This window comes from Podarcis raffonei, chromosome 10 (assembly GCF_027172205.1).
Source record: "Podarcis raffonei isolate rPodRaf1 chromosome 10, rPodRaf1.pri, whole genome shotgun sequence".
Classification (NCBI taxonomy): domain Eukaryota; kingdom Metazoa; phylum Chordata; class Lepidosauria; order Squamata; family Lacertidae; genus Podarcis; species Podarcis raffonei.
This window is the reverse complement of record NC_070611.1, coordinates 28,026,250-28,170,428: the sequence shown is the minus strand read 5'-3', so window position 1 is coordinate 28,170,428 and position 144,179 is coordinate 28,026,250. Positions and strand designations below refer to the sequence as shown.

Sequence of the window (144,179 nt, the reverse complement as noted above, 5' to 3'; positions counted from 1 at the left end):
AGGGTAATATCAGGGCTGGCCTGCACTATGGTCAGCAATCTAAACTGAGCCATGAGCAGTGGAAGAAGCTAACTGGCAGTTGTCATGGTCCGGTTCATGGGCAATTGAAGTCCTGGCTGGGGACGTTGGGACCGGGGGCAAGATGGCGGGGTGGGAGCAGGAACAGGAGTCCAGAAGCCAGGAGTCAGGAAGCCAAGAGTCCGAGGGTCAGGAAGGAAGGAGTCACGAAGTCAAGGGTCCGAGGATCAAGAAGCAAGGAGTCAAGGAGCCACATGCGATAAGGCAGGGAACGTGTTGCTGTGGCAAAGAGCCGAAGGGAAATGCTGACCTTATATCCCTTCCCAGCTCTTGCCACCAGGTGCTGTGAGTTACCAATTGGCCTCACCTGTGCGGCCACACCTTGCCTCTTCAGAACAAACTTAGGAAGGCCCCAGTCCTGCAAAGTCCTACTGGTCACAGGGCCTGACTCCTGCACGCACTCCTGACAACCGTGTTATGTATAATTGTTTAATACACACTGAGGTCGAGGAATGCCTGTGTTTACTGCGGAAAGGGTTTAACTGGAAGAATCCATTGAAGCTAAAGAAGAGCTCTCTTAAGTATCTGGTGGCTTGATAATTAGTGTTTGTTGTTCTCTGCTCTGTCATGCACCTGTGATGGACATGCACAATACATATATGGCATGGTGGCGCTGTGGTGTAAACCACTGAGCCTTGGGCTTGCCAATTGGAAGTTCGGCGGTTCAAATCCCCGCATGGGGTGAGCTCCTGTTGCTTGGTCCCTGCTCCTGCCAACCTAGCAGTTCAAAAGCACGTCAAAGTGCAAGTAGATAAATAGGTACCGCTCCAGCGGGAAGGTAAACGGCTTAGACATGCTGGCCACATGGCCCGGAAAAATGGTCTGTGGACAAACGCTGGCTCCCTTGCCCAGTAAAGCGAGATGAGTGCCACAACCCCAGAGTTGTTCCCGACTGGACTTAACTGTCAGGGGTCCTTTACCTTTACCTTTTTAAATATAATTATTTGGATGCATCTTTGATGTTTTGGTTCTGTTTTGAAGAAAGTTCTGCAAGTAAAGTTTTGAATGGCACTGATGGGTCTGGACAATGTTTTATTCCAAAAGGAGTCAGTATTTTATGTACCCAGTTGCTTCAAGTGACGCAGTATTAATATTTGCAATAGGCGGGACTGAATATCAAGTCAAAACCTTTAACTCCTTGACCTCTCTGTTGTCTCACCCCTTCCTGGTAAATGGCAGTGACACACACTACTGCCAGGTGGCTAGTCTTGCACTTCTGCCCCATCAGGAGAAAGGATACAGGAATATGTCGGCACTCAGGAAGATCCTGCTGCTTAAGCAAAACTTAACTTGGGCAGGAAGCCCTCTTATATCCCTTCTTGTCAACAAAGATCCGACGACCATCACTGGTGGAGCAGCAACAGTTCAGGGCATGAGGATATTAAACCACCTGTGTAAAGGCTGCCACACAAAGTTCAGTGGCTCATCAAACCTCAAAGGCTTCCAGTTCAAAGTCCAGCAGCTCCTAACAGTTAAGAAGCTGGAATTTCAGTCAAAGGGAATAAGGAAAGAACTGGAACATGGCGTGAGAATGAAAAAAGCAATCAGAGCAGGGCTATAAGCAGAACAGGGGCAAATGAAAAATGGGTGTGGACTACAGAGCTTCTTCCTATGTTATGTTTTGCATGCAGAGGCTCACTTTATTGAAGAGATCTCAGCAGCTGAATACATTACACCCCAAAGAGGCTATTGATCTTACACGGAAGACAAGAGTGCCTTGAGCAAACAGCTTTAGCCTTGCAGCCCTGCAAGGCTAAAGCTTTAGCCTTGCCATAGCATGGCAAGTGGCCAATCAATACTTTGTGGGTGGTTTTTGCATCCACTGTGGCTTGAAATTGATGGTTATGGGACTGTTGGAAGAGAGCTGGGTCCATATCTGTTTGGGCAGAGTAATCAGAAATAAACAGCAAGAGAGGCACCTGCTAACAGGCAAAGAAAAGGATAGTGATCTTTTCTCACCTGATACCCAAGGATAAATAGTTACTGTTATTTTATTATTTAAAGACTAGCTTTTAGGGTCTAATCCTCTGAAAGTGGGATCCAACATAGACATTCACAATATAGAATCAATAATCAATTTAAAGCCCTAAGATGCCATGAACAATAGCATTAATAATAATAATAAAAGAACTCAGAATAATGCTGATCACAAGCAATATTGAGAGGTGGTACACACTTCCACTTGTCCTGTGCCTTTGTCCCACAGCTTTCCCCTGGAAAACCCACTCTTTAATGATATATTGGAACAAATGGCAATCTGCAGAAAACCTGATTGCTGTTTGTTCCAGTGCAGCACTAAAGATTGGGTTTCCCTAGGGAAAGGCAGTGGGGCAAACGGAGGTGTGGATAAGCCCTTAGTCAGTGAGATCAATGAAATCATGTACATAATTACAATTTAAGACACACCCTATCATGTGGCAACACAACAGAATCCTGTTTTATATAGGATACAGGTTTTTACAAGTGGGTTACTAGAACCCTCATAAAGGCTTACAGTGATGAATCCATACATACGTCAACTGGAACAGAACAGAGATTGAATAATTATTTGAAAGTAAAATGGAAAAGAACAACAAATGCTCATCAGTTCCCATATGAACCTGAACTGAATCAGTTCAGGAATGCCAGACCCATTTCACTGATTTGATTGATTGATTGCTCATTTGCAGAACTGATTGTGGTCTGCTAAACCAGGATATTTTCAATCACTACTGAACCAGAACTACAACCAACTAATTGTTGTCTTTTGTTTTCCTGCTCTGATAGAAGTTCCACTCACGTTGTTTCTGCCTCTAAATGAAAACTGTTCTACTACTTGGCTGTGCAAAATAAAATTCCTTCAGGCTTACACTGCAGACAAACAGCATCATATATATTTTTCTCTGGGTGATGGATCTCTTGGCACGAGTCAAAATTTCATCTTGAAGTGGAAAATGCATTTTCATCATGTAGGTCAGAGTCCTTTCCATCTGCAATAAATGATTCATGACACTCGCATTTTTAAAAAATGGAAAGGATCAACACTCTTAGCCCCTGTGCCTGTTCCCTCAAAAATCTTAGATTAAGATATCATTTTTGAGAATCTGGTGCCACAGCCATAACAAATCCGACGAGTCCAATCATGTATTCCTGCCGATACTAGAAAGATAAAAAGGTTACATTTAACATTGAAACTGGAAGCTTTTGGGAGGATTAAGAAAGCAGAGGTCAGATGATTGGTTACGAGTTGGAAGAGATGCTAAAATGTAATTTGGGAGACAGACTGTGGAACATTTTAATAAAAGTGTTGATGCTGGCACTGGTTAAGGAAATTACTGGTGAGAATGATAATATTAATATGTATCGAATAGCAAAAGAATCAGATGGAAGGTTGCAGATGTGGAAGAAAAAGATGATGGGGCTATTATTAAAGGTCCTGATATAAATAGAGAGACTAGGCATCCAACCATCTCTTCTCATGATGGTAGATTGCTGTAGACTGGGGGGAGATTATTATTTTCAAGGACTTCCAAGGTCCCGGATACAATAATGAAATGCTATGAATGTGGCATTTTGTTGGTGACTGTGATGGAAGAGGGCCCAATTCTGTCCGAGTTGCTGCTTTTGTCTATATTGGAAATAATACCTCTTCCCATATGAATCATCTATCATGGCCATCTGTCATGGATGCTTTAGCCTGTCCATGGAGGACCTTAAGGTCCATAAATAGCAACACCCTAGAGGTCCTGGGCCCTAAGGAAGTCAGATTAGCCTCAACCACAGCCAGGGCCTTTTCAACACTGGCTCCGGCCTGGTGGAACGCTCTGTCTCATGAGACCAGGGCCCTGCAGGATCTGATTTCTTTCCGCAGGGCCTTTGGGTTGGAATTAACTTGATCCCTTCCCCTCTTTCTTTTTTCCTTTCTCCTTTTGCAATGGAACTCCTATTTGGGGACTTCTCTGGCTTTTTTCTGGCCCATGTAGGACCAGTCTGGATAGTTAGCCTTGGTGAAGACTTGGCGTTTTCATCCCCCAAAAAGTTTTTGATTTGAGTTTCTACTGAAAGGAGGCTACATTTTAATGTTGTATTTTAATCTTGTTTTTTAAGTTGTATTTCAATCAATGGTTTTTATATCTGGTGTTAGCCACCCTGAGCCCGGTCTTGGCTGGGGAGGGCGGGGGTATAAATAAAATTTATTATTATTATTATCATTATTATCTGGTGGGTGGTGGTTGCACTTTAGAAATAAAACTGCTTTTCAAGGTACAGACAAAAATGACAAAACTAGATGCTTCTCATGTGGGAAAATAAGACATTTTGCAAGGAATTGTACAAAACAAATTGGCACTAATAAAGAAAAGTTCCAGGGTGGCGACAGAAAGCAAATGAAAAATGCTTTTGTAGTTCATCTTAACTATCTAGCAATATCAAGTTATAGGAAAACTGGTGCTATTTACAGTAACCCTTCTAGTTGGTTAATTGATTCTGCAGCTTCCATGCACGTGACATGTGATGCTAATTTTTTTCAGAGTGTTAAATGAAAACTCATCAGAACCAGGTACAGCTGCAAACAGCAACAAAATATCTGTGCAAGGAAAAGGAGCAGGTTTGCTCAAGTGTGTTGCAGGTAGAAATACTGTTTGTAATGAAGTGAGAGATGTAGTTTACTTGCCTGAATTAACAGACAGTTTGCTGAGCATGCCAACCCTGACCAAGCGTGGTTTTAATGTAAATTTTAATCGCAGCAAATGTGTAGTTACCAAAGATGGAGTTTTGTATGCACAAGGTTTTGAAAATAATGGAGTCTTTGTGCTAGATACAGGTCAAGAACGAGCGAATATGGTCAAGAAAAATTCAAGTGCAACCTGTGTTCATCTGTGGCACAGAAGGTTTAGACATAGAGGCTTCAGGATTTATTAGCAGGCCAAAGAAAGTTTGGTGAGAGGAATGGAAATGAAGCCTTGTAAAGCTGGCCTGAATAGTGAAATATGTGAAAGTTGTTTGTTGGGGAAGGAAAGCGAGAAAAGTTCAGCAGAGCCTTGGCAACTTATTCTTACTGACATATGTGGTCCAATTCAACTGATGTCTCATGGAAAAAGCAACAAAATGGGAGAATAACTTTTCTGCTTGTATATGTTGCTAATGCAATTTTGGTTACTGAGAACAAACAAGATGTTACAAAAATGGTTGAATGTTAAAATAAGAAAGTTTCGAGAATTTACATGCTAGATTAAAATGGATTAATTCAAATCAGGCACATCGAGAAGGGGATTGTAAGAAAAACACTGGGGCCTAATTTGAATAGTAGAGTGCTTGGTATCTGGTGGGCAATCTCATCCTTTATTTCCACACTGTGGTTCCAGACTAAATCATCTGCCAGGAGAGCTAAGGCCTGGCCAGGATGCAGGCCTTGCCAGGACGCTGGCTGGGGAGAGCATTCCACAGATGGGGAGCCACAGCTGAAAAGACCCTTTCTTGCCACCGCTCTCCAAATCTCCCTCAGATTGGAGACCTGGAAAAGGGCTTCAAAAGAAAATCTAAGGGTCTAGGTAGGTTCATATCAGGAGAGGTCCTCCAGAAGATACTGGTGTCCAGAGCAGTAAAAATAGAGGTGTTGCGGGATGAATCTTAAAAGGTGAAAGCCTGTCTTCAAGAAGTAGTTCTCAATGCAGCTGAAAATCCACTAACTCAATGAGGACTGGACCCAAGATAAGATTTCAGGCCAGAAACAAAGCCTGTTGTGTGAGTGATTGTTGAGGTGAAGAAAGAGAGGAAAATCAGGTCTCTTATTTAAATAGGAACGTGATATAGTGTAGACTGGTGGTCAAGTTCCCACTCAGCTGAGATGTGTGCTGGGTGATCTTGGGCCAGTCAGCCTAACCTACCTCACAGGTTGTTGTGAGAGTAAATTGGGGAGCAAAAGTATGTATACCACCCTAAGCTCCTCAGAGGAAAGGTGTAATGTAATAAGTAATAATATTAGTCCCAATGCTTGCCAAAATGTTGCATAGAATATACTTTCAAAGGATTATAATTTTATAGGGCATTATACAGGTTTGTGATATTTAGTTTCAAACTGTTCTACTTGTTACTTCACTTTGTTCCCTACCATTCATATCATTGCTCATAAAGCCTTCATAGATGACGTTACCTACAATTTTAACATCGGATTTCTCCCACAAGATGGCACTGTAAACCTTTAGATAATAATTATGAAATGGAATCCCATCCCTTGATTTGAAATGAGCTTTTCAGAACCCCTTTAAATACTGGAGGAGATGAGCACCTGTTTTAGAAATGTACACAAAACTATGGCAAATCCTGGATAATCAAAGTCTTCTCTCTCTCTCTCTCTCTCTCTCTCTCTCTCTCTCTCTCTGTGTGTGTGTGTGTGTGTACTTGACGTACAGATTGGTCTCCTCAATCACTGGATATATGCATCAAAGTCATCTTCAAAATAATAGATGAGAGTGTGGTGCTGATAATGACAAGGTTGCAGGTTTGATCCCTGTATGGGACAGCTGCAAATTTTTGCATGGCAGGGAATTGGACTGGATGATCCTCAGGGTCTCTTCCAACATTACAATTCTATGATCCTATGAAAAAATTGGAAGGAACATTCCTGTGGTGCAATATTGCTCACAGTAGTAGTGTTAGAAAGGAAAAGCCTTGACAATCTAGAATTCCCATATGAATGTATCAGCGAGTGCCAAAGATGGAAGAATATATACTGCTGCAATCATGCACACACCTCTCTGCCCCTCTGTGTACACAGTAGGTGCCACTGAGTTCTATGGAAACTGTGTACACTTATTTACTTGCAGCAAGATTTAAGCTGGACTGTCAATAAGCTGTTAGGCGAATATGTCATGATTTGCAATAAGGAAATTTCGATATTTCAGTATTTTACGCTTCCAGATGCTTGAAGAAAATGGATGTAAATGATTTTGCTGTCATGTTGATGGCATGCTTTTGTTGTCGAATTGTTTGCTGCTGTTTTATTTGGTCTATTTTATAGGTTACTGTAGGACTTTTATTGTAATGTATTGTTCTTTTTCTGATTTTATGTTTAAGTATTATGCTCTTAGAACATTGCATGTCACTTGGAGGCTATTTATGTGGCAAGCGACCAATAAATTTCCCCTACTATACTAATGATGATCCAAATGATAGGTAGGTCCACCTTGCAAAACATGGAAAATTGCCAGTAAACAATAATTCAACCCAAACGTCCAAGGTGCTTGTTGCGGCACCTCAAAGGATAAGAGACTTGAAATAAGCTTTTTGTTCCTGACTCATCTCAGGCATTGTCTTCATATGCTTAAGTATGGAAACAACAGCAGGATACAAGGTCACAATAGGCAAGTGGTATATTCGAGGTAGTCTATGGCCATACTACCCTGAACACTCTGGAAGCTAAGCAGGGTCAGAACTTGGATGGTTAGAACTTGGATGGGAGACCACTTGGGAATCTTGGGTGTCATAGGCTTTTGTGGGGAGTGTGTATGGAGTGTTAGGGGCAGGGTAGTACCTTTGGTGGGGAACACATGCTCCTGGGGTAGTTTGTCCACCTTTGTGTGGGATGTGAAACACAAGAACAGTCAAGTACAACATTCCTAGAGTGAACATGTTTACACATGGGGAGGAATGTTTGTCCAGCCAGCAAGTAAACTTCCTCTTTCCTTCTGGGCTGGAACAGACTTCCTCTGCATGTGACTAGAGGTGGGCGTGGCCTCACTTGTGCAGGTGACGACAAAAGCATAGGGCAGGGCAGGCATCTCTCTCTTTCTCCACATGCATCGAAGAAGCAACATCTGCTTAGCCAAAGATGCCCTCTTGGTGTCCAGCCAAGAGAGGACAAAGGGACTGTCTTCTTATGGAATAGTTCCCAAGTGTATGTTACTTTTCTAAGCTAAGTCTACCTTCTGGGATCTGATTGTGAACAGAATGTGAGTAAACTCTTTTTATACCTTTGTAGAAGACTGTGTCGTGTCTTATCTTTTATGAGGGAATAAGGGGAAAATACCAGAACAGTTATTATAGAGGCTTTAGCGAGCCTGAGCAAATGCATCCGCTGCAAGTTTAAAAAGGGGAATGTTACTCTGCTAAATTGTGGAACTTGTTAACACAAGTTGGAAAAGGATATAATCAGACAATATATCCTCTCCTGCATCCCTGAACATTCCCACACTTTGGTCCCTACCCTGCACTAAGCAATCACTTGTGGCTCCTAGATGCTGTCAGCATGTGACAGTGGTCACACCCTGGGAAATGACTTAGACTGGCTGGCTAAACCAGGTGAGGGTAGCCGATGGGTCTCAAACCTTCAGCGAGTTAGGGGCTTGCCCTGCATGCGAAGATAGACTTCGGCAGTTCTAGGAGAAGGAAAACACATCAGTGAGAATGGCTTTGGGACTAAACTCCAAGGGAAAATGCATACCCACTGTCTTGCGGCATATCTTCAAGACAAGAAAAGGCTACGATGTAAATCCTACACAAATCCAAAGTGTACCATCTTCTTCTGGTGACTCCTACAGCCAAGCTGTTGCCAAACCTATTGCTCTGCTTTCCTATGGACCACAGTCAGCGAGGCTGGGTGTCTATCTTGTCATCTGGGCAGCCCAGGACCTCCATACACCCTGCCCAGGTTTGCACCTTGGAGATGTTACTTTGATGCTGCTAATGCAGCAAAAACAACATGGGAGGCAGCAGTTACAATGCCGTCTCTGCAATTGCAGTGGGTGCTGTAATTAGGTTCATTAACCTGTGACCCTGAAATTCAGGACCCCCCCCCATCTGATGCCAACATTTGGAAGCCACAAAACTAGCACAAAACTTTGGCATCAGTTGAGAGGGTGGGGATCCTGAATTTTAGGGCCACAGGTTAATAAATCGGCTGTGATTCTCCAGTAGTTTGACTTCAACCCCCAGAAGTACACTCCACTGTCTTTCCAGACAGACAAATGCCAACAGCATAGAAGATTAGCATCCACTACAATAAGAAGTCATTCCACCCCTGTGCTATGAGTAGAGACATTCTCCTACCCTGTCTTCTTCCCACCTAGCCCCTGAGATGTTCACGCACAGAGCTGTGGAAGTTTAGTGAGGATGGTCAAATCACTCCTATAGTTTTATTGACACTTCTGCAGAAGCAGTTTTATCAGCAAAATCAAAACTGTTGAAGCAGTAGAGTTCCTTGACCGCAAGGTACTTTAATCAGTTGGTAATCTCATTTTTTAAAATCTCTTACCCACCTCAGTACTTGGAACATCCATGGATCAGCTGAATAAGGAATTTCCGTTTGAGTTTATAGCTGATAAACTTTAAGAAGGTCCATGTTTATCACCTTAGTAAAAGCTGCTGCCAAATGTGCTCACGTAACCTTTTCGAGCTCTCGCCAATTGCATTTTCACAGTGAGTCCCAGTAAGCAAACACCATAAAACAAATAATCAGATGCCTTCCCCGTTAGAGCAGCATGCATCATTGATCACTTTTCAAGTCACAGATGGTACAAAAAGAGAAGGGCTGTGGGACACGCACACACAAAAATCCAGCAAATAACAGCCTCAACACGGTCAGATTTTCTTGTCCTTTCCCCACCAATTTGCTTACAGTGTGAGCAGATCATGTGAAGACTCTACTGCTGCCCCGAATTGCAACTGGATGTGCCACTAACAAAACCCGCTTGGGGAGAGTTTGCCACAATAACTCATCTTCCACCAGTTGGTAGGTAAACAACATGGCGGCAGAAGAGGGCGGAGCTAGCCTGCTCGTCCCCACTGCCCCCCTTTTGTGTTCATTCATGCTTTAAAGCCGGGATGCCTAATCTGTGGCCCTCCAGATGTTGACTTCAACTCCCATAATTCCAGACTATTTAAAGGTTGCCATATGTCCTCTTTTTCCAGGACATGTCCTCTTTTTCATGGGTATGTAAAATGAGAGTCGTCATAGCGACCCATAGTTAAAAGTAGAAGTTGGCAAATGTGTCCTCTTTTTTGCTCTTCAAAATACGGCAACTGCTGACTTGGGCCACTGGGAGTTGGAGTCCCATAACAATCACAAAGCTACGGATTAGCAACTCCAGAAGAAGGCTTTTCATTCTTTTCTTTTTTTAAAAAAATTTTATTGAATGATTTTATGTTACAAAAAACACTACAACCATACTATCACTAAATATAATTGAGAAATAAAAATTACATACATCAATATTTAGTTTATTTGTTATTTACTGTCTTATTTCCTCCCAAACATTCCATACAAAAACACACATATGTACACACACACACACAATGATAATAATGAAAGTAAATTTTCCCCTTTTATTTTACAAAATCTTTTCTTCAACTTTGACTTCCTGTCAAGTCCCTTTGCATATATTTTATCTTACAATCGAATGTACACAAAACAACAAACCTTTCTATATACATTTTCCAATACATTCTGAAAACATAATAAATCCTTAATTGTTGGCCACCTCCTTTTAGTTCCTTTATCACTCGAATGCTAGCACAGAGTGAAAACTATTATTGTATTTTTGAACATATCGTCTATAACTATCCCATTTTTCCTCAGAAGCCTTTTTGTTCTTAAATCTCTCACTTTTTAAGAGAGCTTTGCCTTCTGACTAGATGGGCAGCTAGTGCCAGCTTTTAAGGGCTGGAGTTATGTGTTGGACATGATCTGTCCCCACTCACAATCTAGCCACAATATTTTGCACCAAAGAAGACCTGAGGGTAGCTCCACACAGTGAGCATTTTACAGAATCATTGAACTGCAGAGCTGGAAGGGACCCCGAGGGTCATCTAGTCCAACCCCTGCAATATTTTGCACGTGGGGACAAAATCCACAGCCCTGAGATTAAGAAACTCATGCTCTACTGACTGAGCTTTGCAATAATTGAGTCCTGAGGTCACCCCTGCACCACATTTCCAGAGTTATTTTCCATTAATGTGGCTTATTCCCACTTAAGTGAATGGAAGTAAGATAGTCCCATTCACAGTCACTGGCTTATAGGTGACAGCTTAAGGCTTTGTTCCCCTTCCCTGGGAGGATTTCTGCAAGCCAAGATTTCCTTTCCATTACTTTATTACTCCCCAAAAGGCAATCGATTCAATGTACTGTACAAAATTAGGATTGGTACTTTATTATATCGCCAACATGGGCTTTCTTCGTGATGAAAAAGAAGAGGACGTGGAGAGCAGGCAGAGATGGTGATTTGTGCTTAACACCTGGAAAGGCGACACCTTTCAGATGCAGAAGGAAAGGTGTTTGCAAAGATGCTGGTGGTCAGGATGCAGAGATTAACAGGGATCATATATTCCGGTGCTTATCCTGCCCAGACTGAATACATTAAAAAATATATACTGCTGGCATTAAAAAAAGCTTTGAAACCTATATGTCTAAAAAATGTGCCAGCCAATCCCCCCAAGTGCTTGCAAATTGTAAACAAATGAAACACAGAATCTTCCTCTTGCACCTCACACATTTCAGATGGTGGCTTTCAAGCTGTTAGACGGTTTTGTCAGAAGTTCCTGGTTAAGCGGTACGTGATGAATGCGCTTGGTGGAAAGATAGCTTGCCTGTGCCACTCTCAATGTTCCTCTGCAAAAGCGCAAGGGCAGGAGTGTGATGGAAATTCTAGATATACCTTCCATTCAAACAAGACAACAAGGAAGCCCCAAACACCTGTTCAGTCAACCCACATGTGCCCTAGAAAAGAGGTTTTCAACCTTTTTGAGTCCACAGCTTCTTTGACCAGCTACATTCTTTCTGTGGCACCCCTGTGGGGCTCAGGAGCCCAGTTATGTCACTCCTTGCTTGTAGAGCTGACAGCCTGTGGCGTTTGCCCTCCTAGGTGTGTGACATCATACTGGGTCATAAAGAAAGGGTTAAAGGTAAAGGGACCCCTGACCATTAGGTTCAGTCGTGACCGACTCTGGGGTTGCGGTGCTCATCTCGCTTTATTGGCCGAGGGAGCTGGCGTACAGCTTCCGGGTCATGTGGCCAGCATGACTAAGCCGCTTCTGGCGAACCAGAGCAGCACACGGAAACGCCGTTTACCTTCCCGCCGGAGCGGTACCTATTTATCTACTTGCACTTTGATGTGCTTTCGAACTGCTAGGTTGGCAGGAGCTGGGATGGAGCTCACCCCGTCGCGGGGATTCGAACCGCCGACTTTCTGGTGTAAAATGACTAACCAATAGGAACCCAAGGGAAGGACTTAGAGTTAGAGTTGTTAAGAAGTCAGTCTAGAGTTAGAGAAGAGACAGAGAGGATAAGTCTGTGGGTTGGGCTAGTCTGATGTGAGAGAGTGAGAGAATCTGTTAATAGGAGTCAGTCAAACAGTTGATATAATCAGTCAGAAGGTATTAGGAAGGTATAGGCTGGTAAAGAAACTAAAGTTAAGAAACTGACAAGAATATTATCTGAGAAACCATAAACTTGTTAACGCTTATAAAATAAACTTGTTTATTTGGTTCAATTTTAATAACTGTCTGGACTCAGTGTTTTACCCGAGAGTAACATGTTGGTGGCAGCGGGGAAGCGAACACAGTGGTGGCACAGGGATCAATAGATCATCAAAAGTCCGGGGACCCTGTGTGATTGCCACATAGCCCCTCACACTTTTTTGAACACCCCTCCTTGTGAAGTGTTCCCTCAGCCTCCTCTTCCCTCTCCTTGGGAGTCCTCCCAGCGGCTGCTGCTACCATCCCTGGTCTCTGAGCTGCAACCTTTGCTGCCCCAAGAGAGGTGTCATTCACCTAGGGAATGTAGCCAGGACTGCTGCAACAAAAAGCTGAGCAGGACTTTGGGAGGGGGAGACACAAGAGGCCATCAGAAGAGGGAGGGAAGGAACCAGGGACAGAGGCCAGTGTTGTCCACAGCACCCCTGGCCATCATTCAAGGCACCACAGGGTGCCACAGCACTCTGGTTGAAAACCACTGCCCTAGAATATCATCTCCTCCAACATTCATCAGATGAAAAGAGGGACATTTCTCACTCTCCCCCCAACTCACCCTCCTCAGCTCCCCATTTTTGTGAGTCCCACTCCCACAGAGCAATTCCTATTAAATGAACGGTCAGTGCCACCACCGCCCACCAAGTGATAAGTGTTTTAAGATTATAGCCTTAAGGCCCTTTTTGAATGGAGTTATTTCATTTTCGGATGCGGTGCTTTGTGGGGTAGACAGTTCCAGAAATATGTCACTTGACGTTTGATAATGTAATACCTTAACCAAATTTTAGACAGCCGCATGAAATGCATAATGTATATTAAACGACGAAGACAGTCTTAAAACAACAGCCTGTATTCCTGGAGGAATGTGGAATGCCAACTAAATCCTTGCTTCCTTTTTTCCCCCCTACCTGAAAATAATAACTTTATTTCCCCACTTTCTTCTAACCATAAATGATTGATGAAAAAAAAAATGCATGACGTGCGTATCAGGAAAATGCACGGTGACATATTTGCACAGGAAATGTGTTGCACGTTGACAGTTTTTTGTTCGAAAACTGACAGTTTTGGTACAAGCTGTTCCTGCCATGACTATAGGGAACAGATAACAAAGGGAAATGTATCATACTATGCACACTTAAAATGGATCTGTCAGCATACAAGGTGGTTTAGCAGTGCTGGAAACCAAACCCTTTGTCTTTTGAAAACAGGTGTGGGGTTTTTTGTCCTTTCTTTGGTTTGTAGATCCAAATAAGAGTTTGGGTGGGGGTGGGTATGTGAACACCAATATGACTGTCCTCAGCTATTTGCTTTTGTGCTCATAGCTAATAATAATTTTTAAAAACCTGCCAGAGAACCCGTCATTATATTGTTATGAGGGGTTTTTTTTGTGAGGGGGGGGAGAGGAAAAGTGGGGTTAAGCTGAATGCCGAAGCCCCCTTCTAATTCTTGGAATAGCCAGGCTAGCTTCCTGGTGAGGTAATGGGTCCTTAAGAGAACAAAGGAAGGGGCTCTGTGCTAGATACCAAATGGGAAGGGCTGCCTCCCTCAATTCGAGGTGGTTAGAAGGACAAAGACAAGAGTTGAGAGCTGAGAGTTGAGTGATGTGAGCTAGAGGCTAGAAGCAAAGCAGCAAGCTGGAGAGAGGGAGAGAGAATAATGCTTGATTTCTGTTTGAATCCAAGGCTGCAGCTATGGGGGAAGGAAACGTGAGCCTATGTAAGCGCCTGGAATCCCTGGAATCTTGCAGGGCTTGGAGACTGGGGTGGCTTGTGACAACATGTTCCTTCAACGCGGTGTGGGTGCGCAGGGGGGCAATTTTTAGTCAGCCTGGCTTTACCTAGCCTGGTGTGACCCAAATTTCACAGCCTGTGTGAAGGAGCTTCCATCGCTCAGTCCAGACACTGAGGTCCTCCTCCAAGAGTCTTCTGCTGGTTCCCTCACTGTGAGAAGCGAAGTTACAGGGAGCCAAGCAGAGGGCCTTCTTGGTAGTAGCACCCTCGCTGTGTAACACCGTCTCTTTAGAAGTCAAGAAGATAAAGAAGTACCCCACTTTCAGAAGACATCTGAAGGCAGTCCTGTATCAGGAAGTTTTTTTATGTTTGGTGTTTTACTATGTTTTTATATATGCTGTAAGCCACACAAATGGGCGGGGTATAATATTATTATTATTATTATTATTATTATTATTATTATTATTATTATTATTACTATTACTATTCCTGTTGCTAAATTGCATCCCATTTGTTCTGTCTGCCATTTGCCAGTAGGTAAAACCCTTCTGGCAACTCCTGCAGCCAAGCTGGTGCCAAAGGTATTGCTCTGCCAGTGTGGTGTAGTGGTTAAGAGCGGTGGACTCGTAACCTGGTGAACCGGGTTCACTTCCCCGCTCCTCCACATGCAGCTGCTGGGTGACCTTGGGCTAGTCACACTTCTCTGAAGTCTCTCAGCCCCACTCACCTCACAGAGTGTTTGTTGTGGGGGAGGAAGGGAAAGGAGAATGTTAGCCGCTTTGAGACTCCTTTGGGTAGTGATGAAGCGGGATATCAAATCCAAACTCTTCTTCTTCTTTGGACCACACCGACGAGGCTGAGAAGGGGAGCTTGTTGTCTGGGCAGCTCAGGACCTCCATACACACCACCCAGGCTTGTGTTCCAGGGAGGTCACTTTGGTGTTGCTAATGCTGTCATTTTACTTCACCCCTGGAGGTGCACTCCATTCTATCTCGAAGGCTGATGGTGGCTGAAATATACTCAGAGTCGCAAAGTGATTTCATGCTCTTTATTCAGCTCATAGTGGTGAGGAGGAATGAATGAATGTCCCCTCAAAGTATCTGCTTTATATACATTATTTACACAATGGGCTGCACATGATTGGCTAATTCCGGAATTCTACTGTAAGCCAATCAGGTTGTGGATTCACTTCTATCTGGAGCATGATTGGGTAGTTCCTGCCAACCAATCATACTGCTGCATTGTTCTAGGACCAATCAGACTGCTGCATTCTGAATCCTATTGTTCTAGGACCAATCAGACTGCTGCCTTTTGGATCCTATTGTTCTAGGACCAATCAGACTGCTGCCTTTTGGATCCTATTCAACTCAGTACATAACAGTGGCCAACAATACCACTCCAAACAGTCATGGCTTCCACCAAAGAATCCCAGGAACTGTGGTTTGCTAAGGGTGCTGTGAGTTGTTAGGAGACTCCTGTTCGCTTCACGGAGCAAGAGTTCTCAGAGTGGTGTAACGGACAATTCCTCTTCCCAGGGAACCCTTAACAAATGACCATCCCCATGATTTTTTGGGGGGATGTCACAACTGTTTTACATAACATAAGAAGGGACTGCTGGATCAGACCAATTGCTCATCTAGTCCACCATCCTATTCTTAGGTGACCAACCAGATGCACATGGGAAAACCATGCAAAAGAGCACTCTCCCCTTCTGTGGTTTCCACCAATTGGTATTCAGAAGCATGACTGCCTCCGATCAAGGAGGAAGAGCAGAGCCGTTATGGCTAGAGGTATAGTGCAACTTTAAATGCATAGTGCAGAGGTGACTATTGACATACAAGCTCCAGTGCTGCAGTGCCATTAGCAAGAACGTTTGTCCTCTCCTCCTCACCTTCTCTTCTTCCATGCTATTGTTTAAAAATCAGATCAAAATGCAAGAGCAGAGGAAAGCCAAGACAATCTTATCTTCAACACTCCTGTCAGCAAATTGTCCAGCAGATGCTGGTTTGAGGAGTGTCAAAGTGTACTTGACATGTATTTCATTTCACTATATTTATATGGCTGACCAATAACAGGAGTTCTCTCTGGAAAACTCATAGAAAAGGAAAAGCACAGCACAACAACACACCATTAAAGAGCAGTTAGAAAACAGTAGAAAATATCATAGACTTATGATGCTGCAGTGATGCTTTTCCATAAATGCATTTTATAAAGTTTTTTTGGCCCCAGCAAGGGCCCCCAAGTGTTTTGTTCATTAACCTGCTACAGATCATCGGTCACAACTTTTTAAATTACTGGAAGGGACGTGGGTGGCACTGTGGGTTAAACCACAGAGCCTAGGACTTGCCGATCAGAAGGTCGGCGGTTCGAATCCCCGCGACGGGGTGAGCCCCCGTTGCTTGGTCCCTGCTCCTGCCAACCTAGCAGTTTGAAAGCACGTTAAAGTGCAAGTAGATAAATAGGTACCAGTCCAGCAGGAAGGCATTTCCGTGTGCTGCTCTGGTTCGCCAGAAGTGGCTTAGTCATGCTGGCCACATGACCCGGAAGCTGTATGCCAGCCTATAGAGCGATATGTGCGCCGCAACCCCAGAGTTGTCTGTGACTGGACCTAACAGTCAGTGGTACCTTTACCTTTACCTTTACATGTTATCAAAGAGCAATTTCTTAAATTGTTGCAGCATGTCTTATCCTTTTCAGTGGCTCTTATGCATACCTGCCCCTGTACTATAGGAGAAATGCAAGAGCTGATTGAGAATAAATTATATATGTGTATGCAAAACTACCTCCCTGGGTCTCCCATAGTTCTGAATACTTGTTTTCAAGTTGCAGAAAGAGCCACACTATTTTTAGTAAATCAGATGTGTGCTGCATGGGAGATAGACGATTAATTTTAGATGAGAGTGCTTTCCCTCAAATATCCCGTGTTCCATAAAGGCTTGAATAAAAACCCCACAATGTATTTAAATTCAATTCAGGATGCTTTCCTGCATATCTTCTTCCTTTACTGACAATTCATCTCACTGTGCTGTTATCAAATATGCAACAGCCATATTTTAAAGTTTTGGGATTAAAAACACATTCAGAAATTTATCTTCAGATATCGGTCATGACCTCTCAGGATCTGGCTACCTGGACCAAAGTACTGGTGATAATTAAATGCTTCTTTGCATTTAGCATACTGGTTCTCCCCTGCCCCCAATGCAGCTGGGATGTAATTATTGGGATCAGAGAAGGCACTGATAGGGAAGTTGGTCCCTTTCTCCCTAGGGAACATATCCAGAAGATGGTGACAAAGATGTTGAGAGACCTAGAGGCACAGACCTCTGAGGATCAGTTGAAGAAGTTGGGTAAATTTAGCCTTTAGAAGAGACAATTAAAGGGCAACATGACAATAACTTTATCTAGGTTAAAATTGAATGATCAAATGCATTTTTTTGCTCCATAGGTCAGAAACTTATTAGGATCTGCATCACAGGACAAATGTGACAGGTAGGATGAGCCATCACCAATGATGTCAGGTGCTTTGGTGCTTTGAAGTCTCAAAGCTGGGATTTCAAAGCACCTCACAGATAGCAAGGCACTGTTAAAATGATTCAGCCTCTGCATTTTAGCAGCTGTTTCAAAGCAAACACCTTGACATTATTAAATCAACATTGTAATAAAATGTACATGAATAAGTAACAAAAAGGAAGAAATAGTAATGTATTATTTCTTACAGATATATGTGTTTACAGGGACAAATCAGTCTGACTTTAGAGCCCATTCTGAATAAGCCTGATACAGCAGGAAAAGCAACTAGTATACAGGGGCTCTATAAAAGTCTAATTTTTATTTTTTGTTACATCCATATAAACTCCTATCTTGGTGGTATCAATCTTCAAAACATTGAAGGGTTTTCAAATAGATGGCAGAGAACAATTGTCCCATGTTTCAGAATCCACCACCTTCGAAGACAGCCTGTTCAATTGCCATACATTGCACATACCATCAGAAAATTCTTCCTGACATTTAGTTTAAACCCTTTCCCCCCTTTTTTGTAGCTTTCACTCCTTGGTTTGGGACATAACTTCCAGAGCAACAGAAAACTAAAGGGTTCAAATTACAAGAAAAGGGGTTTAGACTAAACCAGAAGAAGAACTTCCTGATGGTTTTTGCTTGAACTTCTTGACAGTAGAACAGATTGTCTCAGAAGATGATGGATGAGGTTGGTCAGCAGAGGCTTGATGGACACCTGTCAGGGAAGATGTAGCATTGGGAGTGGCTTTACTTATAAGTCCTCTGAGTTCCTTTCCAGTTCTATGGTCAAGAGGAAAATCCCTCTCCTAAAGTTTGTATTTTCATTGTTGGAAAATCTCTCATCTGTACTCAGGCTTTTGTACTGATGGATTAGGAGGGGGAAGAAGTACCATTTATGCACCATAAGCAGTTTTGTATGCTATGGGCTGCCATTTCCTCCGTTCTTATATTGATGAACACTGTTGGAATAAAAATGGCTCTTTATATTGGATTCATTGCTTTGTGGTTCTTTCTCTCAAGGTTCTGCAAATTTGGTTTGGTGTGGAGGAGACCTATTTCCCTGTGACTTCACTTCACTCCTTCACACCTGCCCTTGGAGGGCCAGAATGGATACCAGTAGAAAATCCAAACCATTGATTTTGCCAATAAATAACAGCTCCTCCCCACTACCATTTAAAGAGACTCTGGGGAATTCCATAAAAGGCACGTGGCACAGTCCTCTTGGGTCTGCACATCAGAATGTAGATGGGAAATCTGTGTGACTGAATGTCACAAACTCTCTAATGTGGAAATCTAGTATGTCAGGAGATTATTTTAAGTCTATCCTTCTTTCTAACATGCTTGTTTTCTATGTGGAGAGAAGCCACACATAATTTCTCCCACCCTATTCTGAAATTATACCATGTGATTTTCTTCTGTGCTCCAACTCTAATTCATTTACCGTAATTTTTGCACCATAACACTCACTTTTTTCCTCCTAGAAAGTAAGGGGAAAAGTCTGTGCGTGTTATGGAGCGAATGCCTGCGGGTGGCGGGGGGGGGGAGGGGGATCTGCTGCAGTCGTGAGCAGAGGATCCATGGTTCCCCTTCCTTCCCTCCTCCATGGTTACAAAGCATGGATCCACATGGATCCTCAGGATTTTTGCATTGGGCTACTCCAAACTCACTGTCAGATCACATGTCTGTGGCCACAGCATGAACCACAAAAATCATATATCCACTATTTCGTTTAGAATATTTTTTTTTCTTGTTTTCCTCCTCTAAAAATTACGTGCGTGTTATGGTCTGGTGCGTGTTATAGAGCGAAAAATACGGTAGATTTTGGCTCCATGTGACCTTCTGTAGTTTATGCTACAATTTATATCATTTGGAAGAGTTTATCATTGCCTCTCATATAGTGTTTTTCATGTCTCTTTAGCACATGCCTGAAGAGCTGAAGTTGCTTCCTTGGTACATTGATATTGAAGATCAATCCTTTGAACTGACTTAGAAGTTGAAGTATGAATCACTGAGAATAAATAAACCGGTGTTATAAATTCTTGATAGTTCAAATTACTGTGTAGGCAGCAAATCTTCAGCCAAGTGCTAGCAAATTCCAGCCGCCAACCTCATGCTTCAGCTATTCAGGTTTGCTTAATGAAAATGCTTCACAGTTTCAAACCAAACTAGAGCATTAATACTTCTGTCTAAAGTTAAAAACCACATTTGACTTTGTAACAAATTTCTGTAACAGTAGGCCAAGTAATGTGACCATAATTTAGGAGGCAGAGTCGACAGTTGACCCAACTGGGTCATCTGCAGACATTCTGATCCATGATTATACCCCACACAACAGTGGCACCAACTTGGGCCCCATTCTGTGGGTGCCCAGTGTCATGACATTGCGATGCAACATGACATCACCATCGGGGCACTGGAGCACCAGAGGCAAGGCAGCGGCGGATGGCAGTGGGTAACTGGTGCATGGGATGAAGAGCGAGAAACTGGGAAGACTGGGGCAGTGAAGACTGGAGCAGCAGGAGGAAAGAGGCTGGGCACCCCCCAAAAAGTGGGGTACACAAGCCCCCAGGGCCCTCTGGAGTTGGTGTCTCTGCCACACAAACACACCTCTATCACTCTTGCAGTCATGTAAAAGGCTTTCAAGCGCTTCATAGAAAAATATTTTGGCAAGCAAATGTATTACATGTAGGACTAGGCAGATTAACCTGAATTTTATACGGTTTTCAATTATTTAAGGTGGGGATGACAGAAGACCATGTGCTTCCATCTTTTGATCACACACACACACACACACAGAGAGAGAGAGAGAGAGAGAGAGAGAGAGAGAGAGAGAGCGCATATATAGGATGATTCAAAGATTTGCTTGTCCTGTTCACATTTTGAGCTCCTCTTCTCTAAGACGGGGTAGAGATGTTGTTGACCTTCAGATGTTTTTGGACAACAGCTCCCATCAGCCCTTGCCAGCATGGCTGGTAGACAGGAATGATGGGAGTTATCATCCAGCAGTATCTAAGGAATAAAGTTTGGAAGGAGGTCTTCGTGATGCAGCCATTGCTCTGCCTGAAGAAAATCCCACATATTGGCTGTATTAGTTCAAAGGATTGCAGGTAGTAGAGCTGGAAAAAGCTCCCCTCCCTAACTCTGTTAGTTTCACTGTACAGTGGTACTTTGGTTTACAACCATAATCCATTCTGGAGGTCCAGTTGTAAACTAAAACAGGTTGTAACCGAAGGCACGCTGTCACCAATGGGGCCTCCCCCCCCCAAATTGGTTGTAATCCAAAAAAAATTGGGTTGTAATCCAAAAAAAGGGACACGCACTTCCGGGTTTGATGTGGTTGTAATCCAAAATGGTTGTAACCCAAAGCGGTTGGAAACCAAGGTACCACTGTAATTAAAACAATTGCTAGTTAAAAATAGACATTCCTGGATTAGGTAACTCAATGGCTTGGCTCAGCACAAATCAACTTAATATGTTAAAGTTCAGTCCTGAAAACTCTTTTGCACATTGTCTGCTTTTTGCACTGTTACATAATATGCCGGGAGTTCAATCTTTCTGCACAAACTCTTGATTCAATCAAAAGTGACTTCCATATTGTCTTAGCACTTTAATTTATGACACCGACTAGTCTAGAAGACTCCACTGCTGATGAAGACAAATGCAGGCTCTCCGCACAGAGCAAAACCTGTGGTGTTATTTGACGTTCTGGTGGTTTATTCTAAGTAATGTGTTTTCTGACCTTGGAGTCCACATTTATTTCTGAAGAAGCAGTCTCACATTATTGGAACAATAGTTGCACACTACATTTTCTTCTCAGGGCATTGCTTTCAATAGCCACCTGTTCTCCAAGGCACCTCTGCTGCTACATGATTGCACAAGATAAATAACTGTGGCATAAATTCTTCAAAATGGTGTCACTTGCGGTATTGATCCATATAAATGATTCTTACTGCTTTGTAAAAAACAACAGCATGCTATCGTCGTAAACATTGAGAGAAAGTAGTATATTTGTGGTTTTTATGCTCACTTGCGAGATATGTGTGTGTGTGTGTGTGTGTGTGTGTGTGTGTGTGTGTATTTCCAGCACTGCTCATATTTCAGAGGCAAATCCAAAGGGAAGTGCAGCTTTACAAGAAAATCTCATCCAAGGGCAGATTCCTTTCCCTTTCCCTATAGTTAAGTAAGCCCTGGTTCTCCTCTTACTGCATTGAAAATTAGCACCCAAGTGATAGAAGCTACAACCACAGAAATACTTATTCTGTTGTTGTTTAGTCATTTAGTTGTGTCCGACTCTTTGTGACCCCATGGACCAGAGCACGCCAGGTACTCCTGTCTTCCACTGCCTCCTGCAGTTTGGTCAAACTCATGCTGGTAGCTTCGAGAACACTGTCTAACCATCTTGTCCTCTGTCGTCCCCTTCTCCTTGTGCCCTCTGTTGAATTCTTTCCCAACATCAGGGTCTTTTCCAGGGAGTCTTTTCTTCTCATGAGGTGGCCAAAGTATTGGAGCCTCAGCTTCACGATCTGTCCTTCCAGTGAGCACTCAGGGCTGATTTCCTTCAGAATGGATAGGTTTGATCTTCTTGCAGTCCATGGGACTCTCAAGAGTCTCCTCCAGCACCATAATTCAAAAGCATCAATTCTTCGGCGATCAGCCTTCTTTATGGTCCAGCTCTCACTTCCATACATCACTACTGGATGTATACTTATTCTACACACCTATAAAATGAAGAGGATTCCTGTACCATACAGAATCTGCTACTCCTATGCATATGTAAAACAGCCCAGCCTTTGCTGAGTTTAATTTAAAAGGAAACCTAAAGCTTAGTACCTCAATAGCAAGCACGGAAGGAAAATGTTATTTACAATATGAAGTTTAGGATAAAGAAAAATATGGCCGCTTTCCTTAATCAGTGAGGGGCCTTATTCTATTTATGTATGAATCAGCAAAATGTTAGGCAGTCATTTTGTAACAAATGTTTAATAGTTGCATACCGCAGGGTGATATTCATGCCAACAGCGGGTCTTTTATCAGGCTGATTGCTGGCCAATTTTCATCCTGTTTCTCAGCCTTTATACCCCAAAAGGCACCCCAGGAAGTATTCACATAATAATAATAAAGGCTACCACAAAGCGAGTAAAATAAAATAAATAAAAATAAAAATAGAAAGAAGCATAGAGAGAGTTTAGCCCCCGCATCTCTGGGGAAAGAGTTCTTTAAAAGGAGATGGGGGAAGGGGCCAGCCAAGTACCCGGTTTGGAAGATAATTCTGTAACCAGGGGAGGGGCACCAAAAGAAAGGTGGCAGCATCTGCTGATAGCTAACCTAGATTCAAGTGAGGATGGAATGTCCATCAGGGCCCCCAGATGATAGTGTGACCAGGTTCATATGAGAACAAGTGGCCCCTTCAGGAACCCTAAGCCATTTAGGTCTTTATAGGTGGTGGTGGTGATACCATCTGGAAACTAATTGCACAGCGATCCCTCTTGCTGTTCTGGCTTCTGGGAAAAGCCCCCAAGAGCCATGCTCCTTTTAAAGAGCCGCACGAAGTGTGTGAGAGGCTCTTGGGGGCTTTTCCTGGCATTCGCTCCATAAGATGCACAAACATTTCCCCTTACTTTTTAGGATGGGGAAAGTGCGTCTCACGGAGCGAAAAATACGTTTTGTTTTGTTTTGTTTTGTTTTTTTTAAAGGGCTTGTGCCTTTCTCCTGCCACATTGCAGCACAAATGCAAACTGATAAAATGAACATCTTATCAGAAGAGTGTCTCCTTGTGCAGTCATTCCTTCGGTCTGGTCAGCCCAAAATAGAACCCAACATGGTGACAGCAGCTATGCTGCAACCTATCTGGTGACTCTCCTGTGGGTCTCTAGGCCTAGCCAGCATCTTCCATAGTGCTCTGTCCAGGGTCCTGGCAGCCTCTGCTTTGCCAGTCATGGCCTTGCCTTACCAGTTTTGTCTCTGGTGCGATCCTGCCTTATCAGACCTAACTTCTCTACCAGTAAGTGCTCCTGCTTCAGCCAGCTTCTCCTGTAAGCACTGAGCTGTGATGGGATAGCACAAGCCCTTGTAGAAGAACGGAGCGGCTGATTATCCCCAGCGCACAATTAGAGAAATCCCAGACATTTAAAAAAATGTGCTAAAATAGGTTGACTTAATGCTGCTGCTTGTTTCTTGAAAAACAACCCCCCTTGTTTTGTGTATTGTTGCCTTTCCTTTTTGTGAGCTGCCAGTGTCTGAATCCATCAATGTGAATTAATAAGATTCTACGGTAATTAACTCACCGCTCATTAGTGTTGCTTACTGGGTTTTAAAAATCAGTTTAGCCTATTGTACAAAATTTGCCCACACTAAATTTAATTTGCCACTCTCTTGCCAGTTTCCCTCCAGCTCCGCCATGAGTATTTACAATCCTCCGAGGGTCTGTCTAATTTAAACATCTTTGGTCGTCAGCAGTTTTGCCTTCTCATTATACACTGCCTCTTGTTGGCCATTAATTAATATACATGGCAAGGGTGGGAAAACAGGTCCTAACAACAGCGGTCCTCTGTTAGAGCTGCGGATATCCCTTACACTTTTCTGTGGTCTTCTTCTTTTGACACTGCAAGTCTCTTGCAAAGTTTCCATCTGGCGTCATGTGAATGATATAATGAAAGCCCTTTAGTCTTTCAGTAAACACGCATGCCTGGGTTTTGTCTTTTATGTAAGAATTTCCTAACCCACCATACCATTCTAAGAAGCTGGAGAGGCACAATTTATCTTCACAGATAACAGTATCAGCTCCTCTGTGCTGACTTGCAATTTATTCATACCAGTTTTCCCCTGTCTATTCTATTTGTGTACTTTGGGAGTTATACGGCTCCCCCACCCCCAGCCCGGTTCCCCCCACTATTTTTCTAGCTACTAAATGAAGGCTCCTTGGTCTTTTAGCTCCCTCAGTTAACCTTAAGAGATGCTTTAAAAGATTGAGAGAAAGCTGGTCACCTTCCACTTACCCAGCAGAACAGCTATTTAAATGATAAATTGCACATCTTCAGTTCTAATGGCAGACAATGCATTGTGCTCCATTCTTTAGATGCACAAGAACTTCCAATTAATACGCTCTGGCTTTGTGAGATACTACAATTTTGACATCTCAAATGGCTTCATCACTAATAGGTTTTATTCAGCTTTATCAACAGCTTCAGCTCCCCTCCCAGATTCTCTGTACTATCTTTAATGTTGCTGAACCATAGAAATAACTCATTCCACATTATTTTTATTTACTTATTTAATTATAAGCATTTATATTTATATACTTGGCCTATTCATTGATGGGACAACCCAGGACATTTTGCTACCAGAGGTGGACACCTTGATTACATATAGAGTAGTCATTTGGAAGCTGAGGTAAAAAGGTAAAGACCCCTGGACAGTTAAGTCCAATCAAAGGTGACTATGGGGTTGTGGCATTCATCTCACTTTCAGGCTGAGAGAGCTGGTGTTTTTCCACAGACAGTTTTCCGGGTCATGTGGCCAGTATGAGTAAACCACTTCTGGCGCAACGGAACACCGTGATGGAAACCAGAGCACCTTAAGGCCATTTACTTTCCTGCCACAGGGGTACCTATTTATCTACTTGCACTGGTGTGTTTTTGAACTGCTAGGTGGGCAGGAGCTTGCGCAGAGCAACGGGAGCTCACCCCGTCGTGGGGATTCGAACCGCCGACCTTCTGATTGGCAAGCCCAAGAGGCTCAGTGGTTTAGACCACACCACCACCCACTGAATCTCCCTTTAACACTGGTGATGGGACAGCATCTTCCAGCACATCTGAGAGCAGTGGGTTAGTTTAAGGAGGACACAGCAGACCACATGCCATCCCAAGCTCTATCCTCAGACACATCAATGCCATTTCCTGCTCCCAACATCTCAGACAGCTGGGTCCTTCCACCTAGGATAATGGGCTTTATGATCAGTCCCTCTGTTTCCAGTGTTCAGGTGTGAGTGCCATGCTGGAATGCATGGAATGCTGACTGACCGCTGGCGTGGAGAAGCAGAAAACCATATGGGATGGGGAATGTAATAAATTACTGTGGATGATGATGATATCATGTGTACTCAGAAATACGTCCCACTGTGTTCAGCAGGACTGATTCTTAGTATCACAATATGAAAGCCCCGGTGCATTGCCAAAAGGAAACAAAAGCAGTCTTTTAAATATTAAATGGTTCAAATCGGAAAACAGCAAGGGAAAATGTTTAAAGAGTTGAGGAATGCTGGCAAATTAGAGGTCCAGCAAAGGGAACACTGGGTGAGGTATCAGAGGAGGAGAGCTGATGGGGGGTTCAGATACATTAGACAATGCGAGAGACTGAAGAAATAGAGGTCCTCATTAAAGACTGAAGAGGCATTTAAACTCAGCACGACTTAGTTCCAAGCACTTTTGTTTAGGATCAGGTGGTAAATGTTTTGAGGTTTATGAAGACAAGCACAACTGCCCCTGGGATTTGCTGCTTCGAAGGTGTGACATTAGGAACAGGTGAAAATAGGCTTGGTGGCCTCGCCTTATTGTCGTTTGGGACTTGTGTGCACTGCAAAAGACTTACACTTTTTTTTCATACGTGGTATTATTCTGCCATGGGGGGATCTAACTGAAGACAGGAAAGGTTGTCAAAGCCCAGAACCACAAGTGCCCATGAGTCATTGTACCTGGACTAATCTTTGATCTAATAAATGCCCTTAACCATCATAAAGCATTAGATCAGCACAAAACTGGAGAACATGCTTCTTTGTGACAATGGAACATGGCTTGTACTCTGTTTGAAAACCACGTCCGTCTATGTTTTACATATCATTTAGGACAGTGCTATCAAAACAAGGGGATCAGCTTTGCAAGATGTACACAAAATTTTCAACACAGCTAAAGAGCATCATCAGTTTTTTTGTTTTATAAGTAGGTCAGTGGTTTGTACTACTTAAAGTTACTTGGAATATCCAGGTTCTGGGTAAGAAATGCATATCTAAAACTACAGCAAATGAAATATTCATGGTTTTCTTTAAAAATAAATAGACTGAGTTAAGATGAAGAAAGAGATGCAGTCTTTGCCTAATGCAATGGATGTCATCATTGGTTTGTTTTAAGAGTGCTTTTCATATTCTTATTCTGGAATCTGATGACCTTGAAATATTGTCAATCTTTCATGTTTGTCTTTAGCAGCCAAGGGGGAATTGTGCAACTAAATACCAGATCAAATTTCAACATTTGGAAGCAACTTGTTTTGCATCAAGATTTATACAGACATTTGTTTTTCTATCAAGAAAACTTGTTTATTTATTTAATCAATTTCCTTTCTTCCCAACTTTGCTCCAATGAACTTTCCTCCAAGCAGCGAGCATTTTTCTTACCTTCATTTTATTGCTACAATCACCAGTGTCTAAATAGGGCTTTGACCCTCTAGTTAGTACACTGGCCATCTCTTATATTTTAACAACACACAGTCTTCCTGCTGATCCCTCCTACTGATTTTTAATGAAAAGCACTTTCAAATATTGGGTAAATCTCAAACAGTTAAGTATGCTTAAGAGTGCAAGCCTATTTACATTGGCTCTGATTGAGATCTAGGCAGCAATCCTATGCATACAACCCTGAGAGTAAATTCCACTGAAAATAGTGGGACTTGCCTTTGAGTAAACATGCTTGGATTGTGCTATAGTTTCAGGTAAGTTATGCATGGTGTGTAGCTTACACCAGGGACTTTTATTAGACTAGACTTGAGTGTCTAAGTACCACTTTTGATGTATGCATGAAATTCTCACATGCGATATACAAACACACTCTAATGGCCACTTGGAGGTTGGGGTGCCATAACAATACTTTGTTTTCTTAAAGTGTCAACTGCCTTGAGAACCTGACTCCAAGTCAAATAAGTGTGGGGTATGTAAAAATAAATATATTAAATATTATGGATTTTCAGATTCCCCCATAAGATCTGTCCCACTTACTATGTCCCATTTTATCAATTGCTCTAGTATAGTATTAGTATATGTATTGAATAGAAATGGAGATAGGCTGGTAAGAAACCCTTACTCTTGCTTTTGATTTCAAAGGTAGAAATAAAATCTACATGCTTCTCAAACACCAGGTACACCCTGAATTCATCTATTGATGGAAGAAGCATCTGTTCTACCGCTCATGTCAATTTAACATATTTGCCTCGGCAGATCAGAGGAGCTGCTGTATCTTGCAAGAGGATGTATCCGCCTGCTTTGATGAGTCTTGTCATTCTCACTTATTTCCACCCAGATCGATACAAGAGTTCATGGAGCTGCCTACAAATACAACGAGAGCTAACCGTTAGAGCAACAATGCAAAGGACTAGCTTCTCCAACATGAGCCTGACTAACCAAATACTAATTTAGGCTTAGGTACTCTGTGGGCCTCCAAAGGTTGATGGACTCAAACTCCCATTATCCCCAGTTAGCATGGCAAATGTTCAGGGGTGACGGAAGCTGATGTTCAACAATAATTATATGGGATGTAAAACACAGGAGCAGTCAATTACAACATTCCTAGAATGTACATGTGTAGACATGGGGAGGGATGTTTGTCCAGCCAGAGGGATTTTATGTAAGCTCCTTTGAGGATACTTTTCCTGGGACAGACTTCCTCCACATGTGACCAGAGGTGGGTGTGGCCTCACCTATGCAGGTAATGATAAAAGCACAGGGCAGGGCAGGGCAGCCATCTCTCTCTTGCCTCTTGCTCTTGCCTCTCTTCCTTCGAAGAAGCAACATCTGCTAAGATGCCCTCTTGGCTCCCAGCCAAGAGAGGACAAAGGGACTATCTTCTTATAAGATAGATTCTAAATGTATATTACCTTATTAAGCCTGTCTGCCTTCTGGGATCCGATTGTGAACAGAATGTGAGTAAACTCTTTTTATACTTTTATGAAAGACTGTGTCGTGTCTTGTATTTTAAGAGGGAACAAAGGGGAAATTACCAGAGTAATTATTATAGAGGTTCTAGCGAACCTGAGCACACGTTACCGTTGCGAACTTAAAAAGGGGAATGTCTTACTCTGCTGATATTTTGGGAACTTGTTAGCACAAGCTGGATAAGGATATAATCAGTCAGTATATCCTCTCCTGCATCCCTGAACATTCCCACAAATTAGAGAGCTACAGCCTCCCATAAGTTATCATTAGAGGTCCTTCTCTGAGTCCCTCTGCCTTTCAAAATGGGAAAGATAACCGGGGAGTGTACCTTCTCAGTTGTGGCACCCCATATGTGGAGTTACCTCCCTTGGAAGGATTTCCTGATGCTTAAGCTGATGTGTGTTTGGTGCCAGGCTTTCTGTTAGTACAAATGTTCCTGCACTCCATCAAAACTGATGCAACGATCTGTATTAGTGCTACTGATTTGTGCTGCTCAACTCAAGTTTTGATTGCTCTGCTCTGCTGTGTTATGTTTATGTTTGATGTTATTTGATTCTGGTTTTATCATGAATGCTTACGAGATGCTCTGTTAAACTGAAGGACAGCATTAAATTATTATTATTATTATTATTATTAGGTAAAGGTAAACGGTAAATGTACCCCTGACCGTTAGGTCCAGTTGCGGACAACTCTGGGTTTGTGCGCTTATCTTGCTCTATAGGCCGAGGGAGCTGCCGTTTGTCCACAGACAGCTTCTGGGTCATGTGGCCAGCATGACTAGGCCGCTTATGGTGAACCAGAGCAGTGCACAGAAATGCTGTTTACCTTCCTGCCGGAGTGGTACCTATTTATCTACTTGCACTTGACATTTTTTCGAATTGCTAGGTGGGCAGGAGCTGGGATCAAACAACAGGAACTCACCCTGTCACGGGGATTCGAACTGCCGACCTTCCGATCAGCAAGCCCTAGGCTCTGTGGCTTAGACCACAGCGCCACCCTATTATTCTTATTACCACCACCATTATCATTGTGCAGGCACTGCATTTCAGTATCATTCTTGAGACCTCTGAGAGAGCCCTGACACTGACATGTATATGTTCTAAAGTGGTTTTTTTTTTTTTTTGCCCCAAAGTTAGGCTGAAGGATTGCCTGAAGGTACTTTTAAATTGCCTGATAGGCAGTTGACTTGCATGGTAATCTAATCTCATCTGTATCTATTTGTATCTGTCTATATCTTTATGTATCTCTATGTATCTATGCATCTATTTATCATCTACCAATTCACACATAGATCTATTGACAGATTGATATATACATTTCAAAAGCATCTCATGAGTTTGGAACTGCTGAGAGTTGATTCATGGTGTTTGATGGAAATGCACTTGAACTTGGGGAACATCCAGGCCACAGAAGAACCAATGGCTATCACTCAGCTGCTCACCTGAGTCCCAGCTACTACACCTGGCTCCTTCTTCTGTTTTGGGGTAGCGAAAAGACTAGAAACCAGGCAGCTCACCTGAAGCCCAGCTGCACCACCTCACTCCTCCCTCATTGATTTCTGACAGTGTAAAGACCTAGACTCCTAAAGAGGAGAAAATATATGCAATGAGAGCATGTGCTGGAGAGGGTAGGAGTCCAATTTTTGCCAAAGTGTATTATTTTATGTAAGCTACTTTGAGGATTCTTTTAAAGGCAGGGCAGAAATCAAATGAATTAATGGATTGGGAGGCAGGGCTGAAACTGCTTTGTATGTTAATCCCCATTCACTATATGCCACTTGTGTGCAGCTGGCAGCATTGCCAGAGACTTGTGCACTCCATGTGTGCAGGGAGCCAGTTTGGGCGGTGAATAGTAACCCTTCAACCAGGTGGTTATGTGGATCTACCCCATCAACAAAATACTGCTATTTCCCCCCTTTTTAAGTAACAGAACATTGGAAACTTTGAGTCCTGATGTGTGCTTTGATCCACAATGTGCGGCATCAAACGTTTTATTTATTTGTTGTATTTATACCCTATTTTTTCCTCCTAGGACCTCAAGATGGTGAACGTGGTTTTCACCCATCTCATTTAATCCCCACAACAACCCTTTCAGGTAGGTTAGGCCGAGAAGCAGTGACTGGTTCAAGGTCCACAGCCAATGAGCTCCATGGTCAAGTGAGGATTTTAACCCTGGTTTCCCAGGTCCCAGCCTGATACTGTAACACCTACACCGATCCAAGTGACAAGAGTAATAAAAGTGCTTGCAAATGTATATACCAGCTCTGTAAATGGCCCCTTTCTCCACGGCTGAAAGTTATCACTTAGGAGTTGCTTCCTGATAAATCTGGAAAGAATCTAATCTTGCAGCAATCTGGAGGAGAGTTTACATGACCACAAAATGTTTGGTGCATTTGCAGCTAAAGTGTCTTTTAGACTCCATGTTGTCTGTGTGCATGTTTAATTTGCTCAGCTTCAGGTTCTACCAGAACCTCCAGCAAATTATATGTTCCAGTGGCAGTCATCTCATACTTAAATATTATGACACCAATTCACAACAGGTGAAACGAATTAAGTGGCAGAGCATGGAGTGCTATCCAACAGAAGGCTGAATGAGTATTTATCTTAGCAAGGGATGATTCTGAGTGATGGGAAGCGATGGCAGGACTCTGATAATCAACACTCAGCAAAGGGCTCTCCAGCTGATTTTTTGAAACTAGGAAATCATCTGTGTTGTATGAGGAGTTTCTACCAGTAGCTAATTTGATAAACAGTGGTTCCTGGGCTCAGAGTTGTCTCTGGGTCAAACTAGACTGGTATGCTTGGTTTTGAGTCACTAAAAAGCACTGATAGGAGTGGGGATCTAATCCTTTGTTTCTCAATAGAAGCCAGGCTCATAGTAATGGCATTCGCTGCACATGTTCAGAAATACTATTGTTCCCTTTCCATATTCTATAATTGAACCTTAGCATTCCCCCCCTCTCTCTCTTAAAATGAAAACTCTGACCAGGACTGAGCTTAGGTTAAGGACCCCTGACCATTAGGTCCAGTCTTGACCGACTCTGGGGTTGCGGCGCTCATCTCGCTTTATTGGCCAAGGGAGCCGGCGTACAGCTTCCGGGCTATGTGGCCAGCATGGCTAAGCTGCTTCTGGTGAACCAGAGCAGCGCACGGAAACACCGTTTACCTTCCCACTGGAGCGGTACCTATTTATCTACTTGCACTTTGACATGCTTTTGAACTGATAGGTTGGCAGGAGCAGGGACCGAGAAACGGGAGCTCACCCCGTCTTGGGGATTCAAACTGCCGACCTTCTGATTGGCAAGTCCTAGGTTCTGTGGTTTAACCCACAGCACCACCCATGTCCAGCTTAGGTTAACCCTTCCACAAATTATGCCTTGTGAGCTGAAAGTTTGTGCTCTTGGACAAAACTCCTTGTCCAGGTCATAACTTGAGTTGAGGTTCATCAGGCTCACTTTCAGACATAGAACCACAGAACTGTAGAGTTGGAAGGGACCTTCAGGATTCATCTAGTCCAACCCCCTGTAATGAAGGAATATGCAGCTGTCCCATATCAAACCTGCAACCTTGGCACTATCAGACCATGCTCTAACCGGCTGAGCTATTTTATCGTATTTCTATCCCACCTTTTTTCTCCAAGGAGCCGAAGGTGGCATACATGGTTCTCCCCTTCCTCATTCAATCCCCACAACAACCCTGTGAGGCAGGTTAGGCTGAGAGAGGCGGTGACTGCCCCAAGGTTGCCCAGCCAAGTGGGGGATTTGAACTCTGCTCTCCCAGGGGCACTCTAACCACTACACCACGCGTGCTCTGCTTACACATACTGGAGCTGAGGTTTGAAAGAAAACAATGGCCAGGGTGTCCCTTTGAGCGAGCGCAGCTCCTTCTCCATCGGACAACCGTAGCCTCCGAAGGTCTCGCCTTTTCTTTTGCAGAGCTGCTTTCAGGAGCTGTCCAAATGCTGATCCCCTGATCAGAGACGACGCCCAAAAGCGCAAGCTGGTGCCTCGATCTCGCGGCTTGGGAATTACCCCGCATCCCGCATGCAGGGGCCAGGGAGGAGGGCGAAGAGTCCGGCTGTTTTACGCAGTCTCCTGGAGAGGGGGCTAGCGGGGTCCTTCGACATCGCAGCGCGTGAGAAACCGGGGCTCGCTCTTCGCTGGTTTCTCCCTTCTCCTGCTACCACCTCCTGTTCACCGTTCAATATTTCCTAGGAATGGTGAGATGTCAGTGGACGCGCAAAGCTGGAACTCGGGCGCGTCGGAACAAGCATACCCAAAGGATCGCCCCCTCCCATTTGGGGAATTCTTCGGTTACATGCAAGATCCATTGGGTCAAGGCTGGATTACACGGAGGTCTCTTTCACAAGTGCAAAGAGTCGATTCCGCTTTCGCTCAAGTTGTGCAGGGGGAATTGTATCATCATCGCGCGGTAGCAGACCCTTGCCTGCAGATTACTCCTTCTTTTCCGAATCCCAAACTCGTCCGCTTCTTATACACGTGTTCATCTTCTTTGGGGATCCCGCACGAGCTGTTTCCAGGCTTTATTCTTTACGTGGGCGTGGGAGCGCGATTTCTATCCAGAAAGAATTAGGAATAACTTCCTGACAGTAAGAGCTGTTCGACAGTGGAATTTGCTGCCAAGGAGTGTGCTGGAGTCTCCTTCTTTGGAGGTCTTTAAGCAGAGGCTTGACAACCATATGTCAGGAGTGCTCTGATGGTGTTTCCTGCTTGGCAGGGGGTTGGACTCGATGGCCCTTGTGGTCTCTTCCAACTCTATGATTCTATGATTCTAGGATACCAAGATGGCATTTGCACAGCAATACAATACAGCATGCACGTGTAAACCTGTTACTGCGCATGCTTGGAGGTTTCACAAGGAAGGAAAGTACAGAAGGTCTCAGGTACAATATCTTGGTATCTCCAGGTCGGACTGACAACTTCTTCTGTCTGAAATTTTGGCGAACTGCTGCCCCTAATACTAGAGGGACCAACGCTGTGACGCAGTATGAAGCCGCTTCCCATGAGAATCTTTTTACTTTTATGATTACTTCAAAGCTCCCAAGTCACGAAAGTATACGAAAAGTTAAAGGCAGCCATGTTGGCCCATAAGAAAACATAAATTCAAAAAAAAAATCCATATTAGCAATACCTTTATTAGACCAACCAAAATGTCACAGAACAGTCAATTAATCAGTCAATCATTTTCTCTGTATACCGCCTTTCCGAAGTTAACACCATGCTCAAGGCGGCTTTCAGCATGTAAAAAATTACATAACTACAAATGTAAGAAAAGTAGTCATAAAGAATAAAACATCAAAAAGTACACAACTGAATCTAACAGTTTCCACATAAATCATAAGATCCAAAATAAAGATACAAAAAAACAACAGCACCCACCGCAGCAACAACCTGCCTGAACAATACCCCAACCCAAGATTCGAGTTCCCCGGAAATCTTCACCAGGCTGGATGGGAAAAAAAAAGACCCCGCAAGGGCAGCGGAGGCTGCTGTTCAAGGCATCCTTTGATAATCTGAGATTGCTTTAAAGATGGAGTGTGGGATCTGGAGGAGACATGCAGAAAAGAGTCTCTTTCAGGGGGTCTGCAAGTTTCAGATCGCCCCCAGGCGTTCTGGGGAAGAAAAGCCAGGAAACGGCCACCCCTGATCTCTGCAACTAAAACAGCCGCAGTTAAGAGAAGCGTTCCTGAATCTAAACCGCGGCTGTGGATTTGCCATTAGCTGTTGGATGGGCTTAATTTCAGCCAGCCTTCGTTCCCCAGCGCTGAGCCCCTGAACTCTTGGAAGCACCTCCGTGCTTCTGACCATGGGCAGAGTGCTCCCCCGCCCCTTCTGAATCAACCTCAGGCAGCTTCTCCCCCGCGTTTAGACTCCCGACGGATTTCCATCCAGGTGCGCGCGGAGGGGTGGGGGCAAGTTAAGCGCAGCGACGGCAGGCGCCCATTGGGACTGGTAGGGCGGAAGGACGGGAGACCACCAGCAGGGGGCGCCAGAGCCAACGGCAGGCGGCGCCCCCTGATTCCAGGGTTGCCCCCGCGCTCCTCCCTGCTGCTCTCCACAGCCCGCTGCACTGGCTCCTCGAAGTCAGAAGGCAGCCAGCGGCGGCGGAGCCTGGCTGAGGGCAGACTGCGGCTGGCAGGGTCCCGCTCGCCCGAATGGCGTCTTCTTCGTCCGCGAGCAATAGCTCGTCTGTCTGCCAGGCTTAGGCTCCCGGCAGCACCTCTTGCTGCGGAGAAACGAAGTCTGAGGAGGAGCAGCCGCAGAGACACCCCACCAGCCGGAGTCGCCGTCGCGTCCCGCCCGGTCTCGAGCCTTTGGCTCCTGTGCCGTCGAGGAGCCTGAGGCGGGGAGGTGTTCGAAGGCGCCTCCTTCCCGCCTCCCGCCGGCGCGTCCTCATTGGCCGCCGCCCGCCGCCTCCCCCACGCCGCCGTCGCCGTCCTCAAACCCGCCGCCTTCTCTCGCTCTTTTGAGGCTGCCTGCGAGGAGGAGCCGGTGGCAGTGAGCGCCGGCGGCGGAGGCTTGGCGACCGAGGAGCCCTGAGGAGAAAGAAAGAGTCTGGGCGCGCGCGTCGTGTGAGGGAGCGAGCGAGCGAGCGAGCGACACAAGGCTGCCCGCTTCCCCTCCGCCGGGTCGCCTCGCGCCCTCCATTGTCTCTCTCCGCCGGGTTCCCTCCAACAGGTTCTGGGGCTGAGGCGCTTCTCGCGGCTTCCCGCTTTGGCGCCATTCCGCGCCCTTTTCGCGCCTCCGGGCGGCGGCGGCGGCTGAGGCGCCTCGGAGATGGTGCTGCGGGCTGGGGAGGGCTCGACTCGCGGCGCCGCCTCCTCCTCCTCCTCCGCCCGGTGGATTCTGGCTTTTCGCTGAGGGAGGGAAGAAGAAGAAGGACGCCGAGGGGTGTGGGTGTGTGTGGAAGAAGACTGGGGCGTTCGGCTGCTTGGCTTCCTTCAGACCCGGCTTCTGCCTCGCGGACTATGGAGTGATTCTGGGCGCCGTCCTCCTCCTCCTCCTCCTCGCGCGCGATGGAGTCCCCGGGCTGCTGCTGGAGCGCCCTGGGCTTCTTCCTCTTCTGCCTGAGCTCAGGTGAGACTCGAGCGGGGCGTTCCAGCCTCTCCTTAAGGCACGGAGAAGGGGGGGCGTCTCGGGGTGTGTCTCCCAACCTCCCCCTTCCCCACCCCGATGGGGAATCGGCTCAGTATGGGGAGGTGGGGAAGAGGGAAGACGGAGGATCCGGGCAGGAAAACGAGCCGAGAACTTTGCGAAGGGATGCTGCGAAAGTAGGTCATGTAAATAGGACTGGCTGGTGCGGCTGAGCCGAGGAGGAGATACCTGCGCCTTCCAGAACGGGAGTGGCAGCAGGATCGGGGTGGGAGGTGGAGAGGAAAAGTTAGGGGTTTCGGTAGTAATTTCTCTTTTTTTTCTTCCCCGCCTGGATCCAGCGGTCGGCTTTGGCGTGGACCCCTCGCTGCAGATCGACGTGCTGGGCGAGTTGCAGCTGGGGGAGTCGGTGGCCGGAGTGGTGCAAGTGCAAGGGCTGCACAACGGGAGCAAAGCTTTCTTCTTCCAAGGTATGGGACCTCCATCCATCCATCCAGGGGTGCCAACTTGAATAAAATATTGGGTGGGGGCGGGAAGCGCCGCCCCACATAATCTATCGCAGGATATGGCACACACTCGCACTATTTGAATGGCAATTCCCATCAACTTTTTTTGGGGGGGGACAGGGCCCCCCTCCAATATTTTATTGGTGGTGGGAGGGACCCCAAAGGGAGTTCTGTCCCTAGGAGTTGGCTCCTATGCATGCATCCATCCTTCCTTATTCTCGCTTTGGCTCCTGGGCTGGCTCTGCGGGCAGGGTCAGCCCAGGCCACCTGAATAATTCCTGAACTTGCTGGCAAATGCGTTTGATCGAACTTTTTTGCATTAACCCGATGGCAGGCGATGCTCCTCTGGGCTCGCGATGCGACTTGGTCCATTTGCTCAGCGAGGCTCCTGCCTGCCTGCTCTGTTAAGCCTCCCTGATTCCTCCCCTCCCGCCTTCCACTTTTGTCTCTCTCCCGTCACTTTTCTGGCCCCTCTTTTGATGGATAGGCCCTTAATTAATGGTCAGCAGGAAAGCTGATGGCAGATGGCTTATTTTGCCAGGCGTGGGGAGCCCTGAATAATAAACAGATTCGTCTGGGCTGGCTGAGAATGGTTTATTTGGGAAGACACGCCAGGCTAAGCTCTTGTTCTCGCTGATGGTTAGAGGAGAAAATAAGACTAGGGAGAAAATATGAAACTAAGAGTGTGAAGAAATGGGGAATGGGGATAACATATTGCATTTCCCCCCATAAAAAATGTATGCAGGAAAAATATAGAAGCCCTTGCAAAAAGATTTGTTAACAGGTTATATACCCTGAACTTTTTTGGGGGTGGGTGGGAATTCTTTGTGTACATAATGGGTGGTATAGTCATACTCAGAGTAAACCTATTGAACGTAAGTAACAAATCAGTGACTTTCATGAGTCCATTCTGAGTATGACTTAGCTAATCACCCACTAATTTTAAGGATTTTTAATAATTCTAAATGTTCCTTCCAAGAATAAGGAGACCGCTGTCTATTGATTCGATTTTGCACTAATATATTCAAAGACACTTCTAATGTAGGATTCCAAAAAGCAGCATTTATTTCATGCAGTTTATAGTCTGTTGTATAAAGGTAAAATATTCTGAGATAAATGCTTTTCCCCATCCCTTATATGTGAAAAAGATTTTTAAATCACAATGCAGAACATTTCTGAAGCTTAGCAGACTGTTCATTTAAAAGAGGGCTGATATCATAGTGGCGTTGGGAAGGAAATGGAACAATGTTGTATGTGCGTGCTGAATGTTGCTATGTAAAGTTGGAGAACATGGTTCACACAGTGAATTAAGAAGAATTTTAATTTGCTTCTATATAGCCCATAGTCTATGTGTATCATTTGTTTTCTTAGGAGTTCCAGTTATAGGGTTTTTTAAAATTTTCTTTTAGTACAAGAGGCAAAGGGAGGCCTTGCAAAGAAGCTGTAATTTAAGGAAAAATCCAGGCAATGATGTTGGCTTGAACTTCTGAATCAATAAGATCATGTATCAAAAGCTGACTACCTAAGTCACTGGAGGACTCTGTGGAAGGATGTTATTCTACATTCAACCAGAGTGTGTCACTGTGACCATTAACACAGAAAAGTCAGAGCATACACTTTTAAAAAGAGAAATTGACACCTGCTATTTTTAAACAGAAAAAGCCTTCTTTCAACAGGATGCAGACATCTACATGAAAGGGCTCTTGACAGAATAAAAATCTAAAATTCCAATTTTGAGGCTAGTAATATGAACATTTCAGGACTGCACATACAGTGGTACCTCGGTTTAAGAACAGCCCTGTTTACGAACTATTCAATTTAAGAACTCCACAAAACTAGAAGTAGTGTCCCGGTTTGCAAACTTTACCTCGGTCTAAGAACGGAAGCCGAACTGTGTAAGGGCACCAGTGACTGGAGGCCTCATTAGGGAAAGTGCGCCTCAGTTTAAGAACGGACTTCCAGAACGGATTAAGTTCGTAAACCACTGTATCACTGTGTGCATTTAAAAAACAAAACAAATGCAATTCCAGCAAAGAGAATTTTAAAGTTTGGACATTTCTATTTCTCCTATTTTTGCTGAGTCTGAAGACTTAGCCTGCATTTCTCTTTTAATTTTCAGAAAAAATGGATGCTCAGCATTCATTTTTTCTTTATACACCTGTAATTGCAGATGCGTTTTAGCTTTCCTAAATTTGCTATGCATCTTGTAAAGTGATATAATTTATAATTTCTTCTCCTTGGAGGAGAGCCAAGCAAGTACAGCAATTCAAAGACTTTACTTTCATTCTGATTCTTGTTGTTGTCTCTTTCTCTTACCATTCCCACCCCTTGGAGTTGGCGAGGCAGCTTCCCCAGAATTTATAGAGTTGGAAGGGCTCCCAAGGGCCATCTAGTCCAGCCCCCTGCAATGCAGGAATCCTGCCTGCAGCTATCCCTGGGTGGGCTCAAACCACCAACCTTCTGGTTAACAGCCAGATGTGCTGACCCATTGCCCCACTGGAGACATTAAGTTTATCTAGTCAGGGATGCCATCAAGGTTATACTGCTTGAAAGATGTGGCATATTAAAATTAAATAAAAGTAATTTATATAAATTGGGCGAATCTCAACCAGTACCACTGGCCTTATGCAATTATTTACCCATACAAATCTCCCCAGTCTCTATTTTCTTGGCTTCGCACAATGAACCCAAAGTGCTAACAACTTGGGTGCTTTTCACCTAACTGGCATGCATAAAAACTGTTTGCTCATGGTGCAATATAGTCCACTATGTATTTATGAACCATGTGGACAGAGTTGATTGGATGGATCTTTCTCATCTCATTGGCCCCCAATGAGAGGGAGCATGCAGATTGCATGGGCCTCTTCCACCAAACTTTCCATCTATGTTGTTGCAATAGTTGCACAAGCTTGTGTGTGAGTATGAATGAATGAATGAATGAAGGGGGGAGGGAGGACACAGTTCCTGCAAATGAATATTTACAAGGATAATGTAAAGTGGGAATGAATAACTATAGAGATCACATTGGTCACATGTACATCTATTTCAGCTATGGAAATATATGTGTCTTAGGCTGTAAACTTGCCTTTGAGACATCTCAAGGATGTTTTTAAGACTACTCTGGAGTAAGTTGGCTTAAGCACTAATTTTTCTCAAGCTACAGCATACGGTAGTGAACCCTTTGCCTCTGAAACAGATTTTGCATTAAGATGTTTGCTGGAACACTGAATATTAATAAGAGAGTACTAGTTTGCTGTGAGGTATAGAAAACAAGATGTCCTTGGCCTCATAAGCTGATGCACCTTTTCATGGACTTCTTTTTGATTGAGTTAATGAAAGTTTAAGATAAATATCAACAAAACCATGTCATAATAGATATAAAATGAAAACAATGATATAGAAATGAAACATATAGATTGATTCCTGGGTTATATACATTATACCTGACTGAAATGACCTCAAAGAAGCTTCTCTGACTTTGTGAATTTTGCAGAGTGGGTTCTCCTGGGCATTTGTTGAATGGAATGGAATAAAACAGCCAAACAATCAGAAAACATACATAAATAAGCTTCAATATCTTTTATGATTGGTTAATTCTATTACTATGATCCAATGATGCATTTTACCATGTTTGTTTGCAAAACAAGTCAACATAGGTAAAAAAATAAAGGCAAGTTATATGAACACCAGTCATTAACTGCAAAAATCCATATTTTGTTAAATAATCCACTCTCTGTTATAATTATTTCTGGGATGAGTCATAGAAAACATATTGACTAAAAAGGAAATGGACAAAACGCAGCACTGTACCATTAGAATTAATGAATACAGCTGTCTACTGACTTTATTTTACAGTGCTTGACATATTGAGGACAATTAATTACGTATTTGATAACTTTAATGCATACTGACCAGCTGAATGAGAGCTGGTGCTCAGTGTTAGAAGATGGGAGACATTCAGAAAAGATGTTCCTTTTTTGTTAGAACAGTTGGCATGTATGTATATAAAGTATGCTTAGTTATTTCAGCAAGCAAATGCATGCACACACCCCACCAAGCACCAACAGATGGGGTGGAATTATATGGTGGGTTGTGATAAAGCACACCATGGAACAGAACACCAAAGAGCAGATTTAATCTGTCAGCATGATGCATGAAGGAACTTCACAGTTAGTGGCTCCTCAATGGTTCTTTCTGCTGTCAGAAAACAAAACTAAAACAGGTCAATTTGTACTGTGGTATAGCAATACTATGTAGCTATGTTTAAAACTTGTTATTGTTATGGGGTTACAGTTTTCATGCTAACTTTATTTCTGTCTACATTTTTGGAAACAATGTTTGATGTGACTCAATCATAGCTGATTTTCTCAGGGTGCAAGGCAAACGAAGCAAACTGTTGCTGGTGTAGGGAACTTTGAAAAAGTAGACTTTTTTCAGAATTTGGCTTGAAGACATGGGGGAGAGAGATCTTTTGGCTTTTCATGAGTGTAAGATGAAAGTATGAATGGACTGGAAGCATCCTGCTTTGTCTATAAGCATATAAGCTATTTCTTTAAGAGATTCTCACTCGGTCCATTCAGGACCTGAGAGATGGAGACTTTTCCTAGCTGATATATGTTAAAAACATAGCATGCCCATTGCATAATGCCTTTCTACAAAGTAACAAAAAACAAGCAGAACTAGTATATGGATTTAATAAAAACATAATAAAAACACCAAACATTAAAAACTTTCCTATACAGGGCTGCCTTCAGATGTCTTCTGAAAGTTGTATAGTTATTCATCTCCTTGACATCTGATGGGAGGGTGTTCTACAGGATAGGTGCCACTACTGAGAAGGCCCTCTGCCTGGTTCTCTGTAACTTCACTTCTGGCTTCAAGGGAACTGCCAGAAGGCCCTCAGTGCTGGACCACAGTGTCCGGGCTGAACGATGGGGGTGGAGATGCTGCTCCAGCTGTACAGGGCCGTTCCTTGTGATTTGAAACTGTAAAGCATATTTGCTTTACTGCTAAGCTGAGGCTTGTGCATTTGAGACAGATGACAGCTTTATGAATAGGAGTGGGGGGGGGGATTGCAGGTGCAGAGAAACTAAACAGGTAATGAATGTGCATCAGGTAAAGACATCCACACCTTGACTTGTCTCATGGGTGAGCCAGCCCTGCCCAAAATAGAATGGAGTCAAACCACATAAACTATTCTACCCAGTGCTTCATTTACGAGAGAGGGGGAAATGCTGAAGTTCTTGTCCAAGTGGAATTATGTCCCTCTGGTCCGGAAACCTTGGTTGCTTGAAGTAACCTAAGATATTGCAAAGTTGTCAATATGATCCCCTGGGCCTTCAGCTTGAAGGGCTCTAAATAATTAGCAGTTATTGCTTGTATGGTAGCCTACAAAACATGAAGCCAACTTAACACCTTAGGGTTGTATCAACTAAGTCTTGTATAGTGTAGGCCCACTGAAATAAATTGGCATGACTAACTTAAGTTCATAGATTCTAGTGGGTCTGTTCTGTGTATGACTTAGCTAGAGACAACAACATTTAGCTATGCTTTCAGATATGCAGGAGCACGTTTCCATGTTTGCCTTTGCAGATATTCTATTAGAAGGCAAGAGATAGACTAGATTTGAAAATAATATAGGGATCCTGCATTATAATCCAAGTTTAAAATCTTTGTCCTTGATTTTGTTTTCCTTCACTGGTTTTGCTACAGTTTCTTGCTTTGCATAATTATAGTACGTTAAGCAATGATTGAGGTGGGTCTTGTATCAATTCTTTATTGGAGCTGGAGAGGGTGGAAGCTTAAAAAAGACTGTTTAAGTAGCAAGTGCTGCTCAAAATGCCCTTTATTGCTTGCAAGAGTGTATGTTAAGACAGTACCCTTAGCTAAAGCAATTTTAATAGTTTTTTTAAAAGCAAATTGCTGATACACATTGTTTCCCTGGTTTTGAGGATGATGCTAATTAATAAAATAGGTTACAGAAAAATGCTAACTAGGTAATGTGCTAAATAATAGGGATCAAGTGTGTGTGTGTGTGTGCATGCGCGTGTGCATGCATGCATGCTGAGAATGAGTGTAGGCCTTGTTTTTAGTAATTGTATTATGCATTTGAAACACTAGTTATAACCCTGCTGAAATTGCTGTGTAGTGAAGAAATAGTTTAAATAAAATCGACAATAATAATATGTTTAAATAAACTTATTCATGGGAAGAGATGGAACTCTGCTTATGGGTGTGATGAAAAAGCTTGTCACAGTTAGATAAATGGGGGGCTTTCAAAGAGCATGAACACATATGCAGTTAACTTATCAGCCACAGACAGGCACAGATGGTAGTTCATGAAATGCTCCCTGGTCAGAATATAATAGGGCAATAGATGCAGAAATGCAAAATAGTTTACAGTTGAAGAAAAAAATCATCTATTTTACAAACAATGCATGTAGACCATAGTTCAGCTAAACTTAATTTACATTTATCAAGGAATGAGCCCTACTGAGCATAATGAGTCTTACTGTTGGGTAAACATACATAGAGCTGCACTGCACACCACAGTGAAACCAACGAAGCAAGTTATTTGTGACTAGCCTAATATTTTTCTATTCATATAAAGCCAGTCCAATTAATTTCAGTCGTGCTTACTACTGGAGAAGGGGGCAAAGGACTGCACCCTGAGCCTATGCATGCTTGCTTCTCAGGAAGCATTCAAAGCCCCACAGTCTTCAATGGAACTTACACTGCAATCCTGTGCACAATAACTTGAAAGCAGGTTGCAGCTAACTTTAGCCAGATCAGGGCCCTAAAACTTAAATACTACACTAAGGGATATATGAAGTTAAGCAGGCTCCTTTGGAGCCCATCTGATAGTATTTTATATTAAAGTGGTAGGATATTCCTCTGATAGTCTAAGCTAGCTCCCTACACAGTCAACATCCATGATGCTATTAAAAAACATGGCTAAATTCTATATGATTCCATTATATCCACTGCTGTGTGTGTGTGTGTGTGTGTGTGTGTGTGTGTGTGTGTGTGTGTAAGATACACACAGCGACGCACACACACACATATATAGTGTGTCGAGAATGCAAAGGTATAAAACCTCCATTTTGGGCTAGAACTGGGTACAAGTGGCTTCTTGAAATTATCCACCCTATTTGTGAGCAGATAAATTGGACAGTGTGGGGAGAACCATGTGGTGGGGTAATTCTGCAGAGTGAGAAAGCCATGTAATGAGGTAACAGCTGTTTTGGATCCACTGGATATAAAGCCCAGTGGCTCCTTTAAGAGAGTAGCGCAGGTTTCTCTGTTATGCCAACTTGGAGCTGGCATGACAAAATGACAAATCCACCCCAGCTTCCACGCTTGCTGACATGAGCTGGCAGGGCTTTGGATACAGCTCTGCTATTGCAATGCCCCACCTCTGGAATGACCTGTCAGTCTATAATCCTTCACACACATTCCGTACTTGGCATTGTAACTCACCCTATGACGTTCAGGTGAAGGGTGGGGATATAAAGGTTGAAAATAAGTAAACAAACTCCATCAAGCACAGTGTGTTTTCAGTAGATGTGTTCTGTTAACCATTTGTAAACATAGTCAGAATTGTAGTCTAACAGCTCCACCCTAAACATGTTTATGAAGAAGTAAACTCTATTTATTTCAGTTGGATCTGTTCAAGTGAGCATGCTAGGCACTGAAGACCCAAGTTTTAGGCTTCAAGGCAAAAATGTGACAAGATTTAAAATGGTGCTTGACAGTCTTCTAATTGAAAATTTCTTTTTTGCTCTGCATGGTATGCATTTTCCATTGGCTTCTGAATTGAATATTTAGGGAAATATGAAAAAAGTGAAGTCTGCATTGAAAGCTGTGACAGTTGTGCTTTTTGTGACAATGCTGTGGTACCTAAAAAGAGCATGATAGAAAAATGCTGATTTAACACACATTTAAGTCAGTGAGAATATAGTAGGCTGCAGTGGCTGTAGAAGTGCATGCAATTACAGTCAATCTCCATAAACCAAATATACTTTTGTTGGAATACGATGTGATTAGACAACAGTGGCTCTGGAGGGTACTTTATGAGGGTACTATTCAGAGCAAACTGCAATCAAGTACATCTATAGCACGGGTGTCAAACACAAGGCCCGTGGGCCGAATCCGGCCCGCCAGACCTCGTCATGTGGCCCGTGTAGCCGCCGCCGGCCGCCAGCCTTCACCTTTTATTCTCGCTTTTTTTTTTGACACAAGAAAGCCACCTCTTCAGCGCATGCGCGGCAGCCTACAAGCCAGAGAACGTCTGCCCTCTAGTGGCGCCGGCCGTTCTACACAGGAAACCTCCACTTTACATGCATTCAGGAAACCTCCACCTGTAGGACTTACAGATACAACCGGCCCTTTGAGGGCGACCAAACTGCTGATGCGGCCCCCGATGAATTTGAGTTTGACACCCCTGATCTATAGGATCCTTGACAACACAGGATTGTTATAAAAGATATATTCATCTTTAGAGAGATTCAGCACCTATAAGTCCTCACTCAAATTGGCTTAGATTTCTAAGGTTTAACTAAACGGGCTGAGGCTACTGATATTCAGCCTACTTCCCTGTGTTAGGTCTGATCAGTGGTAACCTGGAGGAACCAAAAATTTCAGATACTCTGTAGGGGTTATAGATAAGTGGTCTTCAGATTTTCAGACACTGACTCCAGCCTTTGATACAAGAACCAGTTTTAACTGGTTTAGGACTCTGTGCAAGAAACTAGCAGCAGATGCTATGTTAGATATCAGGTTCATGGCTTCTTTGCATCCCTAGCATTTTACAAAAGAAAAAAGACCCAAATTTTTGAAGAATGGTGGCAGCACTGAAGGGTGGCCCACCATAGGTTAGTTTGTGTGTTCCCTTTATGTGACGTGACCCACCAGCTGAAGACCCCTTTTGTTTTTTCATTCCAGAAGCACAATTTGTCTTGCCATAACGCTGCAGTGTAAGAAGGGCTGTGCTCACCAAAGGAGCCCCATCCTCTATTGCATTTTGTCATCCTTTGTCTCTTATGCCCTGCCACAATCTGGTGTCTCTTGTACTAATCTGAATGAAAATGTGTGATTAAAAATAGATTTGTGCTTTTGCAGAATCACAGTACTGATGTCTGTCTTTGTAATAAATGTGCTTATGTTCTCATCATGGCCATTGTCAGAGGAGAAGCACGTTGTTGCCTTGGAGAACGTACTTAGAGAGATTCTGACTGTTTGATTGGCTTTTTCTTCTATCACGTTTATTAAAAAAGTAGCTGAGTGTGGAAATAGCATTGTAAATAATGAAAGTGAATATCATTGCCAGATATGTATTCTTCTTTCCGGATGTTCTGCAGAACTAAGTCCTCTTCCCAGCCAATCTAGTGAAATCATTAATTTATTGCTGCATCATGATTCTGACACTTCTGGAATGCTTGCAGAGATTAAAGGTCCTTTATCAACATTCCCAAGACTGTGATGTCTAAAGACCTCAGCTGTTCACAAGTGGCTGAAATTAAATTCTGACTGTTCAACAAATCTACACTTAAAAATTGATTTATAGCTGAAACAGTTAGAAGCTGATTATATGAATACATACTCCAATTTGGTTGAGGAAGTTTTGTCAAAAAGCCTTTTCTGGGGGCTGGGGGTACAAAGTATATGATCCTAGGTATGCTTATTTCCATTGAATGAAGTTTAGAATGAAGTAGCTGATTGTAGAACAAGGATGCTAATATAGTATTTTCTTAATAAAATGACTTGAAGGTTTCACTGCCTGAGATTTTAAGCATGGCCAGTGCCACTGAAAAAAGTTTCTATAGAATTAATTTCCATATGCCTGTTTAGGAATAGGGCATCAGCACAATATTCTCACAGTACTTTTCACAGCTTGCTTGCCCCAAGCCTTGGTAATAAATTTAATGCCATTATCACCTTTATCAAAGCATGATGTAAATATGAAATGTGTAAATGAAACATCATGTAAGAAAGGGAAGTTTGGAGTCTTTAATACCTTGGGGGCCACATTGCCATATTGCTTGGAGTCTAATGGGATTAAAAAAAAAATCTGGAAGGCTGTAGGCAGGTGTAATGTTAAGGGTATACATGCTTCTTATACAAACCATATGTTGAGCCTTTGTATCGCAGATACTCTTGTGGCAATTTGGTTTGACTGAGACGGTCCAGGAAGCTACTGTATGCCTCAGGAAGCAGTATTTCATATCTGTAGAAGTGTAGGAGCAAGTTGTGGTTATTCACTTGTCAGGTTATACAAAGGACAGTTCATTTAAGAAGCATATTGTTTTCCAGAACTCCGCCCTGGTAAACCATGGTTTTGCTTAAGCAACAGTTATGCAGCATAGCCTCTTTCTCTTAGTTAAGTGGCCAAATGTAGCATGGAAAATGAGGAAATGACATCTTATTACTTGCATTCTCTCTGCTCTTCTGCAGCAGCAACTTCCTCCTTAAGATCATTTCCACAGGCTGCTAGAGGACTCTCTGTGGTATATTTTGCTGGGCTCATCAAAAACAGTGGTAACATCCCATCTTTTGGGAAACCTTATTGTGTATCTAATAATCTCACCAATTTAGAATTGTCATAAAGTGGTCATGTTAACTGGGGCTGTGTGAGTTGTTATAGCCAGATGTAAACAGGTAGGAGACTTCATTCAGTTTTGATATTACCTGTTCCTGTAGTAAGTAATGACCAACGTTTAGGAGTGATTTAATTATACATATATTTTAAAAAAAGTTAAATTCAGATATAATTAAAGCAATGCTTCCTGACATCAGTTACAAACCCCCTTCACCCACAGGATGAACTCTATAAAACTTTCTCATAGCTAGGAATGTCCAGTTAGTAGCTGCATCAAACTTTCAAATGGATATCAGGCACCTGAAGGAGTTTCGGGAAACAGTTGTAGGCAACTATATTGGCTTCATGTGGAGGAAGCCATGGCACTGTTCAAGGCTGGTGCACAGCCACAGAGAGTAGTTTCAGTTCTAGAAATAGGTGAATTCAGGTATCAGTAGGAAAGCAGCACGGAAGAGCGAAGAGTTCACATTAGGAATGTAGGATGTAGGCATCACATCAGGACCATGGACAGAGCACAGTAGGCTGTATGGAGCCTGGCAGACAGATGAGCATGTCTCAGAAAGAGTAGCTCACAAATGTAATCTGTCAATACTGATAAGTGTCTTGGAACACTACTTGTCACTTCTGGGTGTGGTATGGTAATGATGGCAGGATGCTGGGTGCTGCAGAGATTATGAAGAGCATTCCTTGCTATTTGAGGCAACTAGAAGGGAAGCAATCCTAGGGACTGGTGATCGTTGTGGTGGGGATTTAAGATGATTCTGTTACTTCTTTAGTGGAGGAATCTGTTCCACTGTGTTTTCTCATTACAGTGGTACCTCGCATTACATACGCTTCAGGTTACACACTCCACTAACCCAGAAATAGTGCTTCAGGTTAAGAACTTTGCTTCAGGATAAGAACAGAAATCTGGCTCCGGTGGCGCAGCGGCAGCAGGAGGCCCCATTAGCTAAAGTGGTGCTTCAGGTTAAGAACAGTTTCAGGTTAAGAACGGACCTCCGGAATGAATTAAGTACTTAACCCGAGGTACCACTGTACTGTTATCTGAGATATCCCAGGGACAAGAAACTTATGGGTCTTGGAATTATTAATTTCCCCCAAACTTTTGACATGGTACTGAAGCAGTTTCTGTTCCTGCAACTATCTTTTCACTGAGGGAGAAAGTCTTAACTCTCATTTCACATGAATTTTGGGCTCTTTAATAGATCTCCTTTGAAATTTAATAGACAAATCAGTCTAAATTATATGGGCTCATAGGTTCTGGAACCTATGTTCCAGGCTAGGGAAAGAGAACATGTGACCACCGAGACACCAACTGCCACGCTCACTGTAACTGATGGGAGTTGGTGTTCAACAGTATCCGGAAAGCAGCAAATTCCTCATCCTTATTCTAAACCATGATTTCTATCAATAGTAATCCAATAAACTCTGCTTCATCTTGTGTGCTCTTGTGTGTTGGAGATATATTTCCATATTTGGGATTAAATTTAAGCTTTGCACAATATAAATTGCTTATGTAAATTACATTAGACTATAGATGCCGTATTAATAAACCTTTTAATAACAGTATTCTGGAATTCATACCTTTGAAATATTTCATGAAAGTGCTCATTTTTAGGAAAGTGCTTAGGTTGGAAACGTTTTATTAATTCATGAACTATTACTTTAGGAGGCAGGTGTCACAATTAAACTTGCGCTAACAATTTGCTGAAACACAGTGGATAGAACATTTTAAAAATTACTCTGATAGTTCAAGGGCAGCCAGAATAAAAAATGGGTTTGCATTTCAATTATCAGCACATAGACATTTTGCTGAACTTTTGTCCTGGTTCTTCTTCACTGGCACTTATTTGAAGTCTACCTGGTTCATTTTTCATATTCCTCAAGGAAGGGTCAAACAGAACAGGAAGTAATTGGTTTGGGTGAGAAAAACACCTAGAGCTGGGTCAAATTGCAGTAGGCTTAGTTAAGTAAAGTTCCCAGACATTTCATTAGTAATATGGGTAAAATTCTAGTAAAATCTGTTTAGGTCTGGATGGATATGGGTTTATGAGGTCAGGCCATCCATTGGAGAAGATATTGCAAAAATATTACTTTCTATAAGTATTGCAGAGTAGCCATGACAAGTGAACTGTTTTCATCATCCCTGTGTCTATCAAAAGGTAGTTATCTCTCACCAAATTCAATTGGCGTTAGAGTTGAAGGAAGTAGCTAAAATATGGTTTAATAATGAAACAGTCTCCATTCCAATTAACACTGGGAACATGCTAATTGAACATTCTGCAATCATTACTGATTTGCCTATTCTTCATTTATCTTGTTTCATTTCTACCAAAATTTAACTTTTGATACTTCTTATTTTCTTCTCTGGCTCTAATTATTTTTTAATATATTTTGCATAAGTTTCTCTCTGAAGTTTTTTATACATGTCATTCATGCAGTCCAGCTCTGCATGACTGTGCAGAAGTAAACCCCACTAAATTCAATAGGACTTACTCCTCAATGAGTGAATTTACTATTATATTACAGTTGATTTATTAATTGTCTTCTAAGTCACCGTCTCAAGGCAATTCATACCCAAATATTAAAAAATGCAAATACAATGAATGCATTTTTTAAAAAAGAAAAACAAAACTAAAATCCTAATGAGCAGACACTCATGGTAGAAAACCCATTTACTCAACCAGGACCTAACTGGAGTATCATAATAAACATATATATGTTCTGAAAATGAAAGAGATAGCCACTGTTCTGGCAACTGTTTCAGAGAGCTTCTTCCATAATTTTTTCCCATATCTAATAGTTACAAAGCACCTGATAATCATCTTAGAGTTACTAGTGGATAGTTTGTAGCTATTAGTCATTGTATCCATTATATTTTAATGTTAAATAATGCCAAACACTTTTGTGTCAATCCCTCTGATTTTTTAAAAATAGATTACAACAATATCCTCTTTTGGCCTCATTTACTAGGCTAAATTGGCCCACCTACTCTAACCCTGTGTCTGTCCAATACTCATTTTTATATGTCAGATGAAAACTGGAATCAGATAAAAACCAGGGAATTTCAACATTTTTTAAACTTTGGAAAATGTCACAGTTGTATCTGTTGTCTCAATCAATAGAATGATGGACTTAGCTCATGGGTATGTTATGCTTAGATTGCAATCTCTCTCCATTAGAGAGATATTTTCAAAGCGTTTAGAACCTTCCATCCTACCTGAACCAGCAAGCATGGTTTAGAAAGTTTAACACCAATCCAAGGCATGAAATCATGGTGTAATGGGAAAATAATTTCTCTATAAACCTGCATCTCATGCACAAACCATTGCTGGGCACATGTAGAAATAACTGAAAACAAGCCTATCTTGTTGGCAGAAAAGCCATAACTCCTTTCCCTTTTAGCAAGTGGTACCCACTTTTGGCATTGAAATCTTAACAGCACACCCAGCTTTAAACCTACCTGTGCAGGGACACATTGAGAATAGGCAATGGGTGAAACAAATCTTTACTATTGCAGCAGACTCCATAATGTAGTCTTTTGATTCTTCTCTTTTAAGAGTTTTCACCAAGGCAAGGGAAGTAAATGCAAATTTATTTCCAAAGGTTGGGTGACTCAGATTTCTTTGCAGATGTTGAGGCAGAGTGAGTTGATCTTTGTGGAGACTGGCCCATAACCAAGATGGGGAGGTCCAGGAACTCAAACACTTTATTATAATATTGCTTTATTGATAGAAAGTTGCAAGGTTTAAACAGGTTTCTAATAACAGAACAAGGTAAAGTAACCTGGAAGCTTAAAAATAGCAAAGCTATTTTTTTTTTACTAACAACTGAACAACCACTTACGCAGCATAGATGAAGTTAGGTAGGAGATCGCTGAGCATACAATCACTTTTCAGATTTAGCAGCATAACAGGCAATAGTAACTACATTGTGAAGAGAGCTCCATTTAATGACTTAAGCCAGACTCAAGCAAAATGCTGGACCCTACCCCATGACTTGATGTAATCAATCATGATGCTTGATTAAAAGAACCTTCAAAACAGTGCACACTCATCCCTTCCATCTTGAAGGAACAAACACCCCTTCCTATCACAGGTCTTACTTAACTGGTTCTCACTAGCACTGCCCTTGAAGGACCTGCACTTGGTGTCACTGCCTAGGAAATTCAACCTGGAGAGGTTCACAGCATCAACATCCCAAAAGGCTCTTGTTTATCCCATAGCTGCAGCCTTGGATACAAACACAAATCATGCATTCCTCTCTCTATGCCCTTTTGCTGCTTTGCTTTTAGCTCATGCCACTGAACTCTCAGTTCTTGTCTTTGTTCTTTTTCTAACTACCAGCCAGTTGAGGACCCATTTGCTGACTCACACAGATCCATTCCTTTGTTCCCCTTAATGGCCCATCACCCAGGTAATCACCTCATCTGTAAGCTAGCCTTGCTTATATTTTAACACTAACCCTGGATCCCAGGGTTAGAATGGTCTCAGCATACAGCCTGCTCCCTACACCCAAACTCATAACAATATTGTGGTCCATGCTTAAGGTAGAATACAGCATAATTTAAGAATTACATTCTTCCACAACAATCTTAATTTCTAACTGCAAAATCACATTCTCCCTTAAATATTTATAAACACTAGTGCTTATTAGAAAACATACTGTTTAAAATTTTAATGCTTTTGATTTGAATTATGGATTTTATTCTTCATTCTTTGCAAAATGTAAAGTACCATTGTGCTTTGTAGAAGTTTGCTGCATGTTAAGACCTTGAGGTGAAAAACATTTCTCCGTGTGTGTTTTTCCTTCCGTCCTTTGGGGAATAAATTGTTTATATTGCCAGAAATTGTTAGTGCACATCAAACCATCATACAGAATACAAAAGTGTGTTACTTGAGTCTGTTAGTATGCCATGGCTAAAAAAGAAAGAACACTGGGAAGTAATTGTATTTGAGTTGCTTTATAATTTATTAAACACTTCCATTAAATGGTAAAGATGTATTGCATTCAAAGAACCATATGAGCCAAAGCAGCAAGGATAATAAAAGTATTCAAAGTTTTTAAACTATCAGTTTTAATTTGATATTCTTTCAAAAATGAAATGCTTAAGTATTCTCAATTGGGCTAAATCCATCCTTGGTGATCTCTAGAAAGAATTGGCTCTCATAAATAGTGCCATTTTATGCTCAGATTTTAACAATAGATTTCTGTGTAAGTCTTTAGAGACTTTAATTGACAGGATAACATTTTATTCTTCGGTATAAATACAAGACTATGTGAATCCACACTAAAAGCATGTAATGGTTTGGTCCAAAAGATGGTTGACAGCTTTGTGGGACTGAATTGTCAGTTGAGTAGTTACTGGGCTACATCCAACAGCATTGCTCAGCTGATGTTGAGGTTTCTATCAATGGAAGAATGGGAAAACTAATTCCAGAGATTTCTGTTCTCTTGCACCTCTCTTACACACACCTAAATATCATCTATAGGGTCCCCCAACACCCTGGAGCAGATCTGGGGAATGCAGAGACTGAAGGCAAGGGGGGGATAGCTGGTAATTGCTGCTTCCCCTTTTTGTTGATGGAAGCACTACTGTCATCTGAGTTACATTGTGGAATACTATACAAACTGAAGTTTCAAAGTTTAATCAACTGTAAATATTTGTCTTCATGCTTAGTACTACTGATACATAGAGTACTTTTGGTAAAAAAAAGCAACTCTCATTTTTTTTTTCATTCTAGGTGCTTCAAGAAATGTAAAAGCATCTCCAGAGAAAGCAGAACTCTTTTTTCAGAAGCTAAGAAATAAACATGAATTCACAATTTTGGTGTCACTCAAACAAACTCGCTTAAATTCAGGTGTTATTTTTTCTGTTCACCACTTAGATCACAGGTAGGTGCAGATACCTAATATTTATTGTTTTTTGCATGCTGAAATGTGAAATAAGATTAAAATAAATCAGAAAGAGAAACCTAGGATTAATATGCAGCATAACCCAATGCATTTATACTCAAGAGGTAAACCCCACTGAGTTCAGTGGGACTTACTTCCAGGTAAAAGTGTATAGGACTGCTGCTTTATGCTGCGATACTAAGCATATCTATGTAGAAATGAATTTTGTGGAAGCAGATTGGAGTCACTTTCCACTAATTATATGATTGGAATATTAGCTGACATATATGCAACACTACTTGGAAATTACTGTGGCTCATATGACTGTGAATAATGTAAATAGATAGAAATTCACAAGTTAAGATCTATCAACAGATTATATAACTAGTATCTATCAACAGCTGTCACCATTTAAATGTCTCCCACTGCTAAGGGCATAAAAAGTTTTTCTACCATTTGCCTGTCACACTACTGTGGATCTCATCCTCATCTAGTGTAAATCAGCTCAACCTCATTGCCTGTAAAAGACCTGTACTATTTCACAGCATCTGTTGTCTTACCTGTGTGCCTTCTTACTATTTGCCTCACTTACTTTCAAACAGTGAAGACTATCCAAGGTTACAGAAATAACAGCGATAGTAATAAATGGAAAAGCAATGCTGTTTGGTTTAAGGAAAGCAATGCTGTTAGGTTTAAGAGACTAAACTATGTGACCTGAGGGCATTTGAGAATGATTTCATCATGATACGACAAGAAAATTGTTGTCACAGTTAAAAGAGGTGTTATTAAGATTGTACGCATCTGCTGCAGCTGCTGAAACAGTCAACATATGACCCTAGCAAAGAATTGTCAACAATGATCCATGAAACGATATGAATTTTCAACTCAAACTTCAAGCTCCTATAGCATCTCATTGAAACAAATGGGTTTTGCTGCCATTAAGTAGCATATGATTGGCAACTGAGCTATCATGCTGTAATAGGGACATTTTCATTCTTTCTAACAGGCTATGGGAAAGTTAAACTACCTTTAACTATGGTAGGGATGGTGTATACCTTTTATGTTATTACTGTTGAACAACTTTATATTGTATCTCACAGGGATTATAATGATTGTTAACATGGTAATTTTAAATTAAGTGTTAAAAGCTCCTTAGAGTGCCTCTTAAATTTATGTTGTCAATTGCACATGCGAAACAAGAGGAACAATGGCAGAACCTTTCTAAGAAGCTGTTTTTGTAAGAATTCAAGTCATTTGAAATTGGTACAGTTGGTTTGGCTAAAACTTTGTACATGCTTACGTAAGCAGATGCCTGAAGATATAGAAAGTTTTTCATCACAGGTGCATATCATATTTAATAACATTTTAGCATCTTTCAGATAATGCAGAGTAGCAGTGAGCTCGAAAGGCACACCACGTCCAACATAGCTGGGACTATTATAATCCCAGAAAGAAGATGGTCATGGTATAGGGATACTTTGGGCTTTAGCGGCACATCCTGAAAATATTATTGGAGTTTTATTGAATTTTCTTGGTGGGTTAAATTTCTCAATTCAGTCCCTCAAAGAATTAAAACCAATATTCAGAACATGCTCCTGTAGAGGTTTAGGCACATGATTTGTCTGATTTCTACTCAGAGGTAAGTGTCATTGACCTCAAGGAGGCTTACTCCCAGGTAGGTATGCATAGTAGGAGTAGGGAACCTCAGGCTCAGGGTTGAATGTGGTCCTCCAGGCCTCTCCATCTGGCCACAGGCCACACCGCTATGAATCCTTTTCTGTGCCCTCTTTGAATATTGGTTCTTGCTTGGAAAGCCACTTGCCGTGTGGATGGAAGATAGAGATGTGCGTGTGTAGAAATCTGTGACTTTTGTTTGTTTGGAATATAGCCTGCTGTACAAAGGTAAAAGTTGGAATAGAAACCAATATAGCTCACCTACTCCCTACCTGTGAATGTGAGTAACTCCCAGAGCAACATGTTAGGTCTGCTGCCACCAGCCCTCTCGTTTTCTCTCTGTCCTTGAATCTCTCAAGTCAATGAGTTGTTTGAAAGTTGTTTGAAAGTCAGCCTTGAGAACTGCAGTTCTTGCAACACCTACTGTACACTTTGGGCCCACCCACTTTGACATGCAGCCCCTGGAGACCACACCCACTTTGACCATGCAGCCCATGCGTAAATGTGTCCCTTGGACTGAGAGAGTTTAGCTGCCCTTGCTGTAGAGCTTGTAGACCTGGCTCAGCCCACTGTCTAATTATGATAATGTGCTTAAAAAAATATCTCCCAGTGGCCTTCTTCAGACTCTTACTGGGCTGGTCCACAATGTGTATGGTGGAGGTGTGGTTGTGTGCAATGCCCATCTTACATGGGTATAGTATGAAATGTCAAGTGGGCAGTTCATCTAAGGGGTGTATGTGCAACAGCCCATTTTTCTCTGTTTTGGGGTAGGAGCGGGAAAGTGTATAAATCAGACCATCACACGTATGGGCTTTCATGTGCAACACCCATGTCACATGTGATGAAAAGGTGGGATACACCTGCATTCTCCTTCACTATGTGAGTCACAGGACAGTTGAAGTAAGGGTCCAAATTGGACCTACATTCTCATGTGCACTAGTGTCAGATATGGGACAATTGCAAGCAGTTCAAAATATGGTAGCATAGATGAAATTTAGAAATTATAATTCAACAAAACAAGATTAGTATCAACAAATCAGATTATTAGGACAATGATGGCAAGACTGACTTTCTGCAGATCAAATTCCTTTTCTGTAGTCTAAGTGCAGCTATAACATAAAAACTATGAATACAGCTTCTGATTAATGAAAGCATCTTAAGCTGTGTTGAATGAAATGCATTTTATTAGAAACTAACCAAGTATGATCTCTTAATTATATACAAATTAATGATTGCCACCAATTGCTCCTCTATTACACTGAACCATGGAGTGTGAATCTATTATCCATTTTGTGTGATTTCCTCATTAATCTTTCATCTTGTTGTTGATGATAAGAGGTCATCAGTACTAATAAATGTTAATCCCAATGCCCTAAGAAATCTTTGTGGATTTTGGTTTAAATAATGAGCACAAATGGGTGAAGCACTTTTCCCTTCAGATGAGCAAATAAGAAAATGAGAAATTAGAAAAACTTCAAACATAGACTATATGTTTTGAGTTGAATACTTATTTTATTAAATGATGCTAGTAAGAAACAGTGAGCTCATTGAACTGCAACTGTGCTCAACTTAAGACTGTGCTTGTACAGTTTATTCAAATCTACTGAAGGAAAAACTGAAGTAAATACTTGCTTTGGTATTTAGATACATGGTTACAGCAGAAAAAAACAATATAAATGTGTAAAAGGTTTTGGCGTAAAGTAGGGGGTGGATATCTAAAGTGTACAAGACCACTTGCTCCAAAATAAGTATTTGGATTTAGAAGTGGGTATGATTTGCCATAGTCCTCATTATTTTCTTTCTGTTTCTGCTTCATTACCTGATCTCTCATAGTTTACAAGCAACATACCACAGCTACTTTATCTATTACTTGAATCTTGTAAGTTCCATCAAAAGAAGTAACAATGACATCAATTTCTTTTTGTCTTTTTCATCTAATATTTTCTTATCACTCAGTTTTAATAGCATAAGCATCAACCAGATTTCTTTAGTCATTTGGGCAACTGTTTGATCATTCTTGAACATTCTTGACACCGTGAGTAGTGGAAATGTGTTGAAGCAGTTAAAATAAGTATTTGTTTTCTGTTTAACCTTGGCAAGTTGGAATAACCCCAAATATTGGTTATAAAGCAGGTCATTAAATTGATGGATGTCTTGCTATATTTCTCTGGGTTTTTTCCTGGCAGCTAGGCTTCATTTAATTTTTAAACTTCTTGTCAGTGCACAAAAAGAATTCTGGCAATATGGTGTAAAATATTCCAGTTTATAAAACTTCCCATGAGCAAACACTTTAATGAGTTATATTTACTGGCCCACCTTGTGTATGAAGCTTCAGAAGTTACTCAGAATTTGCTGATGCAACAAAAATATCATGGGTTCGGGCTAGATTTCACCTCTAGTCATCAGAAAGGCTCTTATTTATAGAAGGCTTTTGATTCAGTAGAGTGGTGTGTGTGTGTGAAATTTGCTGATCCTGCACTCTCTAATACTGTTCTATTTTTTTTAAATGATATTTATTCAAGGTTTCATGAATACATAAATATGAAAAAAGGAAAAAACAGAAAAATACAACAAAAAAATAAAATAAAAAGAAAAAACCAAAAAAGAAGAAAAATACAAATCTCAAATTGCCTCTTTTCATTTGCTTGTTTCTTGGACCTCCTCACACCTCCCTTTTTGCATTCTAATTTAATTCACTATTCCAGCAAATTCTTCCCATATTTCTCAATTTTAATTTAAATAATTTATCTTAACAATCTATCTTATTTATTAATTCAACATATCCTTTCCATCTTTTACTATATTCTGTTATTCAATTAACCTTAATTTCTTTAACCTTATCTTATCTTAAAAACCTTAAAATTTCAAAATTTAAACCATATCTTAAATCTTTTCTACTAAAGCCAATTAGTTCCTTTCCAGCATATTCCCTGATATTTCATTAGTGTTACACTAATTCCAAAGATAAAAATAATTTTTTCTTGATATAAACTTTTTTTCTCTATTTTTTATCCAACGTCCCTTCCTCCTGGTCTCGGGTTATGTCAGTCCTTTCTGACCATTACATCCAGTCCATCAATCTGGTGATCTTATGTCCGAGGCCCTTAAGTCTCTTCTAGGCCCCTTCTGCAGATTTTCTTGTTCTTGTTTGTGCTTACGCACTTCTTTGTCTTTTGTTGGTTTCTTTCGTAGTTTCTTCCCTTTCTCCTTGAGGAGTGGGTCTCCGGAGAATTCCAACCGGTAGTAATTTCCATTTTCCTTCGACAGACTAGCCCATTCCCCACAGTCCCTCTCCCCGTCATCATCTTTGTAATCCAAAAAATAATTATCCAAAAGATAGTTGTCAACCTGTTTCATAGTCCCACTAGGGTTAAGAGCTTCCTTGACTCCAAACACTTCCAGACACACTCCAAGTTCGATCTTCCAATGCAGTGGCTTTTGCTCCTGCAGGACTTTGGATCTCTCCATTTGTGTTGTTTGAGGTGTAATCGCAGCCTCTTCCGTCTTCATCTGCCCTTGGACTTGCCCTGTCAAACCAGATTCCTGAATTGGTCGCTGTATAACTTCTTTATCCTTATTTCCTGTTAAATCATATTCACTGGCTACAGCATTCATCAAGTCCAACTTTTCATTCATCAAGTTCATTTTCTCGTGCAACTGCTCCAGTAAAGCATTTGTCATGCCAAGGGCAGAGACCAAACCTTCCTTCCAACACATTTCTGTTCAAGGTCAAACGGCTGGTCCCACGATCCCAATCTCGCAGCTGTAAGGTCTCCAAGTAAACTGCAACAACAAACTGACAAGCTCCCTCTAGGGGACACAATTTCTATTTGTATCCATCTTTAAAATGTATCCAACAAAGAAGATTACTTTCGGTTTTCAAATACTTTGTTTCTTTAAAATGCAGAAAGCAGCGTTGAAGTTAATTTGTTTCTCTCTTTTTTTTTTGACTATCTGTCAAAGTGCTCCACTTTCAATCAATGGACGTCTCAAACAATTTCTGTCCAGACACCCCGTCCCCAGGTTTGGGACAATGGAAATTTAAATTCCTTTACTCTCCTCCTGCAGGATTAAGCAGTCAAATCCCCCCCCTTTCTCCTGCTTCCAAGGGGGTTTTATTGGTTGTAGATGCAGGAAATTTCCAACTTTAAAACAATTTTCCAGGCTATTAGATTGCAAGGTCTTTGCTTCAGTCTATATACAAAAAGTGGAAGGCGGACTTCCTGTTTAAACCTTCCCGCTTCGTTGCCTAATTCACAATTTTTACAGATTTCTTGATCCAATTTTCCGTTTTTACTCACGGGTACTTGATTTAGAGTCCAATTGTCATCAGGAAAAAGTCAGCGCTCTCCGGCGATGGCTGTGAGGCTTCCCTCCGTGAAAGTAGCAATCGGTTCGCAGCACCGCGCTGCTCACCCCACTTCACTCCGGAGCCCCGAAAAGGGGTTTCCTCGCGAGTAGGGGTGGCGCTCTTGGTGCTCTGCTGAACCCCACGTTCCCAGGCTTCTCCGCCTGGGATTTCTAGCGGGTCCCCGCCTTCGCCGCGACGGGAAGACCCAATTTCCACGGAGCCCGTTCCTCCGGTCGGAGGAACTCCGCCATTCGCCGATGGCGCTAACCCGGAAGTCCTCTCTAATACTGTTCTATGGCACCAAACCCTCTGGAACAGCATGGGAGGTGGTCCTGTGACTCCAGAGGGAAGGGCAAAAGTTATCTACCACCACTCTACCAGCAGGAACATCTGCAGAGAGGAACTCTACTTAGATCATGCTCCCAGTAGTTGAGATACCCCCCCTTTAGCATTGTATTGGCATTGTGTTTTAAAAAGAAAGTTTATTTATAAGTATAATTTATGCAGGTCAGACAGGAAGCCAAATTGTAAAATTTCATTCACTGAAGTTCTTGCTTAAAATTGTTCTCTAATGGTAGAGTCCAGTCACATTTGAGGATATATTAGAGTTTTTAAAAAGAACATGTAGAATAAAAAAATAGTTCTGTCTTTTTTAGTTTGGCAAATGCTAAGCTTGTGAAGATTTGCATACTTTGCCTTCATCAGTTTTTGCCTGCATTGCATGGTTGGTTTTTTTCAGTAATCTCACTTCTGAACAAATCACCAGTTAGGAGAAATAGAATTCACTATCTGTAGACACTTTTTTGCCACTTTCTTTCTAGCTTCCATTTTTGTAAAAAGCAGCAGCAGCAGCAGCAGCAAGCAACAGAATAATAATTTGGGGGAAAATTAAAAGCAAGTTTTAAAAATTAAATGAAAATATCAATCTTTTTTAAAAGGTTCTCTCAAAGCTGAATTTCAGAAATGGAGTTCAAAAATCTTTGGAAATGCTGGAATATTGCTGAATTTTGGATTTTAAAAATTGAATTTTACTTCTGCTCTAGTATAAAGTTTTGAGCCAATAGAATGTCCATATTAAGCATCCATGAGAAAAAGCAACGCAAGTAAAAGGGAAATGGAAGGTGCAAAAACCTAGTCATGTCAAGTAAAAACAGAATAAAGGCTATTTAGGTGTGATTTCTGCATTTCAGGGGTTTGGACCACATTACCATTGGGGTCCCTTCAGACTCTATAATTCAACGATCCTACAAATTATCATTATTATCATTTCCTTTGTGCTTATGCTTGGTGGGGTGGGAGCTGGATCCAACTGGCTGCCAAATTCTGACTTCTCCAAACCAACCTGATGTTTTACGACCACTGCCTCTATCATGGTATCAGGTGAAGTGTTTCCATTTGCCCTTACAGTTTGAAACCAAGCAGCACAGGCAGAGGAAAAGGGTTTTGCACGTGCTGCTGACCAGTACCTGTGAACTGTGCTTTCGGTAAAGGGCTGCATCTTTACATGCCTGCAAGTGATATCATATATGATGTTAGGTGTAGGGCAAGGGTTGGGGGAAATGGCCTTTGAGATTAACTAGACCAGTGGGTAGAAGATTCTGCACCTCTGCTTTAAATAGAAAGATTAGTTCAGGAGTCATTGATACTATTGCACAGCCATGATAATCCATGAAGCTATATTCTATTCAAGGGGTATAGGAGCTCATTCACCATTCAGTCAGACTGAGAGGTGCATGTTTTATGCACTGCTCCTGTAGATAATTCACTACTAGTTCATGTGAACACAATTAAAGGGGCTAGATTATTTTGTTGTAATGCCATATCTCTGTTGTTAGCGCTCAGAGTTATGAATAGTTCTGCTTAATTTTGCATTGTTTCACATGTTAATTTTAAATAAATAGATAATTAAGATGTGAAGAGTGCTTTGGCCTATTCTATCACTGTCTTGTTTTGTTTCATTAAAAATTGCCTTATTTCAATCCTTTTAAGATTGTGGTGATAAAAGAGGTAATTCAATTGGCATATATTCTGTCAACTCTACTATTTTGTTTGCAGATATATATATATTCAGTTGGTTTTGACTTCTTGCCAGTGCAATAAAAATTGGCCACAGAACAAAGAATTATTGCATGCATAACTTTTGTTGCTGACTTCAGTTAAGTGTTCATTAATACAAAGACTAGAGTGCTTTGAGACACCTTGAATGTTGAAGAGAAAATAAATGCACTTTGCTAGGTGTGCAAAACAAGTCAGAAATGCCTGAATTTTCCTGTTAGCTGGGAATGTTTCTTTGAAGAGAGAAGTGCAGAAATAAAAGAAAGGCATATGGTGCTGCTTTTCTAAGGAGATTTTTTACTATATATGTATATTTCAATAAAGGGAAATACAGTGGTACCTCGGGTTACATACGCTTCAGGTTACATACGCTTCAGGTTGCAGACTCCGCTAACCCAGAAATAGTACCTCGGGTTAACAACTTTGCTTCAGGATGAGAATAGAAATCGTGCTCCGGCAGCACGGCGGCAGCAGGAGGCCCCATTAGCTAAAGTGGTGCTTCAGGTTAAGAACAGTTTCAGGTTAAGAACGGACCTCCGGAACGAATTAAGTACTTAACCCGAGGTACCACTGTACAAATACTGGAATCAACAGGAATGTTGTTCCACAAAATGGGGGCTGTCACACTGAAAGCCTGTTGTCCGTAAAGAAAACCCAACACATGGTGTCTTGCTCATATATAGGGGCTCTGCACGATGGAGGCATCTTCATGTATCATAATCATGGCAGAGGCCCTACTCAAAAGCAGGAGCTTGCTCATTGCAGTTTCTGTACAGACAACTGTGCGCAATGTGCTGTGGTTGGAGGAAGAAGAAGACATCACATCAGGGAAGGGCTAAAAGTGGGACCCCATCCAAGAGGCAACAAAATCATGCCTTAGATGTGAATAATGTATAAATTGGATTTTCTCTCCTTTCTGTTTATAAACCAGTATGAATTCTGTTTCCTCCTTATTAACATTGCTTCATGAATTGATGATCCATTTCTGGTGCAGGTACTTGGAACTAGAAAGCAGCGGCCATAGAAATGAAATTAGATTGCACTACCGTTCAGGAAGCCATCGCTCACATACGGAAGTGTTTCCTTACATATTGGCAGATGACAAGTGGCACAGGCTCTCTTTAGCAATCAGTGCATCACACCTCATTTTGCATGTAGACTGCAATAAGTAAGTGAAGAGTTGTGTTTCAATTACTTGAAAGTGCTGCAGCATTTTAGATCATTACTGGATAGTATGAAAGTAATTTCTTGTTCTTTTTTACTTTGCTCCTGTTCTCTCATTTAAAAACAGAATTTATGAGAGAGTGGTGGAAAAGCCTTATCTGGATTTACCTGTTGGCACAACCTTTTGGTTGGGACAAAGGAATAGTGCACATGGTTACTTCAAGGTATGTTTTTCTCCATATACATATATATTTAATTTTAAAGTTAGGATCTTCTACATAGATTGTAGAAGTTATCTCAAATGAATGTGAACTTGGGGCACTCGTATCTCTGATTTCAAGATTTGCACTACATTTCATTTGAATTGGCTGATCATTCAGTTACATTTTGGGGGTGCTATATCAGGCCAAAGAGTGCATTTGTAGCTTTATTGCTCAAGTCAGTACTTGAAAACTATGTTTTTGTTTGTTTGTTTGTTTACTAGTGCACTGGTGGTGTTTGTGTTAAATAAGAATTGTCAACATTTTATTTTCCTCTCTGTAAATGTAATATAATGACTTGCAAATATCAATGAGCCTGACCTGGAACTAAAAGTCATTTATTTGCCCAGAAAAAACAGTACTTTTTGCAATAGTGTGTATTCAGTGTTGATTGGTTTCACATCTATGCAGCCGTGTGAATATAAGCAATGCAAGAACTAAGATAACATATTGAGTCAGGTCAACAAAATCTAATATGGCATTTTGTATCTGATAAGGTGACCAATACAGAAGGGTCTAAGAATATAGAAGAAAGAAGGACAGAACAGGGGAATTTGGAAACTTTTTTTTTTTAATGCTGTACTTCTGTAATGAAAACACTGTTCTCTAATGCATAAGCTCTAGGCACTCATTACTCAGATGTAAGGCATACTCAAGTACAGAATGGGGTATGGCTGCTATTTTAGCAACCCCCACTTTTAAACAATTGCGCACAGAGCACAATTGTCTGTATAAAAAGGCCAAAGTTTGTCTCCTTGTACGTATGGAATCAGCATGATTGGAATACCTGCACAACCAGGTGTCTTCTACCTGGTAGAAGGTGCTCATGCAGTTGCCTTCCTATGCAAACAACCATGTTCAGTGCATGGCTTAAAAACAAACAAACCCCCAAACTCCCTGACATCAGGTGGGGCTAAAAATGTTGCCCTTTTCCATTCTGTGTTTGAGTATGGCTTAAACCTGAATAATGTGTGCATAGGACTGTAGATCATTCTGCATGTTGAACAGAGGAAAGATGCTGATATGGAGTAGCACATGAAGAGATTGTTGCTTACATCTGGGCATATGTTGAGCCCACAGCTTTCTGTGCAAGAAGTACCATTATTGGCTTTCATACGTTGCTTTGAGAGTAGTACCACAGCCTACATGAATTAATTAATTGGCTGCCCTTCACCAACAATTATCCCAGGTTGGCATACAATATTTACAGTAGCATGGCATTATCATCACAAAACAATACATTAAAATGAAAAACAATTGGAAATCATTAAAACACACCATCAGTCCAAACAGCAGCTATCAGTAGCTCAGGACCTGATCAATTCAGTTTATTTCCAAATGCTTGCACAAATAAATATGTACTCAGACTGGGCAGAAACCAACCGTTCATGAGGCAAGCTGAGGGCATTTCAGTGGAATGCCAATACTGAGAATGCTCTGACTCACCATCACATTCAAATTTTGGGTTCCTCAGAATTCTTCTTCAGACTGGATGTTAAGTGAAGGAGGAAAAGGGTAAACAGGATGAGGAAAGCTCCAGACCTGTAGACATCCAGAATTTGTTCTTGTTTTTCCTTAAAGGGTTACTTAGGTTGCAAACCTTAGGACACTGTACTATACAGAAGATTAATTGGACTTACTTCAAAGTACGTTTACTTTGGCTTCTGCTGCAATTTGCTCAAGGCACAGCTGCTGGCAAGGCAACTGATATTGTCGGGTTATTTTATTATTATTTTAATTATTTTTCCAATTTCTCAGTTTAGAGATCTGCTCCAAAATAAGTGTAGATTAAATCATGATGGTGAGGTTACCAGCAAGGCCCCCACTGCAGATGGCAGATTCCAGGAGAAGTATTTGGTAGGGCTGTGCGTGGAACCCTGACCCCATTTGTGGCTAATAGATTAGGGAGACAGGAATAAAACCAGTTATTTGGCAGCTTCACTCATTCATAATTAGCTTCCAAGCCCAGTTCAAGACTCTGGTTCTGACTTTTAAAGTCTTTCATGCTTTGGGTATTATCTCCTTGAGAGAGCACCATTCCTTTATAAGCTCTTTATAAACTATTGAGAAAATATGCATGGACATTGTGCTTCTAAAGCAATCCTCGCTAAGTAAACTAGATTATTTCCAGTTGGCATATTTTCATCTCTTAGCAAGCCTTCTGCTACACTAAACCTTGTAAATGTCTGTATTATTAGTCATTCTTTCAGAACTGGGCAGACTGAATATGAATATTCATAATGTATTTGGGAAGTGCTTATCCACATAGGCTTTCCACCCTCTTCAGGTGGGTTCTTCCCCCACCATGGACAGTAGGCAGGCACAAGTGATTGAGGGCTTGTCCATACTTCTGCTTGTCCCCCCTCCCCCCCCGAAACCTGCCTTGTACTGCTGAATTGGAGCAAATCCAAATCAGGTTTTTCCACAGATTGACGGTTGCTCAGATTCAGCAGTAAAGAGTGGGTTTCCCCAGGGAAAGTGGTGGGGCAAACAAAAAATCTCATGGACTCGTGCTTTCTAGGCATGGGATGAGCCAGGACTGCAAAGGAACAGTAATTCCAGCTTCAAAAGAATATCTCAAAGTTGCTGCAGTTAAAAAGCTTTCCATTTCTCCAGTCGTATTACTGTTTGAGAGCAATTGAACTGGGAACATAAGCTTTTCAGTTTGCCTTTCTATTTCCTTCTGGATCTTTTCTTTGTTTTCAATTTTTTAGCACACTCTAGTGGCCAGAGATTAAAAATATTCCATTGAGAGAAATGCGGCTACAGGGGGTTAGAGACAAGAAGGCTGAAGGCAGCAGCTTTCACCCTTCATTGGGTTGGACTTGATGTAAGGCACTAGAAGCTTTCTCCACTGCACAGAACCAGGAGAGCATTCACCTTGCCTTCCTGCAGAATAGGAAACAATGTTCAGAGGGAGGAAACACAATAAATATTTAAATGGATTTTTCTTCTCACTGGAAATTCTGAGTATAAACTCATTGGCTGTATCAGGAGAATATGGTCTGTTCATTGCCTTTGGAGGAAGGACTGTTCTTCATCAGCATCCTTTGAACTGGAATCGCAAGGCCTACATGATAGCCAGGGTCTGCTAATTCCAGAGCAAATTAATTGATAGTATTGATTGAACTTCCCTTGGCATACTTATGGGTTGCCTTTGACTGAAGAGATGAAAATACTAAGAAACCAGAAGAATGATTTATGTCTAGGAATTGATTCACCGCTGGCTTACTTGGGAAAGGGTTCATTGGTTAGGCTATTGTTCTGCCCAGAGAAATGGGAAAAACACTGCTTACTGGGTTCGCCTCTGGGTTCTTCACTCCCCTAGGGATGCAATACTATGTTCATCTGGAAATATATAGAAGTTAATTTTGTATGACCACATTTGAGTACATAGTGACCTTTGCTACTCTGCTGGATTACCTGCATATTTTAAAGGTGTAAAAAGTAGCTGAGTGAATTCGCCCTTGAGTCATGGCCCTCATACACTTAACTGCCCAGTCCAACACTCTGGTCACGGTTTTTGTTTCTTTCCATTTCACTTCTGTCCCTCATTGTTCTGGTTTTTCCATACATGGATATATATTTCTCCTAGAACTAAAGCCTTGGACTTTTATTTGTTCCTTCTTGATAAACACCAAATTTCACAGATAAAAGCAATGAACATGAAGGTTTTTGTTTTGTTTTGAAGAAAGGGATCTGGGCTTGAGATGAAAGCAAGGTCTGAAATGATAGATTACGTTCACAGAGTTCTGGGATAATATTTTACTATTTTTATGATTATATGCTGTTTTGTGCATGTGAGATCATTTTTTTTAAAAAAGAAATGAGACAGCTACTCCTAGCATATATTAAAATAAATCAACAGGCAAACTTGGTAAAGCATATAGGTGAATGGATGTATTAACCATTTAAAATAATTGAAGTATAGAGGGGTAATGACAATGAAAAGATACCGCATAAGTTAAGGTGCCTACTTTTTAGACCTAAATCTCATGCCTCTTTAATGAAATGTCAGATTTTGCAGACTCTATCCCTCCCACCCTAAACCCCAGACAACCTTGTAGAGTGTAGAAAGAATCACAAAACACATATATAGTATGAATTGCACCATCTACTTGCAGTTTTCAGTACCTGCTCGCACAGGTTTTTTTTTGTAGCTGATTTATGAAGTTTTGCTAACGAGGTCCTTGATGACTTGGTGCACAATCTAACATAAAAATCTCCTGCTTAAACTACATTGACATGAATGGAAATTTTGCAGTACAATATCATAGTTGTGACTTGTACTCTTGCTTTTCAAATTTTATTTAAATGAGTATCTTAAAACTCAGTGAAAGTACAAATTATTTTAAAATTGTTTTTAAAGGTCACTTGAAAGCTTTCGTTCAGTGACTAAATAAAAGTAATGGCAAAGTCACGGCAACTAGTCTCTTGCTGCTTAATTACACCTTGACATTTAATCTTAAGTCTCTGAAAATGGTTGAATGCATATGTATGTATCAGTGTGTACATGTACAGCTATTTTCTTTCTACTCTACTCTCCTAATGATACAGTGAAGGAGAGCAAGATATAATAATTTTGTGGAAACTGCTTTTTGTGGGTGAAGTATACCTATTTTGTGCGCTAAAATGTTTCACATGGAAATGCTAACTTTCTAATATAATGCTGACAGACAAAAAAATAACATAACCTTTCTCTTCCCCTACCCCCATTTGTGCAGGGCATAATGCAAGATGTGCAATTACTTGTCATGCCTCAAGGATTTATCTCTCAGTGTCCAGATCTTAATCGCAGTAAGTCTGCTACTTCTTCTACCATAAGAAACAATGAGATGCACTTTGTTTAATATTTATCCTGCAAGATCTCTCTTGAGATTCAATTGATAATCAATGTGTTTTGGCAGACTTGGCCTAAGTACAATTTGACAAATTTAGTGTTTGTAATTTCAGCATGCCCAACGTGTAATGACTTCCATGGGCTTGTGCAGAAAATTATGGAGTTGCAAGATATTTTAGCCAAAACCTCTGCAAAGGTAACAAGTTCTCAGGTTGCTGTTATTTTTGCTTTTTTGTGTGTGGGTTGGGGTAAATTGCTGGAACCATTGCTCTATTTAGGGACTTGTACATATGAATGCACATATGTATATTTTTATGGACTCTTGTATAACACTTTGCTAAATATTTATTTGTTCTTTGAATAAAAAACTGAACCAAAATCAATGAAAAATATTCAGAACCACTGATTGGCATACAGTGATACCTCTACTTATGAGCACCTCTGGTTACGTATCCTTCAGGATACGCACATGGCAAACCCCAAAGTATTTTTCCGGGTTTTGCTGCATGCACATGTTCAGAAGTGCTCAACCACACCGCACGCATGCGCAGAACAAGCACTTCCAGTTGTGAAAACCTTGGGATCCAACTGGAGCTCCGGAACGGATCCCGTCCACAACCGGAGGTACCACTGTATGAAGATTTGTTGTTGAGGTTACCTATGGGATTAGTGGCTGTTAGATTAATATAATTCTAGGTTAATATAATTTTAATTACTGTCTTATGTATGATGCTAGAATGTCTTAGTTAGTAATTTACTTTATAATTCTTGATTAAGACAAATGCAATATTAGTATTATAACATGGGAGATGCACAAAACATTTTCAAGGTGCTCCTGAAACCCTTTGACCTTCTTATATTTTTAGTGCGCAAAGCAGCATTCCTGGATGTTGTGTCTATGTTAATGTGATAATAATTTTACTACACATGAAATACCTGCAACTACTTAATTATGTCCCGAAAATTATACATCAAAAGTTTGCTAAGGGCTAAAAGTTTCATTGTGGAGGAACATTCCTGCTAAAAGTTTTAAAATGAATAAGCGCATAACCAAAATAATAATAATGATATATTAGAGTGTAGGTATTGTCATCACCTCAGGAATGTACAACATTATGGTGCAGTGGTTAGAATGTTGGACTAGGACCCAGTAAGTCAGGGTGCAAATTCTCATTCAGTCATGAAGCTCGCTGGGTAACCCTAGTCCACTCAGTGTCTCAGCTTAACCCACCTCACAGCTTTGTTGTGGGGATAAAATGGGAACTAAGAGAACAATGTATGCCACCTTGAGCTCCTTGGAGGAAAGGCGGAACAGAAATGTATTGAAATAGATAGATGATAGATAGATAGATAGATAGATAGAGGGATCAGGCCAATGGCCTATGGAGTTCAGCATCTGTGATATCCTGTTCTCACAGTGGCCAAACTGATGCCTGTGTGAAACATGCCAGCAAGATCTGAGAACAGCAACTAGTGTTCAGAAACACATTGCCTCTGACCATGGAGGCAGAGCATAATCTACATTATGTCTAGTAGCAATGGATAGACTTATCCTCCATGATATTTACACTTAAGTTCCCTCTAAGCAATCATACCCCAATGCCAGAGCTGTGAATATATCTCAAACTAACATCGATCACCACAAGCACTATGCATTAAAAACCAGTTGCCACATATGGCTCTGGGTTGCAATTATCATCAAAACAATCTATTTATTATCTGTAATTTTCTGAATGCATTCAGATAAAAAACACATATGTGGAGAAATGCTATTCTCAAAGGAAGTCTTTTCCATAGAAGAGATCTGTATGCTCATTCCATAGATAGCTCCATTGGAATTAATGGGGCAGCCCATAAGCACAAGAGAGATAAATGCACACATTTATATCTAGACTAAGGGATAAAACACACAGTCATTCTTACAGCCGTATTCTGAGTTGTTAAGATGAGGTGAATTATATTCAAACTTTGCATTTTTGTTCTTAAGTGTCTGGATATTTGTTTCCATATTTCACAATTTCCTTTTTTGGCTTCAGTAGTGCTTGATGATACAGGATGGCTTAAATTGTTGTTATAGTTTTAGGTAAGCCTTTTCACAGTTAACATGTCCCTCTCTGTGCAACATGTACCTAGTTGTCCCGAGCTGAGCAGAGGATGAATAGGTTGGATCAGTGCTATTGTGAAAGAACCTGCACTATGAAGGGTGCAACCTACAGGGAATTTGAATCATGGACAGATGGCTGTAAGAACTGCACATGCATGGTATGGCTGTAAATTGCGTAGAAATTCAGGGACCTGGTTATGCAGCCTGCTGAAAATGTTTATGCATTTTAGACATGAAAAGCTGTCAGATTAAAAATAAATTTGTGTTGGAATGAATTTACTTACCTACATTGTTCTTTATGCATTATGTTGCATGTTCTGTAGAAAAAATCTGGCTCTTGCCTATGTGGGGGGTGGGGGTGAACTGTTATGCCCAGCGCTGGAAGGCGAAAGGAAGTGTTATGAAGGAAGATTGGCATGACCAGGCATATCTTTTCTCTGACTGATGTTACACTGAACAGTGGGCTCAAGGCTCAGGTTGTGGCACAGTCCAGTAGGAAGGCATATTGCCCATTAGTTTGCTAGGGCTATATAATGAGGGGCCCTTGAAAAGGACTCAAATGTGTTCAACTAGGTTAAATTTATGTGCGACAAAATGAGTTTATATATCATGGCTCCGGTGCAAAAGAAATACATAAACTATGGTCTTTGGATCAGGTAGAAAGTACATATCCACTTCTGAAGTATAGTGTGTCTGTTTTTAGGGTTCTGTTTTATTTAATAAAAACATATTTCTGGAAAAGAAACCTCTCATCCAGTTTCGAGCAATTAAAGTATTTGGAAACAGTAAAAAAATGCAGGATGAAGCAGGATGAAGTGGCATATAAATGTGGTGTTGAAGTGCAATACCTTAACCACAATCCAAAGCTCTATGCTTTTCATACCAATTGGGCCACACAATGCCTTGTCGTTGGGGCAAGGGAGTGAGGCCAAAATTTGATGCCCCTCCAGCCCTTGTGCTGCCTTCCCAAAGTCAGCTAAGCAAGGTGCCAGGCTTTGGGAAGGAGGCACAAGGATCTGGCAGGGTCCTAGAGCCATCCCACCTCCTTTCCAAAGATGTAAGAGTGCTAAAAGGCTTTGGGAAGGAGGCTGGAGGACTCTAGGACATTGTCAGAGCCTTCAGGCCTGCTTCCCCAAAGCCCAGCGCCTTGCTTACCTGGTTTTGGGAAGGCAGCATGAGGGCTGCAGGGTGTGTGTGTCAAATGTTGCTGAGTGACGCCAAAAGAGGTCCTTGGGCCATGTGCTGGACCACCCTGCTCTATGCCATTCTCATGTTTGGGAATGCTCTACGGGAGTGGGAAACCTTTGGGCTCAACATATTTGCTGGACTACAACACCCATCATCCCTGTCCATTGGCCATGTTAGGTAGGACTGATGGGAACTGAAGTCCAGCAACTTCTGGAGGGCTCACAGAGTACCAACTATTGCTCTGCATTTTGTGACTAAAGCATTTCCAAGATTGAAAAGAATAAGGCAGCTTATACAGAACATATCCAACTCACTTTCTTATAAGAATGCCTCATTGCAGGCAACTTTTTTTACAGGACTCTGATATTATTTTTAAACATGCATAATGGCTGTCTTGTGGAAATTATTGGGAAGGTTTTATTCAATAGTGTTTTTATACTTCAGAGTAATCTTCCAATTTGTTCAACTGGCAGAATGTCAGGATAGCAAATGATAAGTTTTAAGGACAACATTGCATTGCTGTCACTAGATAAAGAACCTGTTATGTGTGTATCAGAAATCTATGTAGATAGAAATATAAAAATATATATAGTATATTGATTCTACCTTCACAATCAAGACAAGAAAAATTGTGTATTCGGTATGAGATGTTATCTTTTTAAAATAGCCATTTATCTGACCATTTATCTGACCATATTCTGTCAAATTATTTCAAAACAACCTTTTGTTGCTTCTAGAATGGTACTATTCAATGTGAGGCACTGATCTGCTCGCTTTCTGATTGTCCTCTTAATTCTGCTCCTGCATATATTGATGACAAGTGTTGCAAGGAATGCCAACGTAAGTGGTTGTTTTTCATAGATGTTTTGATGTCTCAACATTATAACATTTCTAAAGCTTACATCCTATGCAGTAGTCTCCAGCTTGGATGGGACCATATTGTAGGCATGATTTATTTAAAGATAAGCATTTGAATACCATTTCTTTCAACAGGTGAATAAAGGTATACGCTTAGCTCTCTATTGAAACCAATGACACTTGCACTAATGGCTAGATTATGACTGTAATTACTTTCTTCATAATTACTTACTGCACTGGTTGCCTATCCGCCACCAGACCAAGTTCAAGGTTTTGTTATTGACATATTAAAGCCCCAAACAGCTTGGGACCATGCTGTCTAGCAGACTGCCTCCCCTACACTGGTTCATGTTGATCTTTACGATCATCAGACGAGACCTTGCTGGCCATACTGCAGCCAGCAGAGTGCCATCTGGAAACCTCTTGGAAATGGGCTTTTTCATTTATAGCACCAACACTGTGGAATACTCTCCCAAAAGAGATTCAAAAGCCCTATCTGTTGAATGCTTGATATTTTTTCCTAAAAATCAGTTTCTTACCAAGGTCTGTTTGGATGTTTGAAAGTACCTATCCTGTCCAGTGGCTGACTTTCTGTTTTACTTATGGGCTTCCAGTTAATCTGGTTTTCCTTTGCATGTCATGTTATTTATACTTTATAAATACAGAATGCTAAGCAAAAATGCCAAAAATGCTAAGCAATATATACATTTTCCAATAAATGGCCAAATGTAACCAATTTTAGTTTTAAATCTCTGTGCAATCCATATGAATTATGGGAAGACATGCATTTGGAGCACAAAGAATTAAATGTGACTTTCACAACTAAAAAGAGTTTCGGTGTGTAAGTGTGTGGGAGGGGGTGGGTGAGTTGCTGTTGAAGCTGCAGCTAACAGTGCAGTGCCAACTCCCTAGAGTTTGCATTAAGTGACAGAGATCAGAGCATTGCTTATTTCAGTTATGCTTCTAGCAGGCAAGTTCTCAAAATGGTCTTTAAAAATGCTTTTGTATTGTCTGACATTTTCATTAAGTGTTTTAGTAAGGCTGCTAAATGTGTGAATGGATGCAGTGAATGCTGACACTCCTTTAAAGGAAGCAGCCCAGAATCAATTGATACACTAAACAAAGATGCTTTTCCAGCCATTATCTTTTCATAAGGCTGTGTCTTCCATGCTTTCCATGGAAAAGGTTCCAGGTTCAGACCATGGTGCTTTAAGGTAGGGCTGGGAATGACTCCTCCCCATTGAATCCCTGAAGATCCACTGTCAGTGTTGACAGGGCTGAGCTTGATGGACGAGGGGTCTCACATAGTATGAGACAGCATCTTCTGTATGTAATATACAAGTATATGTACATAATATAATATCCAGCTTCCAGACCTTACAGCTATTGGATTGTACCCAATGTTAGTCCCAACTACTAGAGAAGACCCATTGAAATGAATGGATCAAAGTTAGTCATGTCCATTAATATCAATGGGTTTATTGTGAGTGGGACTAGCAGTGGCTACAACCTATTGTATTTAGCATACAGCACTCATACATGCACATGCAACATTTTTTTTAAAGTCCGAGATACTTCAAATGATGTGTCTAACAGTAATGAATAAATAACGAATCATGTAAGTAAATGTACTATGAGCAGGCTATTAAACTTTATTCTGAGAATTAAGTGGTACATGAACTCCTGAGCATTTATAAGATTCAGATTCCTCCATACTTCAAAAGATGAGCCTTCCTGTGGTGCAGTGGGTCAGTGTACCTGGCTGTTAACCAGAAGGTTGGTGGTTCAAGCCCACCCAGGGACAGCTGTGGGAGGGATTCCTGCACTGCAGAAGCTTGGATTAGATGACCCTTGGGATCCCTTCTAACTCTAAGATTATATGAAATAACTAATAATTAATTGCTATATGAAATAACTAATAATTAATCATTCTCCAGTGGCAGAGATGCAGTAACTAGATTGAATATAATTACCTAACTGAATGTGATTGGCTTGTTTCTGAATTTCTGAACTAATTTCAAGTTCATATCACTGACGAATCCTTAAATATTTCAATATTTCAGAATTTTCCTTCTAGGTAATCTTTGTTACAGCTGTCAATCTCCTTCCAGACTGCATAAGTTCTTGATTTCATTGCAGTGCTGGCAAAGGCAGTGGAATCATACCACAACTCAGAATACAGTAGTCTATAATCATAAAATTCAGTAGCAGATGGGCTTTACTCCTGTGTATGAAGACAGGTATTCATAATTAGCTATAGCTCTAGAATAAAATAAAATTCCCAGTAGCAGTTCTGTGCACTTATGCTGAAATTTATCATATTTGCTGCAATCTTTCAAGCTCATAAGCAGGTGGGCAAGCGAGTCTAGGGGCACTGAGTGCAACATAGTGTTTCAGCAGGTGAACTAGCTGAGAGAATGGGCAATCTAGTCAGACAGGGCTATTCACAGTGGGAGACAACCTCATTGAGCAATGTATATGTGTGAGCCAAAGAAAACAGCAGCTAGAGAGAGGCTGAGGATGACAGAGTAATTGGAAAAATGTAGGTGAAATTAGATGCTTTTTGGAGGCTGCAGGAAGTTCATTGGTTTAAGGATAGAAAACCCAGCAGGCATGTGTTTGCATTGCCTTCTTGTGAGAAGTAGCTGTATGCTTCATTTCTCCTAGAGAAACATTTTAAATAACTGGTTTCAAACCACTAGAGAAGTCCTTAATGCAAGAAGCAAAGGTCCAGTTCATAAAAAAGGCATCAGTGGTGTGTTTTATCACAAAACACAGTAAACCCTGACATTTTGCGGTTTGAAATTACACCTGTGAAATGAGGTGGTAGGTGTGTGTATTAGGACAGTCTGGTTTTCAGAATGCTTTGTTATCAAATAGCCTTACTTCATCCATAAAGTGTTCTTCGAGAACCAAACTATAAAGCTGTGCATTCTGCAAAAGAGGAATGTTAGGAAATTCGGGACCAAGTATCAAGACCAACAAGAAAAGAACAATCAGTTATTTGAATCAGATATGTCTACTATAATTTCATAGCCAAAACACACTGTATCCCTCAGTTCACACAAAACAAAATACATTGGATATGGGCTAACCAAAGTTAAGCACTGTAAAGTTGCATTTGAGCCAAATGCCTTTTGATTTAAGACTGTTTAGCTCTATTAGACTTTAGTGGACTAAATTGACACAGATTCAAATAATTGTGCTTAATTGTATTGTGCACAGTGCTCAGAAGACTACTTTAGTGATCAGTGGAAATAATGGCTAAAAATAATGACCACTTTGGTGAGCTGTGATATGATTAACTCAGTAAAGGAAATGAGCATTTTCTTTTCATATCACTACAAAATGGTAGGGAAAAGCAGAAATTATAAAAGGGTCTATAAATGATAGGTTAGAATCAGACGAAGGGTTTAGGTTAGAACAAAAAGAGAAGTTACGCACATTGATTGTTCATTTTTCACCAGATTTTTGTACAGTTCAATAGAAAATGTTGCAGATCTGCATATGAGATTCCTTTTTACAAGGCTTCTTACAGACAAAGCTGCTAGATTTCACTTCCTTCTCTGCGTGTTTCTCATTTATGGCTTTTCAGACTCCCATCTGTAACTAGTCGTGGAAGTGTGAATCTACTGAGTTTTGCAGTGATGCTTTTTTTTTTTTTTTGCGGTGCAGCAAAGCCACTGGCATTATCCAGTGCCTTATTTGTGTCAAAAAGAGATGCAGCTGCTTCATTATTTCCCTACTTGCCATCCAAGAATTCAGACTTTCCTGGGCTGCACTTCTTTGATCAATACTTTACAACAAATCGTGATGTCTTTGAGAAAGTCATAATGCAGGCTTGTAATGGAGGCTAGTAAAGTGGAATAGAGCACTCAAGGAAATGTCCATATAAATTAGAACATGTTATAAGAGCAGATTGGATAAGTGAGTGGTAAGACGGCCTTTGAAAATATGAAGTCACACTAAATGTTCAGAAAAATTTAAGTCACTCACCTGCACATGGATGTGGTATTCCCCTAGGGGGAAAAAACATTTGTTCTTCTCCTGCTTGCCTCTGCAATGGCTTGCACATCCTACCACTGGTTCAGGAATGTTCAGTGCTAATTGCTTATTACTCAGTTGCTGTGCAAAAGCTACAAAGAATAGCAGTAAACTTGTCAAGCATTCTAATATGGAGAAGTTCCTCCATTGTGGAGATAAAATTGATAAAGGGTTTCAACTCTCTTATCGGATTAAGAGGAAAAAGCAGACAACAGTGTAATCCTAATTATGCCTACTCAGAAGTAGGCTTTATTGATTTCAGTGGGTATCACACTTGGGTAAACACATATAGGATTCCAGCATGAACTATGAAGAGACTGTGGCTTGAACGCTGACTACCAGATATAACCTCTACGGTTTTTATATTTGCATAGTCAACTGATCAAACCTACAGTACTTGGTATTGAGTTGACTTGGTCCCATTGTTGTCACAGAATCTCTCCAATGTAATGCCCTAGCTAAATTGGCTAGATCCAATGGCTTAATTATTTATGAACCCTGTTCCCAAATGTGTGCCAAACCTACTTTTGCCCTCCAAATTAATTTGCATCATGACAGTAAACTCAGCATATACTGTACTCCCAGCTACAAGCTTGATTTGGAAACACTACAAGCTTGACTTGGAAGAGAACCAATACGACCATGTAGACAACTAGGATCTTTGCAATCAGGGTAGCCACTCTCTTCTCTTCTCTCCCCTACCCCTCCTTTTATGCATAGGCATCAAAATGCCTATGGAGCTCAGATTGCCGAAATGTGCTACTGTACTCCCACTATTTTTCATGGCTATACCCACAGTGCAGTAGTCTACCCTCAAATATATTTGTGACAGTTGCTAGACCCAAATTATATAGAAAATAGGTAGTTTCTGAACCAGTTTAGTTAAAAACAAAATACCTTCCATTAATATACTACTACCACCAACACTTACTCTGAACTAAGGCTTCAAGCTAACTTCCCTTATATTGAGCTATGGAGGGGTTGGATTGAGTGGTGCTCATTTGCTTGCTTTTGCTGGCTCAGCTGGCTGCCACAGATGGAGTGACACAAACTTTCTTTGTGTCACTCCATCTGTGTGTGGAGAATATGTGTGTGGGTAGAAGTCCTGTTTGTGATGTCTCTCCCAGTGGACACTGCTGGAAGGTAGTCCCCAAAAGCAGCATTCTGAAGGCTGGACTGTGACAACACAGGATTCATTGGATCCTGAGCCAGTCTCATTGCCAACACTGGGACCAATTAGAATCCAATTGCTTCACCAGCCTGGAGCCAATCTGATTACCCACCACCTCTTTCACCTGCCAAACGCTGTAACAAGTGGGATGCAGATGGCCCAGTAGGGAGTTAGGATTGGTGTACCACTTTGGCTTCAGCTAAGTCTTGGTATTCTTGAGAAACAGGTAGGAATTGGATAAGATGGTTCAAAAATACATCAAAAATACATTTTAATGTATTTTTAATCTTGGTTGGAAGCCGCCCAGAGTGGATGGGGAAATCTAGCCAGATGGGCGAGGTACAAATAATAACAACTTCTCCTCCTCCTCCTCCTCCTCCTCCTTTTCCTTCTTCTTCTATTTTTGTTTGAATGTATCGAAATTTTCAATCCATTCTTAAAGTATTTGCCTTTGTGTACTGGTTCTGGTATCTACAGCAAATAGCGTTGTCAGTATGGGAAATTGTGTGAACATACAGAAAAGATCTTATAATGCTAATTAAATAACTTAGAGTTATTCTGTTTTGCTGCCTAAGGTATAAATAATAAAATACAATGTTTAAGGAAATATGAATTCATTAAGACAATGTAGCACACATATATGAAACTTGTCTTCTTTAAGGAGTTAAAGGATCATAATATTTGCATTATTTTGCCAGGGGAGAATTAAAAATATCATCATACAGCAAATGTGCTTTAGGGGTTTTTCTTTGTTTTCTCCTTTTAAAGAATTTATAATTTATTTTATGTCTAGATGTTTAGCTCTTTTCCTCTTCATTTCACCCTCACCAGGGAGTTTGCAGAATACAAAACTCCCTTCAGCTAATTATTACTGTAATTTTGTTTCCTGTGCATAACAACGTTTAAGATGTTTTAAGGGACAGAGTTTTCATATTGACTGGGAAATGTCATTTTAGCAATGCTCTAATGCTGTATTCTTAATGCAGGTTAGTTTACAGTCCTAACCCCCCCAGACACACCCCCAGACATGCAAGCACAGATATGCAGCTATTTCAGTATTCCCCAGCAAACATTTATTCATATTCGTGTAGGGAGTTCATATAACTAAAGCTGCTGCATAGACCAAACCCAGAAATGCTGTGACTGGCTGTAAAAGGTAGACAATATACTAATCATTCAGAGTGACTTACAAGTGAAATCAAAATCCAATAATGAAAAGCCCCTGTCAGGATCCTTCCAGCTGGATAGCAGATGACTCTTTGGGAGGGAAGGGATATTTTACACTTTCTATTACCATTTTGTTGAGCTTTCAAGACAAATATATAGTTATTAGGAAGGGAACGAGATAAAGCTGGCCCTGTTCTATGTTCTATACAACAGTTTAGTGATTCTTCTGATCATTATTTACTGGAAGGTATCTGCCCCACCCCATCCCCCAAACTCTAAGGAAATTTGGAACTCCACAAATGGTAACATGTGAAGAACTCTTCTGTGTAAGGGACAGGATTCCTTCTGCACACATGCAAATAATAATTAATAATAATAATAATAATAATAATAATAATAATAATAATAATTTTAAAAAACCACACACTCAAAAGTGCCATGAAGAAGCATAAATTCTTGCATGGGGCTTTGCTGGTATTTCCTATACCAGCTTACACAAACTTTTTTGTTTTTAGAGAACATTAGCTCAAAACTGTCATTGACAATTGCATGTTTTTGTTTAAACCTACATATACTATAAATGGTAGGATTCGTGAAGCAAATTAGTTTCTCAAGCATGATGGTTTTTCCATTGCAGCTGTAAAGGGCACCTTACATTGTTCTGAGAAAAAACACATTTTTTTCTGGTTTGCAGTTTGCAGCATCTGTTTTTTCCACTTACCATAGTAAGTGGACGGTTGGACTCTCTGTAGATAGGCAGTGATAAATGGCAGTGATTCACCCTATATAATCACCACCTTTAAAAATACGTTGGTAGACACTACTAATTCTCAAGCTATGTTTCTAAAATAGATATGGATTATTATGTACTATGCCTCATGTAGGAAATCACCAGTTAGTTACAGTTTCAAGCTGTAGTCCCTTTCCCTTTGAACAAACATTTTTAATTCATTCTTGGAACTGTAAAAATTTCTTTTCCGAAGTGAGTTTATAGATTTAGCCATTGCTACATCTTTTCAGGCAATTGTTTTGTCATCCAATAAACACACAGCAGTAGCTCAGTCAGTGTGGGGGATCAAAATGTAATTTGGCAGTTATGTTTCAGAGAATGCATTTTTTAAGTGCTCGCATTGTAGAGTCGTACCGAGAGGTCGTGTCAGCTTCTTTGTAACCCAGTGTATCTGGGGGGGGGGGGAATCCCACCTAGAGGGTTAGCTCTGCTGAAGCAAAATCTCTGTGCCTGCTTCTTTCCTTGTACCGCAGCCCTACATAACACAGACATTACTTTTCAGGGCCACTCAACCCTCTTGCAAGGATTTTGTTTTTTAAGGGCAATATAGAGGGGAAGAGAAAGTTGAGTTGCATGAATTGCGTTCTGGTTGCACAACCATTGAATGTGACTCTTAATATTTACTTATTAAGAAAATACTTTCTCCTTCCTTCCCCAGCACGGAACTGCTATGTGGTGCAGAAATTTTATGCGTGGAATGTGGTTGCATGAATGACAGGAGGCATAATTTTGTCGGTTGGTGTCCTAACTGATATGGGGAGTAGCACACTCCCCATGTTTAACCCACAATACTTTCTAAACCCTTTGATGGCTTGTGTTGGTAGTCTGCTTTCCCATAGGGATACTCAAGGTAGCCAACAAAACTTGGCATTGCTGTCAGCAATTATACCAAATAAGTATATTAAAAATAGAAATGTTAGGATGAAAAAGCCCTAATAGTGCAATAAATAATAGAGGACTGGGTGTTACTGGGAGCTGATAAAGTCCTGGGGCCACAGCATGGATGTCAATTAGATGGTGGAGCTTGCCTCTCCTACTTAGAAGTCACAGATATCTGCTATGTCAATAGGAAATATTAGGTTACCTGCTTGGAAGCTGAGTGTTCCAGGCAGATGCTGGATTGTTCATGCAAAGTTTTTGTAACAGAGAAGGGGGAAACCTAGCAATTATCCACAAGGCTATCGTCTTTGCTGATGGAATTCATTATCATTTGTCTTCCTCAGCACCCTCTTTAGATCTGTTCTTCCTTAATATTATTATTTAAGTGACAGTTGAGTCAATCTCCCTGTGACAAGTTATGTGCTAGATTGGGACTAATGCTTGTGTAACATTAGGAAAGCTTGGGAAAGGGCTGCCTGAAAATACCCCATAATTATTATTTTTCTTGACATGCCACAGAAATTCCTTGCCCTAAATGGTGTTTAAATGTGAATGTCAATAGAAACTGGTGTTCTAATTAAAGAACAATGTATAAAGATAATCTCACTGCATGCTAAGTATAGATAGCAACAAAAAAAAAACAACACCCCACAAAAACCCATTTATAAACCAAAGTTTTCCCCTTTGCAAACAGCTTTTAAAACAGGTGTTATTGTTTTTATATATTTTAAAAAATGATGTAATTGTTATGGCAACGCGTTTGAGACTAAAAATATTGGCTAGTGAGCAATTCCTTAAGTGTTTTATTATATTCTGAGTACCCTGAATATTATGCTATATAATATTCTAAGAACAATATACAGTATATTCAATCTAACCCCAACAGAGTGCACAAGGCTAATTGACAAATACTATTTGCATAGCTATAGGGCACATGCTTAGCTCTGTTGGTTTAATTTTCAAGGTAATGCTGGAAAAGGCTTCAATCTGGAACCCTATTGAGTCTCTGAACACAAAGCTAGATGGGCCATTGGCCTATTTCAGTATAGGTTTGTAAACCACAAACCAGCTAAGCAGGTGAGGTTTGACGTAAGCAAATATATTTTCATTTATAGCTTTAATGGAATGCTTATCTAATTAAGTGGATGTATATCACTTCAACAAGTTTATAGAAACTGTATCTTATTACTAGAAAAACCTGTGTGTCTATAAGGTGTTTGGATATCAAACTCTTTTTGCTTACCTACTATCTACAAAATTCCCCAGGGAAGAGCCTTCAGCAAATATCTGTTGGGAGATTTTGGAAGTGAAATTTCTGGAAGCAAGCCTGCAGCTAGGAGCTGTCACTCACAGTTTTCTCCTCAAAGCACTAGGGCAAGCCTTGTGCCACTGAAGAGAATTAGGGTTGATCCAGTGCAGTGCTTTAGAGCATCAAGCTGTCATGGTCACTTTTAAGAAAATTCAAGAAAATGAGTTATGCTAGACCTTTTCACCAGTAGGGTGGCTAATCCTGTTCAGCTGAATATCAGTGGAACTAGGCAGTAACAGATTGTTGTAATAATTATACTTGTTCTTCATGTTGCCTCTCCCCTCCATATGGATCACACACCACCTGAGATTTCACATATCTATCATGCAGATAGGAGAGAGGTCATAGGGTTATTCATATGCTGTGAATGTTGTACAGGTCAAGTGCTTGGAATTGACATAATCAAGACATGCCTGTTCCAAGTACATCCATCTAATATAGAGAGCTGCAGTGAGCAGAAGCTGTTTAAATACTCAACAATGGAAATAAGGAAACAGAAATGCAGTACTGTATTCAATACAATATATAACTATCAGGTTGTTTTTGAAGGGCATGGTAGTGCAATCTGGGCATTTCAGCATATATTCACTGTACAAACTATGCCTAATAAGGTTGCAATGATTTGATAATTAATTTGGCTAGAATCATTAGTCAAAAACACTTTGATTCACTAAAACATTCCTCACTGATTAGTGCCACGGTTTAATGCGATCTGAACATAGATTTATCGCTGAAAAATATAAACAATGGGTTGGATCCAGATTTGTTATGCAATCCCAAATATGTATACTCAGAAATAAGCTTCACTGAGTTCAGCAGGACCTACTCTTGGGAAACGGTGTATGGTGTGCTTAAAGTAGATCAACATGCTATGCTCAGTTAAGATAGCTCCACAGCTGAAAATAGTGTATCTGGTGGCCCTCAAAAAACATAGCTGGTCATTTGGATCTTTCAGATCAAATAATTTTAGGTGAGGCATTTCAAGGACAGTAAACCAATTTTCTCTTGACTAAAATGACATTGCAAATGGGCTATCTCTCACTCAGTGGCTACATTTAAGAAAAGCCCACTGTCCTGTTATTTCTGTGATATTTCTGGAACAGACGTTAAGATGAATGAAGATAAAACAGCCCAATAGGGAGTTATCAGTGACAGAATAAACACATTCACATTCCTAGGAGGGATGCCGACAGGCATAAATGAAATCTTCACTGGACATTGCACTTACATACTTCAGTTCAAGATGACCTGCCTTTCACCCTTATTTCCAAGGTCAAAATACACAACAAAATCCTGTTGGCACAGGAAACTGATACATCCAGGCTTGTGAAATTTGCAGTTAAGAGGCAGAATATATATATATATATATATATATATATATATATATATATATATACTCTTTAAAAGGATATAGCTACTACAAGTCGGGAATGTTGAATAGAGCATTCCACATCTTGCTTGAATTGGAAATGGAACTTAGTGTAATCCATCACTTGGCATAGATGCATAGCTGTCAACGTTTCCCTTTTTAAAAGGGAAATTCCGTTATTCTGAATAGGATTCTTCGCAAGAAAAGGGAAAAGTTGACAGCTATGCATAGATGGTTCCAGTAATGGCACACTGAACAGGAGAGGGATGTTGCTTATACTGTACTAGATTTCTCCATGTACAAATTATCTGAACAGACCTTCTAAGCATATGGATGCATGTGAACACATAGACAGTCCCCCAAAAGAAATATGCAACCACAGACAATCACATGTCACCATAGACAATCACATATTATGTTGGCATACATGTAGTAGAAAATACAAGAATACTATACTTGCCTGCTCCTTTCCATCTATGCTGGTAGTCTCTGTTACTTACCTGGGATTCATAAGATTTTTTATTTTAACAAAACCCCAAAATGCTTAAAACTTCAACAACAACATTACCACTATTTCATTTCTTTTTCAAGAAAAGACTGAAGTTCTCAAAGGTCTTGGGATTTGGCTTTATTATTAGTATGTATTAAATTTGTATACTGTCCTTCACCTGAAGATTGCAGGGCAGTTCACAACTGAAAAATACAAAATGAGAACACATAATACACAATAAAATGAAAACGAGAAGCAGACCAATAACCCACAAACACATTTTTAAAAGCCATAAAATCAGCCGAGGGCCTGGTTGAAGGAAATCATTTTCACCTGGTACCTAAAGATATGTAAAGAAGGCACAAGGTGGGCCTCCCTGGGGAGAGCATTCCCCAAACAGGGAGCCACCACAGACAAGGCCCTTTCTTGTCTTGCTACCCTCTGGACTTCTCGTGGAGGAGGCACATGAAGACAGATAGGAAGTCCACCTCTAAAGCATCCCATTCATGCTCTGACCTTGAAGCCAGTTATCCCACAACCGGTCACTTTTCTATCTAATTTACAGTACCTATGTTTCTAAGTGGCCATTACATTATGTCTAAGCTTACATGATCTCGCATGCTCTGCCAGTGTCTTAAATATGAAATATACTCAGGGTATTTAATGTTAAAACTTGTGTACCTAAATTAAACCAAAGTTTTGTACTGTTTTCAATTCTGCAGCGATATGTGTGTTTGAAGGCAAAACATACTTTGAAGGTGAAAGAGAAACCGTACGTTCAAACTCAGGGGATTGCGTTCTGTTTGAATGCAAGGTAAGATCACTGTTAGCTTATTCTCTTCCTTGTAATGTGCCCTTACCCATAGTTAAACCTGACAAAAAATATGGTAGCAGTGGCTTTGATGTGTTTTGCCAGTTTTTATACCAATCTTAACTGAATATATATATATTTAAAAATGGGGTTCTATGTAAGTTTAAGTCCCTTAGTAGTATGCTTGTTTTGCAAGACAAATGTTTTGGAAAAGTGGGGTGTTATTGAACAAGAGAATGCATAAGGTTGCTGGTAATGTCGCTGCACAATATATTGCACAACAGTTGCACAAACAGTTTTTGCCATTGCAGCTGTTGCATAGGATTTTTTTTGTTGAACATTATTATTAAAACTCATCTGACACAGCAGGATAGCCCATACCAAGGGTCGGCAAAGTTTTTGTGGCTTGGGCCAGTTCATGGTCCTGGAGACGCTGCGGTGGGCTGGAGTGTGTGCTTGCGCAAATGCTATTTCCAGTGCTCCTTCTGGCACAGAGGATGTGTGTGCAGCTTCCCATTGGCTGCAGGAAGCTCCTGCAGCCAATGGGAAGCTGGCCAGAGCTGCAGGAGGCAGTCCCCGCTCTGCTCTGCGCCGGTTTAGCGCAGCGCACGGGAGCTGACTGAGCAGGCAGTGGGGGTCCATGGGCCAGATAAACAACTCCCATGGGCTGCTTGTGGTCCATGGGCCTTAGGTTGCCAACCCCTGGCCCATACACTAGCAGACAGATGATGTTGGATACGGTCCTGTTTTGTTTTGATTTCTGTTATCTGAGGAGAAAATTGAGAGCAAGTTTCTTTTTTTTTTTAAATAAATGTTTATTAAGGTTTTACAAATCAAAAGATTCATCATTTCAAATATATCATTACCATAAATGAAGTTCACATAAAAAACAGAAACAACAAAAGAAACAAAGATATATAGCAAAAAAAGAAAAGAAAAATAGGAAAGAAGAAAAAAGAAAAATCCACTTTCTTAAATTTATAAAATTCCATACCCCTCTGTCTTGACCTCCTCACATCCCCCTTTTTTGTGTTCCTCTTTATTCCAATCAGGTTCAGCAAGTTCAAAACCTTATTTAAACCATACTTAGTTTTATATTCTTCTAAATATTATGTCCCAGTTTTCCAATTGTTTTAGCCCATACCTCATCTTATATACTATGACATAATAATGTTCTGTTCATTAACCCCTTGTCCTTTTTAACATTCTTCTTTTCGTTCACATTTAACCAAATCACACAAACCCTGTTACCTTCACTTCCCACATCATATTAACACTCAAACATTTTGCAGTATTTTTGTAAATAGTCCTTAAACTTTTTCCAGTCCTGTTCCATCAGTTCTTCTCCCTGGTCCCGGATTCTGCCAGTCATTTGAAAATTGAGAGCAAGTTTCAAGCCTGCACCTTCCACTCTGCCATTTCCCTCATCATTGGTAGAAATGAACAGAATAACCAGGAAGTTCTCACATTTTGGACCTGATCCTTATATATAAAATTCACTTCTTTATAATTATAACTAACTAATAAGCTCTGCACCACCCTAGTCACATTGTGTACAATATTTCACTAACTTTGTAATATTGTTTCATCATAATTATTGAAAGGTTGAGCAATGTGGGATTTTGTTAGTGCTTTTGCTTTTACTTTAAACCTGAATTTTATACAAAGTTTCTTCCTCCAAACAATACTTTCCTGACATATGGCTATTGACTTTTGTAGAGAGAAAAAAAAGAATATTGATAAAACTGAGATCAGCTTATTTAAGCTTCTGGATTGTTGTGAGAAAGGAACTCTGAAAGAAAAATGAGTTTTGAGTTTCTTCTATCTGTAGCAACCTGCTAGTAATCCATATCAATGAAAGCATCTGTCCTTTAAAAAAAAACTTTTTGAAAACATTTTAGGAAAATTACAGCAATTTGGGGTAGAAGGGAAACTATTCTTAGTATTTTAATTAAACATTTTGATTCATTGCGTCTCTATGGTTTTGCGCCTATGGATTTTGTTATGAAGTTGGATGATGACAAAAAAACCTGGCTGTTGAGTAACTTACACTTTCTAGTTGCATTTTTATTGCATGCTTTAAATCTGCATATGCACTTAATTTTGTTTTTTTTTAAAGTACATAATGATCGTTCCCCCCCAATAGGACTACAAAATGCAGCGTATAGTGAAGTCAGATTGTCCCGCCTTGAACTGTCCAGAATCTCAGCAAATCTCCTTATCTAACAGCTGCTGTAAAGTTTGTAAAGGTAAGGCAAATGAAAGAATCTACTCGTGCAACCACGCGGGGAAATGAACAGCTGAGATACATAGACTGAGTGAACTGGGGCACATTTATATATTTATTCATTTAACCCAAAACCGATCTCCACGTGGAAACCAAGGTGTGGGATCTAATTAATAGAATGTGGCTGAGCCAACCTGTGAATGGTTCCTCTACTTTCTCTCTCAAGCATCACCCTCTCAAGTGAGTAAAAAGGCCTACCTGATCCATCCCATCTTTGGGGCCCCAGCAACTCTAGGCAGATGTTACTTGTTGGTACCGAAGGTGCTGCCTAACCATGCCGCTGAGCCCCACATTAGGACTACGCCACTTACCCTTAAAGATGCCAAACCTAAACTGTGTCATAACTACCTGCACCTACCTTATAAAGGTAAAGGTAAAGGGACCCCTGACCATTAGGTCCAGTCGCGGACGACTCTGGGGTCGCAGTGCTCATCTTGCTTTATTGGCCGAGGATGCAGGCATACAGCTTCCGGGTCATGTGGCCAGCAGGACTAAGCTGCTTCTGGTGAACCAGAGCAGCACACGGAAACACCGTTTACCTTCCTGCTGGAGTGGTACCTATTTATCTACTTGCACTTTGATGTGCTTTTGAACTGCTAGGTTGGCAGGAGCAGGGACCGAGCAATGGGAGCTCACCCCGTCGTGGGGATTCGAACCGCCGACCTTCTGATCGGCAAGCCCTAGGCTCTGTGGTTTAACCCACAGCGCCACCCGCATCCCTACCTTATAATGTGGTCAAGTAACCTCTTTAAAGACCATCCCCCCTTTAAGTTCCAGGCTACCACATCAGTACAGAGCAGGCAAAACAAGCAGCCCAGCAAGGCCAATCCGCTCACTGGCAAAAAATCCACCCTCAGCGCCCCAAAAACAACTAGCCAATGCCTGCACTGTCTATAGGGTGGGAGAATAGGTAGAAGAGGATGCCAGAAGAATGAGGTGGGCTTAAATAGCCCTCCCACCCACTCCTAGTATCAGTGTTGCATGCCTCTGCACATGGAAGTCACTTCTCAGGCCTCTACAGTTCCTGAGCAGCTGCAGCAGCTGCTTGCCGCCACAACTGCTTTGAGCATGGTGACCGTGGGAATGCTGGAAAATGAAAAACTTCTCATGTATCTGATAAAACGAGCAAACATTTAAGCCACAATAGATCTATGAATCTTCAAGGTGCCGCAATACCTGTTCTGCTGCCTCAGTATACTAACATAGGTTAGATTTTGAAAAAATCCCTTTGAAAAGTATCAGCCGGTGACTGTCTGAGGATGGAAGGGGAAGAAAGCAATTTGTGGCATTCCCCCCCCCCCCACTCCTGCAGCACTCTCCAACCCCCTATGTGTGTGGGACACTGGGGCAGATTTAGAGGGGGGGGGCTTCAGGAGGGAGGCGGGATTGCTGAAAATGGCATCCTTCCATGTTCCAGCTGCTAGAAGCAGGACTGTTGCAGTCACCTAAATAGTAGGGAACATATGGATCGCTTCCATGCTGTTCCTGCTGGGCTGTGATCGTGGCTGATTGTGTGTACTTCATAATAGCTGTAGTTGCTTTATCAGTTAACATGGTTTGGTTTGCTGATAGAACACCGAATTCCCACTTTAATGTTGTTCACTACGTAGAGTTAAAGGAGAGTTAAAGGAATACGGAGGATTATAGTCTCACATTTATCACATGGCACTTTGAACAGATGGTGTGTGCCCTGATTTGCAATGCAGGGTAAAAGATAAAGGTATTCTCTGGGGTTTTCTTGTCTGCTGTTCTCATCCAGGGCGATATTGGTTCCTTCAAAGCTGTGAACAGTTGCATCTCCCCCCCCCCTCTCTCACACACACACTTCTGGTTTTTCTAATAGATAAACCATTGCAAATATGAAACAAGTTCCCAGTCTCCTGGGTTTCACCATATACCTGTGTTTCAAAAAAGAAAGCCACATTCGGTTCCTGGGTTATCCAGGCACCAAGTATGTAATTAGTGAAATCAGACATAAAAATTAAATGAAAGAATATGACAGAAACTGGATAAGATCTTGGCTATCCTATCTATTGAAATAAACTCAAAAGGACATTTTCATGGATGGATTTAAATTATTTAAATGGCTCTGAGGGATATGTTCATTATGATATTTCTTGATTATTCATGGAGACCACACAGGCTTGAGAAGTGTAATTGGCAGGTTTCATGCTTGTTATCAGAACATTCCCATGTCTGTGTGTGGGGCAGCTTGAATTTGCCTGTCAGGAGCTGCCTACAGATCTTATCTCTGAAAGCCTAAATTAGTATATAATTAATCTCATGTACTTGCTCTCTTATAGTGCCGCATAGCCACAAGGAGCATATTGATCAATAATGAAAATGTAACCGCCATCTCCTGTGATGCTCAGGTTCTGACACAAACTGATAGAAGCCAGGAAAAGTCTAGCCTAAGGCTAATACTTTGTCCTTAACTAGGGCTCCTTTGTGAGGGAAGACAGAACAGGACAAAGGCTGCCATAGGACCAAATACTGCTATTCATAAGCAAATAGAAAAGCCATAAATGCTGAGGGTGACATACAGATTGGGAACAAAGAATGGCTCTTAGTAGACATTCTTGCTTCAGAATTAACTACTAATTAGCTGGCTACCCCTGCTGAGGAGCACAGGAGGTGGCTGGGCAGACAACATACAGCTTCCGAGTCATTTCTGGTAAGCAGTGTTATTGTCCCACAATGGCAGCTGACAATTTCTGCTTGTGAATCACTTGCACTGACCATGGCTGTCACATCCTTCCAAGTGTTGAGGACCATTTTACTGAACATTTGAACACAATGAGAAATCCAGGAATGTAAGAGGTGGGAGGAAAGAGAATGTACCACTTAGAAGGATGTTACAGGTGACATCACATGCATACTACCCATAAATGTTTTCTGCATTTGCCCATAGTGACTTGCCCATGAATGCCCTCGGAGATTTATGGCTGGATAAGGCTTAAAACTGGTGCCTTGCACTTCAAAACACTAGAACTATTACATTTCTCTTTAGCGTTGGCCATTGTCAAGAGGTGGTAACTGTTAATTAAAGACAGATAGTTGAATTCACCTATGCTATTTAACTAGATTATATACCTGACACGGATGGTGCTGTAGTCTAAACCACTGAGCCTCTTGGGCTTGCAGATCAGAAGGTCAGCGGTTTGAATCCGCATGATGGAGTGAGCTCCCATTGCTCTGTCCCAACTCCTGCCAACTTAACAGTTCGAAAGCAGGCCAGTGCAAGAAGATAAATAGGTACTGCTGCGACAGGAAGGTAAACAGAGTTTCCATGCACTCTGGTTTCTGTCATGATGTTCTGTCGCACCAGAAGTGGCTTAGTCATGCTGGCCACATGTCCTGGAAAGTTGTCTGTGGACAAACACTGGCTACCTTGGCCTGAAATAAGTGCCGCAACCCCATAGTTGCCTTTGACTGGACCTAACTGCCCAGGAGTCCTTTACCTTTTTTACCTTTTAGATTATAATGATGATAGCATTGATCTGGGTCAATTGAACATAAATTTTCCTCTTGAGCTTTAGAAGCCTTGGTTTAGTTCTCACAGTGGCAACCACCAGTTCCAGTGTTTTGATAATCATAATCAAGTTAGCCTTTGCCAACCTGTGTAGTTTTGGACCATTATTATTATTTATTAAATTTGTATACCGCCCTATACCTGCAGGTCTCAGTGCTCTGTTAGCTGGGGCTAATGGGAGTTGTGGTCCAGAAAACCTGGAGGGCCCCATGTTGGCAAACACTGCTCCTAAGTACTTGAAAATGATAGAGGTTGCAAACTATAATGCTTGTTGAGGAAGAAACTACTCACCGGTCCTGCTAATGAGGTGCTAGGCTCAAAGTATCAAGAGCAAAATTCAGCTGGTGGGGTATTGTTGCTCACTTGGCTTCTCAGTGCTATGTGTTGCTGCCAGGTACCAAGAGGGAAAGTGAGAGGAACTGGAGGCAGTGGGGAGTTTGGTATGGTGTGGAATGGTTCAGCTTCATCTGCACCACACCAAGCTGCCTGCTGCCTCTCTTCCACTCTCAGTACGCAGCAGCAGTGAATGCCATTAGAAAGCCAAGTGAGTAATACTGCCCTGCCCTGGCAGCCACTACCGAATATATATTTGAGAAGTCTTTTTTAAAATCTGCTCCACTTGCTAGTGGGGAGGAGTTGTGGTGGACTGTGTGGCCACCCACTCCCCACCGGGATGCGGGGGACTTTGTCTCCCATTGCCTGGGGATCCCGACCACGTCAGATCCCGGCCAGCCAATCCGCTGGTCGGGGGCGTGTGGCTGGGACAGTTTAAACCGAGGAGCGAGCCAGAGGACTTCCTCTTTGGCTCGCTTCCTCAATCACCCGCCCTTCCTCCCTATTTCGCAGGTTAGGCACTGGCCTTGCTATGGACCTCGGTTGGTCGCCTTGGTTGTCCAAGGGGCCTGGTAGGAATTTTTTCCACTTGGCAAATTGGCACTGTCCACTTGGTTTTCGCCTACCTCGTAGCAATCGTCACAACTTTGTTAGGGTTGCGGTTAGGCATTGTTTGACCTTGTGTGGGGGAGGGGAGATGTGGCCATCACCTGCCCCTCCATGCTTAAGGGTATTCTGTTAAAGGAATCCGGGGGTGCTGATCTTGTCCGAAGTCCGGCTGGGGGGCTAGGGCCTTGACACGACCCCGATGGGAACACCAGGGGGAGCTTGAGTTGGTTCGCATCGACAGGGCTCCTCCTACCAGTGGTTTACCCTTACCGAACTTCCTGCACATGGGGAGGAGTCAGATATAGTTGGGTCCAATCAATGCCTAAGCCAATACCGCTCACATTCTGTAATTCAATAAAGTTGTGGCCAAAATTTGCCCAATAACATAAACCTAATATCCGTGTCCTTGTGTCAGTTATTTCCAACGAGGGGGTGGCTGCGGCGTCTCGACATGCAAATACAGAAATGGCCATGTGGCCCAAGAAAGACAATGAATGGATATACGTAAGCTTCAATCCTAAAAGGTTAAAATTAGTTGGAATTGTGCTGCTGACTTCAGAAGGAACTGAATAGCCTACTTCAGTTGTTTAGCATTTCTAAGCATCATTTTTACTTACTTTTAGGCCACGACTTTTGCTCTGAAGGACACAAGTGCTTGGAGAATTCTTTCTGCAGGAACCTTGAAGACAGGGCTGTCTGTAGCTGCCGGGATGGATTCCGAGCTCTCCGAGAGGACAATGCATACTGTGAAGGTAATTCTTTGTAAATAAATCTGTTTCAGGTATAATAATTAGTGTGGATTACTGCAAAAAGTATGTATTAATTCACAACTTGTCAAAGTGATGGGCTCATTAAATTCAGGGGACTTAATTTAAAGCATATTAATCAGCTGAAGTAATTATCTCTCCAATTAAGGTTCTCCCTTTCAAAAAAATAATAATCTGATCTGCGTCAAAGTAATATGTTAATACAACTGAATTCTTGATTTGGAAATTAATATATTACTATAGTTTATACTTTCCCCCATTCAGATCTCACTCAGATAAGCTAAACTTTGAATGTGTCATTTTAATATAACTCCTGAGTTGTTACACCTCTTAATTAATCCCCAGGTATATTTATGTTACCTTAAAGGTTGTATAAAGTAAGCAACAGGAGATAGATTTAAATATCTTGTGGTAAGCATCATTTTAATAACGAATATCCCATCTAAAAGATGTAGCATTGTTCCCATAAGGGGGGAAAAGATGGTGGTTCTCATTTGCCAACTACAGGCTGATGTGCTGGAAAGCACATTGTTGCTTTTACAGTTTCTTCAAAGTTCCAGGCCAGTTTGTGATCAAGGCCAGATGACATGCATTCTAAGGCATTCTGGTTATTGCCTGATGCCTTTTGATGGAATGAGTTCAGCTATGAGTCAGCAAGTATTGAATATGGAGGATGTGTAGGTGCTTCTACGAACCACCTCTCATATACTTGGCTATCATATGGAGAAACATTATTGCTATGTTTGGCCACCTGAATACTCTGAAATAGAAAAATGCCAAGGCATTGCAATTATGAGAGATATCCATTATCTTCCTTTCCCACCACCATTTCCTCCTGGCAGGGCATGCTGAAGTAGAACAGCATGTAACTAAATATTTCCTTCTCTATTAATTACAAGTCTGTAAGCAATTACTTTGTCAGGTGAAGCTGGAAAATAATTGCATTTGAAAGCTTTATTTTGCAAGATCTGTATTAAAATGTAGCTAAGCATGAACAAAATAATTGGTTTTACTTTTCAGGACAAATAAAATAATTATTGGCTTTTATCATTGCAATCCTGGAATAGGTTGGGTGTTTTTTGTGGCGGTTGTAGAAAACCTTTGCCCCCCCCCCATGTTGTTGAACACCCTTAATCCATGGTCATTGGCCTTGCTTGTTGGCACTGATGGAAGCTGCTGTTCTGCAACATCTGGATTGCCAAAGGGTTCCTCATACCCAGAGGCTGCAGTTGTAGTCACTGTCAAAATGCTTTCTGCACTATAAAGCTGAAGTTCACTTCTGAGTAGAGATACATAGGGCTGTACTGCGTGTGGTCTATATTATGCAGTTATAATTGTTTGTGGCTGTTGAGATTGTTAATAATAATAGAAGGAATGTGCTTGATGCCAGCCATGAAGGCAAATGGTAAACCTATTTTTCCACTAATGAAGCATTTTCTAAAGATTCAGTGAGAGATGAGAGGTAAATCAAACATGCCAGTGAAAACAGTGGCAAGACTTGTATCACCTGTAGAGTTGATAATTTAGTCATGGTTTTGAAATGCTTGTTGGCTTTTTAAAAAAGGATTGCATAACAAAATCTCCAAAAATCAGCACATGATGCTAAGGATATTTGCATAGGAGCATGTCTTATTTCTTTAAGTGGGAATTTCTCCCAGTAAATCTGGATGATTTGAAGTTGGTATAATAAGTGATATTTACTGCCTTAACTTTCATTAGCTCTAGTTTCTGAACAGAATGGACAAATTGGGCAATTTTGATTTCCCCCAGTTTCTTATATTTTCAGTGTATATTTTCATATTTCTTTCTTTTCAGTATTTTCTGTTCATTATTTTAATGTACATTTCTGCTAATACACATTTCAATATGCGATGTTACATATTATATGCATTACATATTATACACATTTTTGCAAGCAATTTCTCCTAATAGTGTACATTTTTTTATGTTATTTTCACTAATTACCCATTTTTGTGGAAACTTTCCCCTGACCTATGTACTTTTGTGCAATTTCTTTGGCTGGGGTATTTCGTTTCAAAATTTGGAGAACTGTGAATGTCAGAGGATAGCTATGTTTCTGTTCAATTAAATATAAATTGAACCAAATTTCTACTGCATCCCTACTTCTGATTACCTTGTTGAGAGCTCCTTGTTATTAAATGCCCACTTCTGTTTTTCTTGCTGTTAGCTGTCATATCTTCTAAGGCAACATCTGTATTCACCTGCCTCCTTGGCTAATTAGGTGCTGTGAATAAATTTGCCCCTTCCATTTTTTAACAGCTACTTGTAATCTGGCACAATCTCTTGCTTTCTCATACTACAGATCATAAGAAGGTGAATCTAAATCCCTTTACGTACAGTGCCATCAAGCAATTGTTAATTTGTACAAAGGGGGGAAAAACATTTTCAGAACTGTTGCTATAGTAGCTTGTTTTAGATATTCAAAATGTTATGTCTTAATTAAAAATAAAATAGATAGAAACTCCACTGCATGGGAATTGAGCCATTAATTTCAGGTGCGCCAACTCTAGGGGCCAAGGTGTCACCCCGGAAGGCAATCTCTATGCTGTTTGAAACCCCATTTGTTCTATGTAGTACAGTATGTCTTGACAAATTTGTCCTTTATAATGGGAGGCAGTGTGATTGTTTTACTGATGTCTTTTTAAAGGTTTATGGTGATTCTGAGTACATATTTCTGACAGAATAAACCTCATTTTCAGTTGACTGCTGTGCAGAGTTATCTTTTAAAATTTAATGAGGACATTCAACCGGTGGTAAATTTCTGCCCATATCTTCCAAAATTGGGTCAAGTCTTATTTACTAGCTGAAATAAATAGATGGCTGGATTTTATTTTATTTTAAAGGCTGGGTGGGGAATTGTACTACTTCACAAAAAGCAGTTCTAAGGAGCTCACACTCAATATTAGTTTGTGATTCCTGATTGATTTAAAGATTCCTGCATCTTGCTACGGTTGGTGATGCCAGGGGTTCTAATAGATGCCTGCACAGTCTGAAAGCTGGTGCACAATTTGCTACAGCACAGTTCAGTTTCCAAAATCCCAGCCCTGTGTTCCTATGCTACACCTAGTTGAGAGGAGAGCTGCCTCCTGGGACATAGACACAGTTCAAAATAACCATGGCTGTCTCACTGAGCATGTATTTCTTCAAAGCTTGGCATTTTGGAAAGGTCAGCTGCTGAAGATATGAAGAAAGAAGTAGCAAGTTGTGTATCAGTTTACAGTGGTACCTCTGGTTACGTACTTAATTCGTTCCTAAGGTCCGTTCTTAACCTGAAACTGTTCTTAACCTGAAGCACCACTTTAGCTAAAGGGGCCTCCTGCTGCCGCCACCATGCAATTTCTGTTCTCATCCTGAAGCAAAGTTCTTAACCCGAGGTGATATTTCTGGGTTAGCGGAGTCTGTAAACTGAAGCGTATGCAACCTGAAGCATATGTAACCCGAGGTACCACTGTGCGTTTATATTGAGGTATCTCCAATTGATCAGAGAGAGTCCCAGAGAACAATAACCATTAGTGCCCTGTGTGTTGCAGCCACTAGAACAGAAAGGATGCTTGATATCATGTGAATGGATGAAATCACTCAGCAAGCAGGTTTTCTTCTGCTGCTTTGTACTTTCGCTGGTCCTGCTACAAACACTCTTGGAATGCTTTTATCTAGCCAGTATGTGTCCTTGAATTGTGATAATGTATCTTGCTTGCCAAGGCGGAGTATGGAGATGTGTGTGTGTTTGTAGATATCAGGGGCAAGTAACAGGAGCAGATCAGTAATAACTCACATGACATCACAACTCTTTATTCAAAGAAGCAAACAGCTCAAGAGGTCAGGCCTAGTGAGCACAGAAACTCTTCCTGATAGGTCTTGCCCCAGTGAGGCAGTTGTGAGGACTGAAGGTCCCTGCCTTCCCACAGTTGCCTAAGCCTCCTCCTCTTCCTCCGGGTTCTCCCAAGGTAATCTGAGATTCTGTTGATGCATCTGTCTCTGCTCCACCCTCTTCATACCTCTTCTGGTCCTGGGAGACCATGTGACCCCCTAGAAGGTTGCCCATCCCGGAATGTGCCACTTAGGCAGAATAAGGTTCCAACCCCTGGCATAAGAGCCTGAGACAGGAGACCCTTGTAAGAGTAGAACACAACAAAAGTCCACAGTGAGTATGTATTAAGGGGGGGGACCAACCATTATTTACACATGAGATTTAATGGATCTTGCCTTAATGAATACTTTTCATTATGAAGTATGAAGTAGTGTTAGAAGACCATCTTTGATGCTTTAGTTTTTATCTTCTAATTTAAACTATACAATAGTTTCAACATGTAAATATGTGCTTAATTTTCATTTCTGTTTCCTCCAGATTAATCAACTGATGCTTTGCTTGATTAATCTGCCAATTAAACTTTTTAAAGTCTACCGATCTAATGTGTGTGCATAGAAACCTATATGTAAATGACACTAAAACAGCAATAAATATAAAAATAGTTGTATTAAATGTCATTGTTACTGTTAGTAATAGCTGAAGGCATTTAGATATGTTTTCCTCCTTTATGTTCATAATTATAAAACAATTTTTTAAAGCTTTTGCGAAAGGTAAAGCTGGCTGCATCTATGAATCAATGCATCACAACTGGTGATTTGGGTTTTTGCAACCTGATCCTATGAGTAATGTAAAAGGCAGAGGCAAACGCTCCAGTGTGCAAGCTGCTTTCTAGCCTGTGTAAACAAAAGGAAACCCCAGCAGTACTTGTTCAATTGGCCTCGTTGCTCTGTCCACAGATGCTGATGAATGTGCTGAAGGAAGGCATTACTGTCGGGAAAATACCATGTGTGTAAACACACCAGGATCATTCATGTGCATCTGCAAAACAGGTTACATCAGGATTGATGATTACTCATGTACAGGTAAGAGACAGCAGTCAGTGAAAAGTCTCCATATTTCCAATGTTTTGAAAACGCTGCTTTGCTTATGGATAACAGCACTTTTAATTCCTGAATGGGAAGTGGCAGAATGGAGCGGTGTCATGGCTGTCATATCACAAATCCTGCCGTTTGGCCTGGCCACATCAGAAGGTGGGAACTCTTTTGTCTTCTTGTTTTGCTGCAACACCCCCAGGCTGGCACAGCTGAAAAGCCCGAACGGCTTTCAGATTCAAAGTCACCAGTGCCTCCCTTGCCCCAAGACATCCTGTTTTGAGGAGAACAACCGGTAGCCGGGGTGTACCTAGGGGTTGGCTAGGTTGGCCCCTGGCTAGGGGAATGCAAAAATTGTGCCTCTTAGCTCTGGCTTGGAGTGGCTATGAGCCCATCTGCCTGTTTGTGTGCTTCTCAAACTCTTTCCTCCACTGCTCTGGGTGGCTGGGCAATACATGTACTGTAGGCTCCTCTAACAAGGGACAGAGGATGCCAGTGCAGCTCCTTGTGAAGGGTGCAAGGGATCCTTGCACCCTGGTGGTAGCTTTCTGCCTTGTTGGGTGCAGTACAGTCCTCTACAGAGTGCAGCTTAGTGGAGGGCCAGTTCCAGTTTATCCTAACCCCATCTAGTGGGGTTTAGGACTGCACTGGAAAGGAAGCAAGAAAGTTAGTTCGTTTAAAAAGTTTCCTAAGCGACAGCTACTGTGAATCTAGCCCCAAATCAATTTGGTGGCAGGGCGAATGTTTAATTAGGTTTTTAATTGGGAGGGGGGGGAGGCAGAAGGAAACACTGCATCTTATTCCTCTTACTCTGACCACACTGGAAGTAGGAGGGGTCAATCCTGCTGTGTGCTGCCTCCCCAGCACATTCTCTGTGCAAACATGCTGGCAAGGCAGATTCCTGCAACCAGCAGGATTGAGTCCTCCACTCACCAACTGGTGAGCAGATAATTCAATCCTGCTTAGGGTCTGCTTTCCCTGTGAGAGAATACACAGAATCTGTCTTCCTCTCCTTTTTCTCACTGATGGCCCTCCTTCTGACAGCCCCAGGTTTCTCCAGGCAGCCTGATGTGGGGTGATCCAGGGCTGTTCCCACCTAACCCTGGTGAAGCCTGTATCCCACCCTCCCTGTTTAGTATGGGATGTAACAAATCCAGTGCACAGCCCTAGAATATGCGCATACTATAGCCTTATCTGGGTTATACCAGATTGTATATCATGCATGTGTGATGATGTCATCATTTCATACCACCATTCTGAGTCCTTTATAGGTGTGCCCTGAGGGGCACAGTGGTGTTCCATATAGACTACAGTTGTGCAGATCGTGAGATCAATTAGTAAATTATTTGCATACTTGCTTTTAATTGCATAGATATATGTTTCTGTGATATTATATGTTGCTTGATCTGTGGAAAGCTAATAATATATATAACTCATTTACTGGTTTCACAAACCATCAATAAATTGAACCCTATACTTGTTTCCTTTAAACTGCCTAGAAGCAATTATAAGCTGAATTGAATAAGTGACTTGAAATGAAAATAATACAACATTTGAAATGTTAGTTTGTTGGAACTCATTAGAAGTTCCTTAACTCAAACTGAAATATAAATTTGGTTACGAACTGCAAGTTATTTTCATATAAACTATAAATCTTGGTAACACAACAATAAAACTGTTATGGCTGTGAAGAGATTAAATTATAAGAGAAGTTTTTAAGCAGCTATTATGCTGCAATTTGCTTAATGACGACTGAGAGCATTTACAAATACAACCACGATCCGTGTTTACAATGATTACTGAAAAGGAAGAGCAGTTCCATTTGAGAGTACCGAATGCCTTTGACCTTATGTTTTGCAGAATGCATCAAAGTGGCATTTGCAAAAATGTTACATAAATATACTTCTTCCTCATCAACATATTAAAGTGAATGATGTCAAACCAGATGCACAGTTCTTCATAGCTGAGAACAGGAGCAGTTGCAGAGGTGGCCTTTTAGCTTGGTCCCAAGCTTGTTGCTATGCTACAGAAAAGCTGCAAAAGTCAGCATGCTATACTTGTGAAATCCTGAACATAGAATCTTTGTTAAATCTACTAGCATTATTAATGGAAAACAAAAGAGGGTTTTTTTTCATACTTCCATTTTTTTTATGAAACCCAAACCTTTAATTTTTTTTAAAAAACCAATGTTTCCTAATTTCATTTTTTCTTCCCAAGCCCAAATGCAGCTGGGAGCAGCTGTTTATAGCATCCAATTATAACGGGACCTGTTTCTTTCTTTGTCTTGTTAACACACCTGCTCTCTTTGCCCCTATACCTATTAATCAAGCTGTTCTGGAACCCAGATGCCGTCTTGTTCACTGCCACAGCCAGCTTTAATGCAAGTTTAGGTCTCTAAGGGCTTCTGTCTGGTACTTGCCAAATGAAGGAACACCCTATAAATCTGCACACAATAGGGAAGGTGAGAGCTGTAGAAACCAGCTGTCCCCCAGTGAGGCAAATAATAATAATAATAAGTGGGAGAGTAGAGCTTTGAGCAAAGCAGGCAATTTTTTAAAAAGCAGATTTTCCGTGTGGGCGCTTGCATAAATTGTGGAGAACAGGAATGAAAAGGGCAAGAATAATACGCTTTGGCCAGTGCAATGATACACTTTTAAGATACAGGACTGAGACATTGTTTAGATTACTAACTGTTGAATGTATTCTTTAAAAATGGTATTGTTGACCTGCAAGGGAGTAATAATTCTCACAATTTACATATGTGTGTGTGTTTGTGTGGAGAGAGAGCCTTTAGCACAAACTGCTGAACTTATGGTTGGTGTTTTTGAATGAGTACTTTTACTCAGCAGCCACCCGGATTCTTAGAATCAGTTTGTTTTGCATGGGAGCCCCTTGGTTGTGGGGCTGCATACAAAAGTATGATAAGTTCTTCAGTTCTTTGGTTAATATATTGTTACACAGACTGCTTTCATTTGTTAGAAGTGGGATTTTTATTTTTATTTTTTTGTCCTTTAGAATAAAATTGCAAAGTGACTCTTCAAACTCATATTGAGTGTGTTTGCGCATACAGTTAATGTTAAACAATGCAGCGTTTAAACAATATGGCCTCATTATCTCTGACATCTCTTAATGTCTGTTTTAAATGCCAACAAAGATCACTAGTTGCCTGGTAATTTATTCTGAGTTTCTGGCAAATGTGCTCATCTGACACTTCAAATGCTACTTCACATTCTGCTGCTATAAAACCCCTTACTAATTTCATTATGGTTTCATGTTCATTTAAAAATGGTGTGTGTGTGTCATCTCAAGCATTGTAATCCAATGATCATGATGGTGACACATTCCTGTTAATCAGCAGCAGCCCATTTGGGTGTCCCTACTGTTTACAAGTAAGGCAGGATAGTGGCAAGACTGGGACTACATATCCACACTAGTGGAGCTGCTGAAGTTTGTACTTCCTAGCTATCACAACAGATGGGCTTTTGGACATGTATGCAAGAAAAACAAGTCACTGTGATCTACTTAAGCTGTAGGATGCTCCAAAGATTCCCTCAGATACCGGTACCCTTTTGTGTAGAAATGTGTCATAACACATAAAACGTAAAATCTGACACTATCATCAGAAAATAGGAAGGTATAATGGAGGTCCATCTGGACTGAGATGAGAGATAGCACAAAGTTGGAATAGATATTGCTCTGGGGCTGCTGTCTAAGGCTGTGAAGGCAGGAGAAACCCAGTGGAGCTGTAGGCAGATAAAATCTGTGGCCATTTGTTTACTTACTATACTTTACATCCTGCCATTCCTCTGGGGAGCTCAAGGTGGAATACAGGGTTTGAATACCCATCCTTTTATCCTTACATCCCTATATGCAAGCCTGAGAAAATCAGTAACTGCATACCCCTCAACCATCCTACTTTGAGTGGGACATCCTGGAATGTCCTGGGTGGTTTTTTTGGTCCAGTGGTCTGGCACGAGTCAGCTGGTTTGCACCAGAGCACTGGACCAAAAGACACTTGTTTTTGGTCTTACACTTTGGCACAAATCAGCTGGCTCCACGAGAGCTGAGGACCAAAAAATTATGAGTGTCTCAATTGATCAATGGGATGTTGGAAGGTATGTGACTGGCCAAAAGTCACCCAAAGAACTTCATGGCTGAGGGGGGGATTTGAACCCTGGCCTCTCAAGTCCTAGTTAAAAACTGTAACCCCCACAACACACACTGGCTCTCTGAGGATAAATTTGTTTTGAATATTTTTTGTGCATGTGTGGATTCAGTCTAAAGTACTTTGAACATACGTACATTCCAGATTTTGTTAGATTCCAACTCACATCAGCCTTAGCCAACATGGCGAATAGTCAGGAATGATGGGAGTTGTAGTCCAACAATATCTGAAGGCCAGAGATTCTCCATTCCTGGTATAAATATATAGAATTTTGTCTGAATTCAATAGCGCTAAGCTAAGAAAGCATGATGAGACAATGAACAATGGTTTGACCTCGATGGAGAGATCATATTTAAACAGGATTTTTTCTTATACATAAACATTTGTTTAGCTAATTTTTTTTTTGGTCTTTACCATTCATTCACATGTAAAGTCTTTGTATTGTTTGTGTTCATAACCCCAATGACATGTCAGATGAAAATAGAAGATAGCTAATTAGCTTGCAAATTGATGTTAAAATGATAGGAATTTGTTTGTTTAAAAAGCAGTGAATTTACACGGCTTTCATCAGTATTGGTCTTTAATTAATGGGATTTCAGGAAATCAGTATCCGCATAACGATATTACAAGCACGTTGAGGTTAGGATTGCACTGACAAGATAAGAAGCAGAGTCTCATAAAGTGATCACCAGGGGAAAATATATTGTCAGTAACAGTAATTACAGCAGGTAATTGTGTCATTTGCTGTGTTTCAGTCCACTGAGCAATGAACCTACCAGCTGCAACATGCTTTCCCCCCTTTGATCTTCAGGGTTTTAGAAAATCTCACACAGTTTAGTAATGAAGATAAATGCTAAGAACATCTGACATTGTATAGATAGGTAGATCTCAAATTAATTGGATTGATTCCTTGGAAAAACGACTTTCCTCTTAGATATGTATTTTTATTCATGCTTTTCATCTCTTAATCAATGTGTATGTTAATAAAATATTGCTTATTGTTTTGGCCAGTGATTTTGTTGAAATGTCATATTAAATAATACCTGGACTGAGAAGAATTAATTTCAGGAAAATTAATTTGGGATCTGATTTAGCCAAAGTTACATACATATTTAATTACTTATATCTACCTACCTACATATTTATTTAATTACTTATATCTACCTACATATTAAAAACATTGTGATAGTGTAGGATTTAGGGAGCTACTGGCTTTCTGGAAGATTGATTGCAGATATCCATGGCTCATCAGGTCTTCAAAGTATCAAACAGATCTTGCTACAGGTTGCTAGTGAGGCCTACACAATAATTAATGGAAACTTGCAGAATATTCTGGGAATGGAAACTAAAGCTTATAAACAGGTGTCGAAGATTACACCCAAACTCTTAACGGACGGTGCTAGCACTAATTGCGCCCCCGCAAGAGATGGGAGTTGCCCCCCCAATCCCATATCATCCTGAACCAGCCAAAGGACCTCTGTCTTCGAAGGATTTAACTTCAACCGGCTCCCACGTAACCATATGGCCACAGCTTCCAAACATCTGATCAGTGTGTCTGGGGCCGAGTCAGGATGGCCGTCCATCAACAGATAGAGTTGGGTGTCATCAGCATACTGATGGCAGCCCAACCCAAAACTCCAGACAAGCTGGGCGAGGGGGCACATAAAGATGTTGAAAAGCATCGGGGAGAGTATCGCACCCTGCGGCACTCTACACACCAAGGAGTGGCGCGACGACAGTCCCCCCCCCAAGTGCCACCTTCTGTCCCCTGAAATTTATCTGAGAGATAGTCAGTAAACCTGATTTAGAAATAATTTGTGGAAATAGCTTGCTTGCTCTTAATGAACATATATGCAAATCCAAACCTGCAAATTATTGCAAATGTCTTGCAGTTTTATTTCTTTGAAGTGTTGTTATAAAAGTGTAATTCAATGACAACCAAAGCCAGTATTGCTTTGCCAAAGTCAATGTAATGGATACTGAATCAATTTGTAAAAAACTTTAAATCCTAAAATACCGATTCTCCAAAGCAATGCAAACCTAAAATGAAAAACACACTTAATGCTGCTGATGTTTTTGATTTATGCTCTTTTAAAACATCTATGAAGGTAACAGAAAGTGCATGGCGTAATATCTGCAAAATCAAATTAATTCTGGTTTTATTCTTACTTCTCGCTTGAATAGCCAGTAGTTGGTTTTAGGTGTGATTTTTTTCTGATTCGTCACCTAAGCCATGCACAGCATTCTGCCTGCTCCCTTGGAAGAAAAATGGAATGTAAAAATAATCAATGAAGAAGAGCAAATATATCATTTTGTGTATTTAGGCCTTGGTTACAGATGAGTATGAGTTCCTTAAAGCAGTTCTTCTCAAGCAAAATATTGATCTGCACATATGTTTATGGAAAACTGAAAAGGAATGATACCACTCCTCGACTTTCAAAGGAGTACTTGCCAGAGGTTGCCACTGTTGTACTCTGCAGCTTGTTCCTCTATTAACGATGTAATTGATACAGTTACTGGACTGACAATAATTCTGAGACTAAGGAATTAGATAAATGTGAAAAATAAGTATTCTCACACTTCCGCCTTCCTTTTTGAATAAAATTAGATTCATTTTATAAAGATGCCAGAATGTTGCATTACTTTAGGTTCAACGTCTTTATTGCAATAATACCTCCCCGCTTGTGGAATGTTCTCCCCAGGGAGGTTCGCCTGGCGCCTTCATTATATATCTTTAGGAACCAGGCAGAAATGTTCCTCTTTAGCCAGGCCTTTGGCTGATTGCCCTGTGTTGGGGAGAGTGGGGGTTATTGTGTTGTTTTTGTTTTTATTATGTATTTTGTGTTTTTATATTATGATTTTATGTTGTAACCGCCCTGAGACTTGCAGGTATAGGGCTGTGTACAAATTCAATAAATAAAAATAAAACATTTCATGTGGGTGTTAATATAAACTATGGAATGCTGCCCCACAAGCTGTAGTGCACTTATTTGTTTTTGAAAATTTAATTGTTTTAAACCGTTTTTAATATTAACACGGTGTTTAAATTGTTGTAACCTGTCCTGGGACCTTAGAGTAAGGGCAGGCAATAAATTGGAGTAATAAAATTAATTGGATGGCTTTAAAACAGGGGTCAGCAATTTTTTTCAGCAGGGGGCCGGTCCAGTGTCCCTCAGACCTTGTGGGGGGCCGGACTATATTTTTTTGGGGGGAAGGGAACGAATTCCTATGCCCCACAAATAACCCAGAGATGCATTTTAAATAAAAGCACACATTCTACTCATGTAAAAACATCAGGCAGGCCCCACAAATAAGCCAGAGATGCATTTTTTAAAAAGGGACACATTCTACTCATGTAAAAACATGCTGATTCCCGGACTGTCCACGGGCCAGATTTAGAAGGCGATTGGGCTGGATCTGGCCCCCGGGCCTTAGTTTGCCTATCCATGCTTTAAAAGATTAGGCCAATTTACAGTGTATAGGGCTATGAATGCCTTCTGGCCCTGCTGACTATGTTGTATCTCCACTGTTGGAGGCAGTATGCCTCTGAAGAGCAATTACTGGGAACCACAAGTGGTGAAAGTGCTGTTGCACTCAGGTCTAGCTTGCAAGCCTCCCATTGACATCTGGTTATCCACTGTGAGAACAAGATGTTGGACTATAAATGACCTTTGCTTTGATCCAGTAGGGTGGTTCTTAAGTTCACAGTCACAGGCAAGGCTTATAGACGCTGAGCAACAGGGAGTTAGCTTGTAAAGGTAACCTTTCCACCTGTCAAAAATAGTGGCTGGTTATCTGACCCCAAGGTGAACTCCCCTTTCCACATCTGATTGCCCCTGGGTTCCTTTTGAATTCACCAAAATATGCTTTTGAAATAGAGATACAGTCTTGTGTTCCTTAGAGAGGCAATGGCAAAGAGCCTCTTTACTGAGAGTTCCTGATTAGTTCTGAAAAAAGAAAGAAAATAAATGTGCTTTAGAGGCAACTGAGTATAGGGAGGATTGAAGCAGGAAAAGGGTTTACCTAAAGCAGTGGTGAGTAACCTCTGTCTCACAGGACAAATTTGGCATGCCTGGCATCCCCATTTGGCCTGCCATTTGTTGGCGAAATATGTTCAGAGGGTGCAAGATTGGATATCTGTATGCTAAGCTCTTGGTCCAGTAAATTTCAGGATCAGATTTTACCAATATATACAATCTTTGTTTGGAAATAATGTCCTTGGTCATCTGAACAGCTTTCTCAGAAGCGATGTGGAAAGCACATTAGGTGCATCATTCAAAGCGCATGCTGTAAAGCAAATGCAGAGTGCAGTTTGTATTAGACATTTAATGGAAACGCAACCACTTCATTAACTTTGCAGCATTATTATGTGCTCTATATCATTATGTGATCCAAATAGGCTGTCAACAAGCATTACGTTTTAAGCAGCTTTAATTTAAACGTGATCTTTGCTTTAAATTTAGACAATGCCTTCAGGAATCCATATGATCACTCAGTGATAAAGCTAATTATTTCTTCATGTAAGCATCGAAATATACCTATATGTGGCAGAAATTTAAATCAGCCCTTTGCTCGTTGTCCCCATCCATCCCTGAATTAGCAATACCTTAAGTGTGACTCTGTTAGGAACGTGATATATTGTACTAATATACTAGTAAAAGCACCGTGCACCCAATAATTTTGGTCTGGAAAAACAATGTTGGCTATTTTTGTGGCAATAAAGCTATTGCATCTGACTGTCTACTCAACCTGAAATCTTTAAGAAAGCATCTTTCTCCTGAGAATTCCATTACAGCAGTATAGTAAAAAATGGATGGGCTCCCTTCCCAGAGCACTGCAGCATTAAAAAAAAAAAGAGTGTCTTCTCTCTTTCCTCTCTCTGTTGCATTATTTAGCTGTTAGAGTGGTTGCTTCGATGGTGGTGTATATTTTGAGGAAAATTCCATTTTAAAAGCTGTGAATGCCTAACCCTTTTTATGCCAAGTCTGAGAATCACTGAAAAACATATTATTTCTTAGGAGCAAATAAACCATACTTGATCTTCTCGAAAGCTGTAGTTCATAGGAAACAATTTAGGTGCAAGTTCTATTTCTATGCATGTAACTAAAGGTCAAGCTAGATGTGTGCATTAGTTCCCAGCCCCTGTGTTTAGCCCAAATCAATAACAAGGAAGTAATGTTTTGTCCAGTTACGTTGGAAGAATTTCAGTTAGTTCAAGGATGTGGACAAGGTACATAGATAGGTGCAGGCAGACACTTGCATTCCCGACCCATAGCCCTGGTAAATTGTCCAGGCACATAGTACTGAAAGCTGGCCAAGTTATTTAGGCATCCAAGGCAGGGAATCACTTTGCCTAATGGTAGGGCCAGCTCTGTCTGCTTATCTAAAAAAAGCTTTACCTGTTTAATTAATGCACATTTGGCAGTTAGATGCATGGCAGCAAGGAGAATGTAAAAGCTGGAAGTGAGTAGTTTTGATTGCTTCAAGACACAGTCCTATGCATTCTTACCAAGAAGAACATGGATAGGCTTTGGCCACTCCAGCATAACCCTGTGAATGCTGGCTTAGAAGGAAGCCCCCTGCAATATTCAATGGCTGTTACTCCCAAGCAAGATTTCAGCCTCCCTCCCAGATAAATAAGTTTAGAATTGCAGCCCAATAGGAAGCAAGTCTAAATTAACTAAGTGGTACTTACTTATAAGTAAGCATATGCCAAATAGTTTTGCAATCTTCTCATTTATTGATAAGATCCCTCCTGTCCCTGTAAAATGCATCCTGTTTGTCCCAGACAACCATCAAGGCTTCTCAGGTTGTTATTTAAGCTAGTGAATGGTTGTTGGGGCATGGCAGCCCAGTGCTGAATGGAAGTCACCTTAAATCTCACACTATTTGCTCTCCTAAGCAAGCCATAAAGACAAAAACAAGTACAGTAAAAGGTAGGGGAGGAGAGTCATTAGTCTTTAATCCACCACATCTCATTTTCATTCACCCCCCCCCCTCTTCTGGGGTTTGTAGCAGAGATGGAGGACAACATTTCAATGCAGAGTGACAAGAAAATACCTTTAACAAAATTAATAGCCTTTCCCTTTTACCTTGGACACCCCAGTGAACCACCTGCACTCCCTGTCTCATTTCCAGTTTTACTTCTTTACTTACAATGCTTTTTTTAAGGCAGGAAATTCCATAATTGAAGTGCATCCATAAAAAGGCTCTGTGTCTGATACTCACCAAACAAGTCTGATGTAAAGGGAGACTAGATAACAGAGCCTGGGAAGGTTAGGGAAGTTCATATGGGCAAAGGTGCCCCTTTGAATAACCTCTAAATTTGGGCAAAGGGGGTCCTTTTAAGATTATAATCTTTGTGAGCAGAAGCTTATAGGTTTGGATTTTCCTGAGTTGCCTTGGTCCAGTAATGCTATAGGATTACAGCTCCCCAGGCACCAAGGGGTGGAAGAGAACAGCTGAGAATTGAATCAGCTGAGCTTAAAATATGATTGAATTTCAAAGCTGCCATTTCTAGCTCAAGGCCTGTGCCTTGCAATAAATATATTAAAGACCACCTGCAATTCTGTGCTCCTCCATGTCTTTGCACATCTAAACAAGACAGTATGGCAAGGGAAGAAAAGGTAACAAAATTTCACCAGACCAACTAGTCCACCGAATGGGATATATTACATGAAAAGAGAACCCAGCTAGATTTCAATAACCTTAAGAGGATGATAAAAAGTAGCCAAGCCTATCTGTTTAATTCTGTAGCATAGCCAATGTCCATAGCCCTCATTGTCAAAGTTGTGACTTCTCTTTCTTTCCTAATAGCTTGATCCTATATAAACACTTCTTTTTCCTGTACAGAGGCAGCCTGTGGAGTTCATGGCTGCTGGAGGTCACCAAGTCATATAATGAAACAAGATTACTGAGGTAGCTAGGTAATTTTATGAATAGTAATATAGTTATTCGTGCTGGGGTGAAAGTAATTAAACTGTGTACTTCAGGAATCAAAAACAGAAGTTCTTTAATATAGTTTGCTAAAGACTAAATAAAGGCTTGCAAGACCAAATGTTCTGACCATATCATTATGATCTGAAGCAGATGAAAATGAAGCAGTTGCACAATGACCCACTTCAGACAACCTTTTCTAATTTTCCGAACTATTATTTGGACCACTGAGAACTTACTGTGTGAGAACTTACTTTCCCTGCCTCCTCCTCTGGAAGATTTCTAGCTTCGTTTTCTTGTTGGTTATAACCATAGTTTCCTGTGATATCAAAATCAGCCAAAACTATGTAACTAGGATTGCCTCAAAACCATGGTTTGCAAAACCAACCCATACATAATTTCAAGTTATGTGTTGGGGGAATCATCTCAGCTGAGCCACTCAGTGCTACAAAGTCGTGAACCACAACCCAAAAAGAGGTGCTACTTCCATACTGCAAATTGATGAGATATTTGCATATGTTATACAGTTTTAACTATTAATCAAAGCCAGTTTCAAACTTGCATCCTTCAGATCATTCTTTTCATATCTATCAAACAGCCAAGGAGCCTCTGGTACATTTGTCATATAATCCTTGCACATTGTAGACAATTTGGGGGCACATTTCCAGGTCCATAGTTCACAAAAAAGTGGTTGCCAGAGGCTTTATTGGACTTCGATTTTGCCCTGCAGTGTATATCCTAGTACACACTCCATACCCTGTGGCAGCACACTGCGGGAAAAGACCAATAGCAGTAGGCAAGCTGTCTTTTAATGAAGTTTGTCTGGTATAACTGATCTTTTCTTTCAAGTACCTCTGATAAGCTTCAGAGGAACTCCAGGGTTCCCTGAAACACAGTTTGAAACCTACCAATCCAAAGCATCAAAAGACGCTGATGTGATGTATCTCAGGTATCTGAAATTATATTTCTAAAAAGAAAAGGTGTCTAGCTAGCACCTAGGCAGTAACCTGAAGTTCAGATGGGCGTGCAGTCCTAAACTGGTTAGCCTTGCTTAAAGGACTAGCTCCACAAAATTACTGCTTTATTCCCATAAGCTTAGAAAATGAGTGACTATAGTTCAAGAGACCTGGGGAAGGTTTCAGAAGAATTAGTGTTAAATTCAGGAGTTCTTAACTTCAATCTCTGTTGTTAAATAGGACAGAAATAAGGAAGCACAGTAGCAATAAGCAGAGTTAGCATAGAACTCTGGACATTTTGATGGACAAGATTCTGAGAAATGTTTGTCGAGCAATTGTTCTGTGATGCTTAGAGGGTCAAATTCAGACCTGGAGAGGCTCAGGTGCAAATCCCAGCTCAGCCACAAAGTTTCTTGGATGATTTTGATCCTCCCACTCTTTCTAGGCCTAATCAACCTCACAGGGTTGTTGTGAGAGTAAAATGGGTAACTTGTATTGAACTCTTTGAAGAAAAGGCATGGTAAAACTCTTAGTAAAAATAAAATAAAATGCCTGTTTAATTCTATGCATCAGTTGCGGTATGAAACTTTAAATTATATTGATCTTCTCACAAAAGAGCAAAACATTTATTTCTGCCATTTTAGAATTGTATGTGAGAGGGGAAGCACAATTATTAAGATTGTGGTGTACTTCTGTTCTTTTTATTACATTGATTTGTGGAGACAATGATGGCAAAACTCCCACTGATTTAATGGTTTTGGACTGTACTTTGTTTTGAATGATCATAAGAGAGTTACCGTATTTTTCCCCCATAGGACACACCGGCCCATAGGACGCACCTAGTTTTTTGGGGGGGAAATAAAGGAATTTCCCCCCCTTTATTCCCCCCCCAAACCTGGTTGGGGAATCCAAGTCGGGGAACAGCGGGATGGTGGCGCTGTGCCTCCCCGCTGTCCCCCTAGCTAGTGGGGCTGCCTGATGTCTGCCCAAAGCGCGGGGCGCTCTGCTTCAGCGCTCCCCGCGCTCCGAGCAGCAGGCTGCTATCCGCAGCCTAGGGAGCCCTGTGGGAACATTGCTTTCCGCCCTGATTGGACTCAAGACAGCTTACAGATAAAAATAAGGACTGCTAGAAACAATTAGGGAAACAAACAACATTTAAAACAATTAAACGTTGATAGAAATAAAATGATATACATACATAAAATCTATTAAAATCATACCGGTAATTAAAATAAAAACAGCACAGCGTCATCCCTTTCATTAAAAGCAGTCAGTTCCCAAAAACTTGTTGGGATTCCCACTGTTTCAACACCCAAGCTTTGAAACAAAATATCAATTTTATTTCTTACAAAGCTTTTTGAGTAAATAAGCATGAAGCACTCCTACAACTTTCAGCTTCTTAGCATCAGAAATATAGTCATTGTTGCTGTTCTAAATAGCATTGTTTCACCTTCTAGAACATGATGAATGTCTCACAAACCAACACAGCTGTGATGAAAATGCACTCTGCTTCAATACCGTGGGAGGACATAACTGTGTTTGCAAGCCAGGTTTTACTGGAAATGGCACTGTATGCAAAGGTAAGGTATCAGAACAAAACCGCAATTGTTTATTGTCTTGCTGGATTTTACCTTTTCATTGATAAATGCTAAAGCTGCCTTTGTACCTGGAAGACGAATAATTCAGGCCCAACAACTTTAAGCAGAACCAATAGAAACCTAGTCAATTCATTTTAGCATGCACTCTACTTATAAATAATATGCTGTTTCACACCAGACAAAGCAGTGATTTCATGTTTACTACCAAATGCAGTGGAGAATTGTGAGCAATTACAACTCCCGGGAATATGCATTGATGTAAAACATTCAGTGATAAATGCACTGCCAGTGTGTTGTGTCAATATCTGCTTTGTGTTTCATATAAGTGTATTTCATATAATCATAGCATTTGTAGAGTTGGGAGGAACCGTGAGGATCATCTAGCCCAAGCTCCTGCGAAGCAGGAATATTTTGTCCAACGTGGGGCTTGAACCCACAACCCTGAGATTAAGAGACTTGTGTTCTACCATCTGAGCTATCCCAGCTGTCGTTTGTTGGTCTTCTTTTGCCCAGAATGTTGGAGAGGCTGTGATGGACAGGCTCTGGGTCAGCCTCCTGTTCATCCAGCAACCAGTGAGAGCTGGGGAGACTAACAGCCAATCAGGAGCCAGGGGGCAGGGAGTTAAAGTTGGAAGCTTACAGTTTCATGGCCAGATAGGGCATTGACTCTCAGTGAGGACTATTTGTTAAGCTAGGTGGGCGTTAGCTGCCATTGTGGGCAGTTGGGGGTTTGGGCTATTTGAGTGGGGTTAGCTACTCAAGGCAACACAGTTGTTGGATGAGTGAGTGTTGCTGGATAGGAACATAGATAGCCATTCTAAATGGGAAAAATCTACCTGAGATTTGGTTTGGGAAAGGGTTCTGTTTAACAATTATCTGCAAAGGGTGTGCATCTTAAAGGAGGTTTTGTGCATCAGTTATGAAACAATAAACCCTCATAGGGTGAAAGTAAATAAACCCTTAGTTTTGTTCCAGAAGTCCCTCCTTAAACTTTGAACTTCTGGGTGGGGAGTGAATAGACATTGGGCTATCTTTAAAGAGTTGCAAGGTATTAAACTTATGTAATCTTGAATGCTATTAGTTATTTCTAGACCCCTCCTGTGTGAATAGCAGAAAGAGTTTTATCCATCAGCACACCCACCAAATCAGTCATGTTTCCCAGCCCCCATCTTCAGGTATGGCATCTGTCATAGAGACAAGCAAACTTCGTTATCGGCTGAGTTTTAGAAACTTCCAAAGTTTGTAATTGAAGGCCTTTGCTTCCTGCCAAGGGAGTGACAGTCGTTAGCTGAATAAGCATTCATGCAACATTTAAAAACACACCAAACATAGACAGAGCCATTTGTATGGCTCTGGCTCCCTCCCTTCTAGCAGGATGTCAATTTTCTTGAGAAGATCACAGCAAATGACCCCCCCCCCAATGTTTTTGAGGCTTAAAATGTCAAAACACCATTGAATGAAGGCTGTGCATCCATGGAAAAGGGCCTATCATAGCACTCCTGCAAAGTTCAAAGAAGACCTCAGGCTGATGTAATTAAGCCCATCAGATTTATCACTGGCAATGTGACAAGCATCACATTAGACAATTCCTAACTTTTTAAGATCATGGTTCAAAACATGATGGGCTGGAAGGCTACAGTATCTAATACATGAGCAAGTGAGGCTCAAAATCCTTCCTAGTCAGGCATGTAGGAAAGTACCTTTGCCCTTCGACTCAGTACAATTGAAGGCTACCACATTAACTTAAAGCATTCACAGTGTGTTAATTTAAGATATTTACAGTGCTTTCATTTTTTGGTATTTGCAGTTCATGTCTACTCTCAGGTAAGTGGGTATAAGATTGTTTCCTTAATATTTTGTTTTTTACAATAGTATTGTGGGATCCTTTCATTTTTCTTTTTTCATGGTTTCAGCTTTCTGCAAAGACGGTTGTCGAAATGGTGGAGCCTGTATCGCTTCCAATGTCTGTGCCTGCCCACAAGGATTCACAGGCCCAAGCTGTGAAACTGGTGAGAAATCCTCTTGTTGACTTGCAAAGTCAGTCTTACATTCTTACATAAAGCCATACAAAAAAATACTCTTTGCTAACATGTATCTAAAATTAAGTGCAGCTGTGGAAGGATAACTAGATCATTTGCTCCGTGTTTCCTTTCAGTAAATTCTTCTGCATCAAATGTAGACATGGAATATATTTTTTGCATCACTATTTTTGGTACATAGATTTTGGTACATAGAACTGTTACTGCGTGTATGTGGGCATTATTTTAGTTTTAACTGTGATTGTTTTCAGTTGTAGAATGGAGTTGCACAGATCTTGAATTTATGTTTATCTCAAGTTGAAGCAAATAAGCATCTTTCTGCAGCATAAATATATTGAAATATCTAAAGCTAGGTAATGACAATATTAGCAATGCAGAGAATCATAAGTACATTATATTGTAGCAGTAAGCCCCGCTGAGTTCATTAGAAATTATTTCTATCTTATGGCTATGATCAAATCAAACTACTTATGTGTGGCTTATAGTGTACTGGGGCAACAAGAGGGAAAGTCTGGGTTTTGAAATTTATGCAAAAAGCTTTCCAGTTGTGTTGTTTTTATTTGTATAACCCTGTTTGTCTATGTCCACTTTCACATGCATGCTGCAAGTTACATAGATTACAGGACTACTACTGATCCATGAGCAGAAAGATTATATATATATATATATATATATATATATATATATATATATATATATATAAAATTTGCATTCCATCTCTGATTGAAAAATGAAAATAGAAGTTTAGCATTTTGGCTAAAATCTGAAAATTGCCTTGCGTTCTGTCAGAACTGCCTCCCATGATCTTACTTTGGTTGTCATTCTAATGCCAAATAATGTATTCAAATTTCAGTGTAGTCCAATCTTCGTTGTGAACAATCTTACCTGTTCAGTAATAAGCTAAAAAGTATTTGTACAAAACATCTGGAAGGAAGATGCTATAAAGAGATGCAGGATAATCAAGCCATAGTTCTATCAAAAAGATTTTCAAACAGCTGTCAGGTCTGTGTGTGATGTTATCAAGCTCTAAACAGCAATGGTCCACCTAAGAAGTGAAAAAAAAATCCTGTTGTTCTTAGGTAGAAACTGCCATTGTAGTAACAGTTTCATCTAGAAAGAATACATCTTTCTCTGCAAATGGATGGGGCTATTTTCAAACATTACTTGGGGGCAAATAATACATATACTGTATTTTTCGCTCCATTGGACGCAGTTTTTCCCCTCCAAAAATTGAGGGGAAATGTGTGTGCGTCCTATGGAGTGAATGCAGGCTTGTGCCATAGCCGCCCGCAACCCCTCCGGCAGGGAGAGGCTGCACGGGGCTATGGCTTCTTTAGCCTTGTGCAGCCTCTCCCAGCAGGGAGAGATTGCGCGGGGCTAAAGAGGAAACCAAAGCAGCCAGCGGGATCCATCCCGCTGGCTGCCTTGGCTTGTTCCATAGCCGCACACAACCCCTCCGGCAGGGAGAGGTTGTGTGCAGCCTTTGGGGCTGGGGGGGGGGAAAGATTTTTTTTATTGATTTCCCCGTCTAAAAACTAGGTGCGCCCTATGGTCCGGTGCGCCCTATGGTGCGAAAAATACTGTAGGTTTGTTTTGCTTTGGGTGGCATCCAGTGGTGTCACACAGTTGATGGTAAGGCTTCTAAGGATCTCAAGGTGTCGTATATGGTTATCTTCCTTCTTATTTAATCCTCCACAACAACCCTGTGAAGTAGGTTAGATTGTGAGGCAGTGACTAGTCCAAGGTCCAAGGTCACCCAGTGAGCTTCATGACCAATTATACATCATTTCTCTGTTTTATAACTTCATTTGCATACATGAGGTTTGGAAGATTTAAATTCAGCTCAGGTTAGAGGCTTGCCCAGGTAATTGCTATAGATTAGATCTCTCTAGCGTTACGTGCCACATTCTGTGGAAGCTAAACATTTTGCATGTGTGACTGCTGCTCTTCACTGCAACTTTAAATTAATTTGTTCAGGTGCACTGGCCATGACAATAGAAAGATTTAGATTATGACTGTTCCTAGGGGAGGCTTGCATAAAATCCTTTTAATTCCGGTACTCATGGTTTCTTAGAAAAATAGTTTTACTAGTACTCAGAATATAATTTATTGTCAAAGCTGCCACAAAGCTTGTTAAGTGTGCTGATACTGCTAAAGCTGCTGGAGTATTTAGCACTTCAGATATACTGCTGTGTTCAGATAACATTAGTCACAATGAGCCCATACCCAGTTGATTTGTAAGATCGCTAACTGGATTTGGTCTGAGCAATTATATAGGACTCCAGGTGACCCTAACCAAATTCTAATCAAGAAAGTTTGTCCACGTTTTTCCTCAACTCTCAGGAGAGAAGTAACGCTTCATTTTCCCTTCTCTGGTTTCTTTTCGTTTCTTCCTTTGCCCATCCAACTGAATGGGTAGCCAGGTAGCAGATGGGCAAGAACTTGCTTCTTCATGCTTCATCTCTGGCAAGGCAACGAACAGATTCACTCACTAAAAAGGAAGTGAAATCTATGGTTCCTCATAGGTTGCTGATCAGCTCTCAACAAATATGTGGATATATCAGCCTTGTACCTGGCACTGCTCAGGAATTCTAAGAAACCCAAAAGTCAGAGCAGTTTTGAAAGGTTCAGCCTTGATTCAGCCTCTTGATTCAAAATGGACTCCAATTGTATCCAGTCTTAGACAAAAACCAGCTCTGTGATGTCAGGAACCATTATTTAAAGTTTGGTTATGGCATATTGAGCAAACAACTTTCTGAAGTATACAGTAGATACAATCTAAAGGAAGATAGAATATAACTTAAGGATCTTTTACATTCTGTGTGCATCCTAGCCCTATTTCCATAAATCAATCTTTTGCCCTCCTTTAATTAGTATTCAGGATGAATGTCTGTTTCTACAGATGTAAAGATAAAATAGGTCACCATTAAAGTTTGTACTTTTCACTAAGTAAGAAGTGTGCCAGGATTTAATAAGTCAGACTGGGGTCAATTTCCTTAGCTCCTTTTATGCCATAAAGAAACGCATTGTGGCTCATTTTTTCCTAGCAACTTAAATGTTATACAAAATAGAATTTTCCTGTCAAGTTAATCATGCAGCTCATAAAGCACTTTGAGGAGTGTGAAAGGAAGAAGAAAATTGTTTGTCTCTGCTCAGACTAAGGTTCTGTTTCTTTTATTTGCTGCTTTTATTTTATATTTTAGTCAAGGGATCCCCTGCACTTCTACAGGAAAGAGGAATAATAATTGTGTATTTTGATAATTGCCTTCGTATCTCCTTGGAAAAATTAAAGACTTCTTTTACAACAACAATGTTAACATGTTGCTAAACATGTGTCAATAGAAGTTCACAAATATTGTCCTGGTTTGTTAGCTAGCTATTATTTCTTCGCTCATTTGCGTTAGGGGGTGTAGAAGGCAAGAAACAGCAAGAGTCTCCACTGTTGCTCATTGAAGAGATTACCTTCTCCAAACTCTGCCTAAAAGAATCCTAGTTACTAGACAGCCAAGGGGACTGGCCCCGATGAGCTGGCAAGTTGATTTGTGGGTCTCTGGGCATAGTACCACAAAGGACCAATTTGTGTGACCAAAATGGAAGCTTTGTAGAGCAGCAGCCTCTACAAAGAAAATGAATGCGTGTTGCAGCTTGGGTTGTCTCCTGACTTAGCCACGGCAACCTTCTCCTCTCTAGCCTTTCATTATTTCTTTATCGCTATTACATCTCCATTCACAACTCTGCTACCCAAAAAGGTTCACCTTGCTTCTTATTACGAAGATGACATGCAGCCCCGTCTTTAATCCCTACACTGGTATCCTCTCTACTCACAGTGTCACCACAAGCTCTTCATCCTTCAAAGCTTTTCTCCATCCTCTTAACTAAACTTCAGTATGTGGAATTGAAATGAACATAGAATAATTCAGTGCATTCTTATGTACATCTACCCACTGGGTTAAACAAGACATATTCCCAGATAAGTGTGTATAGGATTGCACCTGATACTTCAAGGTCCTATATTCCCACCTCCTTGCTGTATTACCTGCTTATATATGGTTTCTTATAACTATATCTGGTTTTATGTTGTGTTTTATTTTGGGTTTTTTCTTATTATTATTATACATTTTTTCTGGACTCCCTTGGGAGGAAGAGCAATTCATAAATGCAATAAATAAATAAATCCATTGTGTTGAATTGCAGATTGCAAGCTCCAAGGGGTGGTAGGAGTCTGCCTTCGTGTTTATTTTCCGTAAAGCACCCTGAACACTGATTGTGTGCTGCATAAATAACAAAATAATTTGGGGATTTCCTGAATATTTATCTTGCTTTGGTTTTACTAAGAGATCTTTGAAATGAAAAGGTTTGATTCTGTTCGCTTCAGGATACCATGCTAATGTATAGAGGAGTGGCCAGGAGAGACTGTTATCACTACCTTACCATGTTGAGTCGGTCACCTTTGCTCTGTCAAGACATGTGAGGAGGTGGGTTGGGGGCAGGGATAGAGGAAGACCTCCCATTCTCTGTCACAAATGTGTATAACCCTACACAAGGCTAGGGAGAGAGGGAGAACAGAACTCTATTATTTCTTATGGCAGTCTTTCATTGCAGAGGTGCTATGCTTGGGTGGACTGGATCAAATCCTTAGTTCTTAAATTTATAGTGTGGCATAAATAAAACACGAAAAGGAAGTTTCAGCAATACATTATAAATATAATTTCTTTCCACATATGAAGAGAATAAAGAATGACCTTCATTACTCACTCCAAGCTCTTTCCATTATGAATTATGGTCCATTATATTATTATAGGAAATAAAGTGAATAATGACAACAGCCAATTCCCCCCACCCTTTTATTATCCCTTTCCCTGTGTTCATTTTAGAGGTGGCAACAGTGTTCATATTTAGTACAATATACATATGGCCTATTTTTGGCCCAAGCCTGTATTATCACTAAAACATTGTTTTAAATAGATTCACAAAATGTATGCTTTCCCATGGGCACGTGAATCCAAACTAAAAGAACAATACATTACCCATATAAAAAGAGCAACCTGATGCAATTAATCAGCAACAGGTAAATGCTACTGTTATCAGGCTTAAATCCTGGTCCAGAAAAGAGAAGAAAGTTTGTGAATGCGTATTTCTTTGAAGGATTGCAGCTGTTGCAGATCACATGCATAAGGGACAGAATGCCGTTCCATATACCTGCCTTCCATTGGGCAGATGGGAAGGTGCATTTCATTGGCCTTGCAAGGCTGGTGCCTATACATCCATGAACTCAAGCACTAGGCATGTGCAACATCATGACAAGGCTAGGAGCTTGGACTACATATATCCAGTTTTTTCTTTTCATCCTAAGCCATGGTAAGCCATGTGCGACGGGTCCCACGTCTGTATAACTCCATAACGACCAAGGGTTATCTTGAGGTTTTGGAAATGTTAATTTAACATATGTGCAGAAATTGATTGATGGATAGTTGTTTGAAAAGGATTTAAGTTAAAGAGTAAATATATTGTAATGACAGCTTTGGCTATGTGTTCCTGAAGGAGCATCTCCACCTGCATGGTTTAGCCTAGACACAGAGGTCCAGCTTCCAGGGCCTTTTGGCATTTGCCTCACTGTGAGAAGTGAGATTATAGGGAACCAGGCAGAGAGCCTTCTCAATAGTGGTGCCCGCCCTGTGGAATGCCCTCCCATCAGATGTCAAGGAGATAAACAACTGTGTGGCTTTTAGAATACATCTGAAGTCAGCCCTGTGTAAGGAACCTTTTAATGTTTGAAGTCTTACTGTGCTTTTATATTTGTTGGAAGCTGCCCATAGTGGCTGGGGCAATGCAGTCAGGTGGGTGGGGTACATCTATCTATCTATCTATCTATCTATCTATCTATCTATCATCTATCTATCATCTATCATCTATCTATCATCTATCTATCTATCTATCTATCTATCTATCTATCTATCTATCTATCTATCTATCTATATCTATCTATCATCTATCTATCTATCTATCTATCTATCTATCTATCTATCTATCTATCTATCATCTATCTATCTATCTATCTATCTATCATCTATCTATCTATCTATCTATCTATCTATCTATCTATCTATATCTATCATCTATCAACATCTATCTATCTATCTATCTATCTATCATCTATCTATCTATCTTAGAGGTAAGCTTCATTTTACTCACTTGGACTCATTCCCTAGCAAGTTGCCCCTGGATTGAAGCCTAAGGAACAAAAGGAATGGAAATAGGAAAGATTCCTGATGACATTCTGTTTACCCTTTTTAAAGTGCGCAGCTGAAAATACTCTTTCTGATACTATCAGGGAGTTAGATGCATCATCATCAATTTTCTATTTTTCATATGTTTAAAAACTATGAAGGTCATAGGAAAACCAGTTTAATTTTAGAGGATGAGTTAAGAGAGAGGCACAGAAAGTAGATGTACCTAAAGAGTCTGTCTGAGTCAGTATCTAAATATAGTAATACAGTATTTTCAATTAGCCTGTCTCTTTAATGGGCAGTGACATAGCCAAAGGCACACATCCCAGTAGACAAAAAATATATTCCCCCTTTTTAAAGTATTCAAGCATGCACTCAATTCATCATGCCTAATTAGGTGCTATGAATTATCATCTTCAATTCTTACAAGTGTCATATCTTTTGATGCTATTGGCTGCCTAATGAGAAACTATGGTAGCCTCGGTTGTCGGTAGGGTCTGTGATTGATCAATTTCTGACAACAAAGAAATGTTAACAAGGCCACATGGTGAAGCATTCACTGAAAAAAACCCACACCTTTCATAATGTTTCTATCTAATTTTGGAGCACTGCCACCGCCACACATGAAATAACAACAGGACTGAATTTTCTTTCGCTGGCATTTAGCAGGACTTATAGGGGTGTGCAGAAAAATCAATGGGGGATCAGGAGTGTGGGAAATTACATACTTGAAGAATTAATGAACTATAATTCCATACTACATTCTCAATCACATTTTGCTTCCTTCTCATTAATGGAACTAAATTAGTTTTCCATGGACAGGGTACTTTAAAAAAACACCACAAAATACCACAGCCATGCTCTTGCAAGGCTACAAAAAGCCCTGATATGTCGTAGAAATAAGTTTGCTCTTTCACACAACATGACAGCAGAAATATTGCATTGAAGAACTGCATTAATTCAACCTGTTGAAACAGTTCGGAAATGGATTTGCTGTAACCAATTTCCTCCTCTTTGTGAGAGATTAATACTTTAAGATAATTCATGTAACATTTTTGCTGGGTTCTCGCTTTCAGCATTACAGGAGCAGAATATCTGCTACTCTCCAAAGGAAAAATGGGCAAATTTGTCATACACCGGGCCAGTCCCCCCCTCCCCACAAATGAGTAATTACTGAGCATTTATTAGTTATAACATACTCTAGGTATGCAATTTCCTCCATAGAAATGCTTGTTGTCTAAGATGTTGCCAATTTGGCACCAAGTAAAGACCTAGTTTTATCCTATTAACTGCGTTTTGGCTTTTTAAATAGTGAATTAAAGGTAAAGGTACCCCTGCCCGTATGGGCCAGTCTTGACAGACTCTGGGGTTGTGCGCCCATCTCACTTAAGAGGCCAGGGGCCAGCGCTGTCCGGAGACACTTCCGGGTCACGTGGCCAGCGTGACAAAGCTGCATCTGGCGAGCCAGCGCAGCACACGGAAACGCCGTTTACCTTCCCGCCAGTAAGCGGTCCCTATTTATCTACTTGCACCCGGGGGTGCTTTCGAACTGCTAGGTTGGCAGGCGCTGGGACCGAGCAACAGGAGCGCACCCCGCCACGGGGATTCGAACCGCAGACCTTTCGATCGGCAAGCCCTAGGCGCTGAGGCTTTTACCCACAGCGCCACCCACGTCCCGTAAATAGTGAATTACCTTGATACAAAGAACAGAAATAGATAAAGCAAGCAAGGTTCAATTTTACCAACTGATGTGGTCTGGCTCAACAGTAAAAGGTGCCCAAACTATCACATTTTGTATCAAATAGTGAATTACCTTGATACAAAATGTGATAGTTTGGGCACCTTTTACTGTTGAGCCAGACCACATCAGTTGGTAAAATGGAACCTTGCTTGCTTTATCTATTTCTGTTCCTCTGCAGGATGCTTATGCCGTGTGCTGTTGTGCTATGGCAGTATAGGAAACCAAAAGACTGATAGCTTGTTTAAACATGGAAATAGCTGCCATAAATCAAAATACTTCCAGGCTGTTATGTCTCCCAAATGGGGTCTAAGATCCATGCACAATCTCAAATAAAATATGTGACTGAGGACTGTGGTGTGCTCGAGTATGCTAAAACTGTACTGCATGCTCTTTTTGTTTGTTGAATATAAAACACCGGTAGGCCTTGCAGCATTAAAATAAAACCTTTTATATCCATTCCCAAAAGTTTAACAAAGAGAGCCAAGAAGATATTGAGGATTTTTTTCAGGTAGGTTTGGTCTTGCTAGTAGATACGGAAATGCTCAAGATAGGTATACCAAAAGCAGCTTTGAGATACTTCTTACAACCCTACTAATCTCAATAGACATTGATGGTCAACATATAGATTTGTAGCTGAAAGGGTCAGCTCACAAAAGAAGTCCCTGGTTCAACTAAAGTTAGTAACATTGCAATGCATGGAGCCTGTTGGTTATAAGTCGTTTGTTTTCTTGATTTTGAAAGGATTTAACAATCCTTTTAGGATTTAACAATCAAATTTAGGATTATTAGGGCCAAAAAGTTTCCTTCTCACATCTGTGGCAAAACATTATGCATGCCTGTGAATAAGTAATCCATTTCCCTCCTTCTCCTATCATAGCATCAAACCTGAATTACTTACGTTTTTCTGAAATTCAGTAATTATCAAGAGTGTGGAATTTGAAAACAAAATCTCAGGGATGTCACCTGCATTTCTGAACTGGATTAGGGCATTCTATTTCTCCATTCTATTTCCTTTTCTTTCCCTTTCCTCCTTTCTTGATCAAACCCTTTGGTAAAGCAAATCTAATTATTAGGGGTATGCACTAAGCATGAAATTTTGCTTGGACTCCCAATTCAGCTGCTTGGAAGTAAGCCTGATTTGCTTCTGAGGACATCTGCTTCACCTCAGGTTTGAATAAGAACCCGTGAAGCTTTGTGTCTCCACATTCACTGTCATGGGGAAAAAATAAAGCAGTTTTAACGCCGGTAACTTTTGGTGACATTCAATGGAATTTGTGTGCTTAGTAGCCCCTGTGGAGTGGATAGAAAGCCTGCCAAATTTCAGACATTTGTAGGGGCATTTTTGCTGGTCACTTTTCTCATTTAGAGCAGAGTCCGTATAACTTTTTCTGGCAGAATTGCATGGAAATTGAAGGGACTCTGATAGACCCTCCTGTGGGGGGTGAATACTGCTAAATTTCAGAAGGGCAGGTGCAGGGGTAAAGGGCAGCCTTTACCATTTTGAGTTGTTGAAAAGGATTGGCCATGACGAATATGTTCTGCCTCCACTGTTGGAGAAAGCATGTATCTGAATAGCAGTTGCTGAGAATCACAAGTGGAGAAAGGGAGGGAAGATGTGCTTGTTTTCTTCTTGTGAACCAGACATCTGGTTACTCGCTATGGAAAGCAAGACTTGATGTGCCATTAGCCTGATCCAGCCAGCCATTCTTATCTCCTTGTGATTTACTGTTGTTTTGTGGGCAATTTTCAAGAAAACAACAAACATCAAAGAGGTGCTCTTGATAAAGAAGCCAGTGAAATTTCAGAAGCATTCATGTGGGTATAAGGAATAAGAAAACAGTTCATGGTTCTTCCTGGGCTTGTTTTCTGTCCAATTGACAATGAGCAGATTCATTCCTTCTGCATCCCTTCCCAGACCACTGTGATTTACAATAAAAAGGAGAGTCCTGGAAAAGCTATTCTCTGTTTAGAAGCTAGAGTTGACAGTCAAAAAACTTCACCTCCCATCTTCCTCCTACAATTGCCCTTGTCCTTAAATGGGAAAATGTAACTATTTGAAAAACACAGTCTGAGCCTGTCCAAGTTCTCTGGGACTTCCAAAGCAGTCCAAATGCTTCAGAAGCAGCCTGATTCAGTTTGGGACACCTCAAAGGATACCCACTTGATCTCAGGAGAGCCTCATATCTCTCTGAAACTGTCATTTTTATTTTCAAGTTTTGGGATTCATCAGAATCAAATGCATGCCCTCTGATAATTATAGTAGTAAATGTTATACTAGGCACTAGTATAAATATCTCATGTCTCCCTGAAGACCCCTAAGCCGATTCATTTTCAACAAACTCTTAGAATTGGGTCTTCGTGATTCTTTAGGATAAGAATCCAGCCTTGCTTCCCAACTGAGAACAATGACCACAGTCTTATGCACACTTACTAGGAAGTAACACCCATTGATTTTAGAAGGTCTTACTTTTGAATAAAATGATTTAGGGTTGTACTCCTGATAACTGTCCCAGATGCCACCGAGACTGGTCCAGAAATGATCTGATTTATCATAATCATCAAATGTGCTAATTTCCTAAGACAATGGAAGGGGCTTGGGAAATGAAGCACACCCACTCACCAGCTCTGCACCCCTTAAAGGACCAACCACATCCTCTTTGTTTACCTGCAAGCAGGGATGCTTCAGAATATTTTTCTTGTCTCTGCCCCACCCCCTTTACTTATTGATGTACTTAAAGAGCAGTGGCCTTTGGAACTGCAAGTCTTCTAAAGGGCTACTGCAATAAAACTGCTTCTTGTAGCCTTAGGGAGCCTTTACATCAAAATCTATTGCCATTGCCATGTACTGTCTTGGGGATAAAGGTCTTCTGCAATTTACAGCTGATCAAAACTCAACTTTGGGAGTCCAGAGAGCTATGTTAAATTATTGTTTTAAAAGGTTAATCCTGGCACCACATTCTTCTAAGTAAATAAAGGTCAAACTTCCCACAGCAAATGCTACTTACCATCTTTACATCTGTGTTTGGGATGAGTAAAAAAAAGCAAAGGTTTTCAGTTTTCAGACCAATAAATGCAGTTGCCCATTTGTAATTGTCCATAATTTTCAGATACATGGAAATGCAATTTCATTGAGAGTGCCTTGTGTTTTGCTTCTTTATTGAAACATGCTTTCATTCAAGGAAAACAAAAATAAACAATGGAATCTAACAGCTCATAAAGGAAAGCATAGAAAGTGATAGGACAGAGGTGTGTGAAATCAAGATTGCTATGGAAATGTATTATGAAAATCTTATTTAAACTTCAGCATAATAAAAACCACTGGTAGAATGAGTAAAAAGAAGGGGAAGTATTTGGCTGGCTTGTGGAATTTTTTCCCCTTGATGAAGAGTAACATTAATAGTCTGATAACTAACAACACAAGGCCTTTATTATTATTATTATTATTATTATTATTATTATTATTATTATTAAAAAGCTATTACATGATCTAACAGATGGATATAACTTTATGTCAACTTGCAATAGGAACTTGCAGAGTTTCGAATGTTGTTGGACTCCAGTTCTAATCAGTCCCAGGCAATATCTCCAATAGTCAGGGATGATGGGAGTTGGAGTCAATCCTTGCCCCAATAAAACTTGAAATTGGCTGATGGGGAACGCAGCAGGGCATCTCAGTAGTTGCCTAGCAACTGCTCTGTGCAGTTTTGCCCCAGAGCTAATCAGGAGACCTAATGGGAGATATTTTTGTTGCTGGCCAGAAGCTGTTGTATAAAAAGTGAAGAAAATGGCTCCTGATGATTAATTGGGAATGACCTTGAGATAAAAAGTGAGAACACACATTGGGTGAGAAGAAACCCATTGGAACTCCTTTGCTTTGGACCGCTAAAAAGAATCTGGCACAAGCTGAGTTGGGAAGGCCAGCTTCACATTTAATTATGTACAATTGCAAGTGTCTGAAAACATGCCTGCTTTAAACTGCCATTAAATGGCATGGCTATTAAATAGGCATGGGATCCATTTGATCACAATTATTGAGTAATAATCTTATACAGTGCCAACTAGTAGAGGCTCCATAGGATAGTCAGGTAATGAGCTAGACAGATTTTCATGCCTCTTGCTATAAATTGGCTTCCCAGTAGCATCAAGATTTGTCATTGCTTTTAAAAGTCACTATCTTCCTGTGAAGAAAGCACATACTTTGCACAATACCTCATTGTGTCATATTGGTCTTCACTGGTTCCCCCCCCCCCCTAGATCGCAAAGGCATATATTCCTATGTTAGAGTCAGCTTTCTAATGTTTAACCAGTTCAGTGTTAAATTGGCCTTCATTAGGAGTGTCACTGCTTCTCAGAGCTCAGAGCTGCTAGATAAGCAAAACTTTTCAGTGAGCCACTAATTAACCATCACATCACATCACAATATAAATCCACTGGAAAAGGAAAGGAAGAATATTCCACACAAAGAGTAATAGCTCAGACTAATACTAAGCATAGTGTACTATTGTACTATTGTCAAATTACTGGTGTGCTACTCAAAACTCGTGAGTCTTCTGTTTTTCTGGGGTACAGTGATGTTAGCATCAGCAAAGAGAACCAGTATGATATAGTGGTTAGCCAGCCTTTCTCAATCTTGGACCCCCAGATGTTGTTAGAGTACAACCCCCATCATTCCTAGTTAGCAGGACCAGTGGTCAGGGATGATGGGAGTTGTAGTCCAGCAACATCTGGGAACCCAAGGTTGAGAAAACCTGGATTGGACAGTTCATCTAGGTCTGGAGAGTCAGCTATGAAGGTCACTGGATGACCCTGCGCTTATCATTCTTAGCCTAATCTACCTTGAGTTCTTTGGAGGAAAGGTGGTGAAATAAAATGAATAAACAAATCACACAAATGTTTGCATGAATTAGGACAAGGGGTATCCCTATTACCCACTTTGCATGATTATTTTTTATTCAACGTGTTTAGCTAATCCACTGCTACATCTGGAGTTGAGAAGAAGGCAAAATAAAGCTGTGTCAAAACCTCCAGATCAGTGTCCCCTGGCAATGGAGACAAGAGCTGAGAATTTTACAGGCTGAAAATTTTTGTTTTGTTTGTTACCTTACGTATGCATTGTATGCTATGGTTTTTAGTGTGGAACCTGCCCTGGAATCCCTGTGTGATGAAGGGTGGGGTAGAAATTGAACAAATAAAACCTTTGCAACACCTGCTGAAGAACTGCCACAGGGTTCCAGCTGGGAAAAAAACCCTGGCTCCACCCATCATTGGTTTTCCCTCCAGTGACTTTTGGCATGTTTGGTTGGTCTCCACCTACAGATTATCCCTGAGGACATGATGCAGACCTTGGCAGAAACAAAGGTTGTCCATCCCTTGCTTCAAGGGATGGGCTGCAGCCGCAGCTTTAGACCTCTAGTTTAGAGGGTAATAGAATACTATTCAGTACTGACTGACTGACTGCAGGCATTTTCAGCGGAATTGGTTGTTAGCAGACAATCTGTCATTTCCTAGAGACCAGCAGAATTCTTCCATCAGCATATTAATGGCAGACAGTCCTACACAGCTCCATTCAACAACTTTGCATTCTGACATAAGGAAATGAGAGGAGAGTATTTCTTTCTTTATTGGCATATGTAAAAGCATTTCATCCGAAGTAATATTTCTTGTGATATTGGTTTGTCAGTTTTTTGGGAAAATAAATACAGAATAGTTATTTTGGCTTTCAGTTTACCAATACTGACGTGTCAATCAAGATTTGTCCCCCCGCCCCACACTTTTGAATAATCAGTAAGAGTGCTTATAAAAATGCATAATGCCTATGACTATGATGCTCTGTTCATAATTAGGAAGTTTACAGCGTCACAATGTTGTTCTGAAGAGAGGAGTACAAAATTTGTTTAATTCATTAATACACCTTTGACCTAATTTGTGCGTTTTCTTTCCTGTTGTTCTCAGTAAATGAATCCAATCTCTCAGCAAGAGAGAAATCTGTCTTTCAGTATTTTGAATGCATGTTGCTAAGTAGTTGCTATAATTCTAAATGCAAACTCTCTCCTTACCTCCCTTTGCAACAAAGGCTGCATTCAACATTTTAATGGTTTTGGCTTGGAGATTTTCCCTATTCCTAAACCATCAAGAATTCTGTATGACAGCCACTGTGGCCTTTAATTCAATTGCTTAGTTCAGACATCATGATAAACTATAGTTTATTGTGATGTGAACCTAGCCTCTCCCTCGATTTACCAGCAGTTTTGCCACACTTCTCCAATTTAGTTGTAGGAAAGAAATTGGAAGTTTTTGCTTTCGGTTTTGATTAATCACAGCTTACATCCAAACTCCAAACTAGTTAATTTTAACTATGGTTTGTTTTAACCTAGTCCGTTCCTAAATTATGGCTTGAAGTTTTGTTTTAAACAAGTCATTGTTAAAATTAACCAGTGTGTTACTGTAGGTGGTGTTGACAGGGCAAACTGGGGTTGATCAAAAATTGTAGCCGAAACTTCCAGGCTCCTCTTTGTGGCCATGTCAGGAGTTTGCAAAGCCAGGAGAAGCTATGCTAGTTCCCATCATGATAATCCATGGGTTCTCAAGGCATTCAGATTTGGCCAATATGTACTAGCAGGCATTGATAGCATCCAAGGTGTCAGATGAGCGGGAGGAAACATGCAAGGCCAGGCTGAAGCTAGACTCATTCCCATCACAATAAGTCGTGTTCTACTATGATGTCCAACATGGCCAATATGTGGTGGTTGGCATGAAAGCATCATAACAATCATTTCCAAGGAACACAGTGGGATTTCTGATTATAGGCTTTCATTTTTCCTTGTGTGTTGTATGGCATGTCCAAATGCATTCTTCCTGCCAACAGAAAAAGGTTCATTCCCTCCAAATCAACACAATTCTCATTGATATCTTTATCTCATCTCCCTCCGCTACCCAATATCTCACTTACAACTCTTTCCAAGAGCAAGCAAAGACAGAGGCAGAAGGGAAGTTGGGCTTAAATTTGCAATTAGTTTCCTGAGCATAGTTTGTTTTATAGGCACCTAGGGATTTGTTACAGAACTGGAAGGTCTGGTGTAGATTTTCTTCTGTAGCTGCAAAAACATTTGGGAGGGAGGGTGTGAGAAGCTGTAAGTAAAAGCATTGGGTTTGGATTTGCTGCTTAATACAATAAAGGGGTAGCCAGAAGGAGGCTTAATGGTCTAATGTGCATAACTGACAAAAAGAAATGAACTCTGGGAATATATTTTAAGTCATATCACAGAGTAGATGGTAACCTGAGTACACAACATTGTAGCATGCGATTTACTTCATTAATTACCCAATTTATGCATTATGTAGAATGGGGGGGGTCCAACCATAGTCTTGGTTTGTTGTAACTGGGAATATCAATATTGCCAAACAAGATAGATTTCAAATTAAGCATTTCCCCCAAGGTGTAATGAAATACTATGGTTTTTTGAGAGAGCTGCATCAATTGTTCCTATGTGGGTTTTTGTTAGTTTGTTTGGTTTTTAATACACTAGCTGCTGTCCTTTCTATTTCTGGAACTAATTTGTAGAGCACTGTTCACTACTTACTCTTTATTACTTTAGCAAACTCTAGACATAGATTTGCTTTACTTCTCTCTTATTTTTTTTTGTTCCACTTCTCAGAGAAGTACTAAACAGCATCTGCAGAGATTTGGTACAATCACTTGTGTGGCTTGAAAGTTCTACCTTTTCACATTCTCTGGGAAAACAATATGTAGGTCCAGGAAAATTGTTTGTTACAGCTCAAAAAGTCTTCTAATTATTAAGAATCAAATGGTGCGATTCATATTCAAAAATGTGTTTAGGACTATCCTCTCTCTTCTCTCAGCAGTCTTTGCAGTCATTCCCAGCAGCATTAGCTCCTAGATAATGGGAGTTAGGATTTAATGTCTTGACATTCTACAGAAATAGATAATCCTGGTTTACATGAGGCAGCCTGGTGTAAGGATTGCCGGGAGGAGATAATGGCTAGAAATATAACTATTGCTGGAATCATATTTTTCCCCGCTTGCCATGGTCAGTTGAAACACAAAGCAGTCTGTTTATCATTTGTCTTCATTGAATGAATTAGAAATGTTTAAACAATACAGAGTATAATTTAATGTTGTTTTGTTTATGGTTCTCATTTATTTTTCATTTCACATTTTTTTTCAAGAAGGCTTGCAAAGTTCCAGTTCCTATTAGATTTATTGCATACTAGGATATGGAGTTTAAACACTTCTGCTTAGAAATATTCATATATCCTGTTCACGAATGCATCAGTTTCTTTTGTGTGTCCACAAACAGCAGCTTATGCTAGTTTATGTTACAGTCTTGTTGCTGTTTTCCCTTTTCTGTTTGATGAACAGACATTGATGAATGTTCAGATGGCTTTGTTCAGTGCGACAGCCGGGCCACCTGTATTAACCTCCCTGGATGGTACCACTGTGAGTGCAGGGATGGTTACCATGATAATGGCATGTTTTCACCAAGTGGAGAGTCATGTGAAGGTCAGTAAAGGGGTAGCATAATTTATGTGCTTTTGCTATGCATTTGTGTTTGAGTCATGCTTGGTGTGGCTGACTTTAGCCTGGTTTGCACGATACTCTAAGCCAGACTTGGCTTCGCTCAGTGTGGTGTAGCAGCAAAAAGGACTAAGGTGGCTGCAAAATCCTCTCTAAGAGCTCATACTCTTGCATGGCCTTGCATGTTGTGCAAACCAGGCCCCAGACTGAATTCATTGTGCTTGGGCCATCTTCAAATGTAAGCTTCAAGGTACTTTCTGACCCAGGGAACCTAAATTCTTTGATGACCTAAACAGACAAAGAGAAATATTTTTTAAAATAATATTAATCTGCAATTAATCAATTGGTACACAGATAGGTAGATAGATAGATAGATAGATAGATAGATAGATAGATAGATAGATGATAGATTTCTCCAGAAAACTCAGGATTTCTGTGACTGAGGATTTTTCCAGCAGTGTGAAATACTCAGAGCAGACCCACTGAAATTAATTATCATGACAAAGTTAGGTCTGTAAACATCAAAGGTTCTAATCTAATTAGAACTTAGTTGAATACCACCCTATATCACTTCCAGAAACCTATCACACCCAGACCAGAAGAGCAGCCTGATCCATAACCAAGTGTAAAAGGGATTCATTTTCTCATAGATTTCTTGATTTGCTTCTCCTTCACAACTCAAAGAAACAGGGTCCCAGCACTCAGTGGTACATATTCATGTCAAAAAAGGCACTGCACACTATAGCTTGGCTACAAAGCTAAATCCATGGAAGGAAGTTAATGGAAAGAAAGAAGCGTACAAGGTGCCATCCAACTGTCTTAGGGACTGTACTGCAGATTTGTGTAGGGTTTACTCTTTAGCCTTTTCTTCTCCTAAAGATGTTTCACAAGGCAGCGGGTATGGATTTTTCCTCGAGGTTTACTCCCCAAGCCTTTCTCACAGATGAGTATGGCAGCAAGGCAGTGGAGGTTTCCTTCTCCTAGAGTTTTCCTTCTTCTAGATGTGGCAGTGGGATGTTGTGTAAGAGAATACAAAAATAAGCATGTCACTGGTAACTTCTGTTGCTCAATAGATTGCGCAGCTTTAAAACTCACTGTCCACTAAGCTCAAGAGAATGTTGGATACAACTCTTAGTTCTATCTAGTGCTAAACCAGAAACGCTAGCCTGTTCCTATCAGCCATTCAGAAACTATGGAACTGGGCAGAAATTCAACAGTTTCCTCAGGTGTGGGAGATAGGAGGAATTCTAAAAATGGTGCAGAATGGTAGGCTCAGGCTTATTAGAATAATTGGCAGAGGTATTGTTGTATTGTTTTCTTCTTTTTAAAAACAGCTTATTGTTTCCATCAGTGCTGAAGCTGCAAATGACACTCAGCGAGCTGCCATGTTCTATTACAGTGCCTCATTGGGAACGACATATTATGATGGACTGTAGTCCCATTCCAGGCTAGAACTGGGGAAAGAAAGATGGTGGCTCCCAAGGACTTGCCCCATCTCTGCTGCTGTCTCCAGATAGCTACAGTATGTAGAACTGTATGCTCAAATACAGTCTGAAGGCATGAAATGCGTGACCAGGCTCAGATTATGTAGTAAGAATCCCTGATAAAAAATCTGGGAACTGATGAAGTAAGCCAGGCATAGGCAAACTCGGCCCTTCAGATATTTTGGGACTACAACTCCCATCATCCCTAGCTAACAGGACCCGTGGTCAGGGATGATGGGAGTTGTAGTCCCAAAACATCTGGAGGGCCGAGTTTACCTATGCCTGAAGGAAACTGTGCAGGCTATTTTGTGCACATGGGCCCTATTAAAATGTAATGCCTCCATTCGAAGGTGCACTGTTCATTCTACTGTCTATGTGCATTTAGGGTTGATCTGAAGAATTGTACCTCTAAAAGGCAAGGAAGGCATTAACTTGTGTTCTCTGTTTAACCATAATGATGAAGGTATGGTTCACCTCTTCCACTGCTGACTTCTCAGTCTGAGACAGAAAGAGAGAAGTAGATTGCAGATGCAATGCTAGCCATATAATCACTCCCAAATTTTACTGGTTTCTGAGTAAAAACCATCTGGTTTTATGTACTTCCTCTTTTGCAGTAAATAATAAATATACATTTTAAGGAAACCTCTTATCGCACAGTGAACCTACTGCCACCCGTGGGGTAATATTATGCTGCTTTTGCAGCTTGTAGAAACTACTGCATTTAGCAAAAAGCAATTTGAGCAACAGTATTTCAAGCTTAGAAACACAGCGATTGTTGGATGCTGTGGCAAATGGCATTACATGGAACAGCAGGTTAGTGGGCATGCAGTTATTTTAAGCTGCTGCTCTTCTAAAACAAAACATCCAGTCGTATTTATTTATAAGCTTTGGGTTGAAATGTATTTGAGGAAGACAACACAGCATGCTCAGATATGGTCTGTTAAAACCAAATTGTTGCGGGAGGGGGGATATTATTTTCTCTAAACCTAAATTTCAAAAATTCTCTTAACTTTTTTTTTTTGTATCATTGACGGTCCAGATTCTGTACATAATCATACAGAAGGAAGATTAATCTTTGAAGGTCTACCAATGGATTTTTCTTTCTCTTCTCGGAGATTCTTTTTTCCTTCAAAGTCAGAATGAAGCAATGTCTGTTATGTATCTTCTTCTGGTGAAGGTTAATTTTCAGGCGGAAGGGATAAGCAGGGCTATCACACATATCCAGATTCAAGACGTTGGATTGTTTGCATCATGGGATAGCAATGGCAGAAAACCTGAAAGCAACCAGCTTTACTTTCAAGCAACGATTGGAAAACTAGGACTGGGGTGCAAAATATTGTCCCCATATTATATAAAAATAACACAGAGAAACAAATTGGCTGGAACATATTATACACATATAGTCTGTTAATACAGAGGAAAAAATAAGGCTAAATGTTCTACATAGCATGGCAGTACATAATGAAACACAGCACAATTCTGTGAGGTAGAAGCTGCAATGCATTTATATAATGTATCATTTTAAAATGACATGAGAGTGATAATAGTGACATACCACCTGGTGCCTGGAATTAACGATAACTCCAAGCTCCAACTCCCACTCTCTCCCTTCCTTTTGCTGTGTGCAGCAATAATTGACACTCTGTTTGGTCCCTCCATTCTCAGTATTTTATGGGGCTTGGTGTTCCTGTTACAGCTGTAAACAAAATGTCAACCACATAACTCACTCTTTATGGTGGTTTGCTACCAGTCCAAAATCAAAGCGTAGAGCAAGATTTTTGCAGGGATGGATGATTTGTGGTGCAACACTTTTGCAGATAACGGCTGAAAGTTTGATGCTGCTAAATAATGCAGATGTGTATTTCATTTGTGCAGGCTTCATGTCTATTTCCTTGCTTTTTTTGGTTGTTGCCGATTTTCATAATATTTATTTCCAGAATGCCGTAGGCACATGGCAACCCAGTCTGCCTGCACAACAAAAACAAAAACCAAGTATTACGCAGCAGCTTGCAAAATATTAAAGTTAAACAATTAAAATTTAAAATAATACTAATACATATTAAAAGATAATATTTAGGAAATGTAGCACACGCTCCATGCCTGCAGCCCCAAGGCTTTCCTGAATGCTAGTTTAAGGAAATTTTAAGGTTGCTTACCACTCTTCTCTTTTAGACAAAACTGCAAGCAATGAATGCAACCAGGGAGATCTCAAGATCTTGCTGATTTCAGGATGTAGGCAGTGTTAGCTTTACACAGAGTAGACCCACTGACATTAATGAATATGAGTAACTTAGGACAGTTGATTTCAATGGGTTTACTTTGAATAAAACTTAATTGGATACAACTCACTTTCTGTAACTTTGTGAACTCGAAGTCGGACCACCTCTAGAGAGCAAATGACAGCACGTGTGAGAGAATATATAAGCACATTAATTTGTAAATACATGGATATCCTGCTACTAGTTTAGCCAGGCCTGCGCAGAGCTTATATGAGGCCTGGTGTGTGAGTCTTGTCTATGAGATGTGCCACTGCCTCATTTGAACTGGTGACACAGGTCTGGATTTTACTATCAAAGCCTTGTAAGTGCATACATTTTGCACATGGCCATTCCACCCATTAGGTCCCCAGTTGGCTGGGAGGCACGGGGTATTCTTGTCATGACAGCATAAATCTGGCAGGCCTCTGGTGGAGGCCCCCTGCCAGTTTAGCCTTCTGAGGCCTGGGGCAAGTGTACTTGGCTGCTCCCCCACGAGGGTCTGATTTTAGCTCTAAAGGATTCAGCATATTTATTACCCATAGCCCATATTGGTTATATCACCTTTAAAATCTGTTTTGTATGTTTTGGCTTAATATGTTTAGTTGTGAGATCTTGGCTTGCTTGCTGTTTTAAAAAAACTAAAACAAAATCTACTTAAATAAACTTGATATACAGTTTAATCAGCAAACAAAGTTTTCCCTTTATTGCTCTGCCACCCTGCAAATGCCACTTTTTACAGCTGTAATTAAAAGACCTGATGCTGTAGTAGAGAGTCTGAGTTGTCCTCAGGCTTCCAGTAAGAACAGAAACTAGCTTGTCCCTAAAGTTGAGACTCAACAAGGCAGGAGTTGATGGAAAAGTTAGATGAAGTAAACTTAAGATATAACAAGGAAGAACTTGTGTTGATCACATCTAACAATGTCCTTGAAGTCCATGTTGTTCTTGTTTAAATACTCCATAGCCCATAAAAGCATAACCCATGTACCTGAAGTGCATCTGAGGATGGTTCCAAATTGCAAGCTATCCTGGAGCCAATGCTGGCAACCATATTGGGTTGTTGCATGATGAAAATGAGGCTAGCTGACAGGCATAGCAACACCCATTCTCTTCTCACATGCCTTACTCACCCAGCTTGAGCAAGGTGTATATCAGGATTGGGGAACCTTTGGCCCTCCAGATGGTCACTGACTATTGGCCATGCAGCCTGGGGCTGATTGGAAATGTAGCCAAGGGCCAAGGTTCTCCATCCCTGGTGAATGTTGTGATGCAGTGAAGGTATGCCAGCTGTAGATTGCACCAGCAAGGCAGAGGGAGCTCAGTCTGGGTCTACAAGCCACATGCAAACTTAAGGCTTATCTGAGTATTTGGCAGTTCTGCTTTTTCCAGTGCCACATGGGTCCTCAATTCTGCAATGTAGGTTGGGGCTGCCTCCAAGAACTCTCAACAGTTCTTCTTCTCATATGGGTCACAGCAGCCCCACATATTGGGCTAGCAATCAAGTAGCCCTTTGGCCTGGCCCAGTCAACTTCAAGGTACCCATGAATTTGAACCTCAGCAAGTTGGAATCCAAGGGTATGATAGATTGAATCAGAATACTACCCCAGTACTTAAAGCTAATATCTGGAAGTTCGTATAAGAATTTCCTTGCTTAATATACAGTAAGTAAGGCTCCGCACAGTTATTTCACTTGAACTTCCACTCACGTAATTAATGGTGTGTAAATTGTAATAAGAATAATTTAGACTTGAATGCATATTACTATGGAACTGAGGCTTAATGGGTGAGGACAATTTCTATCAACTATAGCCAGGCCAGTTTTTGTTAGTGTCTTTAGTTTAAAATCAGTCCATGGTTGTTTCTTTGCAGACATTGATGAATGTGCGACAGGAAGGCACAGTTGTGCCAATGACACCATTTGCTTTAACTTGGATGGTGGCTATGACTGCCGGTGTCCCCATGGGAAGAACTGCACAGGTGACTGTGTCCACGAAGGCAAAATTAAACACAATGGGCAGATTTGGGTTTTGGAGAACGATAGGTGCTCTGTCTGCTCCTGCCAGGTAAGTCTGATCAGCATTAGCAGGGGGTTCTTTGAGGGGTGGGAGAAGGTGAAAAAGCAAAGCAAGAAACTGAAGATAGAATAGTTTGTTCCCTCCACCCCTCCAAGGGATGAAGGTGGTAAGCCTAAGTCACCACTGCCGATTTACTGAGGCAGAAAAATAATCAATTTAGCCCAAATTTCCTGTTTCCAACAGATGGGAAGATCTTCTGGGAAGATCCAGTTTTCTGAGTGCATGTTCTGGAAGTTGGGCGATAGGGGCAGTACAGGATTCCTTTTGGTGTACTGACCTCCCCACTGCACCAAGGATTCCCTGTCCGAGCTGCTTCAGGTCGTGGCGGATTTTCTCCTGGAGACACCTAGTTTGGTTGTCCTAGGGGATTTTAACATCCATGCCGACACAACCTTACAAGGGGCTGCTCGGGACTTCATGGAAAGCATGGCCTCCATGGGGCTGTCCCTGAATAAGTTTGGCCCAACTCATAGTCATGGACATGCCTTAGACCTGGTGTTCATCTCTAGTGACGTGACACTAAGTAAAAGTGAAACAAAAGAAGTGACATGGTCAGATCACTTCCTGGTGCAACTGGACTTCTCCGCGACCCTTCCCCTCTGCAGGGAGGTGGGACCAATTCGGATGGTCCGCCCCCGCCACTTAATGGATCCAAATGGTTTCCAGAGAGTGGTAGGGGATGCTTTATCCCATGTTGATGGCCTTTCAGCTGATTCCCTGGTGGCCCGCTGGAATGTGGAGTTAATCAGGGCTATCGACTGTCTGGCTCCAAAGCGCCCTCTCCGATTGCATGGAGCCCGGACAGCCCCGTGGTTTTCTTCGGAGCTGAGGGCGATGAAACAATCGCTGAGACGGCTAGAGCGTCGGTAGCAGAAAACTCACTCCGAATCTGACAGGACACAGGTTAGAGCTCAACGTCGAGCCTACCAAGTGGCGATAGCAACGACGAAGAAGACTTTCTTCGCCGCCTCTATTGCATCTGCAGAAAATAGTAGCAGGAGACTCTTTCAGGTGGTTCGCAATTTAACGGAACCACCTTTACCACCGGGGCCTTGTAAAGACCCCAAGATCTCCTGCAACGATTTTGCAAAGTTTTTTGCAGATAAAATCACTCATATTCGGAAGGAGCTAGACACCACCGTGGGAGCAGGGCTGGGGCGGGAGAGTGCTAGAGCTCTGTCTGTCTAGTCAAGTTGCATGGAATCAATTTCAATCCGTTACCCCCCGAGGATGTGGACAGGCTGCTTGGACGCGTGAAACCAACCACCTGTCTCCTTGATCCTTGCCCATCCTGGCTAATAAAAGCAAGCCGGGAAGGGCTGGGCGATGGGCTCTGCGGGGTGGTGAATGCTTCCCTCTGTGAGGGAACATTCCCAGATCCGCTGAAAGAGGCGGTCATTAAACCGCTTCTTAAAAAACCATATTTAGACCCGGCCAGTATGGCCAACTATTGCCCAGTCTCAAATCTTCCATTCTTGGGCAAGGTGATTGAGCACGTGGTTGCTGAAGAACTCCAGGCATGCCTGGAGGATGCGGACCATTTGGATCCCTTCCAATCGGGATTCAGGCCTCATCATGGGACTGAAACTGCCTTGGTCGCGCTGGTTGATGATCTCCGGTGAGCTAGGGACAAAGGTGAGAGTTGTTTCCTAGTTCTGCTGGATCTCTCAGCGGCCTTTGATACAATCGACCATAACATCCTTCTGGACCATTTAGAGGGGCTGGGAGCTGGGGGCACTGTTATACAGTGGTTTCACTCCTTCCTCCTGGGCCGTGTTCAGAAAGTGGTGGTGGGGATGAGTGTTCAGACCCCTGGGCCCTCACTTGTGGGGTGCCTCAGGATTCCGTCCTCTCCCCCATGCTTTTTAACATCTATATGAAGCCGCTGGGAGAGATCATCAGGGGGTTTGGACTGGGTGTCCATCAATATGCAGATGATACCCAGCTCTACCTCTCTTTCAAATCAGAACCAGTGAAGGTGGTGAAGGTCCTGTGTGAGTGCCTGGAGGCGGTTGGAGGATGGATGGCGGCTAATGGATTGAAGTTGAATCCTGACAAGACAGAAGTACTGTTTTTGGGGGTGGGCTGGTGTGGAGGACTCCCTGGTCCTGAATGGGGTAACTGTGCTCCTGAAGGACCAGGTGCGCAGCCTGGGAGTCATTTTGGACTCACAGCTGTCCATGGAGGCGCAGGTAAATTCTGTATCCAGGACAGCTGTCTACCAACTCCACCTGGTATGCAGGCTGAGACCCTACCTGCCCACTGACTGTCTCGCCAGAGTGGTGCATGCTCTAGTTATCTCCCGCTTGGACTACTGCAATGCACTCTACGTGGGGCTACCTTTGAAGGTGACTCGGAAACTACAACTAATCCAGAATGCGGCAGCTAGACTGGTGACTGGGGGCGGCCGCCGAGACCACATAACACCGGTCTTGAAAGACCTACATTGGCTCCCAGTACGTTTCCGAGCACAATTCAAAGTGCTGGTGTTGACCTTTAAAGCCCTAAACGGCCTTGGCCCAGTATACCTGAAGGAGTGTCTCCACCCCCATTGTTCTGCCCGGACGCTGAGGTCCAGCGCCGAGGGCCTTCTGGCGGTTCCCTCATTACGAGAAGCAAAACTACAGGGAACCAGGCAGAGGGCCTTCTCAGTAGTGGCGCCCGCCCTGTGGAACGCCCTCCCATCAGATGTCAAAGCGATAAATAACTACCTGACATTCAGAAGACATCTTAAGGCAGCCCTGTTCAGGGAAGTTTTAATCTATGATATTTTAGTGTATTTTTTGTTTCTATGGAAGCCGCCCAGAGTGGCTGGGGAAACCCAGCCAGATGGGCGGGGTACAAATAATAAATTATTATTATTATTATTATTATTATTATTATTATTATTATGGCAAGGTGGGAGGAGCTGTCGGCAAAACTCACATGCCACAATTTGCACCAACAGTAGCTCTTTCTGCCAGAGCAAGGTCACAACTGGATCCAACCCACTATATTCAAAGAACATAGCCCATCCTTATTTGAACCATTATATTGTCAATTGCGCACAATATTACAATTTTTTAATCCTTTCCTTCATTTTAAATTAGCTTTGAGAATTTAAGAAGAGCCCTGCAGACTTACACAAAAGGCCTTTCTAGTTGCATGCAATAGCACACTCCTCACTTGTGACTGTTGCTCTGAGGCAGTGGAGGTAGAACTTAGCCTTATCTTCAGTGAATTAGTCTAATCCTGTTTTAAACCAAATCTCGTGGAAGTGCTTTCCATAGTTTAACTGTGCACTGTGTGAAGAACCATTTCCTCCTTTTGACTTCCCTGAATCTCCCATTCTTAAACTAGTCCTGTAGCTTCGCAAACTGTTAGTTATTCACTTCCCTCACCATAGTTATGAAAGCTGATTCTAACTTTTACTGTGTGCTGCTCTGTCTTGCAATGGTAGAGTGGATACGTAATGTGTCGGCGAATGGTATGTGATTGTGAGAACCCCACAGTTGACTTATTCTGCTGCCCTGAATGTGACCCAAGGCTTAGCAGTCAGTGTCTACATCAAAGCGGTGAGATCTTATACAACAGTGGAGACACCTGGGTTCAAAATTGTCAACAATGCCGCTGTTTGGTAAGTCCTCTTCCTACAATAGACAATTAAATCAAAACCATTTGCAATCATTATGAGTTACATCTGCCTTAATTGTTCTTTTATTGTGCATGTTTGTTTCAATCAGTTTTTTAAAAATGAAATTAAATTTTTCTATTGATCAATTGATCAGAGACTGAAAATTTCAGACTGTAGATAGAATCATGGAATTCTAGAGTTGGAAGGGACACCAAGGGTCATCTAGTCCAACCCCCTGCAATGCAGGAATATCAGCCAAAGCATCCATAGCAGATGGCCACCCAACCTCTGCTTAAGAAACTTCGAGGAAGGAAGAGACCATAACCTTTCAAGGGAGACCATTCCACTGTCAAACAGCTCTTACTGTCAGAAAGTTTTCCCCCATGATGTTTAGTTGGGATCTCCTTTTTCTGTAACTTGAAGATACATCTAATCACAACATGAAAATCTATTGTTCATATTTGACTGTAAAAAAATGGTTGAAAGAGCAGCTTGAAATAATTGAAACCCAAGGAGTATACTGCAAATATTTATTGAAAGTGAGTCCTTATCACGGAAAGAAGTTTTCCCCCAGCACAGGGTGCAATTCAAAACACGCTTGACACCTTTTGAGATCCGTGGAACTACATGAACAATTCACTGCTTAACTCTGTTGAAATCAATGTGACTTTAGCATGCCCAGTTTTCTCAGAGCTAGATCCTTTATCATTCAGTTTCCATTGCTTGCCTTTAGTAATGGCAAACAAATCCACATCACAAACCTCTGCCATTTTTTGTTAGAAGTCCCACTGTGTTCAATGGGGCTTCTGGCAGGTTAGTGGGAAAATGCACCCCCAGCAGCACTCAACATGGCCCTCAGCCTGAACAAGCTTCCCTGTCCCTTTTTATGATGGTATAATAGTGTCTTAACATAATATGAATGATGATGATATAACAACGTAGAATTAATGCTCCTTTGTCCATTTTTTTTAAAAAAAACAGCAGGGTGAAGTGGACTGTTGGCCCTTGCCTTGTCCAGATATGGAGTGTGAATTCAGCACCCTCCCTGAGAATGAATGTTGCCCTCACTGCGTCACTGACCCCTGTCAAGCAGATACCATTAGAAACGATATCACCAAGACTTGTCTGGATGAAACTAATGTGGTTCGCTTCACCGGGTCCTCTTGGATCAAGCATGGCACAGAATGCACCCTCTGCCAGTGCAAGGTACTGAAGAGCTAAATCAAGCTGTAGAAGGGTCTTTTCTAGTTGGCCTTACGGTTTATAAATATTGATGCATCTCATCTAGTCACTGGGATGTCTCTTTCCACACTTGCAACATAAATCATTCAGTGTTGTTGACATCATTCTTTTCTGCCAGGGGGACAGGAGCATTCAAGAATCTGGATAATGGTTTAGATGTACCAGCAAGGCAAAATTCTCAAAGTCCACACACTGTCTGACCTTGAAGCTATCTAGCCCTCTATACATCTACATATGGTATACTTTTTATGGAAATATATTGGCTCAGCTGTGATTGCTGATCTTGCTGTTATCAGTTTTTTGGGGGGTATTTTGAAGATATTTAAACTATCAAACGATTTCTCATATAGGCTATAACCTTCTACACCTCCCCTCCCCCCCAAAAAAGTATTTTCTGTCAAGAGAAGAAAATTACCCAAGACAATCTTGAAGCTTTGCGGTGATCAAACACTTTTTCATGTTCTGTCGTGGCAATAATGGAAATACAGCCATTCCTTCCTTGCTTTTATAAAGTGAAGGGAACAGAATCCACATGATAATTTGGGTCTTTAGTATTCCTCAGGGTCAACAAGAAACACTTATCTGAAGAAGAAGGGTGCACAGTGATATGCTGACATGACTCTTGCAGCCTCTAAAAATAGTTAAGAAAAAGGGACTGGAATAAACTGTTCTCATTTATACAAGTGATGTAAAGTGCATTTCCTACTTTTCTCACTGAACCCAAACAAGGACTCTACCTGCTACACGCCACCCCACCTTTAGGGCTCTTCAGTTTAGAGAAAAGGTGAATAAGGTTCTTCATGGTGCAGACAAAGTGGATAGAGAAAAGTTTTTTCTCCATCTCTCATAACACTAAAACTCTGGGACTTCCAACGAAGCTGAAGATGTGAAGATGTAGGGTAGACAAAATTGCACAGCATGTAGTTAAAGTGTGGAAGATGCTCCCACAGGAGGTTGTGGTGTTTACCACCTTGGATAGCTTAAAAAAGAAGATTATGAATGATAAGGCTACTAGCCCTCATGGCTATGTTGCGCCTTCACGGTTGGAGGGAGGATGCCTTGGAATACCATTTGCTGGGAATCACAAATGAGGAAAAGGTTGCAGTCAAGTCCTGCTTGCAGGTTTCCCATAGGCATCTGGTTGTCCACTGTGAAAGCAGCATGATAGAGTAGATGGGTTATTGCCTCATCCAGCAGGGTCTTCCTATGTTCTTAACTCATACCAATAAAGCAGAATTAGATAAATTGAACATTTACCACCTCCTCTTCCCAACATCCACAGTCTTATTATGTCATCCATATGATCCATGCCTGCGCAGCTTTACTTGAAAGTAGCTCATGTGCATTCAGTGGGGTTGGCTCCAAGTAATGGGTTACAGGATCACAACCTAACAGTGTAATCCTTTACACGCTTATTTTGAAGTAACTCCTACTGGCTTCAATGGAGCTAATTTCCAAGTAACTGTCTATAGGATTGCAGCTTAGTGGATGAAAAGAAAACTCAGCTGTAATTTTAGGACTGTGCATAACTCCCTGATCCACCGTTGGGGGGGTGCTCATCTGTGGCCCCCATGTTGTGACCCAGGGACCACCCATTCCATATCTGTTCCCAAATTTAGGGGTGGACTAATTTTTTTTTGTTTACTCTATGGATTTATCAGCATACATCTAGATTTTATTTTTCCTTGTAACCACATACACAGGGGAATGGCTGGGGAAGAATATGTGAAATGAAAGAGCAGCTGGGGTTTTTTTTATGTTGATGCACTGGAAATCATAATATACCACTTTATCCTTGAAACAGAATCGGTGCTTTATTTCTTGCCTAACATATGGTATAAGCATTTTGGCACCTGAATTTTAAAACAATCCAAAAAGGTCATTCAAATTAGACTAATAGTACAGTATACTGTGTATACAGTAAAAAATGAAACATTAATGCTCTGTACATTAATAGAGTGCATCTCACAGAAGGTCAGAGCTGCAGGATAAGCCTCTGTAGCCAAGCTACAACAAAATAGGTTTACATAAAATCATTTAAGAATCCAGAAAAGCCGAGCATTGGCTGAAGCAGCTTTAAGCACAAAACCATTTTAAAACTCCAAGTGGAAAAAGTGAACAGCAGGATTGCTGTCATGGTTTTCTACAGCAAGTGAAGAAAATAAAATAACAAATTGCCCAAATGCAATTCTAAGCAAACTTGTACCCTGAATACACCCGATCTCGTCTGATTTCGGAAGCTAAGCAGGTTCAGGCCTGGTTAGTACTTGTATGGGAGACCACCTGGGTATACCAGGTGCCGTAGGCTAAACTTGTTTATAAAGGCAGTAACTATGTGATGTTCTTAACATGGGACTGCCACCGGAACTGGCAAGCTCATGTCAACATCTTTCCTCCTTTAATGTCTAAGCACACCTCAGTGTTCTGGCATTATGGAGTCTGTCTTTCCACACAGTCACCAGCAGCAGCCAATGATAAGAAAGCAGAGAAATGCATAACTTGAAAATGTCACTATACAGGGAGGGGTGGATCTGCTGCGAAAATGGTGATGCTTAAGCTAATCCTGGAGGGGCTCCAGAAGTGCCTTAAGTCCACACTGCTTAAAACTTTTGGGTCTAAGAGGCCCAATTTGAGTCACAAGACTCAAATGGATTACTTCTTTGTTGTATATATTTCAACAATCCCAAAGTCTGAGAGTCAGTAGCACAGATGATGTAATGGTGTGGTGAACTGTCATGGAACAACCCCATTGAGTAACAGTGGTTAGCCAGACCTTATTGCTGGTTGCGAAAATGCCCCCATAACTGTTCAAGCTGCAGGGCCACAAAAATGTAAGTCCGCCACTGTACACAGCTAAATGTGCCAAAATATTACAGAGAGACAATTTGTTTCTCTCTTCACTTGCATCCCAATATGAAGATAAACATGTAGTTCCCACCAAACTTCTACTGAAAGCAAGTAAATGTAGTCAGAATTGACAGGTAATTGCATTTAGTCCTTTCAAGTGTGTGACTTTATCAAAATGTCTTTGCTTTTGTTTTGGTATTGTTTTTCTGAACAATCACCTACTTTAAACTTCTGTACTGTAAGAGAACCAAACTGGGAAAGGGAAGGAGAAACAATTTTATCCTCCCTTTCTTGAATAGTTTAAGTTTATTCAATCACATCTTTCCCTCTGTTCACGGGAAATGTGTGTCGGATGAAGAAACGTAAATTAAGTTTGAGTTTTGGGGTCCAAAGGCTCCACAAATCCATGTTTGCAAATTTATCTATTTAGTGCCTTAATGTTCTGCCTTTCTTCCATCATGAAACTCAAGGTTGCATACAATAGATGGGCCAGCCAGATGCTGCCTTGACCCACATCTGCTTAGGTGCAGCAAGGTGGAGGCATTGTAGGCCTAGGCTTTATAATTGGGAGAAATCAGGCCCCATCCACAAGCCATTTAAACCAAGCTACATGGGGGAAAGCTTATTTAGTGCTGCTTGCTAGAACATACAGTTCAATTTAAACCAAAGCAAACGGATTTCAGCTAATTTACAATCTTAATACCTCTATTTAATTAGCTTCTGGACATGGTTATCCATCTCGTGTGCATCAGTACTTTATAGCTAAAATGAATTGTGGAAACTTGCAAAAGTTATTTCTCCAGTTTCATTCACCTAACAATTCAATTTAATGGAAACACTACTTTAAGTTAGGCCTGTAAAAAGCTTTTGGATAAGTTACTTCTGGCCAGTGCTTTTTTCCTCCTCTAGAAAAATAGGTGCTGGTACTCACCATGAAGTTGTTACCGTAAGTGCCACACTTTTTAACAACATTGAAAGTTCAACCCTTCAGTATCTCCTGAAAAAAGCACTGCTTCTGGCTAGTAAAACAGGTGAAAAGGAAGGAAGGCTACTGTAAGCTACAAAAAAATTTGAGTGTTATTTTTTCTTGCAGTCCTTTCTTTACATTAGTGAAGAGTGCTGGCTCGTGTGGCAGTTTCCTCCTTGGAACTGCTGAGCATTCATGAAAGCAGCATTTGCCTCGCTCTGCACTGTGCAAATGTGTGGTTGCTGACAGCATGGCTCAGCAGTGGAATCTGCCTCTGCCATGCAAATACATTGGATGATTGCCTGATGGGAACTCAAATTGCTCTCTTTATGTTGACATTCAGAAGTAAAAAAGCCACTAAGTTAATTTTCACCGGAACATCAGAAAGAATTTAATGCAGAATTACTAGATAGCAAATGCTGGTATTTCAGCACGTGTCCAAGCAGTCATGTGTAAATGCTTATACTCTGTTTAAACAAAGTTGTTTGCATGAATGTGAATCACTTTCTTTTGTTTTTCTTTGTCTTCTCTAGAATGGGCATGTTTGTTGTTCGGTGGATCCACATTGCCTTCAGGAACTGTGAAGCTAATGACCATGTATCACAGGCAGGCAGTTTCTGGCTATAGAATTTTTTCCTTCGCAAAAGACTTACAGACCAAAAATTGTATAAAGCCAAAACTGGAGCAAGACCAGTTTTCCCTCCCAATTAAAGTGCAGAAATGCTATGAATTGAATGAGCTGTCACTTTCCTCATTCTGGGTGAAACGTGTAAGACTAGTAATGACTTCAGATGTATAAACCTGTGTTTGGGTGTGAGGTTCAACTTCTGGTCCACTCTGTGTTTGACATCATTATGTAAGATACTGGACTAGAGGAAAATTGACATGTTGTGCGTATAAAGGTGTCAGAATCCTCAAGAATGTATAAAGCTTTCTGGAGTTTTGAAAATACACCTCATCCATGGCCACAGATTTATTTATTTTGTAGCCTAATGATATTTGAATCTACATCATCATTATTTTTTATTGCTCACTACAGAATTTGCCAGAAATCTTTTTTAAAAGGAAGATATCTTTTGGAAACACTGAATGTTGCAACAACATATGTACAGCTCTGAGAAACTGATTCAAGTTATTGTAAAAAAATTATAATAATGCACAGGCATGACTACTTAATATTGTCTGATGGGAGAAGTCATCTATATTTCCTCGTTCGACTGCACTTAGTTCTTGATTAAATTTGTTCAGTATAAGCTCGTTCTTGTGCAAAATTTAAATAAATATTTCTCTTACCTTATACTGTTGAGTATCTGTCATTGTTGCGGGCTACAGAATGCATTCTTTCATTGCTTCTCTTCTTTTGCTAACATTGTTGTAAGTAAAATTTCCCATTTGGCAAGTTTTATTTGACAATAGTGCATTCTACCAGGTCTTACCTCTGCAGCCATTACTTCAACTGGTTTTAATGGGGCTTTTGCAGTGGAGGTTCGATAACAGCTGTTTGATACACAAATCAAACTCTGTGGAGGAAACCAGCAGAATCCTATGCATGCTTACTCGAAGGTAAGTATCACTGGATTTGCTTGAACTTATTCCAAGGAGGTGTGGATAGGATTGTAGCTTTATGCCAGTCCTCTAAAATCCTTTATACACTCCCCAGTGTACACTTGCTTCTGTGTAGACATGCACAGGATTGTACAGTTTCTGGTACAAAGTCAAGCAGCTGTTAGAGTTCTG

General features: G+C 41.1%; 1 protein-coding gene across 2 annotated transcripts; it reads left to right on the top strand.

Moving 5' to 3' along the window:
- The first annotated feature begins 35,626 nt into the window (after positions 1–35,626).
- Positions 35,627–143,739, top strand: NELL2 (neural EGFL like 2). 2 transcript variants are annotated; one of them, XM_053404683.1, is made up of 20 exons: positions 35,627–35,773; positions 36,130–36,258; positions 52,636–52,786; positions 61,861–62,034; positions 62,158–62,254; positions 67,015–67,087; positions 67,244–67,326; positions 69,264–69,392; positions 71,160–71,262; positions 83,222–83,313; positions 85,457–85,559; positions 90,695–90,823; positions 95,627–95,752; positions 109,276–109,398; positions 111,330–111,425; positions 127,804–127,944; positions 133,568–133,761; positions 137,213–137,389; positions 138,368–138,592; positions 142,976–143,739. In XM_053404683.1, the coding sequence occupies exons 1-20, from the start codon at positions 35,713–35,715 to the stop codon at positions 143,024–143,026; spliced, it is 2,457 nt and encodes an 818-aa protein (XP_053260658.1). In that variant the 5' UTR covers positions 35,627–35,712; the 3' UTR covers positions 143,027–143,739. The 2 variants fall into 2 exon arrangements, with proteins under 2 accessions (XP_053260658.1, XP_053260659.1); XM_053404684.1 differs by lacking the exon at positions 127,804–127,944.
- The last annotated feature ends 440 nt before the right edge of the window (positions 143,740–144,179 follow it).

Bases quoted from the DNA above. Each gene is read 5' to 3' on its own strand.
- NELL2 (XM_053404683.1), top strand. From the start codon at position 35,713: ATGGAGTCCCCGGGCTGCTGCTGGAGCGCCCTGGGCTTCTTCCTCTTC. The intron at 52,787-61,860 runs GTAGGTGCAGAT...TTTCTGGTGCAG, and splicing joins GTTCACCACTTAGATCACAG to GTACTTGGAACTAGAAAGCA. The intron at 109,399-111,329 runs GTAAGGTATCAG...TCATGGTTTCAG, and splicing joins AAATGGCACTGTATGCAAAG to CTTTCTGCAAAGACGGTTGT.